Here is a 128627-nt window from a genome sequence, read left to right on the forward strand (position 1 = left end):
CCAGTGGGGTTGGGTCTATTTCATATATTTAATGGCGGTGTAGTGTAGATATTGATATGTGTCATTGTCTTCAGTATAGGCTCGAGAGAGCGCAAAAAAGATCAAAAGGCATTACTTACTAATAAAATAAGAGGCCTAGAAAATTTTGTAGTCTCCAGATCATTTCAGCAAGATCTCTTAGCAGGATAAAATGATTTTGCGCTCTACATTTCAAGTTCTACATGCAGCAGCTATACGAAAATGCTATTGTTCGAAAGCCTAGCAAACCTGACATTTTTTTTAACTTTTGCCTACAATCCACAATGACCTGAAATAGCTACTGCTATCGTCCTGACAGTGATACTTGCGTTTTCGCGTTGAAACTCAAAAACTGAAGTTGGATAGGTTCAAGAAAAAGTATTTGGCCTAAAAAAATCCATTCAGAGGGAGTCTGTTTCTTTATTATGGAAGCAAATAACTATAAAAAAGACAAGCATTCTTCATTGAAAATAAATCTGAAAAATTTTTATTTGAACGTCTAACGAACTTACTTTGCAGCAGCATTTGCTGCACAAGCCACTAGTTAATATATAATTATAATGTAAATTATTGCTCTATTATCTGTCGGGAGAATAAACTTATGCAACATTTTTCACGTAATCTTTATTGCATTCCATCTTGTTTTTCTGATTTTCTCTATAAAAGTTTTATTCAAACGTATTTTATGAAACGTGTTTTTAAAATGAAATCAATTAACAAACTTTTGTTACAGAGAAAAGTTTCCTAATAGTCTAAAAAATGTATGTTCTAAGTTTCGTCCATGTATCTTTAATAGTTCAGAAGTTATATCCATTTTTGTCTGGCAATGTTCCAAAAAAAAAAAAAAAGTTACAGGAAACCGATAAACGCGGGCGTGTGATTTAAATATCCATAGCGCAGGTAGTTTAAAATGACGTCTCAACATCCGATAAGGGCACAAATACCCACAAAATGTTATGCAATCCATTCTACACATACCAAAGTGTATTTTAAAGAATTTTTTTTTTTTTGTAAATTTAATTTACCGGAAACAACAATAAAAGTGGGCGAGGCATTTAAAAATCCATAACGCAGGAAGTTTAAAAATGGCGACTCAACATCCGATAAGGGCACAAATACCCACAAAATGTTATGTAATGCATTCCACACATATCAAATTGTATTTTAAAGAAAAAAAATTGAAAATTTAATTTACCGGAAACAACAATACAAGTGGGCTAGTGATTTAAAAATCCATAACGCAGGAACTTTAAAAATGGCGACTCAAGATCCGATAAGGGCACAAATACCCACAAAATGTTATGTAATGCATTCCACACATATCAAAGAGTATTTTAAAGAAAAAAAATTGAAAATTTAATTTACCGGAAACAACAATATAAGTGGGCGAGTGATTTAAAAATCCATAACGCAGGAAGTTTAAAAAATGACGACTCAACATCCGATAAGGGCACAAATACCCACAAAATGTTATGCAGTGCATTCTACACATATCAAAAGGTATTTTAAAGATTTTTTTTTTTTTTTGAAAATTTAATTTACCGGAAACAACAATAAAAGTGGGCGAGTGATTTAAAAATCCATAGCGCAGGAAGTTTAAAAATGGCGACTCAACATCCGATAAGGGCACAAATACCCACGAAATGTTATGCAATCCATTCTATACATATCAAAGGGTATTTTAAAGAATTTTTTTTTTGAAAATTTAATTTACCGGAAACAACAATAAAAGTGGGCGAGTGATTTAAAAATCCATAGCGCAGGAAGTTTAAAATGGCGACTCAACATCCGATAAGGGCACAAATACCCGCGAAATATTATGCAATCCATTCTACACATATCAAAGGGTATTTTAAAGAAATTTTTTTTTTTTTGAAAATTTAATTTACCGGAAACAACAATAAAAGTGGGCGAGTGATTTAAAAATCCATAACGCAGGAAGTTTGAAAATGGCGACTTAACATCCGATAAGGGCACAAATACCCACAAAATGTTATGGAATCCATTCTACACATATCAAAGGGTATTTTAAAGAATTTTTTTTTTTTGAAAATTTAATTTACCGGAAACAACAATAAAAGTGGGCGAGTGATTTAAAAATCCATAACGCAGGAAGTTTAAAAATGGCGACTCAACATCCGATAAGGGCACAAATACCCACAAAATGTTATGCAATCCATTCTACACATATCAAAGGATATTTTAAAGAAATTTTTTTTTCTTGAAAATTTAATTTACCGGAAACAACAATAAAAGTGGGCGAGTGATTTAAAAATCCATAACGCAGGAAGTTTAAAAATGACGTCTCAACATCCCATAAGGGCACAAATACCCACAACATGTTATGCAATCCATTCTACACATATCAAAGGGTATTTTAAAGAAAATATTTTTTTTTTTAAATTTAATTTACCGGAAACAATAATAAAAGTGGGCGAGTGACTTAAAAATCCATAACGCAGGAAGTTTAAAAATAGCGACTCAACATCCGATAAGAGCACAAATACCCACAAAATGTTATGTTATGCATTCCACACATATCATAGGGTATTTTAAAGAATTTGTTTTGAAAATTTACTCATTTTTCACCAAAAAATACCATCCTCTTCCCTTAAGGAAGAAATTGAAATATTTTTAGAGAAGAAAAAATTCAACGTAAAGGAATTGGTGGTAACACCTTGGATTCCTGTCCGACATGTCTACCAAATTAAATGACCTTAACGTAAGTTTTCAGGGAAACGTTTCGCTGGTACCACATTTAGGTGACAGAGTCAAAGCGTTTAGTATTAAACTGTCCTTGTATCGTACGCAGCTACGTGAAAATAATTTAGAGGATTTCCCGACACTTCGATTATTTTATTCATCTTTGGATCCAGTCAAGAAGGGAAATTGTATTAGTCATTTGCACAGCCTGTCTGAGGAATTTAAGGAACGTTTCTCCGACTTCGATCGAATGACAAAGAATTTTTTACTATTCACAACCCCTTATACAGCAGATCCATCGTCACATGACACACAAATTTATAAGGTAACGTATAGAATAATTTGAATGTTAAAAATGCAAAAATATGGCTGTTGGAGCATTTTTAATCCATTTCTTTTAACAAATACTGAAAATCTCAGTAACTTGAGCGATAATTGAATTGGTCGTTGTTAAAAAGCACTTAATAATAATTGTAATTTTATTCTTCATATTGTAGTTGTAATCCCTTGGTAGAGGGTCAGGGAAGGCCTCACGGCCTTATTTTTATCAGGTTAAATAAATAAATACTAATAAACACTAAATAAATACTAATACTACCACGTCAAATCTTGAAGAAATTAACATCTGAATAGTTTTCTTGGGCCGTATTCATAGACATTCTTAGCGCGGGCTTTCGTTGGATGATCAGCGAACTAACGTTTTTCGTATTCATAAACCAGTGTCAGCATATGATATGATATGAATCCTGTTTAGCACGCACGTAGCCCGGGCTAGCGAAATGTCTATGAATAGCACCCCTTAAGTTTTCTCTCGATTTAATAGGGAAAGAAATATTTTCATTATACTTCTTAGATCATTATTATCATGACGAGTGGTGTGTAAACACAACAGAAACATAACTTTTAAATTATTAAGCTAGTAGAAGAGTTTTCGTAACTGTCACAATATTATATAATCATTAATGAAACAAATTTCATTATTTTATTAATAGCAATTATGTCGCTAATAACATTATATTGCTATCTACGAATTTGTTATGCAATTTGGGATAATTTTATCGTCAATTTCCATATTAGGACTGAAAAGAAATGATTCGGTGCCTTTTAACAATGACAGATTCGACTATGGTAGAAGTTGAAATTTCGTCATTAATATATTAATACCAAAACAAGTGTCTATTCGTTCTCGGCCAGGTTTGAAGCGTACTTGGTGACCTTGTGATGTTATACGTCAAAGTTATTTTGTTATTACAGGGTGATCCGTTTGGGTATGGATAAAATAAAAACACCGTAAAACATTTACTACTGAAATTTATTTGTTGAAACTTTGTGCATACAACACTGAAAGATGGGAGATTCCTCAGAGCTCAACATGGCCCCCATTGCGCATCCTGCACAACTCAAAACGGTGATGCAATTCAGCCCATGACCGTTGTAACATAAGAGGGGTGATTTGTTGAAAAGCTTGAGTAATTTTTACTCTCAGATCATCAATATAACTGAGTTTCTGTGAATTGAAAATTTCTTTAACAAAACCCCACACGAAGAAGTCAGGAGGGGTTAGATATGGGAAGTATCGGGACCAAACCAAGAGATAGCTGCTTCTCGTACTGGGTTTCGCCTGCGACCTCCTGAATGTTTTTTTAAACACACAACCTGTTTCTACAAATGTTCGAAATCACAAGATTATGGAATCGTATTTAGGTACATTACGCACACCGTACTCACGTCGAAATTCTCTTTGAACTCTTTTAACACTCTCAAATTTAGCATACCAAAGAACACATTGTGCCCGCTGTTGATTTGTAGTAGCTATTTTAATCATCTACGATTTTCATTTGTCCTTTCAGATTATGCATTATTGATTATCATATATAGAAACTCCTATCTTTTAATCATAATATAACCAGCAAGAAATTTTTCCTACTATCATAATAGCTTTACAATAATAAATTAATATTATCCATACCCAAACGGATCAGACTGTATTTTGTGTCTCCATCCGTTTTAGGAAAAATATCCTTGGCTATGCTGATTTATTGGTTGGAGCCTTTGGATCCAAACTCCGCTGAGGACAAGAATGCAGCAGATGGTGCGAATGACGCACAAGTAAGTCGTAGAGTAGTCTTGATAAGGAATATTCCTCCTGAGGACTTCTAGAATTATAGTCGCCGTCATCACCAAACCAATAGAAACGGGGCCAGATAAAAATTGATTCTCATTACTTGTATTTAAAGATGCTTACATGTCATAAAAGATAATGTTAATTATACTGGTCAACAATTATTTTGTTAAAAGTACAATTTCTAATGATTCTTACGTAATGTCATCTGCTGATTCCAAAATTGAAGTCAGAATTTTTCTACCACCCACCATTGTTTGTAATTTTAGAAAAATTGATTTATTTTTATTGTTATATACAGTTCTTAACGTACCAATGGAAAAAAAAAAATAATTTTATTGCTAATGTATAAAAATACATAATAAATACATAATTGAATGAATGAATGAATGAATTAACTAATTAATACATAAACAAAAAACGAAACACAAACAAGAAGAAAATAGCAAGCAAGTGATCAAATAAACAAATAAATAATAAATAAGTAAATATCCAATAAGTAAACAACTAAGTAATTAAGAAAAGAGGTACATTATAAATAAGTAAGTTTGTAAGTAAATGAAAGATTGAATGAATAAAGAAATAAATAAAGAAACATATAAAGAAATAAACAAGTTAATAAATACATAAAATATATATTAATTCATTATAATGAAATTTTGTTATTATTACTATTCTTATTATTATTATTATTATTATTATTATTATTATTATTATTATTATTATTATTATTATTATTATTATTATTATTATTATTATTATTATTATTATTATTATTATTATTATTATTATTATTTCGGTTGAGAAGCTTTTATCATCTAGTCTGCTGTCAAAAAATCTGAAAGTTAGAATTTATAAAACAGTTATATTACCGTCTGTATGGTTGTGAAACTTGGACTCTCACTCTGAGAGAGGAACATAGGTTAAGGGTGTTTGAGAATAAGGTTCTTAGGAAAATATTTGGGGCTAAGCGGGATGAAGTTTCAGGAGAATGGAGAAAGTTACACAACGCAGAACTGCACGCATTGTATTCTTCACCTGACATAATTAGGAACATTAAATCCAGACGTTTAAGATGGGCAGGGCATGTAGCACGTATGGGTGAATCAAGAAATGCATATAGATTGTTAGTTGGGAGACCGGAGGGAAAAAGACCTTTGGGGAGGCCGAGACGTAGATGGGAGGATAATATTAAAATGGATTTGAGGGAGGTGGGATATGATGATAGAGACTGGATTAATCTTGCACAGGATAGGGACCGATGGCGGGCTTATGTGAGGGCGGCAATGAACCTTCGGGTTCCTTAAAAGCCATTTGTAAGTAAGTAAGTAAGTATTATTATTATTATTGTTTGTTTAGTCAATTGTCCCAAGACAGGTTTGAACTCTTACGTAAGACCAATATGGCATCACTCATGAGGCAACTTAGGTCTGGAGATAATTGGGTAGGATGGCCTTATTATTATAATCATTATTATTATTATTATTATTATTATTATTATTATTACCATTATAATTATCATTACATTCTCACTATTACATAACTCGTATTCAAGGTTATAGTCTACTCACTGTATAAGATAATTTTGTTTACGTTACAGTACCGGTACATAACACCATGATAAGTATTTGTATCAACTTGAGAAATTATGTTAATAACTCGTATTGTTATCCTATAAATACGTCATCAGCGGTTACTGCTTGACGATAGCATTGGGACTTGATATCCTACATAATACTTGCCTCCTTAGGCTGAACTTCACTCCAAGTCGTCCCGAAGTCGTAACCATGGCAATGTGTGCTTTGATCGCCGTCATGGTTTTGTCCCTAAACGGGCGTGTTTCGGGGGACCAGAGCGAGGAAAATCTTAACTACACTTTTCCTGAGGGGTTTATGTTCGGGGCAGCTACAGCAGCTTATCAAATTGAGGGTGCCTGGAATGTTGACGGTGAGTACATAGAAGTATGCGTACCTTACCAAACAACATAATCAACTTTAATTACTAAATCAATATTAGTATGGTTCACTTTTCAAACTTTGAGTCGAATTCTGGATCTCTTCTTCCTTCAGGTTCGCATTGTAAAATTTATTTGGTGATGTGCATATCGCCAATTTCATTTACGTAGTCCAATTAACTTGTCTGGTATTTCTGAAATTCGTTTAGATTTTAGAATAATATTCATTGTTATTAACGTGTTACTCGTCAAGTAATCATTCGTTTGTTTTCATTGCTATAGAAACGTAACTTAGTACCAGTCTTAAGAACTTCATTTTTGCTGATTATTTTGTAAATTCATTTTGTTACGGCCTGATTTTCCGGTCGGCAGAGAAGTACATTATATTACACAATCTTGGTTATTTCTTCGCATGTTCATTTTAGGGAAACTTTTCTTGTTGCACACACAGCGTTGAATTCATTTACCTCGACTATTACACTTTTACTACGTCACACTACTTTTCACCAATAAAACGGTATGAAAGTACGTCTTTCAACCAATCATGGCTGCTTATCGCACAATTTTATCGCGTCCCTAGCATTCGTTTAATTTTATCGCGTCCTTAGCATTTGTTTATTTTTATCGCATCCCTAGCATTTGTTTCTTTGTTTGCCAACATTTCAAACTGCGCTGGTCTGGACGTCAAAAAAAAAAAAAAAAAAAAAAAAACAGAAAATTACAAACCACTCCAATCGATGCACAGCAGTTTCAAATATGAATCGCATTGGCATTCAAGAACAAGAATTAATAAAGATCACTGGTCATAGCTATGCATATTCCCTGAAATCCTATTTACAAATAAATGAAGAGAACCATTCGGAAATCCTGAATAAGTTCAGGAATAAACCATGTACATCAACGAGTTCCACTTCTTTTGAGCACACGTCTAATATAAAACACTAATGCCAACCACTAAAACATTCAAATTTGAAAATTGTAATTTCAATAATTATTTCTTTTAAAACTATTCATGTTTATTTTTTATGTCATCATCGTTAATTAAAACTTTTATTTATTTCATCATCCCTAATTAAAACTTTTCTAACACTTGTTTATATTATTTAGGTTATGTCATAGCTTCTACTATATGATATTATGGATAGTCACGTATCAGAGATTGTTTAATAATAAGATTTATTGAAAATCATCTGTCAAGTGACGTTGATTACTGGGATCCGGATAATTGAAGTGGAATGCAACTGTTTTAATAAAAATGAAATTGAAAGTCTTCTTGACTAGTAATCGTCCACAGAGTTCAATGAAGATTCCATAGTTGATTACTAGCCGTACCTGTGCACTCCGCTGCACCCGTCAGAAATAAATATAAAGTAATTACATAATTAAAATAGGAAGTTTGATCCAGAGAACATTCGTGTTTGATAGAAGGATAAATCGTTTAATATGTTACTTAATTTAAATTGCATCCACATAATTAAAATGCGATCATTTTGGTCCAGAAACACTCATTTGGTGCAATGATAATTCCCTTAACCTGTTTCTTAATTTTTATTACATGGAACCATAGTTTAATGAAGATTGACATCATTTATATGTAATGTGTATATTTTATTTTACTTGTTATAGGTTTCCATTGAATGATGGTAATAACTTCATTTTAACCCTAGTTTTCTACGTATTCAGTAAATGGCGCTTGGCCCACTATGGTTGTGAACCCTTCAAATAACTTAACTTATATTATATAATATTACATATTATATTATATTATATTATATTATATTATATTATATTATATTATATTATATTATATTATATTATATTATATTACATTACATTACATTACATTATATTATATTATATTATATTATATTATATTATATTATATTATATTATATTATATTATATTATATTATATTATATTATATTATATCAGAAGTTACTGTAATAGCATTATAGCATTATGCCCATCTAGAGAAACTACACTTTCCAATGGTGAAATAATAATTAATTATACAAATCGGTTAATTTAGCTTCCGATATTACTTCATACAAACACATAAACATTCTCTGTAGGCTATCTTTGATAGCTTTCGATTGTTGCTGTCCAAGGCCCCTTATAGACGAAGTCATTTTTTTTTAATTCATTACACGGCCTTAGATGGCAGTTATTTTAATTTTAAATCTCATTTATCTCATTAAATATCAGTCCTATCAAATTTTTTCAAGGAATAAACTTATCGCAAATTATTTTTAAAGAAACGTTCTTTATGTAACATTTTCACAAAAATCAATAATAAGCGAGATATTTCGATTTATTTAATTCAGGCCCCCTTATAACCCCCCTTTTAAATAATGTATTTTGGATGCCATATAGCCTAAAATCTATGTTACAACGAACTTAATTTATATTCCATTTTTAATTGAAATCCGTTCAGCCATTATCGCGTGAAAAGGTAACAAACATACAGACAGACAGGCAGACATAAAAACAAAAATTAAAAAAAAGCGATTTTCGGTTTCAGGGTGGTTAATTATATATGTTAGGACCAATTATTTTTGTAAAATCGAAAATTACCAGAAAAATTTCAGCTACAGATTTATTATTAGTATAGATGCAATATTCCTCTTGAGTTTTTATACTACTATGCAGACCTGCACTATTATTATTTATAGTTTTATTTATTTAACCTGGTAGAGATATGGCCGTCAGGCCTTCTCTGCCCCTCTACCAGGAGATTCCAACTACAATATCAACAATAAAATTACAATTAGTATTAAATTTACAATTACAATTACAAATAATATTACAATTAGTATTAAATTTACAATTACAATAAAATCAAAGTACGAAAAGATTACCTGAATAATTAAAGCTAGATAATTTATCATAGAGAAACAAAGAATATTTTATATTTACTGAATTACAAATTAAATCTAGAATAACAAAATTGTATAGTGATGAAATTACTGAATATTGAAATATTTTGTGATAGATTAAAGAAACTATTTACAAGTAATCAATTACTGACCAAGTGCCTAGTAAGTTCCGGCAATAACTCCTATGTGACATATTTATCGATTTTGACATTTTTTCTCTATTAAATAACATAAATAGTGATACAGCAAATAATAAAATCTCCTATACGTAATTATATTTCTTTGTTTCGAAAATGTCAGTATTCACGTCTCCTATGTATGGCTGCCATAGGATGAATATATGTGTTTTTTCTTCGTGCTGAAAAATTGTATATTGCGACAGCTGCATCAGGAATCGAACGCGTGTCCGATAGGGCGCCCGGCAGACGGAACGTTGGTCGCTTAGGTGTGGCGGCGAGGGGAGCGTCTACAGCCGTGAAAGGGCAGAGGGGCGGTGTACTACGACGCGGCGAGGGGAGGTTGCGCGCGCATCTGGTGCTTGCGGAGAGAAGAAAGGGGAAAGAGCGACCGCGGCAGAGAGGAGAGGGGTCCGGATTGTTCGAGTGCTATCTCTGGACACGCGTGGAAATATCGAGAACTCGTACTTGCTCGCAACTCAGTTTGAGATGGGCGAATCCACAAATACATATAGTGTGTTAGTTGGGAGACCTGAGGGAAAAAGACATTTGATGACCTCTGATGAAGCCGAAACGTGGATGGGAGGATAATATTAAAATTAATTTTAGGGAGATGGGCTAAGATGGTGGGGACTGGATTAATCTTGCTCAGGATAGGGACCTATCGCGGGTTTTTTGTGAGGTCGGCAATGAACCTCCGAGTTCTTTAAAACCATTTTTAAGTAAGTACACATTGAAGAAGAATGCGGTTGATTTCATGAGACCTTAGATTTGCAAGTGAACTAGTTTCTTATGCTAGATTCTTCTCCGTTATTCCTTTGTTTTGTTTGTTTCTTTTTCTGTGTGTTTATAAAACAAATGTTATTATAAATGACCTTAGCAAAGATATATTCGGTACTTGCTATTTGGGAAAAGGAGATTGTACCAGAACAATGGAACGAGTCCATTATCGTACCTATTTTTAGGAAGGGAGACAAGACTAACTATAGTAACTTTCGAGGAATATCACTTTTGTTGACGTCGTACAAAATTTTGTCCAAAATTCTTTTGAGAAGATTAACTCCATATGTAGATGAAATTATTGGGGATCATCAGTGTGGTTTTAGGCGTAATAGATCAACTATTGACCAGATATTTTGTATTCGACGGATAATGGAGAAAAAATGGGAGTATAAGGGTACGTGCATCAGTTATTCATAGATTTCAAAAAGGCATATGACTCGGTTAAGAGGGAAGTTTTATATGATATTCTTATTAAATTTGGTATTCCCAAGAAACTAGTTCGATTAATTAAAATGTGTCTCAGTGAATGGTACAGTAGAGTTCGTATAGGTCAGTTTCTGTCAGATGAGTTTCCAATTCACTGCGGGCTAAAGCAGGGAGATGCACTATCACCTTTACTTTTTAACTTTGCTCTAGAGTATCCCATTAGTGAAGTCCAGGATAACAGAGAGGGTTTGGAATTGAACGGGTTACATCAGCTGCTTGTCTATGCGGATGACGTGAATATGTTAGGAGAAAATCCACAAACTATTAGGGAAAACACGGGGATTTTACTGGAAGCAAATAAAGAGATAGGTTTGGAAGTAAATCCCGAAAAGACAAAGTATATGATTATGTCTCGTGACGAGAATATTGTACGAAATGGAAATATAAAAATTGGAAATTTATCTTTTGAAGAGGAGGAGAAGTTCAAATGTTTTGGAGCAACAGTAACAAATATAAATGATACTTGGGAGGAAATTAAACACAGAATAAATATGGGAAATGCCTGTTATTATTCGGTTGAGAAACTTTTATCATCCAGTCTGCTGTCCAGAAATCTGAAAGATATAATTTATAAAACAGTTATATTACCGGTTGTTCTTTATGGTTGTGAAACTTGGACTTCACTATGGGTGTTTGAGAATAAGATTCTTAGGAAAATATTTGGGGCTAAGAGGGACGAAGTTACAGCTGAATGGAGAAAGTTACACAACACAGAACTGCACGCATTGTATTCTTCACCTGACATAATTAGGAACATTAAATCCAGAAGTTTGAGATGGGCAGGGCATGTAGCACGTATGGGTGAATCCAGAAATGCATATAGAGTGTTAGTTGGGAGGCCGGAGGGAAAAAGACCTTTAGGGAGGCCGAGACGTAGATGGGAAGATAATATTATTATGGATTTGAGGGAGGTGGGATATGATGATAGGGAATGGATTAATTTTGCTCTTGATAGGGACCAATGGCGGGCTTGTGTGAGGGCGGCAATGAACCTACGGGTTCCTTAAAAGCCAGTAAGTAAGTAAGTAAGTAAAGATATATTTGAAGCGTAAACTTGGTGCAACATAAACATCATTTTTCTAGTCTTGTGAACCAGGCGCTGACCGACGATGGTCTTTGACAAATTCACGCTACGGTACAAGATATGTCATTCTTTGTGTCTAAAGTTGTGCAATATGAAACTAAACTTTATTGTGAGTACCCATAATGTATTTGGATTACATCTGGGAAATATGTAAGAAATATTAAAGTTTCTCTAGGTAAAAAATCTTAAATCACACATCATTCCCGAGTAGGAGTTCAATAGCGTACGGAGAAATATTGCCACTCGCCAGCTTTTTACTAGCGAGGAAGAGTGACAGGGAAGGACAAGGAATGTACGTAATGGAATAGATAATAAAATTGTCTGATATTTTTATTGCACACTATCGACATAGCTAGTTTTACGTAAGAAGATAAGATTCTTCTATCTTCGATGAGTGTGACAGGGTATTTATGCAACATGTTAGAAATGCTTCAAATTGCACAAACCTTTCTACTACTGTCTATATTCAAAGAATAACATTTTCTTCTCAGATTCAGTACTACAGTTATGTTCATTACTAGTATCAGCAGTAACATCATCAGTAATTTTAGCCTCTTCAATATCAATATGAACAGTTCCAGCGTTACCACAGATTGAATTACCATAATAGTCATCAAGGAAAGTTCCACGGTAACAAACAAAACACCGTTATTAACATAATGACCATTACAATTACCACAATGGCCTCAATCATCGAATCACCATCGTCAAAAATTAAACCATAATCGCAATCAACAATGCTATCACCGTTGACATTACACACTTAATCATCACTATCACAATAGACGCTGTTACTATACTATCAAAATCACCATACCTTCGTCACAATCATCACCAGTACCTGATTTAGGCAGGAGCCTATGGTGTCAATGTTCAAGGCCTCATAATTCTGGTAGCCTCAAAATCCAGAAACAAGCTTTCAAAAAATAAATAAATTATGCAAATCAAATGCCAACTGAAAAACAGAATTAAGGAAATAAGTAATTGCGTAATGGATTATTATGTTAGAAAACGCATCAAAAATCATTTTACTGTTTTTAAGTTTAGAGTAATAAGTTGATTGTAGAATTTTATATGTTCAACTTGTAAAAGTTGCCTACCATGTACAATTGTAGAGTTTATTCAAGTTGTAATAGTAAGTTTAATCAAATTATTAATAATGAAATCAACAGCCAAACTCAACAACATTCCCAGTTCTCATCGCATTGACTGTTAAACCACGTGCCTAGTGCTTGTATTCCTTGCAGCTTATCTAATTTCTGTTTCAAGAGGACAGTTATCGATGTAGGCTGTACTGTAGTGTTGAAATGTTTAAATAGGAATGTACATAATTAAAAATGTAACTTACTTACTTATTCACTGCCTTTTAAGGAACCCGGAGCTTCATTGCCGCCCTCACATAAGCCCGCCATTGGTCCCTATCCAGAGCAAGATTAATTCATTCTCTACCATCATATCCCACCTCCCTCAAATCCATATTAATATTATCTTCCCATCTACGCCTCGGCCTCCCTAAAGGTCTTTTTCCCTCCGGCCTTCCAACTAACACTCTATATGCATTTCTGGATTCGCCCATAGGTGCTACATGCCCTGCCTATCTCAAGCGTCTGGATTTAATGTTCCTAATTATGTCAGGTGAAGAATACAAAGTTCTGTATTGTGTAACTTTCTCCATTCTCCTGTAACTTCATCCCTCTTAGCCCCAAATATTTTCGTAAGAACTTTATTCTAAAACATCCTTAACCTATGCTCCTCTCTCAAAGTGAGAGTCCAAGTTTCACAACCATAAAGAACAACCGGTAATATAACTGTTTTATAAATTCTACTTTTCAGATTTTTTTACAGCAGACTGGATGATAAAAGTTTCTCAACCGAATAATAACAGGCATTTCCCATATTTATTCTGTGTATAATTTCCTCCCGAGTATCATTTATATTTGTTACTGTTGCTCCAAGATATTTGAACTTCTCCACCTCTTCAAAAGATAAATTTCCAATTTTTATATTTCCATTTCGTACAATAATCTGGTCACGAGACATAATTATATAATTTGTCTTTTCGGGATTTACTTCCAAACCTATCTCTTTACTTGCTTCAACTAGAATTTCCGCGTTTTCCCTAATCGTTTGTGGATTTTCTCCTAACATATTCACGTCATCCGCATAGACAAGTAGCTGATGTAACCCCTTTCACTTCCAAACCCTCTCTGTTATCCTTAACTTTCCTAATGGCATACTCTAGAGCAAAGTTAAAAAGTAAAGGTGATAGTGCATCTCCCTGCTTTAGCCCGCAGTGAATTGGAAAAGCATCAGATAGAAACTCGCCTATACGGACTCTGCTGTATGTTTCACTGAGACACATTTTAATTAATCGAACTAGTTTCTTGGGAATACCAAATTCAATAAGAATATCATATAAAACTTCTGTCTTAACCGAGTCATATGCCTTTTAGATATCTATGAATAACTGATGCACTGTACCCTTATACTCCCATTTTTTCTACATTATCTGTCGAATACAAAATATCTGGTCAATAGTTGATCTATTACGCCTAAAACCACACTGATGATCCCCAATAATTTCATCTACATATGAAGTTAATCTTCTCAAAAGAATATTGGACAAAATTTTGTACGCCGTATTAAAAATGTAACTCCCAAGTAAATTTGAGTTAGTAGGCCTACTTAGTAGCCAATAAAAGAAAACGGAAAGCTATTGAAATTCAACAGGAAAAAAACGCTGATCATTGAACAAATATAATATTCGTTCATATGTTACTAGCAGTAACTGCTTTATCCACAGAGATCCCCAGTTTCAAAACGTTTTAACACATACTAGAGAAGATTTTTCGATGTAGAGACAACAACCCGCCACAGTTACTAAATTGTGGACAGCCAAGGTAATTTTTTTTTGTATAAAGCTAAGACAGAATTTAGCAAAATTGAACATTGCTTTCAAATTCCTGAATTACTGCATTAGAGGAAACTAGGAACAGTACTGGTACTACAACAATTGCAATCAGCTCTGACTTGTCTGTGGCCACATGGTCACTGATACTTTATGGGACCAGTTTATTTCTAATTATTTTTTCTCAAAATGAAGAATTAATAAAAATCTCTGTAAAATAAGTAGGGGACAGTTGGTTAAAACAAGATGGTACTGCAAAACAGGATACCACATTTATTTCGTAGGAAAATGCTACCACTTCTCAAATGAGGCATGCACTCCTTTCCTATAAGCAAGCTCTTCACTGGGCAGCCATTACTTGGTGAGAATTCCCTCGCGTGTGTGTTGTGTGAATCAGAATTTAGAAAACGCCGTGTATCCTAAAATATTTCCTTCATTTTAAGGTGTTCATAACGAAGCATTTGACTTCAATAGTTAATAGATTAAGTGTTTGAAATAATTCTATAGTTATTTGTCTTCAATTGTAGTTTAGTTAAAGTCGATATCTTTCTTTGTAACCATCGGTGCTTCATATTTTAAATTTCAACGCGTGATCTGATAAAACGAGAAACCACAGAGGAAATTCTCTTCAAAATATGTGACTGGTTCTCAGTCAATAAATTGGTATTAAATTGTAACAAAACTAACATAATTCAATTTAAATCCTGTCCAAATTCAACCTCGCAAACTTCTGGCGCAATAATTAACAATAGATCCCTATTAGAAACAACGAAAACCAAATTTATTGGCTTAAAAATCGATAATGTGTTAAATTGGAAAAATCATATTAAAGAAATTACCCCCAAACTAAATTCAGCTTGTTTTGCTATTAGATCTATGCAAAAGATAGCAAATATCAATACCTTAAAAACAATATACTTTGCATACTTCCACTCGGTAATGAGTTTTGGAATAATATTCTGGGGAAATTCCACAGATAGTAACAATATATTTCTATTACAAAAAAGAGTAATTAGAATAATAGTAGGTGCCAAATTTAGGGAATCGTGTAGGATTATTTTCAAAAAACTACAAATAATGCCCAAGGCTTGTCAGTATATCTTTTCATTAATAATCTTCCTCGTATGTAATCGTGAAAACTTTGTAACTAATTCAACAGTTCATAGCATAAATACACGTCAAAAAATGACTTTCAAACTCCATCGGCAAGTCTATCGTACTATCAAAAAAGGAGTGCGTTATATGGCAGTAAAAATTTTTAATAGCCTCCCTATCGATATAAAAAATGAAACTCAAGACATAAAATTATTTAGGGCCAAATTAAAGATGTACCTAATTTCTCACGTCTTCTATTCTGTAGGTGAATTCATGACATTCAATAACACTTCATGAAATTGATACTAAAACTATGTGTTGTACTAGTAGACTATATTGTAAATCTCTTCTGTATATATTTCATCTAGACTGTGACTATAAATTAAGACTTTATAATAGTATTAAGTTTTTTGACTTATTCCATATTCTAGCTGTAAGCATGTATGAATACCATGGAATGTTAATAAATACAATACAATACAATACAATACAATACAATACAATACAATACCACACGGAGGCCAAAACAGAATAGTATCTTGTTATTATGAAAATTCCCAAAGCTCGGTATTAAGTAGGACCAACAAATAATGATAGAAGACGAGGCAAGGCAGCAGTATTGACCTCTTCACCTTACAAGAATGAGCTTGCAGTAGCTGTGGCAGCAAGGGCAAGAAAAATGGTAAAGAAATTAAATTCTAAGAAATCGGCAGTAGGCCTAAGTGTGACAATACCTTTTCTGTGGAAAACAAAAAGTCGAAAAGCAATTAAAAAAAGTTAGGTCCACTGCGCCCTTAAACAGCTCTGAGGAGGAGGAGAACGAGGACAAAGATGAGGCATGTATTTATTGCAACGACCTCAATTCAAATTCAAAATCGGAAGAGGGGCAAATTCCAAGAGTGGACTCACGAGGAGTGTGTGGCATAGATCTAGAAGATTTTGTAATTGGACATTTTTCAATTTGAACAATTGTAATATTTATAATAATTAATAGCAAATTAATTTACAAATTGACATAGAAATAATTTCTTGTGTTCATACTCATGTTTTGTGTGCAATTTTTGTGACTTAGTCATTAATATTACAACAATTTCAATTGTTTATATAACTATCTCGTCTTATCCAACCAGTTTGGCAAAGCAGAACAATTTCACAACTTTCGATAAACATTATTTTCCTGTTAAGCATTGTGGTACAGAGCACATTTCCAAATCACTCATTAAAATGCATTCCTTAAGGGACCCATAAACAATAACTGTTTCTTATTCCTCTCAATGATCTCGAAGATATTAGCTATTTCGCGCTAAGTATCTTGTTTTGGCCAACTTTCCCCTACATGGTAAAAGGAGATAGGTGACACAATTTAATTAAAATAACATAGGCCTATTTATCATAATATGAAAAGAAGGGGCCTCAGAAACAAAAATTAAGCTCCGGGCCTCTGAAATTGTAAATCAGGCCCTGGTCATCACCATAATGATAACAAAATCGGTGTAATCCTCAATGTAACAAAGTACATTATCAAGTATTACAAAATAAGCATAACATGTACGTGTAATTTATATAAAGTGAAGTCCACCGTTGTGGCTGAGGGATGAACGAGTCTAACTCTGAACTCAGCGGTCCCGGGTTCGATTCCCGGTCAGGACCAGTAGCCTGGGCGAGGTTTTTTTCGGGATTTTTCCCTCACTCCTATGGATGAATATCAGGAAACTTTATCACGCGATTGGAACCCCATTCATCTTCGCCCTTTCCTCCCCCCATCATCCTTTCCTCACCATCCCGTTTCTGAGTTTTCAGATCACTCTACAGGCGGCCTCCCGAAGCTGCTGACTCTCTCGACCGGCCTCCGTTGAATGTAGTTCAGCGATGTTGGATGGCTTCTGCAATGGCACCCGAGGCGGACCTACTCGGGGGAGAAGTTTCGCCTCGGACCGACAGGGGGGGCCTTAGAGGAAGTTACCGAATCAGGAATGATATATGGATTCTGTCGGCTGTAGGGACCGGTCGTTAAGGGAGTCATGTTATTAGGGTGGTACGCGTGGGGGGTCTGCGACGCGCAACTCATTCCATATCGAGGGTTAGAGCAATAGATCTCAACAGGTCGCAGTGCTGGGCCTCCGTGCCCTTCTCAGTTAAATTCCATTCCATATATAAAGTGAATTTATTCTGATCTTTTTCAGGTAAGGGACCGAGTGTATGGGATACATTGGTTCACGATTTTCCAGGCTTCATAAAAGACAACTCTACCGGTGATGACGCCGCCAAGTCGTATTACCTTTACAAGGAAGATGCAAAAGTTCTGAAGGACATGGGGGTACAATACTTCAATTTTAATGCTACATCTAACTCCGAGTGAAACATTTCAACTGCAAAATTCAGAAGTCATCCGATGTGTAGTCTTCCAATTGTAATTGTATTTAGTCTTGCTGTTGTTATTTGCAGAACAATATTTCAATTTACTTTTGTTCCTGTTATTTATAGTACAATAATTAAATTTTCTTCTGCAGTTGTTAAAATTCCTTTTCAGAATGAAAAGTTATATTTGTTCGGATCAAATATCTGCACATTTATGAAAAAAAAAATACTAAAAATTATTTCAATAATTTATAATCATAATACACTGCACTCTTAAATTGACTGAGCATATTGGGAATTAATTCAATGAGTAGAACACAATACGCTAAGAAATGTTTCATATAAAATGATTAGCATAATTGTGTTATATATAGGCCTATTATTTTTATTATTATTATTTTAATGTACCGAAGTACATATGATATTTCCATGGTAGATATTCTGCGTCATCATACGATGAAAGAGTAATGGAACGGAGAAAAATTCTCTCCGGCGCCGGGATTTGAACCCGAGTTTTCAGCTCTACGTGCTGATGCTTTATCCACTAAGCCACACCGGATACCCACCCCGGCGTCGGACAGAATCGTCTCAGATTAAGTTCCCTCTCTGTTCCGTTACTCTTTCATCGTACTATGACGCAGAATATCTGCATGGAAATATCATATATACTTCGATACATTAAAATAATATATATGATATGTGTAAATCACTTCGTGATTTAAGACGGCGCTTATTCTGTCGGATCCCGGCCAACTAGTCACTCATAACGAGGGCACCTCAGCACATGTGTGGGCTTCGGTCCTACGTTCATAGACATCTATGACATAGAGGGCGGCCACTAGAGGGAACCCAAGAGTTGGAACTTAATCAGAGACGATTCTGTCCGACGCCGGGGTGGGTATCCGGTGTGGCTTAGGGGATAAAGCATCAGCACGTAGAGCTGAAAACCCGGGTTCAAATCCCGGCGCCGGAGAGAATTTTTCTCCGTTCCATTACTCTTTCATCGTATAATTGTATCAAACTTTCTTGTTTGAAATATCTCAAAGAGTAACATCTTGAAATTAATGATTACTTACGGTATATTCTGTATTTCATAAACAGGGTGTTGCATTATTCTCTTCCTTTAACACGAATATTGTGATACACATTTGAAAACAAACAAAAAAATATATGAACTGATTGTCTTTACAGATTAGTTACGCAGATATGACAGGGAGAATGTATCAGTGGAAGATTTCGATCTGAACAAAGTAAATATATATTGCAGCAGTTTGTGTTTCTATGTCCACAATACAATCTGAGATGTAGACGTGAACGTCTTTGCCATGAACTCTTTCATTTTGGAAGAAGAGAATACAATTTCGAACCCCAGCACATACTTCCATAATTGAATGCCACAAGTAGTTTTGATTGAGATGTCTTCTTGCATTCATTAGACCCCAGATGACTTAATAATAAAAAAAATCGCAAGGTGTGAGATTTGGTGATCTTGCCGGCCACGGAACAGGTCCACTCCTCTCAATCCATCGTCCTGGAAATTGCATATCCAAATGTTTGGGATAATTTGGAGCGTACAGTACATATGGGCAGTAGCACATGAATTCAACCGTGACTCCCCAAAATAAGACTCATGTCAGGACGTTCTCCTTTAGAATTCCCGTCGTCTCCCATTGTAAGGAAGTCTGTAACTAAGTCGTTTAGATAATTAGCACATATGAAAATTTTTGTTTGTTTAGAGGTCTAAAACACAACTCTCATATCAGCGGTAGGCCTACACAATAACGGGACATTCTGTTTAGTTTGTGTCATGTTTAAAATGCTTTCGCTTATAATCAGCAACTCTAGATAGTATAACAAAGAATGTGCATAAGATAACGGAACCATAGCAACCTGGGATTTCATCTATATGTAAGAAAGTCATATAATTAACTCTGGATGTATTATGTCCTCCAATAATACGTTACGCCTTCTTACGAATGAATGTCACCTCAGTCTAGTATGTGCTTTGCAAAGGATACGAAAGAAAGAAGTGGCAACTCTGTAAGAGCAAGATCACTGTACGTGTCTGTCCTATTTCTGGTATCAAGCAAACACTGATGATGTAATAAATAGTTGTTTTTTGTACAGATCTCTGCCGATCAGTGGACGTTAAATTTCAAGTGGCTTATCTTATGGAGAAATGTAAATTCGTCCGAAACTGACAAACATATCACATTTCGAAGGTGTGACTTTTAATCGAACATGTGAACTCGTCCGCCTAGCGTTTATTTCTTTACATTGGCAACGTAGGAACCATTTCAGAAATTAAACTCATTTAGATGAAAATGAAACAATAGTTCTTATTTAATTTTCTGACGCATGTGAATCTTTCATGCAAGAATTTTAATGGTGTTCATCCAAACATTTACGATTTTATCAACATTTTAAAATAATTTCAGACACAAACGTACATCAAGCTACAAAGTATAAATACACAGAGAATGAGCTACCAGGAATAAGCAACTGCGTATATGCAAAGCCTAGAAAATTATACAGCAGGGGATTTGTATATGGCAGATTTTATTAAAATTACTTCTTATCATTTTAATCCAAGATAAGTTTGTCCAGTCGGCCTGGGTGGCGAAGATGGTTAAGACACCTGGCCTCTGCGCCCGAGGTTTTCTTAATATTTGTCCATGGTAGATTTTATTAAAATTACTTCTTTTCATGAGAAACATTTTTAACTATGCCATTTGCCAATCCCAAGCCTGGATAAAATTAGAATGAAAATGTTCTCTTTAGCATTCGGACGAGTTTATATTTCCATGATATTGACATTAAGTACGTATGTGGACGAGTTTACAATTTTATGATATCGATACTTAGAATTCGGACGAGTTTACATTTCCGTGAGACTGACATTAAGTACGTATGTGGACGAGTTTACAATTTTATGATATCGATACTTAGAATTCGGACGAGTTTACATTTCCGTGAGATTGACATTAAGTACGTATGTGGACGAGTTTACAATTTTATGATATCGATACTTAGAATTCGGACGAGTTTACATTTCCGTGAGATTGACATTAATTACGTATGTGGACGAGTTTACAATTTTATGAAATCGATATTTAACATTCGGACGAGTTTTTTTTTTTTCCATGATATTGACATTAAGTACGTATGTGGACGAGTTTACACTTTTATGATATCCATATTTAGTAGGAATGCGGACGAGTCCACATGGCAGATTATAGGTAATTATTTCCATCGGACGAATTTACAGCCTCCCTATCTTACAACGTGGGCGTCAGCGTGTTGAAAAGCATGACATCTTTTCTCCCATCGTCTCACCTCCCCACCGCAAATGTGACGTTGCACAGAGACGAAGTACTAGATCTTTAAGCGAGGGTCTTTTTTGATGATGGTACACCATTATTTATTTCGATGTACAGTATATCTGTTTTTAATTGCAGATGGACTATTATCGATTTTCCATATCCTGGCCTCGAATCATGCCGACAGGATTTGCCAACAATATAAGTCAAGAAGGAATCAACTACTACAACAAAGTTATTAATAACTTAATAGCAAATAATATTACACCAATGGTAACGGTCTCTTTTTAAATATTTTAAATTTATATATTTTGTGCTTAATCTATTCTACTTTCACAAATGTAAATAGTCTTAATATTTTCAAGTTAACTTTTATGTTAGCAACTTTTAGTACCAGAGTAATTAGTGAAGTTAATGTATAATGATTAGAGAATGTACAAGGCATGTTGAAAAAATGTAAGCAGTGAAGATTAGGCCTATGTACAGTATACTCTAGTAATACGAGGCGCATCCACAAAGTAAGTTTCCTGATTTGTTCCCCTTGAAAGTAAACGTAATTAGCCGTGTCAATTGCGCATGCGTAACAGATCTATGACGTATCAATCATATGCCAGCCGGCTAGGTCCCGCCTGGTGCCAGTAGCGTGGCAGCAGTGGTCCGAAATCGAAGCTCTTATTCCTTCTCCCGCCGCCTGAGAGGTTCGGTCGGTGATAAAGTTCTTTAATGCACAAAGCATTGCGCCAATTGAAATTCATCGGCAGCTCTGTCAGGTCTATGGGACGAACATCATGAGTAAGTAGATGGTGCGTCGCTGGTGTAGGCAGTTTTCCGAAGGTCGTCAAAGTGTCCATGATGAAGAGCGCAGTGGGCGACCGTCCCTTATCAATGATGATCGTGTTGAGCTGGTGCGGCAGTGCATCATGGAGAACCGTCGCTTCACGATTACGGAGCTGAGCAGCCATTTTCCGCAGATATCGCGATCCTTGTAGCATGAGATTGTCACTAAGCACCTGCTGTTCAAAAAAGTGTGTGCCAGGTGGGAGCCGAAAAACCTGACACCCGAACACAAAATGCAACGTTTAGGAACAGCACTGACATTTCTGCAACGGTATCACGATGACGGCAACGAGTTTCTCGACAGGATCGTCACGGGCGATGAGACTTGGATTTCGCACTTCACCCCGGAAACCAAGCAGCAGTCAATGCATTGGCGGCATAGTGGATCTCCGGTCAGGACGAAATTCAAACAGACGCTGTCGCTACGGAAAGTGATGTGCACGGTGTTCTGGGACAGGAAGGGCATTCTGCTCATTGACTTCCTTCCAAGAGGTGAAACAATGAACGCTGACCGTTATTGTGAAACACTGCGAAAATTGCGACGTGCCATTCAAAACAAGAGGCGTGGAATGCTTACTGCAGGTGTTGTGCTCCTCCATGACAATGCTTGTCCACATACGTCTCGGCGCACAGCAGCTGTTTTGACGGAATTTGGCTGGGAGTTGTTTGATCATCCACTCTACAGGCATGATCTTGCTCCCAGCGATTTTCACGTTTTCTTGCACCTCAAGAAATTCCTGTCCTCCGGTGAGCGTTTTGGCAACGACAAAGAGCTGAAGACGTCTGTCACACGCTGGTTCCAATCACAGGCGGCAGAGTTCTACGACAGGGGTATACAAAGTGTCTCAATTCTGATGGTGGCTATGTTGAAAAATAGCTGAAACATTGCTGTACCTGTTGCCAACAAATGTTTTCCTTAAAGTGTGTGTTCTTTTTTTTTAAAATAGGGAAACTTACTTTCTGGATGCGCCTCGTATAAGATCTCTCTTTATAGGCTTTTGGGTGTCCAATTCTCGTGTTCTTTCTCTTATTTGAGATCGATGACTTGTTTTACTTATATTTCTACCCTGTATTTCATTAGTTTTACTGTGAATATGGTCCATCGCTGTGGAGTAATGGTTAGCACGTCTGTCCGTAAAACTACCGGGCCCGGATTCAAATCCTGGTTGGGACAAGTTACTTAGAAAGCATGTTGGAAATATTCAGATTGTCAATTAATATAGATAAACACAATATAATATTTGTTACTCAGTCAAATGACAAATCAATGTAAAATAATGACTTATATTATATGGTCATTAAGTTTTATATACGTACATGAGCTACAAATTGCAAACGTTTTCGCCCATTCAGGCATCTTCAGGCACAATTATACAATATCTCAATATCAAACTATGTAGCCATTACATTGGTGGTAGATAAACTGTTTAAGATTAATGGTGTACAAAACATCTCCATAATTAAAATGTAATATTACAAGTCATAAATTAAAATAATGTTAAAAACCACGTAGTGTTGTAATTAAACTTCATAATATTCTGAGGAACTCTTGTTCAGTAGAGTCCAATGAGTGATGAATTATGTCTGAAATATATAAATAAATACGAATAGAAATAGGAAATTATCAAACGTAAAAGTGTAATCGGAATTGTATTGGATAAGTAAAAGTACTCACGTCGTTTGAACGTGGCAACGGTATGGATCACTATAAAACAATATATTAAAAACCACGTAGTGTTGTAATTAAACTTCATAATATTTTGTGGAACTCTTGTTCAGTAGAGTCGAATGAGTGATGAATTATGTCTGAAATATATAAATAAATACGAAATAGAAATTATAAAATGTGAAAGTGTACTCACGTCGTTTGAACGTGGCAACTGTATAGATCACTATAAATCATCCTATGTATAATTGTGCCTGAAGATGCCTGAATGGGCGAAAACGTTTGCAATTTGTAGCTCATGTACGTATATAAAACTTAATGACCATATAATATAAGTCATTATTTTACATTGATTTGTCATTTGACTGAGTAACAAATATTATATTGTGTTTATCTACAAGTTACTTGGTTAAGGTTTTCTCCGGGGTTTCCCTCAACCCATTAAGAACAACTGCTGGATAACTTTCAGCGCTCGATCCCGGACTCTTTTCGCCGGCATTATCACCTTCATATCATTCAGAGCAGCTGATAAAGCGTTGTAAAATAACCAATTAAAAAGTATTTTAATATTTTAATTTAAGATGAAATGTCTATAAAATTATACACAAATTCATAATTGACAGCAGTAATGTGCAAACGAAGCAGAAAGAAATATTCAGAGAGTGTAGTGGAAAATAATTTAATTTACTATGAAAAATTCTATCCTCAGCCAATAAAAATAGTTTTACATCGATTTCGCAGGAAATATGCTTCGAAGATAACCAGAGCAATCCTTAGAGCTCGAAAAAGCCTAAGAATATAGGATTGAAGATGGCGTTCAATCATAAAACAATAAATTAATTAGAATGTGTTACATTATGTCTAGTAAAAAATGAACCAATGAAACGGACGATTTTAAAACCTAAATAAAAATGGCTCTAATCGATTCCAGAAAGAATAAAAAAGATTCATCTATACAGTACTGTAAACATACTGAATGATTCACAAATTAAGATTCGTGTTTTTCTCTAGGTGATATATATATATTAGTATGAAGACAGGTCCGTTGTATGATTTGAGGCTTTCTCGGCGTTGGTTCGCTAATATGTTCTCGCGGGACATCAGCCGAGTTAAAATTTTGAAATGTTCCAAGCTTTCAACTGCTATCTCTGCAGCCATTTTCAGGGAAATTGTGTCTGGAAAAATCGAAAGAGGAGAATTAGGAGGAAAAATTTAATGGTACGCAAAACGCGTCCTTACAAGGGGTTGGGGGTTGTACGAAACTAAATATGTGAGCTCCAAGCCTGTTGGCCACTACTCTCACTCCGGGTTACGCTGCTCCACTGAAGGAGCTCTAGAAAATTTTGAAGGGGAAAACCGAAAATGGACGTAACCTCTTAGGTACCACATACGCGAGGGGGACGGAAATGTGATCAAGTGATCACGGGACGTGGCGAGGAGGAGATGGCTGGTGTTTGCCATTAGGATGGCAGGTGTTATCTTGCACATTGAAAGGGGCTTAGCCATTTCGCAGTGCAAGTGGAGTCGTGAAGACTCTGTCATCTGTTGTTCGATGACAAGGCAGGTGAAGGCCGTCAGAAGAAGCGCCGTGAAATCTAAATCTGAGATTTGAGAGGTCCCTGTCCTTTCAAATTGCGACTAATTGAGTGACCTCGTACATTTAATAGACAATTTATAGGTTCTGATCTAGGGCATATGTCATTTACAAGAAAAGGGGAATATATATGGGGAAGGGCATATAGGTCCGTGGCCCATTTCTTTTAAGGCTCATCTCGACATTTGTCTTACGCCTTAGGAAAACCACGGAATACCTTAGGCAGGATGAGTTGTCTCATATAAGAGACTAGCCAATTTCGCTATTAGGTAGGAGGTGATTGTTGTCATGAGCCTTGTTGAATCGTCTCAATTTAGAGACCAGACTATCTGGACAGAAAGTCGTGGGTTACATAGATGTTAGGCTGTCTCAGGTGATACGGGAATGGTTGGCGGATCGGCCAATCCGGGGTCGGGAATTATCATTCCTCGTAAGCTCCGCCCCTCCCGGGATTCCTGTGTGAAGTTTGGCGTACGACGCGTCCTGTTCCGCCGGTTGGAATCGGTTGCCGTCCTCGTTCCGTGATCTTCATGACCTTGATTGTAAGAGGGCCTAAGCTGGTCCAAGGCCGGTATCCATGCCAGACTGAGCTGCAGTCCACCGTCTCTGTTGAAGTTGTTTCTCTCCAGCTTGATCTCTCTCCTTGATTGTACGATCCCAGTAGTGGCTTGATTTGTTAATGACCTTGGTGTGGTCAAACAGGTCCGTTGATCAAATTTTAAGGAGCTACAGATGTTGGAGTTATAAGAAAATAGAAGCGGCTGTGTGAGGAATGAAACGAAAACAATTACAATTGTACATAAATATTATTAAAAATACTTCATTGAGCAGAAAATAAACAATCCTTTATTTAAAAGTAGATTTAAGATATTTCTTTTTCCACTTCAAAGCCCTTTGCCGCACATATGTGAATCGCGCCCGTAGCAATTCTTAGCTCGGCACGGCTGATAGTGCAGTAGCATTCTGCGTCAAGTCATGCAGGCTCACCCATCTCACTGAAAACTTTGATGAATCATAATCTCAAGAATTAGCATTGAAAACATTCATTCTTAATTATTACTTGCATTTTATTTTGAGGGTAACAACATTAGTGTCTTGTAAACTTCCATACATTATTGCTATTGCATAAAACTTGATACGGACACGAACACTCAGGTTGCTTTATTGAGATGTATTAAATTTTTATATATTTTTTTCACGATCTTATCTTATTAATTATATATATATTTTTATTTTAGTTGGTTATTTAACGACGCTGTATCAACTACTAGATTATTTAGCGTCGATGAGATTGGTGATAGCGAGATGATATTTGGCGAGATGAGGCCGAGGATTCGCCATATATTACCTTGCATTCACATTACGGCTGGGGAAAACCTCGGAAAAAACCCAACCAGGTAACCGGCCCAAGCGGGGATCGAACCCGCGCCCGAGCGCAACTTCAGACCGGCAGGCAAGCGCCTTAACCGACCGAGCCACGCCGGTGGCTTAATAAATTATAATACTGTTTCGACCGCTGTGTTGTGGTCATCCAGGTCTCCACATGTACGCGGCGCCCCCCTTCATCCGGACATCGGGCACGGTATCAAGGTCACTCTTTCGGACCTTATGAGGGCCTGTATTTAATATCAATACTCCCCTACATACAGACCTCAACCGGATTGGACAACGTAGGACCAATCAGATGCCAGAAGGAGAACCTACGACCTATCACCGCAAGTACTCCCCCCATCGAGACTACTATATAAAAGGTGCGTCAGAAAGAACGGATGGATTTCAAACTATCGATACGCAACGAGGAGAGAGATATAGTGAGGGGGACCACGACTGTTGGGTCAGCCATAGAATGCAGTTTCAGTTGAGAATATGGTGTTGGTCTGGTGTACAACGTGCTTTCATCGTAGAGACATTTTTGAAAAATGAAGAGTCTGTGATCGCCACTCAGGACTCATTTCGACATCGGATGTCACGCTAGGATTCCAACTCGGAATACAATTTTGCGGTGGGTGGCTTCATTTCGTATCACAGGTTCAACATTAAAGAAGAAATCACCTGGACGAAATTCTATTGCACTGAGATTGTCCGAGGCTACGGTAAGATCTCGCGCCCTGCGACTTCTTTATTTGGGACCATTTGAAGGCGTAAGTTTGTAAACATCGATCACATACACTGGACGAACTGAAGACAGCGATTCGTGAAGAAATCGTGGCAATTGCACCAGCTATGACTGTGAAAGTGATGGCGAACATCAGAAAACGCCTCGATGCCTGTATTGAAAGCCAAGAACATCATATGGATAATGTTGTTTTACATAAATAAACTGCATGTATTGGTGAATATGTTGATAACAATAAATTTTTGATTTGATGAATCTTTACAATTTTCTTGCCATGTGAAATCCATCCGTTCTTTCTGACGCACCCTGTATATACGAGCTCGCCTGAGAGGTTACGTCCAATTTCGGCTTCCCTCTCAAATTTTTCTAGAGCTGCTTCAGAGGAGCAGCGTAACCCGGAGTGAGACTAGTGGCCAACAGGCTTGGAGCTCACATATTTAGTTTTCTACAGCCCCCAACCCCTTGAAAGGACGCGTTTTGCGTACCTTTTAAATTTGTCCTCCCAATTCTCTTTCGATTTTTCGATTTTTCGACTATTTCCTTACAGCCCCCAACCCCTTGCAAGGACGCGTTTTGCGTACCTTTTAAATTTTTCCTCCCAATTCTCTTTCGATTTTTCGATTCGATTTTTATTTCCTTATCCAACAACTGCTCTGAAGATGACCACAACACAGTGGTCGAAACGTCAGCCACTAACACCAAGACAACGCGGTAGAAGCCCTGAAGCTTATCCACAATAATCTTACTAATAGTTTGGCATGTAGTTGTAATTTTTTCAACCTGTCAATTAAGAAAACATTATCATTGGGGTACATTAAATTTTTAGTAATTACCAAGTTTCTGAACCACTGGTTAGTACACAAGGTGAGCTGCTACTGAAATAGAGAGTGGGAGGACGTTCATGCTGATAGTAAGAAGGTCGCCCGGTCTCTAAACTGATATCTTCCATTGTAAGATTTAAAAATGCAGATGTTAGCCTTAGTCATGGACAGCTGATGTCACCAGAGCTGATCCATCCTACCCGTCTCCCCGTTCTTAACGTGACAGCGAAACTGCAGTACTGTTAGTGCAGAGTCTGTGTTTTGGAATCAATATTTATTTCAATGTTCTCACACGTATATGATTGCTCTTCTGAACAATTCACTTCAATTGATATGTTTGTGAATTCAGATCTTCGATTGTAGAATATCCTATATGTACTTATAATATAAATCATCATCATCATCCTTCACGAATTAGGCCTCTGTAGACCTGTTTCGACCCCATCTCGCAGTCTTCTAAAAGGTCTTCCTAGTCGACGATGTCCTCTAGGTTTATACTGCATCATAATTTTTGGGATTCTTGAATTTTCCATTCTTCTTACATGATCTAGCCAATTTAATTTGTATCTGTTGATTTTTTCTTCTACTGGCTCTACTTCTAATTGTTCTAAAATTTCTTCATTCCTTTTTCGGTCTAAAAGAGTATATCCTGCTGTCCTCCTGAAAATTTTCATTTCAGTTGCTTTGATTCTGTTAATGTCTTTTTTCTTTAATGTCCAAATCTCGCTTCCGTATAAAAGGAAGGGTAATGCTAGTGTATTATATATTTTTATTCTTGTAGATTTTTGTACTAATTTAGCTTTTATATATTGTTTATTATTCGTAGAATTTGTGTAAATTTGGTAATTTTCTTGGTCACATCTTTTTAATTTTATAAGTTATTTCACAACCCAGATAGTTGAAATTTTGTACTTGTTCAAGTCATTGGTTATTGTGTATTATCTTACTTCTGACTGGGTCTTGTCCTAAAAATGCTATTACTTTTGATTTTTGTGCTGAAAGTTCCATTCCAAAATCAAATTATCTGTCCTTATACAGCTTTTTTGAGGCTTGAAAGTAATGTAATTTTCCCTACGATGTCGTTAGGTAGTCCAGTAGGGGGCTGCCACTTTTAGCCTCTGGACAGGCTTGTAATGCAGCATTTCCTCTGCATTTGATGAAACAGTTACACCGCTGTGACACGGTCGCCATTTCCTCGTTGGTAGAAACAGGGTGGGCCACGGGAAGGTGAGGATATTATAATATAAATATTTATCTCATGAAGTTATTTTCCTTTCTTCAGGTAACTATCTTCCATTGGGATACGCCAAAAGATCTCCAAGATCTGGGAGGATGGGCCAATGATATCATAGTTCAGGCTTTCGTCGAATACGCTTGTGTGGTTTTCGAAAAATTTGGTGACAGGGTAAGTAATACGACCGCAGAATTCAGATATATTAAATTACACTTCCTACTCTCACTAGTAATCAATGGTTTCATTACAGTTACTATAAACTATCCATGGTTGAAAATTGTTACCATTACGTATTACGTATTATATTTATTAATTGTAGGACAAATTAATGTAACCATAAACTGCTTGTTTAATCTATATTAATAATAAATCTGTAGCCAAAATTTTTCTGGTAATTTTCGATTTTCCAAAAATAATTGGTGTTAACATGTATAATTAACTATCCTGAAACCCAAAATCGCTTTTTTGACATTTTTGTTTGTATGTCTGTCTGTCTGTCTGGATGTTTGTTACCTTTTGACGCGATAATGGCTGAACCGATTTATATGAAAATTGGAATATAAATTAAGTTCGTTGTAACTTAGAATTTAGGCTATATGTCATTCAAAATACTTTATTTAAAAGGGGGAGTTATAAGAGGGCCTGAATTAAATAAATCGAAATATCTCGCTTATTATTGATTTTCATGAAAAATATTACATAACAAAAGTTTCTTTAAAAATAATTTCCGATAAGTGTTACTCTATACTAAATTTTGATAGGACTGATATTTAATGAGATAAATGAGTTTTAAAATTACAATAACAACGCCATCTAAGGCACTGTATTGAAATAAGAACAAATGACTTCGTATATAAGGGGCCCTGGACAACAACAATCGAAAGCTATTAAACATAGCCTAAGAGAATGTTTCTGTGTTTGTATGAAGTAATATCGGAAGCTAATTAATTGTTTAATTATTATTTCACAATTGGAAAGTGTAGTTTCTCTAGATGGACATGATTCTACATTGTTATTACAGTAACTTCTGAAACATATAGCAAGTAATATAAAATATACACATTAAAACTAAATGATGTCAATCTTCATTAAACTATGATTTCATGTAATAAAAATTAAGAAACATGTTAAAGGAATTGTCATTGCACCAAATGATTGCTCTCTGGACCAAAATGACCGCATTTTAATTATTTAAATACAATTTAAATTAAGTAACATATTAAACGATTTATCCTTCTATCAAACAAAAAATTAAGTAAACTCTACAGCTCCATTCGTGATGCAAGTAACATTAAGGAAGCCGTGAAAAAATCAACAAATCAACTTGCCGATGTTATTACTGCAATATGTTATATAAATAATATTGTTAAAATATTAAAATGAAAAATAAATCATTACATAACCTTACCGTTTGTTTTAAGTTCGCATTTATAGACTGAGGGGAAAAAAAGACAGACGTAGCTTATATCACGGCCTACGGGAGTATAGTAAACATAGAAAAAAATTTAAAGCAACGATGTGGAAGATAGATATTTTTGTTTTGCAAATTTGCCGTCATTGAACAGAAACCAAGATGGAGATTTCATTGCAACTAATTAGAAATTCCTCTTTCAGGTATGTAATAAACGATCTTCGCACAAAATAATGTACGATACACGAGCGGTATGTTTTCTTTCAATTCTCGGAAATTAAAAAATCTCAATTACGTTTCGCTTTTTCAAACTTTTTCTTGAACATGGAAAGTTCAACATACCGCTCTTGTAAAGTCTATTTATTTTATTGCGTTATTTTACGACGTTGTATCAACATCTAGGTTATTTAGCGTCTGAATGGTATGAAGGTGATAATGCCGGTGAAATGAGTCCGGGGTCCAGCACCGAAAGTTACCCAGCATTTGCTCGTATGGGGTTGAGGGAAAACCCTGGAAAAAAACCTCAACCAGGTAACTTGCCCCGACCGGGATTCGAACCCGGGCCACCTGGTTTCGCGGCCAGACGCGCTGACCGTTACTCCACAGGTGAGGACCGGCTCTTGTAAAGCATATTACTATTATGTAACAGTAATATGCGAAATTTTTATACTCAACAACAATGTAATTTTATTATCTCAACAATATCTCTTCACTTTCTACAATTTAATTTCACTCCCGTCAACAATGGGATTTGCTCTCCGCACACCACCACAGCGTTCGTTATTGCACTCCACAAACTACAATGACAATTTACTTGGATTATTGAGAACAACAATGAACTGTTAATTTTAACTAATGTTCACAAAGCACTATTTACAACACAGAACGGTCAGTTCTCAGTTCATAGCTCGTTTGTCTTGGCTAGTTCTTCTAGCTCAGTCACTCGTATTCACAGAATCTCGAACCCCAGACCTTCAGAGACGATCCGCTGAACTTCGGACTCAGGTCCCCCAACTGCGGTCCACTGCACTCGAACTCCGTGCTTCAGGCTCCACAGTTACGGACACAACTCAAGTCGCGCTCTGGTCTCGAAGCTGGCTTCACTGCTACACAAGACTAACTCGCTTACTGTCCAAATCTGCTTGTAACAACACTGGCTTACTGACGGGCTGACTGACTGACGTTCACTTGCGTCTTCTCAGTTATAGTTTCTGGAGAGTTCGCGAAAGATTCCACTCTCGAATAATCTGGATATTTCCACTTCTCTGCCGCGGTCGCTCTTTCCCCTTTCTCCCCACAGCACATGCCCCAGGAAGCAGATGCGCGCGCAACCTGCCCGTCACGGCCGACTTAAGGTTGACGCTCACTGGCACGAACCGACCGGAACGGAAATCTACAGCAGTCCGTCTTCCGCGGAAGCTCTGACGCTCAATGCTCGGAATATTCCGGTACAGTCGACAGGCAGTCTGGTTTAAACATGGAGTGGGATAGTAGTTCCGAAGATTATTTTATTTTACCGAGTCTTTAGCTGATGAGGAAGAAAAAAAGAAAAGAAAAAAGAAAATATGGGTCCATAACTAGAGCCCGGATTTTATGTAATGTGAAAATGAGAACTATGTGGACTACATAAATATGAAGCTAAAAATGACGAAGTATGTAGATAAATATGTAATAAAAAAACGTTGGTAATTTAAAATCTAAGCTTAATTAGATGTATTTTTGCACACTAATAAAAAATTACAGGTGCACATGTGATTGAACCTCATTGTTTGGAGGCGCAATTAATAATTAAATATTTTTACATATTTTCTGCGGTTATTGATCGTCTCGTCAACAGCAACCCATACGTAGGAATCATCAAGTCCATCTCTAATCGTTTCCATTATGTCAGTGTAGCAGGAGTTCAAATATTTTTTCCGGAGTGTTGATTCATGCGAAATATTGAAGTTGCGTAGGAATGCTTGGAACTTTGGAACTCCAAGTTTATACCACTGTACGTTTGCAGCAACCATTGCCATGCACAAATTTTTATTAAATTCACTTGTAGAAGACGAATGTTTCAGCACCACTTGTGTAAGAAGAACTTTTTCTTTTCGACGGAGCACGTTTTTTATTTCTCACATGAAGTCCAATTTTTAAATGCTTCTAATTGTGACTTCATGGAGCACCCAATGCGTTTGTCACACACTTTGGACTGCACGATTTTACCATTTTAGTAAAGGAATTGTCAATTTAAATCCAGTCTTTTAACTTGGATGCGAATGGCAGTAGGCTTGCTACTTGTATTACCTGATGTCAAAATAAGTTTCTTAAAAAAAACAGAAAAACTATTGTTTTCTTTTAGAGCAACTGATTGGGGGTGTTTGTGCGAAACGGTCATACCCACAGGGTAATTTTCATTCTTTCCTTCACTACGTTAGCAGTACAATGACCCACCATTCGCATTGCTATTTGTACCTACTTTACCGTTACTTCTCAAGGGATATAGCCTACAAACTATTAGCATTGCAAAGAGATGTCCATTTTTTGACAGAATACGTTATTATTTTCAATTATCAAATTATATTTATGCACTAGAGACGAAGGGATAAGCTTTATAAACAATTTTAAAAAATAACTTAAGCATTACGTAGAGAGAAAATTAGTGAAAAAAATGTATATATTCTTTCAAAATATGCAATATCCTTCAAAATATTTAAAAATATATAATATATGCCAAAATATTTATTATGCACCAAAATATGTAAAAACATTTAAAACTTCGGAATAATGATCCCTTTCGTTAATCTTCGATGCTACTTACCCATTAGAGTTCTACGAAATGTTTATTTGACCATTATTAAGTCTATTATTCAAAATGGTATAATTGTTTGGGGTGGAAGTACAAACATTAATCTTAGTTCGTTAAATTTACTACAAAAACGAATAATTAAAATTTGTTTGAAGAAACGTTTCGATTATCCAACTAGATTAATTTATTCTGAATTTAATGTATTTAATATTGAACAAATTTATAAGTATACGCTGTTAAAATTTTATCATAAAAATCGTAATAAGTTTGTCTTAGAGACACATAATTATGACACAAGACGAAATATTAATTCAACATTAGTAGAACCTAAATGTCTCACATCTGCTGGTCTAAAGCATAGCATTAATTTTGGCCCTCGGTTGTACAATGCTTTAACTAAATTACACCCAGAACTTCTAACATGTAACCCACTAACATATAACAAGAAAATTAGAAACGTGTTAATATCTTCAATTTTATTAAATAAATTTATAGCCTATGTGTATGAATTAATCAACCTATATTATATTTGTATACTATAATTTTGAAATATATAGTCCTACTTTTTACGTGCGATATTATTCTTCTCTAGTGTTAATATTATATTATATAATTCCATTGCCGCTGTAATTTAAATTGTAGTTCCTATTTTATTTTACTTATTTGTTTTTATCTATTTTTTCTACATTTCTCTTATATTAATATTGTATTATATAATTTCTGTAACTGTAATTTTAATTTTATTTCCTATTTTATTTTATATTCTCTTATAGGCCTATTAATATTAGGCCTATATCTGAACTGCGACCGAACACGAGCGCTGCTCCTTTTTTATATTGATTGTATTATTTTATTTCTATTTGTCTTGTTTGTTTGTAATTATATTCTTTATTCTGTATATTTAAATTTAAATTTAATACGATTCGCGGACTTTTAGCTTTCCTTATAGCTACATATGTAGGAACGGAATATGTAATTACATACAATCCGGGCTCTAGTCATAACAATATAAAAAAGTGTTTTGATTAATTTAACCATCTTTTCCCACATTTGTGTAAAGATTGAGTAATGGTTTTTTTTAGTACTTTCGTATGAGCGAAGAAAAATGTTTAAAATTTCATCTGTTATTAGCATCTGAAATAATGAAGGGAAACATCACATTTCGAAGGCCAATCAGCACAGAAGCGCGATTAGCACTGTTAAAATTAACTTTTCATCACCCATTTTAAGAATAATCTGTCTGGACAACGCACCAGCACATGTTGAGTGGGAAAGTACTGAGAACAGCCAACACACTTTTCTCCGAAGACCAGCGGAGACATACGAATGCTGACGATCGTCATCGGAAATTCCGCTAGGGTCGTGTCGCGAGAACCCTGTCCGTCAGGACCGGCAGACGGTTGCTTCCGTTCGGACAAGTGAGCGTTTTCCGTTTAAAATACATGCATACGTTTCTCGCAGAATATTTCCGGTTCGTTCCGTTCCGGTCGGTTCGTGCCAGTGAGCGTCAACCTTTAGCCCTTCCTCCGTCGGTCGTGAGATCGAACGTCACGTGGCCGTCACAATATGCTTCACTTCTGCCTATTGTTTGCATAGCTATGGATTAGGGCGAAGTTTATAGTATTTCGATACCCACTCTCATGTTCGAACATTGCACGACAATAGTTCATACTTTATTATAAAACAGATTAATATTAATATATTTTCTCTTTCCACAACTAGGTTAAATGGTGGATAACAGTAAATGAACCACAGATGCAATCCATGGCATACGAGCGCTATTCCAGTGTCTCACACAATCCTAACATGATGTCACGAGGTATTGTGGGCTACACAACCGCAAGGAATTATATTCTAGCACATGCCCTTGCCTACCGTGAATACGTAAAGAAATTCAAAAAATCTCAGAATGGTAAGTAGTCTTCTACACTCACTACGTCTACAGTACGGATAACGTTCTGTAACACGGCGATGTCTTCATAAAGGCGAATGTTTAATGTCATTACTTTTTCTGAAGATTTATTATAAAGTAAAAATGAATTTATTTTGTCGAAAATACTAAGAGCCCGTGTTCATAAACGAGACTTTAGATCAGGCCTGCACAAGGTTTGCGCTCTCTGAGCCGGCTCACAGCTCATGAGCGGAATGCAGATATTAGCTGCGCTCTGTATAAGGGTGGACTGGAAGAAGGGGTGATCTCGTACAAAATATACACAAAAGGAAGTACTATTACGAGTACGTATGAAATAAATTCCCGTTCAGTGTTTGCAAAACTATCTTGGACTATTATTAATTAAGAAATATTTATTTTACAGAAACAATAGAAATTCTATAACTACTTAAATGTATATTAGTTTGTTATATTTATATTTTTATTTATCAGTACATCAAAACCAGGTTTTATGTTGCTGGCAATGAAACATCAGTTACAGATGTTCGATGTCTGCCTTTATTGAAGTTGATTATAGAAAACAGTTGCTCACAAATATAAATGTTGAGCCAAACATAGCAATCATTTTCACAGCCAGCCTGTGTAGTCGTGGATATTATTGCTGATGTTTAGTCTTGTAAAACTCAACCAGGCTAGTAGTATTATTCACACGATCTTTAGCCCTTAGGTCACATTGAAGGTCAATAAGTTCGAGCTGTAAATCGTTGAATGTTAAATGTTATGTTCCGTCTTTTAGATTCCTCCATACTGTACTGTAGCAGTAGGTAAGCAACGTGAAACAGTTACTGACAATAGGCCTACACACTGCACTCCACTAGATAACTGAGTGGTTGTTTCCCTCTCCTCTACCTGAAGCAAGTCTATGTCATTCTGACGTATCTTCCTCTCCGTTTCGGCGAGCGGTAAACACAGCTCTCCCGCTCCGAAGGAGCGCGCGCGCTCGTTGAGCGCTGTTTCTGCAGGTATGCTTTAGATGAAGATTTCTCAAAGTCGACTTTCGTAGTAAAGCTTAACTTTGTTAAAAGTCCTATTCATAGACCAGGGTCGGCAACCTACGGTCCATTTCCCTTGCTGTGAGAGTATTTCACGAGAAGTACCACAGTTTCACATAAAAGATCTTGTGAAATGTTATAGTTGTTGCGGAAGGAATTTCATGCACTATTTTAGGATTGTTATACATATTCCAAGAATATTCGCTTATTTCACAACCCTTTCGCCATTGAAATATAGCCAGTGTCTGAATGTACCAGCTTGAGCTAATTGACATGCAGTCTAATGACGAACTGAAAGAAATATATTATTCAAAAGCTAGGGTACAATCTTTTAATGTCTCTCAGTTACACAATTTTCTAACATAAAAAACTTTCAGATAAAATATTGACATATATATATATATATATATATATATATATATATATATGAGCAGACGTATGTAAAATCAAAATTTCGCAATGGAGTATGAAACTCATTTTTGACGAGTATTTATGCCATAAACTTTTGAATTAGTTACAAAGTTTTCACAATTAGATACGAGGAAGATTGTAAATGAAAAGATATACTGACAAGCCATGGGCTTTATTTGTAGTTTTTTTAATGGTCCTACACGATTCCCTATTATTCTAATTACTCTTATTTGTAATAGAAATACACTGTTACTATCTGTAGAATTTCCCCAGAATATTATTCCAAAACTCATTATCGAGTGGAAGTATGCAAAGTATATTGTTTTTAAGGCAATTACAGACAGCAATTAGTGCTTCCAAGAATGGCGGTAGGTTTCTTAAGAAAGTATTTTAATATTCTATACTTTCGTCCATCTACTCACTTCAAAAATCCAAAGGTTGAACAGTCACTTAGTTTCAACTACTTTAGTTCTTCGTCCTCTTGAAACTCTGTTAGTTTCAACATTATAAGTACCGAATCAACTACAAAGGCCTTGAAGCAGGACAACAATTCATCATTATTCTCTCAGCAAACATTGATTTGTGCAGCTAGAAGAGTCGTTCGAGGATTATTAATTTTGCTTTTCTCAAATTTAAACTTAATTACAAATAGCATATTGCTTACATCTTCCGCTTACACACGCCCATTTTACCAAGACGGTTGCTACAGCAACCATCGTCCTCTATCGTACGCTATCCTTTGCTTGTACCTCCACTGCATATGCCTGTACATTGTGGATTTTCTCTCTTCACTCAATTCCACTCGTAATTATTTTCTGTAGTAATGTCACGAGAGGTCTGAGATCTGCCGATAAATCCACGAGCGAAGCGAGTGGATTTATCTGGGAAATCTCAGACCTCGAGTGACATTTATTAGGACTACTTCGTGAATAAAATAAACATTTAAATAATATATCCCTAAAATTCCATCACAAAATGTTAATAATTGTATATTAACGAATACTTAACCTATTCAGACATTGTGAAGTTGAATACTCGTAGATGAATATTGATTATTGCAATAAAGAAATTCGATGTTATTATTCAGTAATGCCAATTGCGAAAAGCGAAATACAGGTTTAACATTGTTAATTACATGTACTCCATTTTTCTCTTGTTATTATAACAAATACATTTTCATTATCTGCTGAAATCATAATTTAATTTAACAGTAACAGTGGGGACAGCTATATACCAATGCTTATGTATTCACAGCGAGACATGTTGCTACACAGTGAAGCCATCTCTGTATAGATAGGCCTCATTAAAACACGAATTTTATTACGCCATACGAAAGGCAGTTTGATCGAAGACATTATTACTATGCAAGGTATTTGAGTTTGATATGCGATGATGTTACATAAATTTGAACGCCTATTAATTGTTTAATTGCAATACAAATGTTATAGGCTACAATTTTATAGGTTACGTTAGGCCTACCTGTGGAAGCAGGACCAATGTCAGCTGTGCCTTGTTTCGACCGTTACTTACAATGAGTGCTACACGAAAACATTTTTTATAGCTCGACAAACGCATTCTCGCTGTAGTGTGTAACGGAACTAAAACTGCATCTATACAGTTCAATATTCCAATCGCGTATGCGTGCAATCTGGGAAGAATAGAATCAAGTTTAAAAGGTACGTTCAATTAAGATGCATAAAGATTTTGTGTCTACATGGTGCGCCGTTTTGAACGTGGTCTTCACTGCGTAAATATATTAATTAATATTAAATATCAATCTTTCATTCATTGCTTTAAAGTTGAAAGAAAAGTTTAACCGTGTAGTTGCATCTTAATGTATTCATGATCATCAATTTACGGGGAAACAGTTGGCGACAACGACTAAACAAAAGAACGACCATGCGATAAATTGATAGCGATAAATCTAGCTGCAGAAATTATCGCAAAGTGTGACTGTAATTGGTTGGAATTCAAAATTTCATTACACTTCATTGGTCGAAAATGGAATGACGTCATATAAACGAAATAGTCAATTTAACTTAACTATTGATTTTCCTCATTTGAGATTAAGGCTGGTTCACAATAAACCGGGAAAGAGAACCAGAATGAAAACGAGAAGCAGAGGACGTGAATATGAACATTTTTGATTCACAATAAACCGAGAACGTAGACGAATGTGCATATCGATATGCATGTCAATAACGATATGTAAAGTCGATATTACGCATTCTGATGTTATATGTGTATAATTAACTAATGGCGTTCTCTCATGAGTACAAGGCAGCCAACATAAACACAGATTAACCAACTTCGAAATTTCAATTGAAATATTTCATTTAGGTACGGTACTATAAATATGCCCATGCATCTTTATTATCACAACCTATTTTAAGTCTACCATAACGTAAAATAATTAGAGAAGAAACATTTGTAATAGAACAAAAATGAACATAACAGTAGTTATTGAACTGAAGCATGAATATGTAGTGTGTAATACAACCAATACAATAATAAAATATGATTCACTTACGATCGGTGTTCAAAGATGCAGCTATTGAAAGCCACGTATTCTCCTTCATTTTCTCATCTTTATACGAGGCGCGCCGCTTATCGTAAACGTGAGGATTTTCCTCAACACTCAATATTAGAATCTCATCAAATAAAACTTGCTCCATGATGCACAGCACAGAACAAAATAATGCATAGGTTATGTCACGGTCTTCTTGCTACAAAATATACGACGACAAAATAGATTTTAGGTGGCAATAGAATGAATCTAGTGGGCTGTGATCGGAAACGTGAACGCCAAAGTTGAAACTTGGCCAACTCTCCGTTCTCGATCCCGGGCCCCGGCAAGCTTTTCGTTAATTGTGAAGGCTCACATTTAAATGTACACATTTTAACAATTTTACCGTTTTCGTTTTCGTTCCGATTCTCGTTTCCGGTTTATTGTGAACCAGTCTTTAGGGTCATTCATTACAAATCGTTTGACACCACTGCGAAAGTTCTATCACTACCCCAATACTTTCGTTCCAAGAATGGCCAACAATGTTTGGCTGGAGCCTTCTATCAGGTACTAGGTTCTGTATAAACGTACAACACGGGGTACAAGGTTGTGTTCTCCTCTCGCAGGAAAACATGTGCAGGATGTTATCGCCCTCGGCCAGGTTTTAAGCGTGCTTGGTGACTTTGCGATGTTATACGTAAAAACTGCTTCTTCTTCTTCACTAGACGGATTAGGCGTACTGGCCTGTTCCGGCTTCACAGGTTCTCTTTCCATCGTCCTTTATGTCTTCCTACATCTCTTCTTTCAGTCGCCTTGCATTTAAGTACTATTTTTGGGAGTCTAAAGTTCTCCATCATATTAACATGTTGGAATCATTTATCACCATATCCTTCGAATATTTCGTTCCTAGCAAAAATTTTTAGTTCTTTTCTTATATCTTGATTTCAAAAATGCAAACGACACAAAACTTCAATATCAATGAAAAGAGAGATGTACAATGTCGATATCTGAAGCCTACTTCGAGTACGAAACAGCTGACCAGAATAAACCAAGGAGGAAAACAAAACGTGAGGCAGATAAAAAATACTGCGGACGAAGAATTAGGGAAACAGCTGGAAGTGTCTAAGGTCAGGAGCATAGACAAGACTGCTAAGAAATTAAGTAAAGGCCTATATATGTTAAGGTTCTTAAGGAATAATTTACCTAACAAGGTATTGTTTACAATATTTCATAGCCATATACAAAGTCATTTAAATTATGGTATTATTCTTTGGGGTCACCATACTTCTGCTCAAGCTCTTTTCATATTACAAAAGAAAGCTTTAAGATTAATTTATGGAGTACCAAATACGACTCATTGTAAACCTCTTTTTATAAGGTCACAAATCTTGACATTGCCGTCTATGTATGTATTGGCCTGTCTTCTTTACATTTGAAATAACATTAATAATTACATAGCATGTACTTCTGTACATAAATATCCTACAAGAAATAATACACATTTATATATTGACAAATGTAAATACAGTATTACTCAAAACAGTTTTCTATTCTTTGCTTTTAAATTATTTAATAGTCTACCTGTTGATATAAGGAATCTTCCATTACGAGTGTTTAGGACACGAATTAGGACTATATTATTGGCAAATCCATTGTATGATGTCGATGGGTTTTTTAATATTCATGTATCTTAATTTGTATCCATTGTATGATATCATGTATTTTAAATTGTATATGACGATGCCATACATGTTCCTCATGTTTTGCAAAATAAACTATCTATCTATCTATCTATCTATCTATCTATCTATCTATCTATCTATCTATCTATCTATCTATCTATCTATCTATCTATCTATCTATCTATCTATCTATCTATCTATCTATCTATCTACCTATCTATCTACCTACCTACCTACCTACCTACCTACCTACCTACCTACCTACCTACCTACCTACCTACCTACCTACCTACCTACCTACCTACCTACCTACCTACCTACCTACCTACCTACCTACCTACCTACCTACCTACCTACCTACCTACCTACCTACCTACCTACCTACCTACCTACCTACCTACCTACCTACCTACCTACCTACCTACCTACCTACCTATCTATCTATCTAATGAGGGAAATGCAAGAGAAGACATGATAAGAACGGGTGAAGGAACGAAGCGACTACCAGATATTAGTGATTGTGAGGACAGAATAGCTAGGGCTTTGGAGAGGTTATTAGCGAAGAAGAAAAGTGCTAAAAAGTGAGTGCAAGAAAGTTAGGAGTGGCAAAAGTGTAAGAAAAGGAACAGAGAAGAAAGTGTTAAGTGTAAGAAGATAGTGTAATAGTGTAATAAGATAAGACTATCATACAATGAATACAAAAGAATTAAAGTGAAAAAAAATCTGAACAAATGAGAAGTGGAATGAGAGAGAAATTGCAAGTGTAATTAAGTGAATTAGATATTTTATGTTTTTCAATGTTGTGGGTTGGGAGTAGTATCAGGGGTACTGTAACTGTAGGAGTATTATAGAAATAAATATACGGAAAGAGATAATAAAATAGGAAATTTAGGAGTGAAGCGAAGAGAAAGGGATCAATACGTAAATAAACAGAGGATAGAAAAAAAAAAGTGATGTAAGTGTTGTAAAATAGAGTAAACGGAAAAGTCAGCAAGTATTGTAGGAGAAAATAGCGGGAAAACAATGATTAAGAGTAGGTAGGATTTGAGGGTAGAGAAGAAAATAAATAAATAACGCAAATTATTAAGGAAGGAATATGCAATATCTAATAGGTGAGCGAGAAATGGAAGTGAGACAGTCTAGGTAGGAGGGAGAGAATAGAAGAGGATAGAGGGGGAAGGACATATAGCAATTCAGTTATAACAGAACATTAGAAAGTAATCAAGAAATTCTCGGCAAAGAATACATTAATAGAAACGAGTTGTATGTATTAAAGGGATGGTGGATTGAAAAACAGAAATGTGAAGGTCCACCATAACTGTGAATTGTAAAGTAGACTGACAAATAAATATATCATATCATATCTTCATTTCGTAAACACTCCAGTCTTGTGCATTCTTTTGTTCTTCTTAGAAATGTCATTTTCGCACTTTGCACTCTATTTTGAGTTTGCTTAAAATTTACTCGAGTTTCTGAACCATACAGAAGAGTAGCCATCATTTTATAAAATTTAATTCTAGTAAAATTGCTTTAGTTATTATTCTCTGTTTCTATTCGCTTCAGGGAAAATATCGCTGTCGATGGAAATTCCTTGGTTTGAGCCTTTGGATCCAAACTCTGCTGAGGACAAGGACGCAGCAATTCGTGCGAATGACGCAGCGGTAAGTCGTTCAGTAGTCCTTGTAAGGAATATTCCTCCTGAGGACTTCTGCAGTTGTAGTCGAAGACATCACCAAACCAATAGAAAATAATATGTCCGATCGCTTTCTGTATATGTCCTCTCCACTTTCTTCTCATCTTCGTTGCCTTGTTTCCCCTATCGAATGTATTATTCTTGTTCCTGCTATATTTATCTACTCATTTTTTCTCTAAATTCGCATAATCCCATTTCCCACTAAACGTAATCTTATCCCCCCTTTCAGTAAATTTACAATTCTCTGTTAATTGTTTTTCACTTCTAATGCTTAGTTCTTCTTTCTCTTTTATCTCAATTTCTCTCCATATTCCTACATGTTCCTCTTCACTTGCTATTAAACATCTCTCTCTTCCTCCTTTTTGCGTTTCTTCTTTCACTTAATTTTCTTCTCTTCTCTCCTCTTCCCCGCTTTCTTATTTTCCATCCTCTTTTTACGAGGATATGCTGAAAAGTAATGCCTCCTATATTTGAGGCGTCTAGAATCAAAACCCGCCAAGTCCATCGAAGAAAAAAAATGAGATAAAGTTATTTTTCTGTGTATCTTCGCATGGGCAATCCGATGCTGGCATTATTTTTCTGCAATATCCGCTGGATTCCTCTGAAAATGCTGGACAAAAGTTAGGGTTAGTTTCAATATCCGCTAGATCCAACTGAATTTCGGCCATTGTTAGTTTCAAAAACCTCCAAGTCCCTTTCTGCCAGTCAGGTTGTGGGACTGCTTTACCCAGCATTCCTCAGCTGTGCGATGTTGATTTATTATTTGTGTCGTTAAGCTCTTGTTAAACCTTATTAAGTTTAATTTCTACTCTAATAATATTCAGTGAAATGGTGGATAGAGTGAGTAGTGAGTTACAAAAATGTTCTTACCAATTAATAATTAATTACATAATTTTGTCGGTATTCCTCTTGTGCCCTCCTGCTAATACCAGCTTGTAATCATGCTGTTGGCAGTAATTGGAAATCCAACAGTTTAAGTTTGTTGGACATAAAGAAGTTCCATTCCGTTCCAGACATAATTTTAAGATCTCCTGCTATTTTAAGTTCAGTCCCTGTAAAAGATTTATTTTAAGACGATCTGCATTGAAAGAACAGATAACAGTGCAAGATGAGTTTAACTACAGAACTGACACCGTTGTTGCAAAGGTAGTGACAAGAAAAAACAATAGAAATGAACGTGAAGAATAAGAAGACGAAGAAAAAACTGTTAATCTGGAGGAAGAGGAATGTGACAATATTGTGTAAAATTTGTATGAACTTAAAAAGTGCAACATATCTTCAAATTTATACTGCTGTTATGTTTAAAGCATGTGCATAATCATACTTCAAGTCTGGGTTTCATTGCCTACATAATTTGCAAGGTTTAAGTTAAAATGTTTTCCTTTTTGACTCATTTTTATGCTTAGAACTAATTCTCTTACTTTCAAAAGCCTCCAAATACACTTTTCAGTTTCAAAATCAGTTAGGTGCTAATTTAACCTCACGAATTTGTTAGTTTCAATGAAGGGTCAATCCTGTAATTTGTTTGAACGTATCTAATGATAATAAAATACTTGATAAAAGCATTGTTTATATCCCAAGAATGTTTATTTATATGGAAACAGTTTTTTTCCATTTTCCCACAAATTTTGTTTTATGGACTTTGAGGGTTTTGATTCTAGACGCCTCATTTTTGTCGCTCTTAATACAGTTAAAAATATTAGTGACAGTACATTGTATTCAGTGAACTTTCTGCTTTCAGTGACGCAAAGTTCGTATCTCTGCCATTAGAGAGCTCTCAGTTGTAAACTGAAACATGACGGTGTGTACCTGCGCTATGTCGGTGTGTTTGAAGTACCGTGCCGTGATTGAGTTTTTAACAGAAGAAAATGTGCCCCGATAGACATTCATCGGAGATCGAAGGCTGTTTATCGTGATCAATGTGTCGACATCAGTACTGTGAGATGTTGGTCTGCTCGTGCTTGTAATGAACCTGGTGCAACTCGTGACAAAGAACGCAGTGGAAGACAACTTACTGCAACTGATGACGCTCATCGGAATCGTGTCAATGAACTCATTACAGAGAATCGTAGCATAACGCAGGAACATCTATCAATCCAGGGGAGCGTGTGCAGGCAATAATTGCAGAACTGGGATTCTGGAAAATATGTGCATGATGGATGTCTCGAACGCTCCTTCCTCACAAGAAACAGAAAAGATTGGGCAATTGCCAACGATTGCTTCTGCGCTACGAACGGGAAGGCGATGAATTCTTAAAGAACATTGTCACAGATGACGAAAGCTGGGTACACCACTTCGATGCCGAAAAAAAGAGATCATCAATGCAGTTCCGCCACAAAGGATTACCTGCACCCAGGGGCGGATGCAAGGGGGGGGATTACAGGGACATATCCCCTCCCGAAATTTTGAGAAAAATACGAAACAAGAAACAAAAATAATATTAATTTTAATTCGTGAATGTGCATAGGAATTAGAGAGTTTTCCACATAAATTATCTTTGCTAAAATGTTAAATTCCAAGAACTGCAGGAAGACAAACACAGCATTCTTACTTCAAGACAGAGAGTCATGAAGAGTATTTTAGGCTTTCAATTTTCCTTCTCTTCTTAGACTATTTCATTAGTCAGCTCAGGATAGGTTTTTAAATCATAAGGGAATCCTAAAGCCCATACAAACTTTGCTGCCTAAAAACATAGTGGGAGCATCAGATGAAAATTTAGAAACTGCTGTTGAGGCTGTAGTAAATCAGTGGCCCAATGATGTTGATGCATCACCAGAGTCTTTCTTCAATGAATCGAAGATGTGGAGAAGAAATTTCGTTGATCAGAAAAATCTTCACCAAATACCTACTGATTTTATATCATCTTTGAACAAGTGCAATGAAATTATTTTTCCCTGCACTCGCAAGGCGCTGAAACTTTTCTGCACGTTGCCTGTAACTACAGCAACACCAGAACGGTCGTTCTCAACTTTGCAGTATTTGAAGACTTACTTGAGGAGCACGATGGGAGCAGACAGATTAAATGGACTGGCCTTGATGTATATACATAAAAATGTAGAAGTAAAAGCTCATGAAGTACTGGATGAAATGTCTAAGAAGCCTCGTCGCCTTCTTCTGTAAATGTCATTGTCATTGTTTTTGTATTGCAGTCATTGTAAATGTTAAAATTAAAAAATTATGGTTTATTTAACAACGCTCGCAATTGCCGAGGTTATATCAGCGTCGCCAGTTTGCCGGAATTTTTTCCCTCAGGACTTCTTTTACATGCCAGTAAATCGACTGATATGAGGCCTGTCGCATTTAAACACACTTGAATGTCATCGAGCTGGGTTGGGGTAGAACCCGCAACTTCGAGCACAGAAGGCTATACCGACTATGCTACTCAGGCCAACTTGTAAATGTTTGTGACTCGGAAATAAATTGTGAGTATATGAACTTATTTCTCATTACTCTATTTTTACTATCTCCTCAAATCCCTCCCCGAAAAAAAATTCTGCGTCCGCCCCTGCCTGCACCCAAAAAGATCAAGGCTGTGCCATCAGCAGACAAACTCATGCTTACAGTCGTTTGGGATACTCGAAGTGTGGTGCATATGGAATTCATGCCCAAGGGTACTACCATTAAATCTATAAGGCATTGTGAAACCCTAAAAAAACTGAAAGCACGAATTCGAAGGGTTCGTCCAGATATGGAGCAGCCCCTCCTACAGCATGACAGCGCTCTTCCGCACACCAGTGCAATGATAGCAGAATATATTCAGCGTCTTGGTTTCGTTGTTCTTGATCAACCTCCATACAGTCCCGACCTGGCGCCATCAGATATCATCTGTTCCCAAACCTGAAAGGACATCTCCTTGAGTCTGACGATGCAGTGCAGACAGAAGTGAGGCTGTGGTTTCGTCATCAGAGTGAAATATTCTACAGTGACGGTTTCAAGAAACTAGTTACCCGTTGGAAAAAGTGTATTTATCGCCAGGGCGACTATGCGGTAAAATAAAACTACAGATATGAGCAGTAAGTTTGTAGCAAGTTACCAGTTTTGTTTCACTCAATTAACTATAAAACTTTCACATAAAAATTAGGAGGCATTACTTTTCCAGCGTTACTAATAAATGACTGGCAACACTTTAATGAAGATCAAAACTATATACATTCACAATTACTATAATTTCAGTTTTCAAGGTAATCTCCCCAAACCATATTCCTCAAAAGCCATTAGTAACATCATGCAAGATTTCAGGTCTGGTCTTGGTGAGACACAGACGAGCAGAGATAACTTGTTGGACTGAGAGGGAAAATCTTTTAGCACAGGTTGTGTTGAAGACGCGGAGCTAAGTGGGAGACCCTTCAGTTGGCCAGAAACTGGTGCTGTCGTCGCCGAGTGAGTGGATCGATCGTTGAAGAAATTAACAAAAAAAAAAGTGCCATAGAGTTGCAAGTTCCGAGATCAACAACGCGCGAGCACATGAAGAAAGAATTGAAAATGAAATCTTTTTTTGTACTGTAACTGTCAAATGATATAACAGACACGGATCTGGCTAGGCGGAAGACATGACTGCATGATGTTTCTCATAGTTTTCCCGGTATGTGGTCACTCGTGAAAATAAACGGAACCCACGACTTTTTTCGAAACGAGAATAAACCAGGGAACCGAATGTTGTTAATTTATGTGAAAAGTAAAATAAATTTGTATTCATTTCTTCACACACAATATGAATTCTTTATTCTAGGTGCTCCAAATCCAAACTGGAGTTGAAAATTCTTTACTCTTGGTGCTCCAAATCCAAACTGGAGTTGAAAATTCTTTACTCTTGGTGCTCCAAATCCAAACTGGAGTTCAAAATTCTTTACTCCAGGTGCTCCAAATCCAAACTGGAGTTCAAAATTCTTTATTCTACGTGCTCCAAATCCAAACTGGAGTTCAAAATTCTTTATTCTAGGTGCTCCAAATCCAAACTGGAGTTCAAAATTCTTTATTCTAGGTGCTCCAAATCCAAATTGGTGTTCAAAATTATTTATTCCAGGTGCTCCAAATCCAAACTGGAGTTCAAAATTCTTTATTCTAGGTGCTCCAAATCCAAACTGGAGTTCTAAATTCTTTATTCTAGGTGCTCCAAATCCAAATTGGTGTTCAAAATTATTTATTCCAGGTGCTCCAAATCCAAACTGGAGTTCTAAATTCTTTATTCTAGGTGCTCCAAATCCAAATTGGTGTTCAAAATTATTTATTCCAGGTGCTCCAAATCCAAACTGGAGTTCAAAATTCTTTGTTCTAGGTGCTCCAAATCCAAACTGGAGTTCAAAATTCTTTATTCTAGGTGCTCCAAATCCAAACTGGAGTTCAAAATTCTTTATTCTAGGTGCTCCAAATCCAAACTGGAGTTCATACCGCCAAGTTAACTCGATAACATTAAATTTAATAGTGAGAACACAACAACGGATTGAAACTTAAAACACAATACTTGTATTTCAGTTGGGTTGGTTTGGAGAACCAATATTCGGAAGTGGTGATTTTCCTGAAATAATGAAGGAGAAGATAGAATATCTTAGTAAGAAACAGGGTTTTCCGTGGTCCAGACTCCCTAAATTTTCGCCTGAGGAGAAAAAACTCATAAAAGGTAATATGAACAAAGTACATACTGCATAGAAAGAGTTGTATTAGTATTAAACTTGCACCAATACTATTTTATTCCTCTTCATTCCTATTTTGTATTTGAATTTGTTGAAATTAGAAATTACGTATACATATTTGAAATACATAGTTTGGATAAAAAGAGCAAATTATTGTGCTTGGGGCAGCCAGTTATATGCATAATACACTGGAAGTTAGCTGATATAATTAAAATTATAAGCAGAAATTTAGAAAAAAATATTAGTAGAAAAAAACAAACGTCTATACACGTACGAAAAAGTTAAAAAATGGAGAGTTTCAATTTTAAAATATGTGATATTTCATTCTTTGACTAATATTTTGGTTATTAAGATACAGTTTTATATTCTGGAATTATTTTAATAGACTAATCGTATAACCTTGGTTTATAATATGAAGAATGAATTTGACCAGATTGTGTTTTGTATTTTGTTCAAATAAAAGAGGTTACATATTTCGCCTAATATTGTGAAATGTTTCTATGTCGTCTTTATAATTAAATAATTTTATGAAAAGTGTTCAACAAAATTAGTTTGTAAGTCTGTTATTATGAACAAAGAATTATTAAAAAAAAAGAGCAATTTTAAATGTGTTGGGCAATTAACAAACAAATTTTATATAAATCTGGCTTTCAGGCAGTAGCTGCCTGTAAAGCAGGTTTGAATAATTTTAGGGAAAAATTGTTCCGGGGCCGGATATCGATCCCGGGACCCTTCGCTTAGAGCACGAATGTTCTCCCTACTGAGCTACACCAGGAACTATGCACGACACCGTCACAGTTTTCCCTTTATATCCACAATTTTTCCTTGAAATTATTCAAACATGTTTTAATTATCCTTTTGTGAAGGAAAGACAAAGGAATATGCTGTGATTTAACACTTCCTTCCAAACCAATTATACGATACATCAAATAATGCTAAATATATTATTTTTAAAATACGAATGGGATATTAGTTTCTGAGGATAATAAATTTATAAATAGTTTTATAGAGCCTGCTACATTAGTAAGATACTTTTTTTTACGAAAACATTCACTCTTGCCACTTTGCAGCAACATCATTTTCGGCCCAGAGAAAATATCCTGGTTTTCACGCAAACACCCAATCTTGCCACTTCGCAGCAATGCCATATCGCATTTTTGGTCCAGGGAAAATATACTGGTTTTTACGCAAACACACTTGCCACTTCGCACCAACGTCATATTGTATTTTCGGCCTAGGAAAATATCCTGGTATTTAGGTACACATTCACTCTTGCCACTTCGCAGCAATGCCATATCGTATTTTTGGCCGAGGAAAAATATCCTGGTTTTTACGCAAACACTCACCACTTGCCACTTCGCAGCAACGTCATATTGTATTTTCGGCCAAGGGAAAATATCCTGGTTTTTACGCAAACACTCATTCTTGCCACTTCGCAGCAACGCCATATTTTATTTTCGGCCCAGGGAAAATATCCTGGTTTTTACGCAAATACTCATTCTTGCCACTTCGCAGCAACGCCATATTTTATTTTCGGCCCAGGGAAAATATCCTGGTTTTTACGCAAACACTCATTCTTGCCACTTCGCAGCAACGTCATATTGTATTTTCGGCCAAGGGAAAATATCCTGGTTTTTACGCAAACACTCATTCTTGCCACTTCGCAGCAACGTCATATTGTATTTTCGGCCAAGGGAAAATATCCTGGTTTTTACGCAAACACTCATTCTTGCCGCTTCGCAGCAACGTCATATTGTATTTTCGGCTCAGGGAAAATATCCTGGTTTTTACGTAAACACTCATTCTTGCCACTTCGCAGCAATGCCATATCGTATTTTTGGTCGAGGAAAAATATCCTGGTTTTTACGCAAACACTCACACTTGCCACTTCGCAGCAACGTCATATTGTATTTTCGGCCCAGGGAAAAGATCCTGGTATTTACGCAAACACTCACTCTTGCCACTTCGCAGCAACGCCATATCGTATTTTTGGTCGAGGAAAAATATCCTGGTTTTTACGCAAACACTCACACTTGCCACTTCGCAGCAACGTCATATTGTATTTTCGGCCCAGGGAAAATATCCTGGTTTTTACGCAAACACTCACTCTTGTCACTTCGCAGCAATGCCATATCGTATTTTTGGTCCAGGGAAAATATCCTGCTTTTTACGTAAACACTCACTCTTGCCATTTCGCAGCAACTCCATATCATATTTCTGGTCCAGGGAAAATACCCTGGATTTTTTTTTTTTTTTTTTTTGCAGAAACACTCAATCCTGCCACTTCGTAGCAGTGCCATATTGTACTCTCCCTTGATCATTAATACAATACGAAGAAATCAGAGGCTTGAAAATTGTGGCCAGACAACTCTGGCACTGACAAGGGAACCTTCTATCATAGTGAATTGAAAAGGCGGTAATGCCGCATATTTTTGGAAAGAGGAGGCAAAAGTAAGTCAGCAGGTGAAATTTTTCCGCCTGAGCTCCATAGGGATAAAAGTCATGGGACTGTAAATTTAACATGACAGTCTGTGGGAAGTGACTCAATGTGCAAACTTAAAGGTTAAAATGAAGTTGTTTTTGAAGTCACTGCATTGCAAACGAGATATTCAGCTGTTGTGCATCTGAATTGCAAATATTATGGAAATCGATCTTCATGCAATGAAGAAATTTTGGGCGAAAACGCTTGCGAAAGCATGACCTTCATATCTGCCTTCCGCATATTCCCTGAATCGGAAGCATATGATTTGATATATATATTATATTCAATCACGGCCGACTACATTCTCTACACATACAATACATGTTTAATGACATACGGGTATAAAACCTGTTAAAATGAATATAATTAGAAACACATTAATATTCTAATTTTCATTACTGTTTCTTCATATATTAGCTCATGCGATAAGTATAACATTGTAAACTAATTTCATAATAATGGTCCATGGGCGTGAATTTGAACTGCCACTGGGGGAGACCCTGGTGTACCAGCATCATGCGGAAGTACTGCGTGAAGTCTGCAGCCAGGTAGTGCCACTCGAAACTTCTGTCCAGCAGCCAGATCTTGGGGTCCTCTCGTTTTAGATCGGATTCGCACTCGCTCTTGTGAAGGTACACCAGACACACCTTTCCGATGCCTTGGCAAGCGTCCAGTTCGAAGATCTTGCACTTGACGCCGAAGTTGGGGCGCTCCCTGGGGTCGTCCTGCTCGCTGCAGATCTCGATGTCTAGCAGCGTGGGGCATTCCGCATCGCCCATGCTCTTGACGCCGGCCAGCCGTCGTAACTCAGACATAGAGTTGATCTTCATGTTGCCGATGGGGAGCACCTCCCCTTGTGGATATTCTCGACCATGGTTTCATTAAAGATCGGACATCCTCTCTCCTTTAGTGGATAAAGCATCAGCATGTAGAGCTGAAAAACCGGATTCAAGTCCCGGCGCCGGAGAGAATTTTTCTCCGTTCCATTACTCTTTCATCATATGATTTGATGTTACACGAGTCTTCAAGTTTATTTTTAGGGAACATTTTCTGTGAATCGGCTGACAGAAGATACATTGGGGAGGAGATTTGTCCGTCCATGGAAATGACTGGCGTACGTCGTTGCAGCCTCTGACACTACTGTGGGATAAAATTTCTTCCCTCCTTTGAAACGCAGGGTTCGTACAGAGTGAATCTCTTTTTTCAAATCGACTTTGATCAGTGTTGAGGATCTAGCGAAGATTGAAGCCACGATCGATGAACGGCTGCTTCATCTTCGACACGAAGCTGTCTGATTTCTGCTTCACCTCTGTCTCTTTGCTGCGAAGTTTCTACTCACTTTATGCGTCACAGAACGAGAAACGGTACGATTCCGCTGCTTGAATCTCCATACCCACGAGTCAGAAGCTCTGAAGTTAAGACGGTCGTCAGGATCAATTTGAGCCTTCGCTTGTATGCCCCAAACCCTGATAGTTCTGTCATGTATGACAGCGTTCATACTTGACATTTCTTTGAAATGTTGCAGAACCATGGCATTATTATCGGCTATTCCAGGTTTCTTCTTCTTCTTCTTCTTCTTCTTCTTCTTCACTTTTGCATCGTAATCGTAAAGCATCTTCCGTGTGATGAGAAGGAATCGATTTTTTTTTACAGAGGTGAAGGATCGTCTCTTTCCGCTGACTGTATCGTTCGTATAGTCGAGAGATTTCTGCTCTTAATCGTCGTCGACTACGTTCTAATTCTTTTAGAAGAGGGACGTAAGAAGACGTGCTGATTTGCGACGACGCGATGTCTCCGTCTCTTCAGCGTCCTCCCTTTTCTGGAGTCTCGTCGTTAGTTCGTCTTCTATGTCACCATAATCTTGCTGCCCATCTTCAACGTCCACTGACTGTATCGTTCGTATAGTCGAGAGATTTCTGCTCTTAATCGTCGTCGACTACGTTCTAATTCTTTTAGAAGAGGGACGTAAGAAGACGTGCTGATTTGCGACGACGCGATGTCTCCGTCTCTTCAGCGTCCTCCCTTTTCTGGAGTCTCGTCGTTAGTTCGTCTTCTATGTCACCATAATCTTGCTGCCCATCTTCAACGTCCACTGACTGTATCGTTCGTATAGTCGAGAGATTTCTGCTCTTAATCGTCGTCGACTACGTTCTAATTCTTTTAGAAGAGGGACGTAAGAAGACGTGCTGATTTGCGACGACGCGATGTCTCCGTCTCTTCAGCGTCCTCCGGTTTCTGGCGTCTCGTCGTTAGTTCGTCTTATATGTCACCATAATCTTGCTGCCCATCTTCCACGTCCAGATCTGGTATTTCATCAATAAGAGCGACGTGTACGTTTCCACGGCCTCCTGTTCGTCTTTTAACTCGTTCTTCAACTGATGAAACATCCGGATGAATACGACTGACGGTTTAGCGTCACTGGTGCCAAACTCCCGCACCACCATCTGAACCACAACTTTCGGATCCATCCTGTATATGCCATAAATGAAACGTAAGAGTAGCTGCAACACCAGAATTAGCTCGAGAAAGACTTACCTTCACGTAATAAAAATAGGTGATCGCATCCTAGCGATAATACGCAGTATTATTTAAAATGCACAACAGTTGCAATATCTCGTTTCGCAATGCAGTGACTTAAAAAACAACTTCATTTTAACCTTTAATTACGCATATTGAGTCACTTGCCATAGACTATGTTAAATTAACAGTCCCATAACTTTTGTTCCTATGGAGCTCAGGCGGAAAAATTTCACCTGCTGACTTACTTTTGCCTCCTCTTTCCAAAAATATGCGGCATTACCGCTTTTTCAATTCACCATGATAGAAGGTTCCCTTGTGAGCACTCATATGGGGTTTTCGGATGTTACAAACAATATTTCGGTGTGGTCAGATATTCTGGTTAGTTAGTGTTGTGAATATTATGTACGCCCCTTCTTCGTGAAGCGAGTCAACATTTGCGAGGTTTTAAATTACTGCACACAACTCTATAGTAGCATGTTTCACTGAAATTTTCCTTTATGTGTAGAGGTTTATTATTACTAGACCTCGGATTTTAGGTAAAAACCTATTTTGCTCCTCACAATATATACAAAAGAAAAGTTGTATATATACGAATTATGGAAATCTATATATATAATTTGAACTGGTAATGGAAATTACGGGAAAACGGCTGGACGGATTTTAATAAATGACCCCTCATTTTGAAGCTTGGAACTCAAAGTTTTTCGGAAAAGTAGTACTTTTCAGTGAAATGTCAATTTTTAAACGTAATTTTCCTATTTTACAAAATCCATCTGTTGTCAGTTTTGAGAACTAGCTAATAGCATTCACGGCCGACTTGATATTCCCTTCGCTTTTTTGTAAAGGAGAAGCGAAGCGAGCATCAAGTTGGCCGTGTTGCTTTTCAAAATAAAAGAAAACATATACTACAGTAAACAATATTACACGAAGGCCATGATCTGCAAGAATGCTGACATATTTAGAGCTCAAATTAAATTGGTTATTAAAAACTTAACTTACTAAAAATAATTTACAGGTTCGATTCTGTGGTGTGTAATTTTCTGGGTACAGCTGTGTATTGGCTATTAAAAACTACAAAACTTGAGGTGGTTTGATGACATTATTACTATTAGAAATGACATATTATTGTAGTTTATGCCATTATGTGACTATTTTTCATTAATTATACATATTAATGCTATATTGATGATATGAAAGTGAAACGTTTTGGGGTTATTTAAGCAGATGTAGAGAATAATAAATTAGATTTTGATTTCTATATTTTGCTGAGTGGCGGCTATATAGTATATATAGTATATGTTACTGAAAGCTATAAAACTTACGTAAGCTAATATTATTAAAAATCAAATATTTTTATAGTTATTAACGAAGTGGGGTTGGGTCTTTTTCATATATTTAATGGCGGTGTGGTATAGATATTTATATGCGTGGTTCTCTTCAGTATTGGCTCGAGAGAGAGTATCTTTCATTGTTATGGAAGCAAATAACTTTCCGAATGTCTGGTATTCTTCATTGAAAATAAATCTGAAAAATGTTTATTTGAACGTCTAATGAACTTAGTTTGCAGCATTTGCTGCACAAGCCACTAGTATATGTTCGAAACTGATGGTTCTATACAAACTAAAAATACCTAATTTCACGTTAGAAACTATTTTTACTTAATTTTACATTTTCCAATTTCTACAGTTGGTAATATGGAAACGCTGTGTAATTCTGTATGCCAGTCGTGCCTTGACAACAATCGCAGCATGGTTCGTCTCCTCTATTCAATACGGTGTGAGATTTCAGAGCGAAGACATTGTATTTAGTGGAAAGTAAAACATGAATGTGCTGTTCCCTTGCATCTAATACCAACATTTAAATATGCTCTGGTGCCATCAGTTGATGTGGAACGCTCATTTTCGGCATATAAGATGGTGTTATCTGAGAAGCGATGCAGTTTCTCAGTGGAAAACTTAGAAAAGGTGTTAGTTGTTTACTCTGGCTCTAATTATGGACATGTACAATGAAATAATGTCAAATGTTTCGGCTAATTTGTAATGGGAAATGAAATAATGTCATTTTTTGTTCACCTATTTTTGTTATTTTAGAACCTATTTTGATTTGTGATAGAACCTATTTTAGGTACCTAATTTAAGATTTTTAGGACCTAAAAGTCAGAGATCTAATTATTACCTTATTTAATAATATTCACATTAAATTTTTGGTGTTTGTGGTTATTAACCGAGAAAAATGGTTGCTAAAAGATTATATGACACCACTCCAATTTTTTATACATCGATATACAAACAGAAGTACAATTGTGCCACGTTTATTAAAAGTAAGCTATTTTGCGTTTAATTCGTATAAATTATTCGTTTTGAGCAATTTTTAATTTTAAGAAGTTGATAATATTTTATGTGAATTAAGAAATTTAAACTGTATTTTTAGCAATTTTTCAGTAACTTTCTTTTCTAATAAACCATGAAACATGGCCACTTCTAACAGGAAAAAGAGGCCGTAATGATGCGCTATAGAGTTACCATATTTTCAGATTTGGTCGCATGAAAGTAATTTCTTCGTCTAAGTTGTGATATTTTCTTTAATCTCACCAGGAACTTACGACTTCTTCGCCCTGAACTACTATTCAACATCGCTGGTCACACCTGCAGAGAATTTGTCCGGACCATCATTATTTGCAGACTTGGGGGTGAAGACAACAAAAGCCTGGTGGTTACCGATCTCAAATTCGTCAACCTGGCTCACTGTAAGTGTCACGATTATGAATATCCGGCACAAATCCTCGTAAATCCAAATTAAAATTGTGATGGGCTAACACGAATTTGGCGCTGGATTTCTCTATATTCTATAATTGGTTTGTTCTACAATAAATTCATAATTTTTCCATAATTTTCATGATAATCTTTACTAATAATAAATCTGTAGCCGAAATTTTTCTGGTAATTTTCGATTTTCCAAATATAATTGGTCCTAACATATATAATTAACCACACTGAAACCGAAAATCGCTTTTTTTTTAATTTTTGTTTGTATGTCTGTCTGTCTGTCTTTCTGTCTGTATGTTTGTTACCTTTTCACTCGATAATGGCTGAACGGATTTCAATTAAAAATGGAATATAAATTAAGTTCGTTGTAACTTAGATTTTAGGCTATACGGCATTCAAAATACATTATTGAAAAGGGAGGTTATAAGGGGGCTTGAATTAAATAAATCGAAATATCTCGCTTATTATTGATTTTTGTGAAAAATGTTACATAACAAAAGTTTCTTTAAAAATAATTTTCGATAAGTTTTATTCCTTGAAAAGTTTGATAGGACTGATATTTAATGAGATAAATGAGTTTTAAAATTAAAGTAACTGCCATCTAAGACCGTATAATGAAATGAAAAACAAATGACTTCGTCTATAAGGGGCCTTGGACAGCAACAATCGAAAGTTATGACAGATAGCCTACAGAGAATGTTTATGTGTTTGTATGAAGTAATATCGGAAGCTAAATTAACCGATTTGTATAATTAATTATTATTTCACCATTGGAAAGTGTACTTTCTCTAGATGGACATAATGCTATGTTATTACAGTACCTTTTGATATAATATAATATAATATAATATTATATAATATGCGTTCCTGATGGAAGAAGCAACAAGCCACGCTATGTAGCAAAGTTTGGAAGTGTACTTTATGACTGATTGATAACTGTTTCATATTTAGAGTTATAAAATTGATATGAAATAATTTACGTGCTTCAGGTCTCGCCGCAAGGCTGCAGAAGACTACTGAGATTCATCAAAAAGACATATGGTGATCTGGAAATAGTCATAACGGAAAACGGATTTTCAGATGAAGGAGAAATTGATGATGAAATGAGGAAGACGTACATTGGCGTAAGTTAATAATAATAATAATAATAATAATAATAATAATAATAATAATAATAATAATAATAATAATAATAATAATAATAATAATGTGTCTCAGTGAAACATACAGCAGAGTCCGTATAGGTCAGTTTCTATCTGATGCTTTTCCAATTCACTGCGGGCTAAAGCAGGGAGATGCACTATCACCTTCACTTTTTAACTTCGCTCTAGAATATGCCACTAGGAATGTTCAGGATAACAGAGAGGGTTTGGAATTGAACGGGTTACATCAGCTGCTTGTCTATGCGGATGACGTGAATATGTTAGGAGAAAATATACAAACGATTAGGGAAAACACGGAAATTTTACTTGAAGCAAGTAAAGCGATCGGTTTGGAAGTAAATCCCGAAAAGACAAAGTATATGATTATGTCTCGTGACCAGAATATTGTACGAAATGGAAATATAAAAATTGGAGATTTATCCTTCGAAGAGGTGGAAATATTCAAATATCTTGGAGCAACAGTAACAAATATAAATAACACTCGGGAGGAAATTAAACGCAGAATAAATATGGGAAATGTGTGTTATTATTCGGTTGAGAAGTTCTTATCATCCAGTCTGCTGTCCAAAAATCTGAAAGTTAGAATTTATAAAACAGTTACATTACCGTTTGTTCTGTATGGTTGTGAAACTTGGACTCTCACTCTGAGAGAGGAACATAGGTTAAGGGTGTTTGAGAATAAGGTGCTTAGGAAAATATTTGGGGCTAAGCGGGATGAATCTAAAGGAGAATGGAGAAAGTTACACAATACAGAACTGCACGCATTGTATTCTTCACCTAACATAATTAGGAACTTGAAATCCAGACGTTTGAGATGGGCAGGGCATGTAGCACGTATGGGCGAATCCAGAAATGCATATAGAGTGATAGTTGGGAGACCGGAGGGAAAAAGACCCTTTAGGGAGGCCGAGACGTAGATGGGAGGATAATATTAAAATGGATTTCAGGGAGGTGGGGTGTGATGATAGAGACTGGATTAATCTTGCACAGGATAGGAACCGATGGCGGGCTTATGTGAGGGCGGCAATGAACCTTCGGGTTCCTTAAAAGCGATTTGTAAGTAAGTAAATATTAATAATAATAATAATAATAATAATAATAATAATAATAATAATAATAATAATAATAATAATAATTACTTACTTACTTATGGCGTTTAAGGACCCAGGAGATTCATTGCCGCCCTCACATAAGCCCGCCGTCGGTTCCTATCCTGACCAAGATTAATCCAGTCTCTATCATCATATCCCACCTTCCTCAATTACATTTTCGTGTACATAACAGCATTAATTATTCATTTCGTGGCAGCATTTCGAACGCCCGAGGACATTGAACGCGTGCGAACTGCCGTGGCACGAAGTCCGACCCGCTCAGCAGTGAGGCAGTCTCTGGTGCTAAATCTTCCGAGAACGACTCTTAGGAGCGAAGGGTTTCAGCTCGAACAGGAATATCGTATCCAAAATTTGTATACAGGCCCACCTTTACATCTCTGTAAAGCTCCCAAAAGCATTCGTTTATGTAATGTGTGGTTTGTCTGTTAGAGCACTGTACAAGTTGAGGGGTGGGGAGAGCACTGCACAAGTTAAGGGGATAGGACACCTTACCCGTAAGCCTAGCCTAGCCTAGAAGCTAGTGCTAGTGGTAAAATGTCTAAAACCCAATTAAGAACATTTTTCTCCAACGTTCTGTCTCAAAATATTGCAGCTAATCAAAAGTATATACTGTTGTGTGAGTCATTGAATGCGCACAAGGACACAACCTTAATAAATGAATCATTCCAAGGCTAGGACATGGAATGTATGATAATTCCGCCTAAGAAAACTAAATATATCCAGCCTCTGGATATCTATTTCCTTAGACAATAGAAGATATATGCTTGGAGGATAACAGATTGCATAAGGACTCTTGCTGAGAATCCAGAACTTAACTTGGGAAATCGAGTGTTTATAATGAAAATGCACTCTGTTATTCATAACCAGTTGTCTGCTCCAGTGTACCGCCCTATGCTTCAGTATTCCTGGCAGTCAGCTGGTTACGTGAATCCTGAACAAGTCTCGGATTTAAAAAATGTAATTCAGGTAGCATTTGATTTTACAGCACTGGAGTGTGGTTCAGAAGATTGTTCAGGTGTTGCTTCTGTGTGTTGTGATTACACTGGACAACAAATTTTAACTTGCGACATGAATGAAAGCTCTGTTTTATTAAGGAATGTACTATGCTGTACACGAATATGACAACGAAAATAGCATGTTGTTTCTGGTTTAAGAATAAATTGAGGGTAATTACAATAGTCATATTTTCTATGAAAATCTGCTTGATGTCATGTTTTATATATTCATGATCACTTAACTTTACTAACTAAATTTTTTCTTGTCTTCTCTATTGTATTCAAGTTCAGGAGCATCCCTGATGATTGTCCAGTAGCAGTCAGCAAGCATTCTTGCATTCCACTTTCCTTGGTAACGTTTTTTCATTAACGAGATTTGTTGGTCGAAATGCTCACCATGTTCGTGGCTAACATCTCCACAACTTTCAGAGTAAAAATTCAGGTGGAAGTGTAAGAAGTGTAATTTAAGGGACATGTTGCATCTCATTTTGTGACAAGATGTCAGCATATCTATATCAAGGTCCTCATAGTTTCCAGCTCGATTGTTTCCTAAGAAATTGTTTGTGGCTTCTCTGAAAGAAATCCATGTTTCTTTCTCAACGTCACTCGGAAATTTTGTAACTAGATATTTGAATGCAACTTTTTAACAAAGTTTGTGATGAGACGAAATTTGATATGAAGTGGAGAAATTAAAATATTCCCAGATTTCACCACATCTTCATGTTGAACATTATTTTTTTTAAGTTTCCATACTTTACGTAAAGGCTATTTTTTTTTTTGTTTTACGAACTGAGAAGCTCTATCTCTACTGTCCCATTCACATATGAAAAACAGTGTTTAGTATAACCCAATTGGAATCCATTTATAGGTGTTATAATGAATTGAATCCAGGACGAGTTTCAAGCTGTCATATGATTCCTTCATACGCACTGAATAATTATTGCTCTCCTCCATGCTGTTTCATGCATTTTATAGAGAATCCTCATGTACATTTTTAAAGAAGTGTATTGACCAATACCAACCAAACGGAGAGTTACACAAATGAAGGGTACACGGGAATAACGATCAAGGTCCAATTTAGAAAGTTTCGAGAAAAACGAATTTTGAAGTTGAAGCACTTAATACTTTGTTATGTGTGTATGTAATAGAAATTGACGTAGTCGAATGTCAAGAACGATTATTTCTTATTACTAGCTAGACCACATGATAGTACTTCCTTTCCACTATAAGATAGCATTATTAACTCAATTTCGATTTTTGGTGGACCTTGATCGTTTTTCCCGTGTACCCTTCAAATGAATGAATTTACGGTCTTCATCACCATTGTGAGGTAAGCTTCTGTATAAATTTTTGACCAAAAATTCCTGTTCGAGCCGAAACAATTCCCTTGTTGGATAAATAATCCTCTCTTTCAACAAGATGCTGCAACGGCGCATACAGCAAGAGAAAGCCTGACTACTCTCAGAACCATGTTTGTTGGTCGACTGATTTCAAGATCTGGGGGGGGACATCGCTTGGCCAGCAAGATCTCCGGATCTCAGTGTATGGGGTTATTTAAAGTCCAAAGTCTTCTAGAAACCGAGTACTACAGAAGAGCTTAAAGAACGCATATTAGAAGAATTGTGAGATATTGCAAAATAGACATTAGACACTGCGGAATGAAATGCATAACTGGGATGGAAAGTTACAAAAGTATTTAAATTGTAATGGGAGCATGTAACGTAAGTTATTTTTAAAAATTGAACAAGAAAACTAAATTGCATATTTTAAGTTTGATGAAGGATGTACTGGAAGGAATGGTGAACGGGAGAAAAGTTCGAGTCAGAAGAAGATATCAGAGAAGAGACAACATTAACATATGTATATTGATCATATGTGGAGAATAAGGCCAAGGTGAGAAACAGGAAGTATTGGAGAATGCTGGATTTGCAGTGAAAGACATGCCACTGGGCAGAACACTATGAATGGATACATACATTACGATACGATTATGTAGACCTGACAATCGCCGGCGATGTTACGCCAAGGGGTGTTTGGGTTAGTCAATCGCTTGCCTTCGGAGCGATCGGATGTCATGCGTGCGGGAAAGCGGTATGTTTCTGCATTCCTTTACCGATCGTTCGCCCTTATCTCTACTCCGGAGCTCTCCCCACTACTCTCCTATTACTTCCCATCTTTCGCGTCGTTGAGCTATCAGGACTAAATAATCGCTCTGCACATTACATTACATTGCATACATACATACACACATACATTACATACATACATAAATACATACATACATTACATACATATATACATACAAAATAGGCTCATCAGAAAGATAGTAAATATGTAAGTACTATAAACATTTAAATACTAGGTTAGGAAAATAAAAACTGACAATATTATCTTGACAGTAAAGGCTGGTTCACAATAAAACGGGAACAAAAACGACAACGAGGACGAGAACGGAAATATTGTTAAAATAAATGCGTTTAAATGTGAGTAGTCACAATTAACTATTGTGAATGCTCACTTTTAAATACATTCATTTTAACATTATTTCCGTTCTCGTTCTTGTTGTTTCCGTTTCCGGTTTATTGTGAACCACCCTTTACACATCGTAGGTGAACTACACTAATAATTAGCCATACTTAACCTAGAATAGCAACATAATAATATATAATGTAAATGGATTGTGTACTTGAAGGTAAACCTAGGCATGTAGTATTACTTTTCATTTGTAATGGAACATGCTGCTCAAAAAGGCACAAAAATACATATGTACGTACGTACATACATACACACATGCATAGCCTACATACATACATATATAGCCTACATACATACGTACGTACATACGTACATACATAGCCTACATACATACATAGACATACATACGTACGTACATACATACATAGCCTACATACATGCATACGTACGTACATACATACATACATACATACACACATACATACATACACACACATACATACATACATACATACGTACGTACATGCATACATAGCCTACATGCATACATAGCCTACATACATACGTACATACATAGCCTACATATATACGTACATACATACATACATACATAGCCTACATATATACGTACATACATACATACATACATGCATACATACAACAGACGCTAAATAACCTAGATGTTGATACATCGTCGTAAAATAACCAATTAAATACATAAAACATACATACATACATACATACATAGCTTACATACGTACATACATACATACATATATACATAGCCTACATACATACATACATACAACATACGCTAAATAACCTAGATGTTGATACAGCGTCGTAAAATAACCTAATAAAATAAATTACACATAATACATACATGCATACATACATATATATATATACATACATACATACATACATACATACATACATACATACATACATACATACATACATACAACATACGCTAAATAACCTAGATGTTGATACAGCGTCGTAAAATAACCTAATAAAATAAATTACACATAATACATACATGCATACATACATATATATACATACATACATATACATATACATACATACACACCTACATACATACATACATACATACATACATTACATACATACATACATACATACATACATACATACATACATACATACATACATACATACATACATACATACATACATACATACATAATTCTGAAGAGGAAATAAATTAAAAAAGTAATGAAAACAATAAAGACAAGGGTTAATAACTTTCAGCAAAGAAAATATATAATACGGTATATTATTATGATCGGAATACCTGCAAGTGGTCCACCACCACTCAAGCATCTAATGTCGAAACACAAAACACACGATTACAGTTTTGCCCAGTTTGAAAGCATGGGATAGTGCCAAGCCGCTTAAAATATGGAATCTATAATTCATCGAAGAAATGGCTGCTGAAGTGATATTGCACAGATTCATAATGCATTCTCAAATCAGACAGAAGTAATTTTGAAAAAGGTGATTCTAAGCCATCGTATCACACCGCAGCGCCGTGGTCCAAGCCGTCATGCCTGGACTCGCGTTATGGAATGCGCGCTGGTTCAAGTCTTCGTGGGTGGAAATTTTGTCATGAAATTTCGTCCAGTGTATGGAACCGGTGCCCTTCTAGCATCGTGATGAATTTATGTAGCTACGACAGAGAGTGAAATCCGGTTCTGAAAACCAGCAAAAATGGCCGAGGGTAACATCATGCTAACCACACGACACCTTCGTTCCGGTTAGATGATCGTTCACTTCTGCTGACCCATGTGGACGTGAGGCCAACATTCGACTGATACGCCTGTGCTCTTCATGGGTTGTAACGCCGTGGATAAAAGCATGATTACGATTACAATGATGGTTTGTCATATTATTATATTTTTTTCAACTCTTATAACACATTTTAATGATTTATTATTCGATACTTAAATTCCACACAAGTTAAATATTTAGGAATTATTATATAGCAGCATTTACGTTGGGATAAACAAATTGATTTTATATATGCAAGTACTAAAACGGCAATTTATAAATTCATAATACTTCGAAATTTTATCACTATGGAGACATTGAGAATAATACTTTTAGCTTTAGTACAATCATGAATACAGTATCGTGTAATAAATTGGGGTAGAGTAGCATCATCTGTATTTAATCCGTTAATTTTATTACACCGAACATTAATAAAAATTTGTCTGACTAAATATATGGATTACCCAAAAAATTTAATTTATACACATTTTAAAGTATTAACTATTGAAGAAATTTGTAACTATAGTTTTCTAACTTACTACTACAGAAAAAAATAAAACATAAATCTAATCGACATGAATATCGTAGTCGAAGGCAAAAGTCTACTTTCCCATTAATTGAGCCTAAATGTCATACAAGTGCAGCTCTTAAACATGGTACTAGTTTCGGCCCATGACTTTATAATAAAATTACAAACCATTTTCCAAATTTGAAATGTTTTAAAATTGAACCTTTTACAAAACGAAATTTAGAAAATTATTCATTATTTTATAATATTAACAAATGGTGTATTTTTTACCTTTTATTTCTGTCGACTATATTCATGTTTTTATTGAATGTCGTTGGCTTCTGTCTGATTGTCAATTTATATTAAATGTGTTTCTTTTTCTCTTCTGTGTTAGTTGTCGGTGTGATTAAGTTAATTACTGTATTTAGTAAACTGTCTTTCTAAATTTTATGTTATATTATTGACTAAAACCACACCGTACACGATCCTAGCTGTTACGGCAGTGGCTAGAAACATTTTTTTGTATACATTTCAATTGTACTCAATTTGCTTACTAGCTAAAAATGAATTTATTATTTATTATACCGTACTAATCTTAAAATCGTCGTTTAAACTTAATAATAATAATAATAATAATAATAATAATAATAATAATAATAATAATAATAATACATTTGTATTGCAGACACACTTGGCGGAAATATGGAAAGCTATGTACATCGATGGAGTCAATGTGACCGGATATACCGTGTGGAGTTCCATCGATAACATGGAGTGGACAAATGGTTACACGTGAGTAGGCCTACATAATACCTATAATGACTAGGCCTCTTGCATCTTTTAAGAGAATTTTTCCGTGAAATGATGGAAAAATCGTTTATAACTGTATAACATTTATAATGCAAGTTCAAAAATATTACTCTTAAACAGACATGGCTTTTATAGAGTTGTAATGAAACATTTATAAATATTTAAGGTGTGAGATGTACATTTTAGAAACACGAGTTTTTATTTACTCACTATAAACTAAATGAAAAAAAATTAAATTAACGGATAGTGCTACAAGTACAGTAAATTATGTTAGAATGTTGACATTTTGTGTAGATTTTCACAACTCAAATACCTACGTTCAAAGTGATCTATTAATATTCTTGGAATAATTAATTTATATATTATATACTACCATATAATTAAATAAATTGAGTTACTACTGAAATTATAAAAATTCATCAGTAAATTAAAACCGCTACAGACAAAATTTTCTTAATGCTGTAAGAATTTAATTTAAATATTTTTACAGACATTATTAGTTTTAATTATTGGAGTTACTTTTGATAATGAAATGAAAAATTGTACTATAACAAATTTATATATGTCCGCCTGTTAGCACTGTGGTAGCGCGTCTGCCTAGCCGGACCGGGTTCAATTCCCGGCGGGGTCAGAAATTTTCATTTAAAATATGTACCTCGGGACTAGGAGAGATGGCGCTGCACAACTTCTAATCACTGAACTGTGCACCAATATGCCTGGGTTAAATCCCAAATCTCTCCGCAGTGCATATGAAGAGAAGGCGTATGTCACTGTTGATAGTCCGTCGGATGGGGACGTTAAGCCTGGCGGCCCCTTTGGTGCTATTCGACAGGAGTAAGCTACGTGCCTGTACCGGGTTTTCCCTTCTTCCTTTCTCACCTTCATCATCATCATCATCCTCGTCCATTCCCTACACTACACTTACACGAACACTTATACATAATCTAGTGCACGATGTAAATCCTCACAAATACACATCATGCAAAACGTGAAAATGGGTCATAGTCCTGCCATCTATCCGCAGTATGCCGAACCCGAATGACGCAAGTGAAATGTATAGGCGTTAGATACACAAATTTATATATTATAATAATCTAACAATTATTCTTTTAAGACCTGTACTAAAAAGTCATGGGAAATGCCTGTTATTATTCGGTTGAGAAGCTTTTATCATCCAGTCTGCTGTCAAAAAATCTGAAAGTTACAATTTATAAAACAGTTATATTACCGGTTGTCCTTTATGGTTGTGAAACTTGGACTCTCACTTTGAGAGAGGAACATAGGTTAAGGGTGTTTGAGAATAAGGTGCTAAGGAAAATATTTGGGGCTAAGAGGGATGAAGTTACAGGCTAATGGAGAAAGTAACACAACACAGAACTGCACGCATTGTATTCTTCACCTGACATAATTAGGAACATTAAATCCAGACGTTTGAGATGGGCAGGGGATGTAGCTCGTATGGGCGAATCCAGAAATGCATATAGAGTGTTAGTTGGGAAGCCGGAGGGAAGAAGACCTTTGGGGAGGCCGAGACGTAGATGGGAAGATAACATTAAAATGGATGTGAGGGAGGTGGGATATGATGATAGAGACTGGATTAATCTTGCTCAGGATAGGGACCGATGGCGTGCTTACGTGAGGGTGGCAATTAACCTCCGGGTTCCTTAAAATCCATTTGTAAGTAGTAGTAGTACTAAAAAGTCAAACACTTTACATAATTCATTTCTAAGATGCTTGCTCTCATATCCGCACATATTTGTTATTAATTGTTATTATTGAGTGTAATTAGTCCACTGCCAGTGGGTATTTACCCATTTGCAGTGTAAATAAATACATAGAGACATACATAAAAATTTAAAAATATTTTCCCACATAATATGATGTTTTTATTCGAGCTGATAACATTAGTGGCATTGTTTGTAGGCGGTGTTAATATTATTGGTATTCATCGTAAATTCAACGTTAGCGCTGTCGATGGCAAGACTATACTTGCTTTTTTGAAAGATGGAACATGACAGTTAAGCGGCCGAGCTTGGAACTACAGTGCTATGTTGCCAATATGGACTACCACGGTGCCAGCTGATTGAAGCTGGCAATTGTCGTTAAGATGGTTGACGTTAAAACTTTCATTGACAATTGACGCGAAGGTCAGAAAGCAATACAAAAATTGACAGAGAATCAAACACGAAACGTGTCAATGCTAACATTGTGTGCACAATAAATGTCGCCAAGAGAGCTATTAAGCACTCTCGACGTGGGTACGGTAAGTTTGGCAACTCGACCGTTGTTACCATAGCAACAGGCCTACCACGCTATGTGACTTTCAGTTGTGTTTCCGATCGCAAAACTTCTGTCATGTCCCATCTTAAAAAAAAAAAAAAACAAGTATAAATATTTTCATGTCAATGTTCAGCTAGCGGTGATGGTGATTATCTATACTAATAATAAATCTGTAGCCGAAATTTTTCTGGTAATTTTCGATTTTCCAAAAATAATTGGTCCTAACATATATAATTAACCACCCTGAAACCGACAATCGCTTTCTTGAAATTTTTGTCTGTCTGTCTGTCTGTTTGTTACCTTTTCACGCGATAATGGCTGAGCAGATTTCGATGAAAATTGGAATATAAATTAAGTTCGTTGTAACTTAGATTTTAGGCTATATGACATTCAAAATACATTATTTAAAAGGGGGGTTATAAGGGGGCCTGAATTAAATAAATCAAAGTATCTCGCTTATTAATGATTTCTTTTTTTAAATTTTGATAGGACTGATATTTAATGAGATAAATGAGTTTTAAAATTAAAATAACTGCCATCTAAGGCCGTGTAATGAATTAAAAAACAAATGACTTCGTCTATAAGGGGCCTTGGACAGCAACAATCGAAAGCTATGAAAGATAGCCTACAGAGAATGTTTCCGTGTTTGTATGAAGTAATATCGGAAACTAAATTAACCGATTTGTATAATTAATTATTATTTCACCATTGGAAAATGTAGTTTCTCTAGATGGACATAATGCTATAATGTTATTACAGTAACTTCTGACATAATATTATATATATATATATAATATAATTTAAGATATTTGAAGGGTTCAGAACCATAGTGGGCCAAGCGCTATTTACTGAATACATAGAAAACAAGGGTTAAAATTAAGTTATTACCATAATTCAATGGAAACCTATAGGACTAACAAGTAAAATAACATATACACATTAAATCTAAATTATGTCAATCTTCATTAAACTATGGTTGCATGTAATAAAAATTAAGAAACATGTTAAATGAATTGTCATTGCACCAAATGAGTGTCTCTGGGTCAAAATGATCGTATTTTAATTATTTGGATGAAATTTAAATTAAGTAACATATTAAACGATTTATCCTTCTATCAATCACGAATGTTCCCTGGATAAAATGTCCTATTTTAATTATGCAATTACTTTATATTTATTTCTAACGGGTGCAGCGGAGCGCACGGGTACGGCTAGTATTAATAATATAAATACTGGAAGTATGTTCGATTTTGTAGAGATGGGACGATGATAATGTTGATCACATTCATAGACGTGGTGTTACTGCTTATGGTTCTTAGAGTGGTGTTAATAATTGTGGTGATAGTTAATGGCTGTGCTGGTTGTGCTGGTAATAGTAGGTCTAGTGTTGCTAAATGTTTTTAGTAGGTTATTTTACGATGCTTTATCAACATCTAGGTTATTTAGCGTCTGAATGAGATGAAGGTGATAATGCCAGTGAAATGAGTCCGGGGTCCAACACCGAAAGTTACCCAGCATTTACTCCTATTGGATTGAGGAATAACCCGGAAAAACCTCAACCAGGTAATTTGTTCCGACCGGGAATCGAACCCGGGCCACCTGATTTCGCGGTCAGACGCGCTAACCGTTACTCCATAAGTGTGGACTTGCTAAATGTGATGTAATGATAAAAGTTCACAACAATCATGAATGAAAATGGGTATAAAAGTATGATAAATGAATTAATACTAATATGTACAACATTTGAATCGAGTCACTGTCAGATATTTTTCTGTATTCTTCCAATATTAACTGACCGAATTTTGAGTTTCTTTTACAAGGGATACAATTTGTTATGTAATGCTTTAAATTTGCTTTCAGGGCAAAATTTGGTCTTTACTACGTGAACTTCACTGACCCAGCTAGGCCTCGAATTCCCAAGGCATCTTCATACATGATGAAGGAGATTACCTCGACTCACAAAGTACCCCAGAAATACGTGGACCTTGCTGCGGACTTCAGTCTGGATATACGTCCTGAGACAAGGCAAAAGCCAGTTCTAGAAACTCTTTTGAATTAGACGTCTCTAATAGCTGATTCCCTTCCACAATTCATCATAATGATTTACATACAAATTTTCTGTTTTGAATGAACTCCCAATCCTTTTGGAGAGCTTTTGTCTAAATGTGACAATATCAATAAATTTTATTATTATTATTATTATTATTATTATTATTATTATTATTATTATTATTATTATTATTATTATTATTTAATAGACACTTTTTGATTGTCAGTTATCATGGTGTGCGCTGGAGTTGTATTTACGTTCACTGTACAAATATTTTTCGATGCAGAGACGTAGGGAAATGTTAGAAAGGATATCAATACAACAGACACAGCTCGTCTACATGGTGATTCACAGACAGGTTACCTTAACAGTAGCTGAACTATTGATCTTCTGACTGCGTTCATGTTACCAGTACCTAATTATCAAACAATTAGTTGCAATAGATTTCGTTTCGTATTCTGTCCCTCCTTGTTACACCCATCACTGAGCGAAGGAACCGCATTTCTGAAGCTTGAATTCTACTCTTATCTCTATTGGTGAGAACCCACGATTCTGCTCCATATAAACCCGCTGGTACTGCCATTGTCTTATAAAACTTCAACATTGTTTCCTTCCTTGCCTTGTTTTTTAATGTTTTAGTTATTGTACCGCACATTCGGTTGAATATTTCCGTTTTTTGTTTGACATCCGCTTCTTCAAAAGGCGATAGTGTGTAACCAAGGAATTTGAGCCGGTTTACTTTGTTTAATCCATTTATTATTAATAACAAACTTACAGCGGATTTGCGTTGGACCTTGGAATGCCATACATTCTGTTTTATCAGTTGAAATTTCGAAGTTATATACCTCTATTATTTTCTGCAATTCAAACAGAGCTCGTTGGAGTGTATTTTCAGAATTTGAGAAAATTACTTGATCATCAGCAAACATAAGTGTAAGGACAAAGTTATCACTGTTTATGTCATTGTCAAAACCCAACTGTAATAATTTTCTCTTCCATACTCTAATGGCGTCGTCAATATACAAATTAAACAATATACATACAACAGCCCTGTCGGACACCCTATTCGGATTTAATGTCTCCAGAGTTTATCTTAATGCTTATTGGGGTCCCCTTATAGAGGTTCTGTAATATTTTTATGAGGTGTTTAGATATTCCCCTTCTGTCCATAATTTCCCAAAGCTTACTCCACACTGATTATCTACAACTTAAACAACAAAATTGTGGAATATAGACAGAACTGGATATCCCATGTGGAACGAATGAGCGATGAAAGTCTGCCTAAATTAATCTTCGGGTATCAACCTAAAGGCTTCCGTAGTATTGGTAGACCTAGAAAACGATGGCAAGACCAAGAATAAGCAATATGTATGAAGTTCGCAACAGGTCGAGAGGCCTAAAGCGTGGTGATGATGATGATGATGATGATGATGATGATGATGATGATGATGATGATGATTAGTTGCAATAATGAGCATGAGAACATTCTCTTTCAGGGGAATGCTAGAATTTTGTTAATTTATGATTTCTTTGCATTGTATTTTTCTGGCATTAAACAATGGACAAAATATCTCGCCTGTGTGCCACAAGCAGTCAAATAGCGGACAGAGGGATAAATGACGGGGAATTTGTTTATTATTTAGAGTCAGTACGCAGGAATCACACATTTTCAGAGAAGTCTTAGTTTGATTTCATGTATCGTCATTAAATAATAAAGGAATAGAAGGGAAAACAAAATGTTTTATTTTATGAAGTAATATATGTACTTTTGTTAGTAAGTTGTTTCTCAAAAGACGATTGTGTTTTATTTTATGAAGTTATATATGTACTTTTCTTAGTAAGTTGTTTCTCAAAAGACGATTGTGTTTTATTTTATGAAGTTATTTTGTTAGTAAGTTGTTTCTCAAAAGACGATTGTGTTTTATTTTATGAAGTTATATATGTACTTTTGTTAGTAAGTTGTTTCTCAAAAGACGATTGTGTTTTATTTTATGAAGTAATATATGTACTTTTGTTAGTAAGTTGTTCCTCAAAAGACGATTGTGTTTTATTTTATGAAGTAATATATGTACTTTTCTTAGTAAGTTGTTTCTCAAAAGACGATTGTGTTGTATTTTATGAAGTAATATATGTACTTTTGTTAGTAAGTTGTTTCTCAAAAGACGATTGTGTTTTATTTTATGAAGTAATATATGTACTTTTCTTAGTAAGTTGTTTCTCAAAAGACGATTGTGTTTTATTTTATGAAATAATATATGTACTTTTGTTAGTAAGTTGTTTCTCAAAAGACGATTGTGTTTTATTTTATGAAGTAATATATGTACTTTTGTTAGTAAGTTGTTTCTCAAAAGACGATTCTTAAGAGAATCAGATCGAAGCTAGTTTCGAAAAGTTTACAGGGTAAATAAAGAAACAAACAAAAATGGCCCTAGAAGGTACAGTATCTATATGGGTATTTCAAAATACAGATGTAAATTTAATTGACTCAAATTTCTTCATTTCCTACACAATCTTAACAATTCGGGCACTGCCATATTACAAAGGAAATGGTATTTTTCACATCACCAGTCATTGCCACTTCATCACACATTTTGTATGTTCCATGGTTTTGTTCTTGTACAAGTAACAGCCTCTCTACAGCGCTGTACACAGCTGCTTTAAATTCGTGTTCTAGAATATCTGGCACATCCAAACGAGAGCTCTATTTCTATCTAGTTCACTCTCAACAGCTAATACGGTTTTATAATATTTCTTTCAGTATTTTAAACTGGTAAATATCCAGTGGAATCGGACTTCTTTTTGAACAAGGAAACACACACACCAAAAAAAAAAAAACATCCAATATTGTTGGTTGGAATCTAATTCCTACCACAGTCTAGTATATACACTCACGAAGCTCAATAAATAGTAAATATGCATCCATAGATACTTGCTAAACATTAGAATCGCTAATATCGCCTCATTACAGACAATGCGAAATAGTACTGGCACCGTCTATTGTTCCTAGTACCCTCACAACTCAAGCTTCGTGACTGTATTGTACTAGACTGTACTCCTACCATGTCCAATATATAACACTGATTTTTCGTCTGGAATTCACCATCTGTTTCCATGAATGATATTTTGTGGAAGAAATATATAAAAACCTGAATCAATTTAAAAGTGTGTCCGCGAATATCGCTCATCAAAATGGAATAACTAGTACTGTTGTAGGATCAGGCTCAAAGATGTCTCAAGATCATAGAATTTAATGTTCTTTATTGTTGAAGACAAAATAATATATTTCACACCAGAACATATTTTGAATGGAAATGTGTTAAAGTAAGTGTATTTTATGAGACAGTGTTACATTTTAACTTTTCGGATTCCTGGTAACCTAATCTTACTTTAGACTAGAATATTCTTAACGAGACCAATTACTATAACCTCTTATATTTCAGTAAATGATTTTTCCAACTTCATTTTAGAAAGTAGCCAAACTACCAATTAAATTGTTTATAATATCGTTTAACTTCTTCCGGGTATTTTGTAATGCGATAAAATTGTATATGTCTGAGGCAACTTTTCATATCCAAGACGAACTACATATTTGTATTTGCATATCTTGACCTGAAGTGTATTTTCGATTCACCCAAGGATACTTTCACTTTCTTTGTTGTAATCCTATGCCCTTAATATTTTCTTGTTCCCTTTTTCACAAATTAACATTTTTTCTACGTTTGTTGCTTCCTTTTCCTAAATGTTTCCATTTCTTCATTTAAGAGTTGTCCATTACATCTGTTCAGCACAGCTTCAATGCCTAACGATTGATAGGCCCTTTCAGACTATTCCATTTCCTTCCTGAATATATGGGCTATTCCATCTCAAATCGACCGAAATATAGTGAAAATTGACCTTGCAATTTTTAAATACAATGAAACTTTTCCTGTCCGTTGACAACAGTGATACAATGCTTTGTGCAAAGTTTGAGGCATCAGAACTTCATAGTGTTTAAATTAAAAATATTTAAATTTATAGCATTTTCATAAAATTAGCAAATTTAATCTGTTGTGGCTCCGAAACCCTTTCATCCAATGATCAAAATCATGGTTTATTTTGATGCTGAGAAATTAAAGTTTATATTGACATGTAAAGAGTTTTTCTAACTTTTGATGGAAATGGAGAAATTTAGATTTTTCTTCATTAAGACATCATTGGGCACGAAAAAATATTTTTAAAATATGTGGTTAGATTCCGCATTGAAAGTACAAATAAACACATATTTTGTACTGGTGGTACGTTGATAAGAAAGTATTGAAAAATCAAATAGAGAAAATAAATAGTACGCGCGTGAACTAACCAGCTGACTGTGAGGCGGGAGCTAGCCGAGGCAAGCAAAGCCAGGAGACATAAACACGTGACGTGTCGTCTAGTAGCGCATAGCTGGGCTAGCTTTATCACAGGTTTTCATAAACACAGGAGTAAAATGACGCCCAACGCTCGCTTATCATCATCTCTCGGCCAGTGCGTGGGGTACTGCGCCGTTCAAGTCTAGGCGTGTGAAAATAATTTACTGTATTTAATACCCTCGAAACTTATTGCCGTACCACTAAGCAAACAATGCCGAATCCCTCTTAATAATGCAAGGTTTTTTCTCAATATTTTTTTACATTTTTACAAATGGGCAAAAAGCCTAAAAGTAAGTAAAATCATATTATCTCTCTCTCTCTCTCTGTACACAATAAAAATAAGGATTACTTCTTATCATAACCTACCAAATGTCAGCTTCAAAATGAGCTCTCGTTCAATGTTCTGCAGTAAATGGTTCCAGAGTTCTAAGCGCTGAAAGAGGATTGTTTTTCTAAAATACGCTAAATTTGTCGCTCAACAACACGAATACCGTTTGACTTTCGATAGTATATTTTTGCAAATGCACTCTCCTCAGCAGCTTGTATAAATAGGGAAAGATTAGAGTATAAAAAATTCGAGGGTTTTTACTGATCGATTTCATATGGAATAGCCCATATGCTTCCCTGTATTCGTATATTTTCACCCTCGTGAAATGTGTTATGGTTAAGCGATGTTTGTTAGAATTCTATTGTCATTTAACCTAAATTTGTGTGACACTATTGTCCACAATAAATCTTCTTTGTAGATAATTAAATTTGAGATTGCCTTTTTGGGTAGCGAATGTGCTTCCAAAGCTAAAGGTTTGATTCTCGACGAGGATAAAGAAAGAAATTTACCTTCTTACACAGGACTGGTTATTTGTCCGTTATCTTGTGATTGTCCTGTAATGTCTTTGTGGTGGTTCTGCGTCATGCCGTCCCCATGAGAGAGATGACTAGTGTACGATTAAATCAATTTCTTACTCTACTGCAGTAATGTGTAAATCAAATAAAAGGGGTAAGAAGAATAAGAAAAAGAAGGACGTTAATAATTGGTGGTTATTTTAGGTTCCCAGCCACTATCTCTATTGTAATTTCTAGTTTACAAAGTTAGCTCCAAACATTTGGTTCGGAATACCATACGAAATATTCATTTACAGCAACCCTAAGAGTTTTACTTACTTGCAAACGGCTTTTAATGAAACTGGAAGTTCATTGCCGCCCTCACATAAGTCCGCCATCGGTCCCTATCCTCAGCAAGATTAATCCAGTCTCTACCGTCATATCCCACTTCCCTCAAATCCATTTTTATATTATCCTCTCATCTACGTCTCGGCCTCCCCAAAAGCCTTTTTCCCTCCCGCCTTCCAACTAATACTCTATATGCATTTCTGGATTCGCCCAAACGTGCTACATGTCCTACCCATCTCAAACGTCTGGATTTAATGTTCCTAATTATGTCAGGTGAAGAATACAATGCGTGCAGTTCTGTGTTATGTAACTTTCTCCATTCTCCTGTAACTTCATCCCTCTTAGCCCAAATATTTTCCCAAGCACTTTACTCTCGAACATCCTTAACCTATGTTTCTCTCTCAAAGTGAGAGTCCAAGTTTCGCAACCATACAGAACAACCGGTAATATAACTGTTTTGTATAGAAAAAAAAAAATAGCTTTGGCTGTATCGAAGGCACATCAGCAAGTTTCATGCTCGAAGACTGAAATAAGGCAACCCAAGCTGTATGTATTTCGTCTATTTATAAGTAATTTCTCAATTCAATAAAGTAATAGGCCTATACAATTTTATATTTTTTGTCACAAAGACAGGTGAAATGTTTGTTGCATTTCAAATGTTCATCAATTATGATCCACAAGTGTACAATTTTGCCAGATTAATTTATAATTTGACAATTACAGCAAATTAGAAACAACCCTAAGCCCGTAGTTTCCTGTTTAGGGCAGAATTAGGAAAGTTATAACATCTATCAGTTAATGAAAAAGGAATAGGATCAACAATAGTTTAGCAGTGTTAAAAGAAAGAATATTCGAGTCATATTGTGTTAAAATAAATGTTGTGCTAAGATTCTCTCCCTAAAATTAAATATTGCAGGGTTCACTAAAAAAAATAATCTATTTATATTAACTAAATCATTGTGATAAGGCTGCAATAATTAATAAATATTTCTTACAATCCCTGACATATGTAATTCTTTCTGTTAAGATTTTGTGGTTAATGGTATCAAGCATTAAATCTAAGAAAATAGCAACACACTTATTTCCTTGATGTACCTCTCAAATTACGGGGATCATTTAATAAGTCGTCATGGCAACCATGTTATATCTTCAGAATGTACTTAGTTCAGTATATACGTTTGAAAACCTATTGTACACTGTACGGAATACCACCGCCAGATTGCGTCTGTGTGCATTGGTGGCCAGTTGACAGCACACGCAAAAGCGTGTTTCAAGATGGATGTAAGTAAAGTTGAAAGCGGTCATACGATAAAATTGCAGTTCTTCGTGGCAGAAATGCTCGTCAGTGTCATTCTGATCTACGAGAAGCATTGGGTGATAGTGGGTTGTCTCCTGTCAGAAACCTTTTGCAGCGGTGAGGATGGGAGATCTTGGAACATCCTCCCTACTCGCCTGATCTCAGCCCATGCGACTTTGATCTCATTCCGTAATTGAAGAAGCCGCCGCGTGGGAAGTTTGCAAACGGGGAAAACATCTTAACAGCGTTTCGACGAGAGGTGGTACACATAGACGAATAGCACACAGCCGATGGTATTCAACGCCAGTATCATCATTGGCAAAGATGTGTGGAAGCCTTGGGGTGTTAGCTGTGAGTAATGTACTTTGTTTCCTTTTGTGCGTAATAAAACAATGACTTATATTTACGCATCTTTCAATTTCCCTTACCTATTGTCTCATGTACCCGGATCTAATTTGGTACTAGCATTGCGAAGCACATTCCAGTGACTTTCAATCTCGTATGATGAATTTCTATTCCTGCAGATTTATTGGTTGATATGATATACAGTAGAACCCCGATTATCCGTCACCCTATTAACGGATTGGCGGATTATCCGACTGTCTATTTCTCGCTCTTTTTTTCTTCAGAAATAAATAACTAATATGGAGTACTGTTTTGTACAAGTAGGTTCTATATATGTTTTTGCTATAGAGTGTTATTACAAGCCTTTATCGTTACAAAACATTGTCTACTGTTCAAAGTGCCGTTCTATAATATAACTTGTAGGCCTATATAAAATGTCTTCCACGGATATTAACAGAAAACGTATTATGCTAAGTATCGAAAAAAAAATGGAACTAATTTGAATGGTTTGAGAATGAGAAACTGTGGCTCATCTCGCATCAGAATTTGAGATTGGAGTTACAACTGCGCTATTTAATAAAAAAAACAAGGATAAAGTGTAAAAAATTATGTAAATCTACAACATGAGACCTCCTTTAGACTATTTCTATCTTTCCTGAGACAGTCATTACAAAAGGCTTCTTTGCTCCTTAAAAACCCCTTAAATACAAGACCATGCAGGAAATAACATGGTACGGATTATCCGATTTTTTCGATCAACCGTTCAGTCCATCCTCTTCATTACCAGGGATAATAGACGTTCTACTGAATGTAGTTGCAATGAATTATGAAATTACCCTCGTATATTTAGTGATTTTAAAATGCAGACCAGTTTTATTTCAACGTCATAGTACATGGAAGTGAGTCCATGTTAATATGATAGAGCAAACTTTAACAATTATGTTAATAAGTTAGTGAGAGTCTGCTGATTGTAAAATGTGTCATAAAAGACAATACTGGTTTACAAGATACAAAGACTTCGTATCATATATGCATATATATAAGCACGCCTTTAGCTAGGCTGCATTCCAGGCAGGGCCCGAAGTCGTAACCATGGCAATGTGTGCTTTGATCGCCATCCTGGTTCTGTCCCTGAACGGGCGTGTTCTGGGGGACCAGAGCGAGGAAAATCTTAACTATACTTTCCCTGAAGGTTTTATGTTTGGGGCGGCTACATCTGCATATCAAATTGAAGGTGCCTGGAATGTTGACGGTGAGTACATAGAATTATGATTACCTATTGAACTAAGGTTTATTATATAATAAATAATATACCTGCTTTCTGATTGTTGCTTAGTTAACTGTCCACAGACATGTATAATCCTCATAAATGACACTAATAAAACATCACACATGAGGCAAATAAACGAGGAAATGATGGGCTAGGGTAGCCAGTTCCTTTCCCCCTCCATTGCATACATCGCTGACTAGCTGCATATTACACTAGTCAGACTTCAGATGTATACAAACAATTATTCTTCTTCTGACACATATCGTCAAGTGGGATATACTGCCTGATAATAGATGTACATATCAGCCAGAACCCAGAAGCTCAATCAGAGGTAAGCTTTCTGATTATCAAATAATATTTTTGTGTTCAGTTTATAATCGGAAAGTTGCAGATCAATTAATATTCTAGGGCGTGTCTCAAGTAGTAGGGTATATTTCCGACTCTTACAGTCAAGGTCGATGAAGGAAAGATTGAACAGACGAGGACAAACTTATTCATAGTCAACAAATCTGTTATTTTGTTGTACAGTACACTGCTCCATCGATTTAGTAGAATGCGTTTGAGTCTGAAGAAAGCAGAAAACAGTACAACGTGGTCTGCTGTGACGAGAATTCAAGCCCCTGCATACCGGTAAGGCATCATGTCACAAACACGTTCACGTCTGAGTATTTCTCACAAAATAAATACTATTCGATGTCTTGGAAAAGGCGCAAATATTGACGGTATTGCTGAAAATTTTAAGATAATATTTATTTACTTACTTACTCAATCAGTCATTTATTTATTTAGTTAGTTATCTAGTTACTTATTTACTGGTTTATTTATTTAGTTATTTACTTATTTATTTAGTTACCTATTGGTTTATTTATTTATTTAGTTAGTTATTTAGTTACTTATTTACTGGTTTATGTATTTAGTTATTTACTTATTTATTTAGTTACTAATTGGTTTATTTATTTACTTAGTTAGTTATTTAGTTACTTATTTACTGGTTTATGTATTTAGTTATTTACTTATTTATTTAGTTACTAATTGGTTTATTTATTTATTTAGTTAGTTATTTAGTTATTTATTTACTGGTTTGTGTGTTTAGTTATTTACTTATTTATTTAGTTACTAATTGGTTTATTTATTTATTTAGTTAGTTATTTAGTTACTTATTTACTGGTTTATGTATTTAGTTATTTACTTATTTATTTAGTTGCTAATTGGTTTATTTATTTAGTTAGTTATTTAGTTACTTATTTACTGGTTTATGTATTTAGTTATTTACTTATTTATTTAGTTACTAATTGGTTTATTTATTTATTTAGTTAGTTATTTAGTTACTTATTTACTGGTTTATGTATTTAGTTATTTACTTATTTATTTAGTTACTAATTGGTTTATTTATTTAGTTAGTTATTTAGTTACTTATTTACTGGTTTATGTATTTAGTTGTTTACTTATTTATTTAGTTGCTAATTGGTTTATTTATTTAGTTAGTTATTTAGTTACTTATTTACTGGTTTATGTATTTAGTTATTTACTTATTTATTTAGTTACTAATTGGTTTATTTATTTATTTAGTTAGTTATTTAGTTATTTATTTACTGGTTTGTGTGTTTAGTTATTTACTTATTTATTTAGTTACTAATTGGTTTATTTATTTATTTAGTTAGTTATTTAGTTACTTATTTACTGGTTTATGTATTTAGTTATTTACTTATTTATTTAGTTGCTAATTGGTTTATTTATTTAGTTAGTTATTTAGTTACTTATTTACTGGTTTATGTATTTAGTTATTTACTTATTTATTTAGTTACTAATTGGTTTATTTATTTATTTAGTTAGTTATTTAGTTACTTATTTACTGGTTTATGTATTTAGTTATTTACTTATTTATTTAGTTACTAATTGGTTTATTTATTTATTTAGTTAGTTATTTAGTTACTTATTTACTGGTTTATGTATTTAGTTGTTTACTTATTTATTTAGTTGCTAATTGGTTTATTTATTTAGTTAGTTATTTAGTTACTTATTTACTGGTTTATGTATTTAGTTATTTACTTATTTATTTAGTTACTAATTGGTTTATTTATTTATTTAGTTAGTTATTTAGTTACTTATTTATTCGTTTATTTATTTAGTTATTTACTTATTTATTTAGTTACTAATTGGTTTATTTATTTATTTAGTTAGTTATTTAGTTACTTATTCACTGGTTTATTTATTTAGTTACTTAGTCACTTATTTACTGTGATTTTTTTTCGAATGTTCTTTAAATGGTCCCACATTGTTGCTTGGAACCCGGGAACTTTCTAGTCGATATCTTTGACTTAATAATTGTCTATTTATTATTTCATTGTCAAAATTTTTAAAGTCAGATAGATGTTATAAAATTTTGTTCCTATTGCGATCTTCGATTTGACTGAATCTCTCTTTTCGAAGGCTATTACTTTCGTTTTCACTTAAATTTTAAAATTTTAAGATTAACGTAAATTATTTAAATGTAAAGTCAACCATAACTGATGGCGCGACTCTTGCTTATGAAAAAGCTTTTATTGCACTACTTCTTTACACTAAATTCTTTTCTCTGGCACTTGTTCTAGCTACTTACAACGACATACAACGAAACAGAACGAATGTTATCACTTCAACTAGTGGTTCGCTTCTGATCCTGGTCGCTCGTCCTCTGATCCTCCTTTCTGTAACTTTCAAAATATATGTGCGCCATCAATTATTTCGAAGACTGTAGTAGATGGACTTTTGTTGTATTATTTCCATTCATAGAATTATTATTTGGTCATACAAAAACAGAACAGCATTACATAGGTATCATCAGATAATTTAAACCCAGGTCCACTGAAATTTTCCATTTCTTAAGTTATAAATCCTTATTACATATCTATTTAATCATAGCCTCAATTGCATCGTGTGAAATAAAATAATTCCTCGAACTTCATTTTAGAAAATAGTCGTCTTTAAATTCTTCTATTTACCTTTTTACAGGATTGTTTAGATTATTCCAGATATTTAACATGTGCTAAAGTTTACTATTATAATTTATCTTCTCAGGGGTCTGTTTGTATAATTTACAAGATTATCAATATATTTACATTAACTGTCTATTATCAGGTGCTTTCACTTTTCTTGTCGTAGTTTCATATTCCTATCTAGGCCTTCTTCCTTCTTTTCTTTTCCAGATGATAAGTTAACAGTCTGGGTTCAATATTTTATTTTACTAATGATGTCAATTTTTTCATTCAATTATTGTTGCCCATTACATACTAGGTTCAGCATGGTTTGAATAACTCACTAATGAACATCATCCTTACCTTCAGAATCATGCTTTTTTACTTTGTTACTGTACATTTACTGTACATGATCAACGTTTCTTTCAATCACGTCGCAGTGCTTCGGTTTTCTTTTGTCCTCGTTGAACGTTTTGCTACATATTTGTAATTCCATTCATCCTAAGCTAGTATACATAATAATATCAGCGCTAACTCTCTATTGTAGACAATTTGGTGGTTATTTCTTGTTCTATTCTCTTGTACATTTTTAATTTAATATTATAAATATAAATTATTGTAATTTCCCACATGTAACACCTTCCACATAAGTCAAATATTTAGGAATTATTATAGATCAGCATTCACGTTGGGATAAACAAATTGATTTTATGTGTACAAGTATAAGAAAGACAATTTATAAATTCATAATACTTCGAAATTTTATCACTAAGGAGGCATTGAGAATAATATTTTTAGCTTTACTACAATCATTAATACAATATGGTATAATAAATTGGGGTGGAGTAGCATCATCTGTATTTAATCCATTAATTTGATTATACAGAAGATTAATAAAAATTTGTCTGACCAAAAATATGGATTACCCAACAAATTTAATTTCTACAGATTTTCATGTATTGCCTATTGAAGAAATTTATAAATATAGTTTACTAACTTTCTACCACAGAAAACAAATAAAACATAAATCTAATCGACATGAATATCGTACTCGAAGACAAAAGTCTACTTTCCCATTAATTGAGCCTAAATGTCATACAAGTGCAGCTCTTAAACATGGTGCTAGTTTCGGCCCAAGACTTTATAATAAAATTACAAACCATTTTCCAAATTTGAAATATTTTAAAATCGAAGCTTTTAAAATTGATAAAATTATTCATGATATATAATATTAACAAATGTGTGTATTTTTTACCTTTCATTTCTGTCGACTATATTCATGTTTTTATTGAATGTCACTGGCTTCTGTCGGATTGTAAATTTATATTAAATGTGTATTTTTCTCTCTTTTTCTCTTTCTTCTTTCTTCTTGCTCTTGTGTTGTAATTATTGGTTTGAATTAAGTTACTTACTGAATTTAGTTAACTTCCCTTGTAAATTTTATGTTACATTATTGACTAAGACCACACCGTACACGAGCCTGGCTCTTACAGCAGTGGCTAGAAACATTTTTGTTTTATAATTTTCATTTGTACTCACTAGCTAGCTAGTTAAATAAATAAAATAAATAAATTAATTAATTAAATAAGTGAAATAAAGGGCAAGTATTGTGGTTATGTAAAACATTTATTTGGTAATATGAGTTTGTAGTAAACCTAACAGAGGAAAAGTAGTTTGGGCACGCCCAGGTTTCTTCTACAATATTGAATAGATTTTCTTCACATTCTGTATCTGCAAATCAGTTGAAACGTGAGTCATTGACATAAAATTCATAATTTTTATTTTAACTCGAAAAGGAAGAAAAAAACATGGGAAGTTGTATTAAACTTTTTTGTTTGAAATGTCTCAAAGAATAACCCCCTGAAATTAATAACTACTTACGGTTCACTCTGTATATGCCGATAATCTATCACATCCATGTGCACTTCAGTCGCTCCCAAATTTTATATGGATCTATCTTATTTCTGTAACCATATCTGAAAACTAGTTTATGATGGAGAGTTGAATTACGAAGGTTCGAATTATATAATGGCGACAAAATTATAATAAAATTTAATTGGTAATAAATAAATAATACAATTATATCTTATGAAAATAGTAATAACCTAATAATAATAATAATAATAATAATAATAATAATAATAATAATAATAATAATAGTAATAATAATAATAAAATTCAAAGACGTTATACCAGAAATATCTATAAAATCCAAAGTTCTTTCCTTTTTGGAGGCGGGACATTTGGGCAAGACTTCTATTTGCAACCCCCCCTACTACTGTACCGATTTTTGACTCCATTCCAAAAATACAAATCCCTGTAAAATCGTAAGCACCTATAATCTTAATTAAAACCAGTGGACAACTACCCGAAGTACGAATTTAAACTACAGCTTTTTAAGTATTTTCCGAAAGAAACTCAAAACAACTACCATAGTTAGAAATGGATACTGAATCCATTGCGATCAACTGGCTGAAATTAAACAAAACCTGTGAAGTAAAAACTCACTTAAATATGTACCTACAGATAGAATGTTGAAACTGGACCCTTTTTTTCGCAGAGGTGACCAGTTTTCCTTCAAAAGAATATCTCGAATTTGCGAAAGGAGCTCTGAAATTTTTGATAACATTTTCAAGCCTGTATTTGTGAAAATTAAGTTGCTCTTCTACGATTTCTTTGAAAACAAGAGAGAGAGAGAGAGAGAGAGAGAGAGAGAGAGAGAGAGAAATCTCAAATTTGAAAATGATGTCACTGTGTGTATCGAATACACAGTCCAGATTTGGGAGGCAACGTTCTGAAAAAATTCACTCTTATCACACGAATAATTGTTTACTTTATAAATGCAAAAATATATATATATTTTTTAATTTTTATGCTCAACGTTATCATTTAAGTTACTAAATGCAAAATAAATGTACCTTAATAACGTGTTTATGTTCTCATCATCATCTTGTGACCCTCCCATCCCTCAGCTCTTTATGCGGCCCCCACTTTGAGAACCACAGCTTCAGAACTAGTCTACTGAGGATCATGAAGGAATTTATTATAATCATACCTATTATCATTTGTTAATGAAACGAAATTAACTGAAATTACTCCTACTTTTACAGGTAAAGGTCCCAGCGTGTGGGATACTGTGAGCCACAACTTTCCAGGCTACATAATTGATAACTCCACCGGCGATGAGGCGGCCTTGTCATATTATCTCTACAAGGAAGACACCAAAGCTTTGAAAGACATGGGTGTAATGTACATTTATTTATTTTATTTATTTATTATTGCTAGCCCGTTTGAAATGAATACAAAATAATAAATACAATGAAAGATAAACTAGCCCACTGCTAAATGAGTAAGACTCGTGCTCAGGAGGGGATTCCAATACAAACAAAAATAAAATTAAAATCGAGAGTGAATACAGATTAAATTGTGTTTAATATGTTTAAAGCCAAACTATAAATCCAAAACATTTTTTTTTATTTTTTTTATTAATTTGGAGAGGATTCGTGGTTGAAATATTATTGGAATAAAATTTGTTTAATAATCTGGGACCTTGACTCATGCTATGATAAAAAGCTGCATTGTTTTATATTTTGGTTCACACAAAGGCAGAGAATTCATATTTTTAGTTCTATATTTATGTATATGCCTTTCAAAGTTATTAAAAAATCTATGAAAATATTTTAATAAAATAAAATAAGACATTTGTTTAATGTTGAAATCTTTGAAATGTTTAAACAACAATTCAGTTGAGTAACCTTTCTGCTTTTTTAAACAAATTTTAATACTTTTTTCTGTAGTAAAATTAACTGATAAAAGTTGGATTTATAAGTTCCACCCCAACCTATAATACCATACATAAATATAGATTGAAATAATGCTAAATAAATTACACGTAAACAGTTAATTGACAAAATATTTCTTAGAATAACAAAGTGACACAATGTTTTACGTAATTTATTACAAATATAATGAATATGATTATTCCATTTTAAATGATTATCAATAATTATACCTAAGTATTTAACCTCATTAACTTCATTAATAACTGAACAATTGCAATTTATATCGGAACAATCAGAATTATGCATTTTAATTTGTATTATAGATGAAATTGGTTTATTACCTTTATTATTTAAAGAAAATGGGACAGCTATTGTTTTATCTTTATTAATTTCAAGTGAATTTAAATCGAACCATTTTTTATTAATTTTAAGCCGCAATTTGCATTATAATAAGCGTCAGTCCAAGTTTTTCCACTAAAAAGTACAACAGTATCATCAGCATACGAATATAAATCACCTTCATATTCTTTAAGGTTCATCATTAATAGGTCATTAATATAATATTAAAAATAAAATCGGTCCAAGGACTGTTCCTTGCGGAACACCTAATTTAATTTTAATAAATTCACTTAAAACATTATCAATTTTAGTAGCTTGAACTCTATCATTTAAATAGGATATTTAAATAAGAAAATATAAACATTTACATAGAGATAAAAAATTTTGCAGGAGAAAAAGTTCGTCCAAAGGGCTGGACTCTGGAAGAGTACCCAAAACGCTCATTGCATTTCCGCGTTGAATACTTAAGCGTTGACGCAAATAAGTAGTGCAACGGCGATCACCAGTACTGGAGATCAAAATTTGGCCGATTTGAGATACCAAAACTTTAGCGTCATGACTGCAAGGACCGAAGGTCTCCACAGCAAAGGGGGCAAAGATATAATTGTCTAAAAGATGAGCATATCTATTGACTTTCTTCTTCACGGCTAAGTCAGCAGCAGATGCTACGCGTCTGGAGGTATTCGGTAAGTGAGATGGAGCTAGAGTGTCAACGCAAGTGGAGTCCCAAATTAAAGATTTTCCTCTAGACCATGGAATTAAGGTGAGACCATCGGGTCGTTTACCATCTCCGCGACTAATACCTGGTGGTTCCAAAAGAGACGGGATGCCACAAGAAGTCAGAGATCTTTTAATGATATCATTGAGTGATGTATGTCTGGGAATGCGACCCTTGCTCCTCGCACAGCTGAGTGCATGATGACCGTAAATATCAGCAATTCCCCCGCAAATACATTGGTGTGGCTGGCAGAGTTTACAACCAAGGCGTAAAGCCATTGCGATTTTAAAGGATGTACTATCTATTAGGGTGCCGATGTGAGGAGAAGGTAATCTTTAAATAAGACATTAATATTAATGTTAAAAGTAGCTCCGAATGTAATATTTTATCTTAAAATTAAGGCTTCTCTACGGCGTTCAGTAATTTTTATGTCAAGCCGACCATTCTGCATAATATTTCAACTGATTTGTGCTGCTGGTATTTGGGATATAGAATTTTAATGTATACTTTCTTCTGCTCTCGAGCAGTTTTTAAGGCGTACGTTATTTTAATTACAAATAGTTTGAATTTATTTTTAAGGAACTATACGTAAAATGAGTTGTATTTAAATCTTAAATTTTTGCTTGGCATACAGAATATCAATATAGCCATCCTATTGCTCTTCGCAGTACAGTATTAGGTCTACAATTAGAGCAGCTGTTGCTACTTTGCGTACAATATTTTAATAAGCATGTTACTTAAATTTAATTAGAGATTCTTATGCGGTGTAGAATATTATATGTCTAAATTTTAACTATTATTAGTAGACAACGAATTTTTTGGTGAAATAAAATGGTGATTCAGTGTCAAATCTGCTCCTATCTCCGTTGGTATTTCATGATATAAATGATCAACTTGGTGTTCGTGAAACAAATCGTCAGTTAAATATATTATATATTCTGTTTGATATAAAACTTTTCTTCGCTTACACCTATCACATATCATGATAACAGCATCATCAAAATATAAATTAAGCTCCAGCCGAATACAGGAATCGATTGTATTCCACAGCTTTAGATAATTATAGTAAAAATAAGTGCACAAAATATCCATAAAGAGAACACAGAAATTTACAGTATCCAAGCGATTGACAAATCAGCTGAAAGAAAAATCACAAACATGTTTTAAAAATAATGATTAAAATGTTATTGCATATTTCGTAGTCATTGCGATAGAGGGTGGAGGTTAAACAAAGAATTAAATAAAAAGAAAGATCTGAATTTCTAAAAAATTAAAGAAAATCTAGATGTTCAGGGGATAAAAACCAACTATATCCAGCATATTTCTCTGTTTTTATGCCTTGTGTGTATACTTTATATAATATGTGTATGTTTTATGTGTTGAATATGCATTTGTAAGAAAGCATGAGAACTAATCGACAAATTTTATTCCCAACACAAACAAGAAATTCAATTGAATGATTACAAAATTTACCCCCTGCAGAGCACAGTTATTCAGAATTACCAACAATCACTAGTTAATTTATTAATACTATTCTAATATGGCAGATAAGTGCAATGTCTATTTCATGTCATATATATGTGTTTTATGTCAAATACGACCTTAAAAGTAATATGTATAGTCTATTTCTATGACATTCTTACGTTTCTTTCTGTAACAAGTCTGTGTGTGTTATGTCCTGGGAAAGTATTTCATGTAGTACGTGTCTGTATCACATATTATGTATTTATTTCTATGTATTTTGTCTATTTTGTCTCATATCTACATATTTGTATGTAATGTAACTATGATTTTTATTGTGGCATATACATTTAATGTAATATGTGTTTTATGTCAGACAATATTATGTATTTGTATATGACTATAATATACATGATGTAATTACAATCCTAGTATACCTTCGGATAAAATAGGGTTCAATAAACATGGAAATTCAATAATAATAATAATAATAATAATAATAATAATAATAATAATAGTAATAATAAACCAATATCTTTTATTTTATAATACTGTATACATCAGTGTTAGATTTTTCGATACATGGGTTGTAACGAAATATTTGTTTCCAAATATTGCAGATGAATCACTATCGATTCTCCATAGCCTGGACTCGAATCATGCCGACAGGACTTCCCAACAACATAAACAAAGAAGGAATCGATCACTATAACAAAGTCATTAACAACTTACTAGAAAATGGGATTACGCCAATGGTAACGACCACAGTAAATAGCAGTAAGAAACTTTTAAGATAGGCTAGCTACAAATTTCTTATTTCAGGTTAATTTCATTAAGGAGTGGGATGCTAATATAATTTCAATTATTAAAGTAAACTGTGAGCTGATAAAAATTTGTTACTGTGTTTTCAGTAACTTTTTATTATTCCGATTTATTTTATACTTAATTTGTTCTACATAATTAGCTATTCAACATTACTGATTCAAAAAGAAATGCTCATAATGTGTTCGTTATACACATATTACTAATCAATCCATACCACAAATGGGAAACGATGTCGAGACTCTTCGAAAACTAATTAAATTCATAGCGAAATATTGATTTCCAAGATAAAGAAAGTTGTTTATAAACTTCAAACATTCCTAAATATTGAATTCTAATGACAATAGTAAAAGAGTCGAAAGAGAGACGTGTAGTAGCCTACAACGCATGCGTGTTTCTAATTTGTAAGGGGTTACAAGGATAATTTAATAGTTACTTAACATTATAGGAAATATAGGCCTACTGAAAAGGTAGTCAGAGAAAATGTTTTACGTCGTAACTAACAAAAGGAAGCAACATTGCATATTACGATGAAAAAAATATATACTGATGCAACAAGACTATAAAGCTACGTTTTCCTCGGTGTGGCTATTGTGATGATCGTTCAACGATGATCGTTGAGCACTATTTCTTTCTATTTCCTATGGAGTTGTTTTGCTTCGAGCGATTGCCGCTAGAGTCGTTAACGACGATCGTACGTCTTGAATAGACGTTCAGGAAAAGGTTGAATATAATCATCAGTCGCTAACATTTATTGTGAGAAAGACGTGTATCATGGCTCCTTCGTTTTCTGACGCGGGTGATGGAATTCATCTCGAGGAAGTGGCGAATCATCCCTCACTGTGGCAGCTGTCACATGCGTCCTACAAGGATCAAAGGGCCAAGGACAATATATGGGCTGAGTTTGTCAATAAAGTTGGAATATCAAGTTAGGCCTATTAATTAAGTTATTAAAAAATTTTATACACTCTCTCTTCATTTATGAGCTCAAGCAGACGGTGTTTTTTTGGCTGTTTTCATCCCTTACGTATGGAGAAGTATTTCGTCGTCTTCCATCTCCTCAATCAAAAGGCATTTAAGTACTCTTTTACGTCTACTCATTAAAATCATTCTGTTAAACAAAATCTTCCTCTAGAACGATGCGATTGCAAATGAAAACGCGTGACTAGTGAAAAATCAACAAATCGTAGACGCTCCGAGCAAAATGCTAACCAACGATTGTCGTTCAACGTTTTATCGTTCAATAATAATCGTTGAACGATCATCGCGATAGTCGCACCGAGGAAAACGTATCTTTATCTTGGTGATTATGGCACGAATGAATGTTTAAGAAAGAATCTAATCAGTCGTACTGCACTAGTTTTCAAGAGTTACACATTCAAGTTCATACATGAGTTGGATACATCATTTCACGTAATTCAAATAGCAACGGTAACCTAACCACACGCTAATCCCTTATTCATCTGTCGTAAAAAATCCCGGCTTCTTTTTTGATAATAATCTAAGTTGGAATTTTCAAGTTAAAGAAACGATAAAAAAAAATTTGTTCCTCCATTCACTGTATGAGTCGCTTGAGAAACTTCTTGCCCCAGCAACTAAAACTTACCCTAGTACAAACCCTAGTAATGCCGCACTTCGATTATTGTGACGTTTTGTTAAGTGACCTAAGTTCTGAACTGTCAGTCAAGTTACAGCGAGTTCGGAATATGTGCGTCAGATACGTGTGCAACATCCGACGATATGATCACATATCACCGTCCTTCGCAAGTCTTTCGTGGCTCCGACTTAAAGAACGCAGAACTTTACACTCTTTGTCTTTACTCTTTCGAATTCTGCACACCTCAACACCAAATTACCTTTCGTCTCGTTTCTCTTATCTATACTCTAACCACGACGTAAATACCAGATCACTTATCTGTGGCATGTTAAGTATACCTCTTCATAGAACATCCTGTTATTCATCATCTTTTACAGTATCCACCTCGCGACAATGGAATTCCTTGTCACAAAGTATTAGGGGCTGCAAGACAATAAACACCTTTAAAAACAGCTTACAAGATAACATTATTAGAATTTCACTCCAATCATATTAATTTAAACTATCACTGATTACATTGTTACTAATTTCTTCAGACATGCATCCTGATAGTGCTGTATTTTCAAAATTGTCTCATAATAAACTCTTTCTATTATCTAATATTATTTGAAATATATTAAAATTCTATGTAGGCTATTTTAGCTTAATTCTGCTACATAGTTTATTTCAGTGTTTAATTAATAGTTCATAGTATTTTGTTGTTTAATTCGTAAATAACTCTTGCATACATGTGACTCTCATCTAAATCAAATTGTTGAATTCTTTGTAAGTTCATGCATATGTATGTATATTTTTTGTTGGTTGAGTGGAAGAGAAGGCCTTACGGCCTTAACTCTGCCAGCTAAAATAAATTATTATTATTATTATTATTATTATTATTATTATTATTATTATTATTATTATTATTATTTCACATCTCAAGAAGTAATTTCCCTTCTTTTTCAGATAACTCTCTTCCATTGGGATACTCCGCAATATCTTCAGGATCTGGGAGGATGGGCCAACGAGTTCATAGTCAAAGCTTTCGTCGAATATGCTCGTGTGGTCTTTAAAAACTTTGGTGACAGAGTAAGTAATACGGCGTCCACCAATGTGGAGTAATGGTTAGCACGTATGACCGTGGAACGAGCGGGTATAGGTTCAAATCCTGGTTGAAACAAGTTACCTAGTTGGAGTTTTTTTTTCGGGGTTTTCCCTCAACCAATTGAAGCACAATTGCTGGGTAGCTTCCAGCGTTAGACCTCGGACTCTTTTCGTCATCATTCATTCACATATCATCATTCATACCGGTGCGGCGTGCTGTACTTGTACAAGAATGCGGCCGTTCGGCTACAAGTATCATTCACAGAATAAGTGTGGTACGCACAATATGCCTCAGGCTGCAGTGTAAGCCTTCAGATCCCTCCACCATACAAGAGAAAAAAAGTAATACGACTGAAAAATGTACCTATATATGTAACTATATGTATGTATAAAAACTCTGATCGTCTAACAACTGCTTAATTAGCCTTACTTACTTACTTACTTACTTAAAATGGCTTTTAAGGAACCCGAAGGTTCATTGCTGCCCTCACATAAGCCCGCCATCAGTCCCTATCCTGTGCAAGATTAATCCAGTCTCTACCCCCACCTCCCTCAAATCCATTTTAATATTATCCTCTCATATACGTCTCGGCCTCCCCAAAGGTCTTTTTTCCCTCCGGTCTCCCAACTAACCATTCCCATCTAACCTAACCTCTTGTACTCCCACGAAGTCTATTCTATATCTAGCTAGTTCTTTTGCTACTAATGTTACCCCTCCTGTTCTATAAAATTTAGTTACGTTCCAAGTACCAAATCTCAAAAACTTATTCCTTTGCTGTGGTCGTGCAGAGAGGATCAGTCCTATTCCTAGGCTTTTGTAGGGATTCGTAACAAGCTGTTTTTTACGGTGATGGGTTGTTAGCCCTTCGCCTAACCCCCAAGCTGGAGGACCACTCCTTATCGGCTGTCCACGACTGCTTATTCAATATATTCGCAGCTACCCTCCTAGCCTACTGCTTTTAAAACAGAAGAACAATGATATCTTATTTATTAGTGACACTATTTTACTTAGAGTTCATCATAGCGATTTATATAACCTTTCATTTATCTCTACGGCCTAGAAGTTCCTATTCTCATAACCTGCTGATATGACTTCAGTTTATTGGTTTTATTTCAGTTGCTTTGGGATTGAATATGATTACAAAGTATTCTTTATATTTTCCATGATTTTTCAAGTAAGAAGAATATACTTAGACAGCATTAGTTCCAATGCTTACCGGCATGACTATGATGATGATGATGATGATGAATTATAAATCACTAAAACTTTTTCTATGCTATTACTTGAAATAAGCTTACATTTTTTCATAATGAGAAAAAAATATCAAATATGATTACAGAATTATATTATAGTCTACCTCAATATCTGAAATATTTGCACATTTCCATGTCAATTTTATTATTTGTTTTTCTACATATACGAGGGTTTGTATGAAAGTGATGCCTACGCATTTTTTCTTTTAAATCTGCCGATTCATGATGCTGCGAATTTCATTTACTTACTTACTGGCTTTTAAGGAAACCGCAGGTTCATTGCCGACTCACATAAGCCCCCCCATCAGTCCCTATCCTATGCAAGATTAATCCAGTCTCTATCACCATATCCCATCTCCCTCAAATCCATTTTAATATTATCCTCCCATCTACGTTTCGGCCTCCCCAAAGGTCCTTTTCCCTCCGGCCTTCCAACTAACACTCTATATGCATTTCTGGATTCGTCCATACGTGCTACATGCCCTGCCCATCTCAAACGTCTGCATTTAATGATCCTAATTATGTCAGGTGAAGAATACAATGCGTGCAGTTCTGCGTTGTGTAACTTCCTCCATTCTCCCACTTAGCCCCAGATATTTCCCTAAGAACCTTATTCTCAAGCACCCTTAACCTATGTTCCTCTCTCAAAGTGAGAGTCCAAGTTTTACAACCATACAGAACAACCGGTAATATAACTGTTTCATAAATTCTAACTTTCAGATTTTTTGAAAGCAGACTGGATGACAAAAACTTCTCAACCGAATAATAACAGGCATTTCCTATATTTATTTTGCGTTTAATTTCCTCCAGAGTGTCATTTATATTTGTTACTATCGCCCCAAGATATTTGAATTTTTCCACCTCTTCGAGAGATAATTCTCCAATTTTTATATTTCCATTTCGTAGAATATTCTGGTCACGAGACATAATCATATACAGCAAATTTCATTTAGTGACCACAAAATATCTCTAGTGAAACATGCGATAAGTCACATGAAAGCGAAACAACAGCTGTTCAAAATAGTAGACGTTTCCTGTATTTTTATGAAAAAAAAAAAACAGCTGTGATTGAATTCCTCACTGTGAGAAAAATGAGGTCCATACTGGCCTAAGAAATGCGTATCGTGACAGTGCAGTTAGATACTCGGTGAGACACTTCAAGAGCGGAGAGATGAACATACTTACAGTAGTTGGCAAGCCTCGAAGGAGCCGGCCAGCAACGGCAGTGACAGGATGCAAGAAGGATCGAATCGACGCAACTTATGAAGGAAGACCGCCGTATTACAACACGTGAACTATGTGATGCAGAAAAAACCGGAAAATCAACTTTTATAGTGGTACAACGTCTCATTTACAGATGGCGACTTCGCTGAAAAATAACAGGATGTTCATGATAGATGTTGGAATACTTCACTTAAATGTTATAAAACTAGGAATTAAATTTTCTGAGAACAAATTTAGGAGGCGAAACTTTCGTACCGATCTAAAAATTGAGTACAGATTCTAGGAAACCTATATTATTAGCATAAATACCACTACCGTAAATATTATGTTAATGCAGATTATAACATAATGTTTAGTGGTCCAACATTTTAATGTTACAATGTGCTCTCTTTCTTGAATTAGTCTATGATTAATGTTTTATAGGTCGCTGAGAATTTGGTATAAATTCTAACATAATTCAATTTCAATCTTGTCATAATTCAACCTCGCAAATGTCTAGCGCAATAATTAACAACAGATTCCAATTAGAAACAACAACAACCAAATTTCTTGGCTTAAAAATCGATAATGTGTTAAATTGGAAAAATCATATTAAAGAAATTACCCCAAAACTAAATTCAGCTTGTTTTGCTATTAGATCTATGCAAACGATAGTAAATATCAATACCTTAAAAACAATATACTTTGCATATTTCCACTCGGTAATGAGTTTTGGAATAATATTCTGGGGAAATTCCACAGATAGTAACAATATATTTATATTGCAAAAAGAGTAATTAGAATAATAGTAGGTGCGAAATCTAGGTAATCTTGTAGGCCTATTTTCAAAAAACTACAAATAATGCCCATGACTTGTCAGTATATCTTTTCATTAATAATAATCTTCCTCGTATGTAAAAATTTGTAACTAATTCAACAGTTCATAGCATAAATACACGTCAAAAATGATTTTCATACTCCATCGGCATTCTATAGTACTATCAGAAAGGAGTGCATTATATGGCAGTAAAATTTTTTAATAGCTTCCCTGTCGATATAAAAAATGAAACTCAAAACATAAAATTATTTAGGGCCAAATTAAAGAAGTACCTAATTTCTCACGCCTTCTATTCTGTAGGTGAATTCATGACATTCAATAACACTTCATGAAATTTATACTAAAACTTTGTGTTATACTAGTAGACTATATTGTAAATCTAGTCTGTATATATTTAATCTAGACTGTGACTATAAATTAAGATTTTATAATAGTATTAATTTTTTTTATTTGTTCCATATTCTAGCTGTAAGCATGTATGATACCATGGAATGTTAATAACTACAATACAATACAATACAATGCCGAAATTTGATTAGTGATCTAAAGTATATAACTTAATTTTACATTCAAAGATAATAAATGTAACATAAGTTTCTTTTGAACCAGGTTAAATGGTGGTTAACAATTAATGAGCCCGAGAACCATTCTTTCGCATACGAAACGGGAATATTCCCTACGTACAACCCTAACATGTCGGCCCCTGGAGTCGGGACTTACATGGCAGCTAAGAATATGATTTTAGCGCATGCTCACGCCTTCCGTCTTTATGAAAAGGAATTTCGAGCATCTCAAAATGGTAAGGGTATTTTACGTTTACCACATCTTTGTAAAATGCTACATATATGAATTACGTTAAAACTAGCATAATCAAATTTATATCCTGCCCAAATTCAATCTCAGTATTCCTGTCACTAAATCACAAGAAAGGACAGTGGCTACCATGGACATAATATCAGAGAGAACGGTGCGCGTGATAAGACAAGAACTATACGGCATTGAGAAAGAAGTCAGTTCGTTCACAACACCAGATAAAAATCGCGAACGTCTTAAGACTGTTGCGATCTTGGACGATTTTGACCAGTAATAAGGAGGGGAGAGCACGAATTTTGAAAATATTCGCATAGAAATTGTTTGTAAGGAAATGAATTAACAGAGCAACTACTATTACATCATAAGCAAAAGATACGTGCCTATGTGTTGTAAAAATATCAGCTCTATAGTTTTAGTATATTTCGAGAAAATAATATAATATTCTGATGCATAAAAGCATAATGTGATAAGAATTTTGTTATGTAATATTAGTTACATTTAAAACAGATACAGTACCTAGGTAACTTTGCTTTGTACTATAATATTGTTTTATTAGTTTATTGATTACTTTTATCAGGCTAAAGGTACCATCAATATAAATTCCAACTTATCATGTCATACATAGTCTCTTTTTTGGGGATATCACTTTCTTTATGAATGATGTGTTTCATCCACTTAATACAGTACAATATTATACTACTATGGAATTTAAGTGAATATTCCTTCTTAACTCTTTATTATGTTACTAGCCGTACCCGTGCTCTCCGCTGCACCCGTTAGAAATAATATAAAGTAATTACATAATTAAAATAGGACATTTGATCCAGGGAACATTCGTGTTTGATAGAAGGATAAATCGTTTAATATTTTACTTAATTTAAATTGCATCCAAATAATTAAAATGCGATCATTTTGGTCCAGAGACACTCATTGGTGCAATGACAATTCCTTTATAATGTTTCTAATTTTTATTACATGCAACCATAGTTTAATGAACATTGACATCATTTAGATTTAATGTGTATATTTTATTTTACTTGTTATAGGTTTCCATTGAATTATGGTAATAACTTAATTTTAACCCTTGTTTTCTACGTATTCAGTAAATGGCGTTTGGCCCACTATGGTTCTGAACCCTTCAAATAACTTAAATTATATAATATAATATAATATAATATAATATAATATAATATAATATAATATAATATAATATAATATAATATAATATAATATAATATAATATAATATAATATAATATAATATTATATTATATTATATTGTATTATATTATATTATATTTAACTATATTATATTATATTATATTATATTATATTATATTATATTATATTATATTATATTATATTATATTATATTATATTATATTATATTATATTATATTATATCATATCAGAAGTTACTGTAATAACATTATAGCATTATGTCCATCTAGAGAAACTACACTTTCCAATGGTGAAATAATAATTAAGTATACAAATCGGTTAATTCAGTTTCCGATATTACTTCACACAAACACAGAAACATTATCAGTAGGCTATCTTTAATAGCTTTCGATTGTTGCTGTCCAAGGCCCCTTATAGACGAAGTCATTTGTTTTTTATTTCAATACACGGCCTTAGATGGCAGTTATTTTAATTTTAAAACTCATTTATCTCATTAAATATCAGTCCTATCAAAATTTGTCAAGGAATAAAACTTATCGCAAATTATTTTTAAAGAAACGTTTGTTATGTAACATTTTTCACAAAAATCAATAATAAGCGAGATATTTCGATTTATTTAATTCAGGCCCCCTTATAACCCACATTTTAAATAATGTATTTTGAATGCCATATAGCCTAAAATCTAAGTTACAACGAACATAATTTATATTCCAATTTTCATCGATATCCGTTCATCCATTATCGAGTGAAAAGGTAACAAACATACAGACAGACAGACATACAAACAAAAATTTCAAAAAAGCGATTTTCGGTTTCAGGGTGGTTAATTATATATGTTAGGACCAATTATTTTTGGAAAATCGAAAAAACAGAAAAAATTTCGGCTACAGATATATTATTAGTATAGATTAACTTTTAAAACACAACTGCAGTATTAAGAAATCAGTATTAGTACTTTTGTTTTACAGACAATATAGATAATATCAAACACAAATAAGCCATATAAAAATAACGACATAAAATTTAATGTTCCGCTTTTGAATTTTGTGCACCACTATTTTCTTAATCCAACAGGCTGCTCATTCATATACACAATCCTTCCTCTTTCCATACTTAGCGCTTGATGCCCACGCACGACGTCAAGGTGAGAAAAATGCGCTTACTTTGACATCACCTGACTAGTACAACAGCTGCTTTCCCTCTTCCTATCTACCGCAAACTATGACGTCACCCACCGGCAGAGATAAAATCCTAGGTTGTGTTGTCATTTGTTTCAGGAAAAGTTTCGTTAGCGCTGGCTAGGTCGTGGTTTGAGCCATTAGACCTAAACTCGGCCAAGGACAAGGAGGCAGCGGATCGGATGAATATTATCGGGGTATGTTTTCTTGGAATTCCTCATACAGAATAAGTTACATACTCCTTGTGTTAACTTATGTTTCATTTTCTCATCTCTACGTTTTTAAAATCTATGTCGCATTCATAGACAGCAATAAAGAATGAGACTCGTATTTGTGCCACCCAACAGACTGCCAGATTGTGTCCTGCAAAAATATAATAGCCTGCATTTTCCTGAAGAGTTATTTCCCTAGAAAATGGCAACGGAAGAGTTAGACTAACTTTTTGGAAGCTTAATAGAACACGAACTATTTCACTTCAAATATTTTTATTTACATGTCATAAAACTTAATGCTACTTATCCCAATTCAGGGGGTCAGAAGCAAAGGGCTAAAAGTGATATTTCTAAAAACATGAGTTAAGGCTATATGTACGTGAAGGACCATCAGAAAATGCAGACTATAAATTTCTTATATTTTATAAGGATATGTATACTACTCACAATTGGATAAAAATGCAAGGTACCACAACAAAACTTATTAGAACTTAAATACCTGATAAAAGTATAAGAAATATTACTAATAATATTTTTTAGAATTCCCTTTTTATTTTAAATTAAATTTTCGAAAATTTGAAAATTTTCACACATATTATTTCATAACTCCACAACCATTAAAGATAGAATTCTGAAGTTTTGTACACTGATTTAACATGCATTTATGCAAATTGTAGACTACAATAATGCCCATTTCTTTGAAAATAAAAAAATTGGTCACAAAATATTATGTAAATTTTAATACATTTTATATGGGACAAATAAAAAGGTAATTGTATCAAAATAAACAACTCTCCATGTCTAAGAGTAGTCCACTTTTCAGAAATAAATGTTTATTACATGCAGGAAAAATATTAAAGATGTCAGAGAGATCATAACAATGTTTTGGTTACCAAGTAATGTAACTGCAGAATTTACTTGTTTTTTTTTTTTCATACTTTGATATAATTGGTTTGAAAAATATTATTAGTAACCCTTTACATATTTTTATAAGATATTTAAGTTCTAATAAATTTTGTTGTGGTACCTTATAATTTTTGTCCAATTGTGAGTTCATTTCCTTATAAAATTTTAGAAATTTAGAGCCTGCATTTTTTGATAATATTTGTGGTCGTTCACGAACATATACCCTTAAGTGCCTCCAGGGGAAGCTAAAGCATCTAGAATTTTATTGGCAAAGGGTGAATCACGAGGATTTGCCGGTTTTTAAGGAGCTTATTCCGAAGACATTCTGAGCAAAAAATTTCATATAAACATGAGTCCTATTCTCAATATTTACAAAATTACGTTCCGTTATTGGAACGCATTGCTGTGAACGCGTGATCTTGGTCAGCGTGCAGTCAGCAGCCAGCGCGGGCGCTACGTAAATCAAAGATAGACGTATGCAGTTACGTAGCGCGACGAGTGCCGTTCACAAGCGTGCGGTCAAGTGTATTCAAGCGGACGGCGACATTTTTTTAAATGTGTTGTAAACTCTCCAAGACTGTAAATTAGGATGCAAAATTGAACTGCAACTAATTAAGTCGGTGGAAGTGGTGTGATTTGTGTACGTCCAGTAATGGAATATGGTGCTGCATGTTGGGATCCTTACAGACTAGAACATATTAAGACACTGGAAAAGATTAAAAAACGGGCTCTCAAGTGTTGTCGGAAAAATTCACGATTAAAATGGGACACACTCACGGACAGGAGAACGCGAATTCGATTATGCGCACTGTTCAAAACATACAGAGGTGAGCCTGCCTGGAGAGAAATAAAAAATGGGTTGCAGCCGCCAAATTACTCTTCAAGGAACGACCACTCATATAAATTGAGGGAAAGAAGACAGAGGACGGACACTGGAAAGTTTTCTTTTCTCAATCGTACTATCAGGGACTGGAATGCTTTACCTGCAAACTTACTAAAGGCTTTACCAACAACCAAAAATGTATTTAAAAATAGGCTTAAGGACTTTACTAATAGACGATTATTATACACAGTATTTAAAGGGTGTAAATGATATTTTGTTATTGAAGTGTTCTATCAGTGAAGAATTATGTTGTGTCAGTGAAGTGTGTTGTGTCAGTGAAGTGTGTTAAGTGAAACGTGTTCCTGTCAGTGAAGCTTTATAGTTTATAGTGGCAGTGCAAAGTATTTGAACAGTGAAATGTTTTTGAAGTGTTAGTGAAATCAGGATATAATCAGTGAAATGTGTCGTAGTTCCAGTGCAGTGAGTGAGTTGACAGCGAAATGAGTGTAGTGTTGAATGGTACTTGTGCAGATATGAACATATCATACTCGTTGGTTTTAGTTCGAACATAGGTTTAAGGTACAAATTAGATTTACTTTAAATGTTATTTTAACCGATCGTGCTTCATTTAATTTACGATGTTCCCTGTTATTATTATTATTATTATTATTATTATTATTATTATTAGTATTAATTAGTATTATTATTAATTGTATTTTTTATTAATTGTGTTTATTATTGCCTTTATTGAGTGTAATTAGTTACCACTGCCACCGGGTATATACCCATTGCAGTGTGAACAAATACATACATGCATACATACAATTGCTGTCATGAGTGCGTAAGAATAATGTAATTTTCTAGTTAAAATAGAAAAAGATGTCTGTACGAAGCAACTAAGGAGTTCACAGCACATTTTTAGCTTCATAATACTTGCCAATTAAAGCAATTATACTTCTGAATGGTTCATTCTCTATTTGTATTATTCTTTTACCTTCAAACTAAAGGAAACACGTATTTTACAAACAATTTTAAATTAGTGTAACTCTGTAAATATTGACAATAGGAACTATGTTTATATGATATTTTTGCTCAAGATGTCTTAAGAAATAAGCGCCATAAAGGATGGTAAATCCTCGTGAATCACCATGTATAGGCCTATATATTTTAATCACATCACACACTAAACTTGAAATGAAATATCTCACGGAATTCACGAAAGCTTAAGTACTTTCAAATACATTTTCTAAAAAATATCTTAAGTGCACTTATACCTCTTTGCTTCTGACCTCTTCATTCTTCTTCTTCTATATTGCATTCCTATAAAAGAACTAGATTTTTTATGGTAGCCTATAAATTTTACAAATATAAATTCTTTTGCTCATGCCTTCAATTTAAACATGCTGTTGACATACATAGAGAAATTTCTTATCATCAACAAGTACATTATTTACCATCTTTTAAGAGTACAATTCTGCAGTGCTTGGGAAAAGTGGCATAAGCCAGTTTTCACAAACAATTTTTAATAATTTATTGACAATTTACGGAACATCTGCTCGCTTGGGAGAAGAGACATAAGTATTTCTCCCATTACAATAATTCATACAGAAGAAAATAAAGTCGACATAAACCAGTGTAAAGACAGTTTTATTCCTTCTCCTGTAAAATTAACATTTTTGACTTGTGCCACTTTTCCCGAGCACTACAGAATTAAATCTGAAACTTTTATGTTCGAACACACCAGAGGAGGGTTGCTTATTATTATCGATGAATCCGTTGTAATGATCCATTTGAAAGGAAATTGGAGTAAAAGATCTGACAGTTGCAGATCTTTGTGACAATTCAGCTGATCTAGTAGTCTGTCCTTGAATCAGATTTAAAGACTCCAAATCAGTTAGTCCAAACCAGAAATGCAGTCAATACTAGTGCCCTACAATGTTCGAACATGAGACAGACAACCAAGACATTACAAACTTTATCTAATTTCATATGAAGAACTATTCGGAATATCTGTGGTAAAATCCTTAAGCAGTTAAAACATGAAGGATTGTGAATTGATAACAATGAGTATGTTTATAACAAGGTGTAACAACCACGACAGACCTCCTGCAGAGCGAAAATCGGAAAATATCGAAATTCACGACGCTAGTCCATACCGCCAGGTTATTTGAGTGAGAATCTAATAGTACACAATGCAACGAGCCTATAATGGTAGTAATTAAGACGCGAGTATGTTTATGAAACGAGCGCAAGCGAGTTTCATAATTTTCATACGAGCGTCTTAATTACCATTATAGGCAAGTTTCATACGACTTTTTATGCTAGACCATTTTTCTAACTTGAAATTATTCATAAGTATTCATGTCATTCTTATCTGACTGGGGAGCGGAACTGACCTTGTGCAATATCTCGTAAATTTTGAGATGTGCGCAGACGCGAAAGTATTGATTTTTTCCTAGAAACAAATATCATTGACCTTGACATAATCTAGAGAGTAAAATAAATATTAGTCTTGATATAACCTTGAAATTGATTTAGACATTGAAAAACGAGATAACAAATTGAATTTATTTGAATATTATTTACAATTAACGCTAATTATACAGTAACAGACATAACCTTCTGCGACAGTATTGGATTTCCAGCCTCCGTGACATTTCGCTAGTTGTCTTTCGATTGCATATCCGAGAATAATCGATACTTGCGCTTTCATATTGCTACAATGGTGTTTTCTGATCGGTGGAACACCTGAATTTTAATGAATAGGTGTACTTTAATGAGGTCCATTAAAGGGCTGCTATCACGTGTATAATTACTACATTTCGGCATGGTCGAGCATAAATACTTTTAAAGTATTCATGTTAATAAATAATTAGAAGACAACAGCAAATTTAAACTTAAATCACAATATTTATATTTCAGTTGGGCTGGTTTGCTGAACCAATATTTGGAAATGGTGACTTCCCCGAAGTAATGAAGAAGAGGGTAAAAGATAGTAGCACCAAACAGGGCTTCCCATGGTCTAGACTGCCGGAATTTTCACCTGAGGAGAGACAACTGGTAAAAGGTACAATCAAGAAAGTAAATACCGCATGAACTGAGTAAAACATAATAAATTCATCATCCAATATACAGGGTGGGTCAAGAACACTTTGACAAATTCCGAGGAACGATAGATCTCGTAATGAGTATCATTTTTCGTGGATCAAACCTTACTATCTAACGCGTCGTGAAGGAGCTACGCGACATCGAAGAAAAGACAAGTTTGAGTGTCATTGAAGGCCTCCGTGGAACAAGAGTGTAAAACCAAAAAATCTAGAATACATTTTTCAGTAGAAACAAAATAATGTCAGGGTCATATTTCGTTAGCAGAACCATTTGATTAGTCAAGGATACTAGTTTATTCAGATATGGAATGCAACAAGGATAGCAGAGATGGTTTGGACATGAACGGGTTACATCAGCTGCTTGTCTATGCGGATGACGTGAATATGTTAGGAGAAAATCCACAAACGATTAGGGAAAACACGGGGATTTTACTGGAAGCAAGTAAAGAGATAGGTTTGGAAGTAAATCCCGAAAAGACAAAGTATATGATTATGTCTCGTGACCAGAATATTGTACGAAATGGAAATATAAAAATTGGAAATTTATCTTTTGAAGAGGTGGAGAAGTTCAAATATCTGGGCGCAACAGTAACAAATGTAAATGATACTCGGGAGGAAATTAAACACAGAATAAATATGGGAAATGCCTGTTATTATTCGGTTGAGAAGCTTTTATCATCCAGTCTGCTGTCAAAAAATCTGAAAGTTAGAATTCATAAAACAGTTATATTACCGGTTCTTCTGTATGGTTGTGAAACTTGGACTCTCACTTTGAGAGAGGAACAGAGATTAAGGGTGTTTGAGAATAAGGTTCTTAGGAAAATATTTGGGGCTAAGAGGGATGAAGTTACAGGAGAATGGGGAAAGTTACACAACACAGAACTGCACGCATTGTATTCTTCACCTGACATAATTAAGAACATTAAATCCAGACGTTTGAGATGGGCAGGGCATGTAGCACGTATGGGCGAATCCAGAAATGCATATAGAGTGTTAGTTGGAAGGCCGGAGGGAAAAAGACCTTTAGGGAGGCCGAGACGTAGATGGGAAGATAATATTAAAATGGATTTGAGGGAGGTGGGATATGATGGTAGAGAATGGATTAATCTTGCTCAGGATAGAGACCAATGGCGGGCTTATGTGAGGGCGGCAATGAACCTCCGGGTTCCTTAATAGCCAGTAAGTAAGTAATAAGTTAATGTTATAAATGAATACGTCAAAATTAGTTTTTCCATCTAGGGCTACATATTTCTTTAATTTGATGTTACATCCTTTTTTCGGGGGGTCTTCAATGAAATTAATTATACAATTTTTCTGTAAGTATCCACGAGGACATGTTACAGAAAATGTTGAAAACGTCTATTCTGAACCTCATTTCATTACTACACCATCATAGCAGTGACTGTCGGACTCTATCAAACATTTCAGGTTTGTCACCAGTAAAGGTTTAGGCCTACCTAAAATTTATGATCTGAAATTGGCGATCATCTGCTGGGATCTGTCATTTTGCCGTCCGCCTGAATAGAGCAACGTAGTCTGAGGTCCTTCGCAAAATCCACTACTCACGGAGAATGTATCCCTCACTATGAGCAGAGGCATGTCGTTCCAGCACAATAGCGCCTCACATAACTTCATCCTGGTTGTACAAGCACATCTGAACAACATCTACAGGGGGCAATGGATACAGAGAGCGGAACCTGTTGTGTGACCCGTGCGATCACCCGACTTAACGTCCATTTTTTTCTTTAGGATCAGGTGAAAAGAGTAGTGTACACCACCTCCGTTCTATCGCACTTCAGAGTTTGTCGTAGAGATCCTGAATCAATCTGTACATTGGTTTTAAATATTTTGCTCGTCTTAAGGTTGTACACCTTTACATACAAAAAATTTTGTTTTGTATAATATTACTCTGTAAAATTTTTATATAATTCAGAATGGTACCAGAAAGAGAATGAAGTGAACAGATTCCTTGAGATTATGTCTAAATTGTTTTTAAAAATTATTTTGTTTATAATTTTGATATGCAACTTCAAACATGATAGCTAATGCAGTTTTTAAGATAGAGCCACAGATCTAGCTAAAACTATTCTTTAGTGCCTGACATAGAGCTATTTTTTATTTTTATTTACATTAATTAAATATTGCCTTATGTAACTTACAATAATATTTTATGTTGCATAAATCATGTAAAAAAATCCATAGATAATTATTACTTACATTAATGTTATTTTACTCATTATCAGGCACTGGGGAACATTTCAAGCTTCAAAATGACACCAATATCTTCTTGGTATCACCATATTTGACTGAGATATCATGTTTGAAAGAATTAAATATTATAAAATTACTATTTACAGGAAATGAGCCATAAACTTTCAGAGTCTAGAAGACTGCATCATCATATGTCACCCCTAAAGCAGCTTCATGTCGGTCCAGTTTCAGCCTCTTTCTGCCTCTCAAATACCTCCGCCTAGTTTTAACTTCAGGTGTTGAATGTTTTTTTTTTTTTTTTTTTTTTTTTTGGAATTTTTGTTCCTATTTCCCTTGTTGCAACAAATCCTGCGATGGTGCTTGTCCCAAGGCTTATGTCCATTGTCCTCAGAATTGTAATTTCTACTTTTCGACTCTTATTAAAATGACGTACATCATCACTGACACACAAATTTACAGTTTTATGACGAACAGTAAAAGATTATAAGTTACTTCATACTTACTTACTTACTTACTGGCTTTTAAGGAATCCGGAGGTTCATTGCCGCCCTCGCATAAGCCCGCCATTGGTCCCTATCCTCAGCAAGATTAATCCATTCTCTATCATCATATCCCACCTCCCTCATATCCATTTTAATATTATCTTCCCATCTACGTCTTGGCCTCCTCAAAGATCTTTTTCCCTCCGGCCTCCCAACTAACACTCTATATGCATTTCTGGATTCGTTCATACGTGCTACATGTCCTGCCCATCTCAAAAGTCTGGATTTAATGCTCCTAATTATGTCAGGTGAAGTATACAAAGCGTGCAGCTCTGTGTTGTGTAACTTTCTCCATTCTTTATAAGTTACTTCATTATGTAAAAATGTTTTTTCAATCTAATGATCATGCCCAGATATCTATATATCTATTTCGTGACTAGAAAGAAGTTTATTTTACAAGCAATGCTGGACGAGGGGATTGACTGCTACGAAGATCACTCCAAAAGTAATGCACTCCAAAAGTAAGTGACCGTGGCTGATGAAGCAGCATTTTGGAAAATGGGACTGAAAAACCATAAGGCATAAATCGAAAATTCTTATACCAAATTAAAGGGGAGAAAATTCTCTATTAAAATAGTTATATTTTTAGAATTATAATTTTTCATCATTTTTTGCGTTTTGTAGGTGTACATATACCTTAATTTATTGAAAGTATTTGATAATACCTTTTTTCTCGAATAAACAATAGTGACAACTTAAGATGGTCTCATTCTATGAAATCTCTTTCAGAATCTTACAGTTATTTTTTTGTCAAACAGCAGTCAGTTTTGCTAATAAGATGTGATATTTCTTTCCGAATCTCATCAGGAACTTACGACTACTTCGCCCTGAATCATTATACAACATTTCTGGTCACACCTGCACAACAAAAACCTCAACCATCCTTCTTGTCAGATCAAGGAGTACAGGAACTAATTCCCTGGTGGTTACCGGCCTCAAATACGTCGAAGTGGCTCTTCGTAAGTATCAGGCACTAACGTATATCCTGTTTAATACCTCATGAAATTTGTGACGGACTCATATTATCTACTTTCATTTGTTCCATAATCATTGCACAATACCAAAGAAAGAAACTTTCCTATGGAAATTACATGGTGATTCAGAATACAACCGAAAAAAATTAAGGGGTTGTAGAGAGATTCTAGATAAGTATCTTGAGATAGGAAACTAGGCGTTTGCGGGTTTAAACTCGCACGTAATGGCATGAAATAGTTTCTTGGTCGGTACGCCACTGATTGAATCAGCACGTGGTACAGCGGTACAGTAATGTTTTGTCTCTGTGACGCACGTGGTACAGCGGTACAACAATGTTTTGTCTCTGTGACACACGTGGCACAGCGGTACAACAATGTTTTGTCTCTGTGACACACGTGGAATAGCGGAACAACAATGTTTTGACTCTGTTACACAGGTGGCACAGCGGTACAACAATGTTTTGTCCCTGTGACACACGTGGTACAGAGGTGTAATAATGTTTTGTTTCTGTGACACACGTGGTACAACGGTGCAAAATTATTTTGTCTCTGTAACACACGTGGCACAGCGGTACAACAATGTTTTGTCTCTGTAACACACGTGGCACAGCGGTACAACAATTTTTTTGTGTCTGTGATACAGGTGGCACAGCAGTACAACAATGTTTTGTCTCTGTAACACACGTGGCACAGCGGTACAACAATTTTTTGTGTATGTGATACAGGTGGTACAGCGGTACAACAATGTTTTGTCTCTGTGGCACACGTGGTACAGCGGTACAGTAATGTTTTGTCTCTGTGACAGACGTGGTACAGCGGTACAACAATGTTCTGTCTCTGTTGCACACGTGGTACAGTGGTACAACAATGTTTTGTCTCTGTGCCACACGTGGTACAGCGGTACAATAATGTTTTGTGTCTGTGACACGTGGTACAGCGGTACAACAATGTTTTGTCTCTGTGACACACGTGGTACAGCGGTACAACAATGTTTTGTCTCTGTGACTCACGTGGTACAGCGCTACAACAATGTTTTGTCTCTGTGACACACGTGGTACAGCGGTACAACAATGTTTTGTCTCTGTGGCACACGTGGTACAACGGTGCAACAATGTTTTGTCTCTGTGACACACGTGGTACAGCGGTACAACAATGTTTTGTCTCTGTGACCCATGTGGTACAGCGGTACAACAATGTTTTGTGTCTGTGACACGTGGTACAGCGGTACAACAATTTTTTGTCTCTGTGACCCATGTGGTACAGCGGTACAACAATGTTTTGTGTCTGTGACACGTGGTACAGCGGTACAACAATGTTTTGTCTCTGTGACACGCTGTACAGCGGTACAACAATGTTCTGTCTCTGTTACATGCGTGGTACAGCTGTACAACAATGTTCTGTCTCTGTTACATGCGTGGTACAGCTGTACAACAATGTTTTGTCTCTGTGACACACGTGGTACAGCGGTACACAATGTTTTGTCTCTGTCACATACGTGGTACAGCGGTACAACAATGGTCTGTCTTTGTTACCCACGTGGTACAGCGGTACAACAATGTTTTGTCTCTGTGACACACTTGGCACAGCTGCACAACAATGTTTAGTCTTTGTGACACACGTGGTACAGCTGTACAACAATGTTTTGTCTCTGTGACACACGTGGTACAGCTGTACACAATGTTTTGTCTCTGTGACCCATGTGGCACAGCGGTACAACAATGTTTTGTCTCTGTGACACACGTGGTACAGCGGTACAACAATGTTTTGTCTCTGTGACACACGTGGCACAGCGGTACAACAATGTTTTGTCTCTGTGACACACGTGGTACAGCGGTACAACAATGTTTTGTCTCTGTGACACACGTGGTACAGCGGTACAACAATGGTCTGTCTTTGTTACCCACGTGGTACAGGGGTACAACAATGTTTTGTCTCTGTGACACACGTGGTACAGCGGTACAACAATGATCTGTCTTTGTTACCCACGTGGTACAGGGGTACAACAATGTTTTGTCTCTGTGACACACGTGGTACAGCGGTACAACAATGTTTTGTCTCTGTGGCACACGTGGTACAGCGGTACAACAATGTTTTGTCTCTGTGACACACGTGGTACAGCGGTACAACAATGTTTTGTCTCTGTCACACACGTGGCACAGCGATACAACAATGTTTTGTCTCTGTTACACACGTGGTACAGCGGTACAACAATGTTTTGTTTCTGTGGCACACGTGGTACAGCGGTACAACAATGTTTTGTCTCTGTGACACACGTGGTACAGCGGTACAACAATGTTTTGTCTCTGTGACTCACGTGGTACAGCGCTACAACAATGTTTTGTCTCTGTGACACACGTGGTACAGCGGTACAACAATGTTTTGTCTCTGTGGCACACGTGGTACAACGGTGCAACAATGTTTTGTCTCTGTGACACACGTGGTACAGCGGTACAACAATGTTTTGTCTCTGTGGCACACGTGGTACAGCGGTACAACAATGTTCTGTCTCTGTGACACACGTGGTACAGCGGTACAACAATGTTTTGTCTCTGTGACTCACGTGGTATAGCGCTACAACAATGTTTTGTCTCTGTGACACACGTGGTACAGCGGTACAACAATGTTTTGTCTCTGTGACACACGTGGTACAGCGGTACAACAATGTTTTGTCTCTGTGACACACGTGGTACAGCGGTACAACAATGTTTTGTCTCTGTGACTCACGTGGTACAGCGCTACAACAATGTTTTGTCTCTGTGACACAATAGGCAACAATGTAACCGATTTCTGGCAGAGGATGAGGTCGAAGTTCAAATTTCAGCAAGTACTAAATAAGTACATAAACGGAAATGTATGAGGGTGAAACAAAAAGCATTGCAGTGGCATACTGTATCATTATTCGCCGGAAATTTTACAGATTGTGTAAAAGCTAAATCTTGAAAACAAACTTGATTAGTTATTAAAAGTTGGGTTTCAACCATTCCCGAATAAAGTCCGAAACCATCCCTTAATATCCCATATCCCTATTTCATTTTAATATTGGAATAAAATATCATATTTAAACAAATTTAACAGCTCATAACTCAGACATTTTTCGTCGGATACTCCGGTTTCCTTATCTCAAATAGCTTGCTTACAACGCCTCTATTACCACACAAATTTCTTTCATTTAATTTTGAAACTCCCGGTATATTTATATACGGATATTAAAATTATCGAGAACTTCGGAAGTCAGGATTTGCTTTCATATCGCTGAAAACTTTTTAAATTAGGGGAGAGTCGGGTAGTATCGGACATCGGTTAATATCGGAAGTGCGTTTCTTTCATCTACACCATGTGGTAGTACCTGAATGACATGGTTACGTTTCTCTATGCGACATCACAGAAACGTAACCATGTCAATTAGGTACTATCATCGTTTGGTAGATGAAAGAAACTCACTGTCCTATATTACCCGATGTCCGATACTACCCGACTCTCCTCTAATGAGTATATAAAAATGAAGAGCAGTGTTTAACATTAGTATAGATGCTTCAAATCAATTATCTAATTCTAAGTCCTTTTTTTATTAAAGTTAATTTCAAAATTTAACATCAAGAATACTCAAGTTTTTCTTATATGAGCTACTCCATTTTTCTCTGATTTACTTTTAAATATTTGCTGTGTATCATCAGAAACGACTGACATATTTTAACTTGACTCTTATAAAATATTTCAAATTCGGAAGTCATCAATGACTTAAAAAGAAAATAGCGATGTTAATACATACCATTATTTTATTAATTAATTAGTGTTACTTTATATTAACTACAATTTAAAACTACAGGGTGATTCATAAAGATCGTGCAATACTCTAGGGACTAATTTCTGATAAAATTGTGATGAAGTTCATAAAAATGTTTCCCATAATTTGAAAATTAACTAGCTTATTACTTATTACTCGTCAGAAAAATGTGTATCAAAGATCTCGACCTTCTACAGCAAAGCATAGAGTCGCCCAAGACAGAACTGAACTTGTCAACGTAGTACAGTAATAAATCACAGTTGTCAACAGTGGATTCAATTCGCAGTTCGCTGTGAATTATTATGGTATATCGTATGTCCATTGTTCCTAGCTTAGGTCCTTTTTACCACGCATCACAAAATTAAGTTCCGAGGTTTGGCAAATTTTAATATTAATGTGATTTCATGATGATGATGATGATGACGACGCGTTTACTATTTACTCGTGTTTCACAAATATGATATGAAATAATTAATGTTTCTTCAGGTCTCACCGCAAGGTTTCAGAAGACTGTTGAGATTAATAAAACAGCAATACGGCGATGTGCAAATATGTATAACGGAGAACGGATTTGCGGACAGTGGAGAACTTGAAGATGAAATGAAGATGACGTACATTGGTGTAAGTGAATTTGAACTTTTCTCTTACAGTATTGCAAGTTAATAGATAGGGGATTTTGTAGTAGTAGCAATGACATTAATTAGTTTTAAGAAATTAAATTTTTATAATTTTATCTATGTACTTCAATTATTTTAATACGTATTTCGAAATTTGTCCTTTTATCTGAATATTTATTATGTATTACTTCTTTTTCACTGTTTTTAACTCACATACTTATTTACCCACATTTCACATTTTGTGAAACTATATTCCGATACCGTTGGTGGAATTTAATTAATTGATTAATATAATAAGGTCCTTTGAAAAATATTTGGGGCTAAGAAGAATTAAGTTACAGGAGAATGAAGAGAATTACACAACACAGAACTGTACGCATTGTATTCTTCGCCTAACATAATTAGGAACATTAAATCCAGACGTTTGAGATGTGCAGGGCATGTAGCACGTATGGGTGAATCTATAAATGCATATAGAGTGTTAGTTGCAAGACCTGAGGGGGGAAAGACCTTTCGGGAGACCAAGGCGTAGATGGGAGGATAACATTAAAATGGATTTGAGGTGGAATATGATGCAAGGGACTGGATTGATCTTGCTCAGCATAGGGAACGATGCTGGGCTTATGTGGGGGCGGCAATGAACCACCGGATTCCTTAAAAGCCATTTGTAAGTATTAATAAATTTATTTATTTATTTATTTATTTATTTATATATTTATTTATTTATACGTTCACTTGATTATCTGTCTACCTGCCCGTCCGTCCGCCTATCTATTCATCCATCAATTTATTTATTCATTCAATTATGTATTTATTTACCAATTTTTATTACATTTTATTTATTTATTTATATGTTTACTTATTTATCTATCTGCCCGTCCGTCCGCCTATCCATCCATCCATCCATCCATCCATCCATCCATCCATCAATTTATTTATTCATTCAATTATGTATTTATTTACCAATTTTCATTACATTTTATTTATGTATTTATTTATTTACTTCACAGGTTTACAATGTCTTTGACATTGTCCTGTACCTATTTCAAGAATTTATAGCCAATCGCCTCTCATCTCGCCACTATTTTTTTTACTTATTTATTCACATATTCACTCACTCATTACTTTGTGAAATTTTAATTTTTAACAATAATAATAGTAATAATAATAATAATAATAATAATAATATTTATTTGCAGACGTACATGACGGAAATGTATAAAGCTATGTATATCGATGGAGTGAATGTGATCGGATACACTGTCTGGAGTGTCATCGATAATATGGAGTGGAGAGCTGGATACACGTGAGTAAAAAAACATCGGATATTTCCCAACATCTTCCTCTTTAATGAACTATTACATAAGCCATTTTTCTTCCATACGCGTTCTAACATTGAAGGGATACAATGAGACAATCCAAAGTCACACTTTTAACAAACATTTATTTTAGTCAGTTCTTTTCTTATATACATGAGGAACCTAATAGTACAAATTTATAAAAAATATTAAGCAAATGACGTAAATATACGCCGAATAAATTATGATAGTCATCTAATAGCATTGAACTGTGAACCTTTAACACGCTCTCCTGTAAAACTTTGTGTGTGTGTGGCTTAGGACTACATCATTTTCACCCCTTCATTTATTAGAATATGGAAGCTTCGGCCTTTGGTGTTTGTTATAACCAGGCTTCCAGACTTTGGACCCAATACAATAAGTTTACTGTGTATGTACTATAGGTTGATGACTCGCTGCAGGTAGTGAAAGGTAAAGATATGTTGAGGTAACAACGTTGCTATTTAGAGTAGAGTACGGTAGTATGGGGGAACACACACATATGTACATTCTGAAAGTAAATATACATTACACAATGACAATGTCAAACGAATGTGAAACACATTTATTCCCCTGTATTTTATAAGCATTTGTGTTTAATTATACACAGTGTTAATGATGGAAATAAACATGTAGCAATTTTAATTTCTTCATTTATCCGATTGGTCGTCTTTAGGAATTGCAGTGAGAGTAACGAATTGCAATGTACAACAAGATATATTTTCAGTGTCTCAAACGTAAATCTTTTTCGGTACTGTGAAAAGGTACATTCTACGTCGCATGACGTGATAGGAACAAAACGAAAAAACCTAACATCATTGCAGTCTCTAAGAGACATTCCTTTATTCTCGGGTGACTATGTCCACTAATTTGCTGTTTATGTTACACAATGTTCCATATCCGTTATATTTACATAAAAATGATTTCCACGTTCAGTAACCGGTGTACTTGGTGTCTTATTAATTCTCTGCATCATTTCCTCAACTAATTTGAGGGCTTCCGGCATCTCTTGCTCTCACTTTTCTAACCGTGTAATAGTTTCAAACACAGTTTGACAATGGATTTGTATGAAAACGATATTATTCGTCAGAACCTTCAAATTCAGAGCGTTTTTCTTTGCTTATTTTGTAGGCATTCATTCTACAGTACCCCCACCCACTGTACGCTTTACCACTACACTCAGTACACCGTTATGCGGATTTCCCACTGAACTGCTCTATTGGGTACGAAGTCTCGAAGCCTAGTTATAACGGATTTGTAACCGTGACGGTGTTGGTGTAGACAATGTTATTAGACGTAAACTTATTCTATAGCGAAGATGCATTATGTTCCCCATGGTCATTGAAATCACCCGATATGAAAATAACGAAGTGAAAAATGGAGGCGTAATTCAGCTCCTGATTTTGAACGAGTCTCTGACAAATATTTTAAAATATTCCTCCATTACTTACTAAATATATTTTACACTCATTTTCGAAGGGGCACCGTTCATTGTGTGATACATTCAATTTCCTTCCAGATCAAAATTTGGTCTTTATCACGTGAACTTCACTGATCCTGCTAGACCTCGAATTCCCAAGGCATCTTCATACATGATGAAGGAAATTACGTCGACTCGCAAGATACCGCAGAAATATGCCGACCTTGCTGCGACCTTCAGCCTTGATATACGTCCCAAGAAGAACGACCTGTCTTAAATCTTTCTATTGGATCAGACATTTCTGTCTGATCGCGTGTCACAAGTGAAGACAATAATTTTAGGTGAAACTTGCCGTTTCAAGTGTATATGAGAATTCCCGTGAAGAACTTCCCTTCTATCTTAAATAAAACTTTATTTATTGTAAGTCATCGAAGCGCACAGTATTCTGATTTCTTCATTCCTTAATTATTTCTAGCCCTAATAATGAAAAATATTGGAACATACTTCATAACAACCTTGTACCAAAAAACGTTATGACGTACCATCTGTTTGCATAGATACTATTATGTCTATACAGAATGTCAAGAAACACGGGCTCTAGGAAAAAGGCGAGGGGCGATAAAAAGAGAAACCTAGAGTCAGGAAGTGATAGGGGAGAAAGTAGTGTAAAGAATAAGGGTACACGTGTAAGTGGAAATCTAGTATTTGAAAGTGAAAGCGTGGGGGGGGGAAATAAAAGAGGAATAGAAGAAGAAATAAGTAGAAAGACAGACAAAGACAGAAATAAGGCAGAGACGAACAGTAAAGAAAGGTCAGAACCTGCGACACCTGAGGATATAGCAGAGATACAGATTGATTTATATAGAACTGACACATTTCTTTCATTAATTGTTTCAAAACGAATTGTGCTAGTGACAACATATTATACCTAAAATGTAGAGGAATTTTGGGAGATTATTTACCTCTATAGCAAATGTTGAAAATGTCCTCCATCCTGCATAAGGCACAACTCAACACGTCGTTCCATGTTACTGGCCACTCGTTGGAGGACTCTGTTGTTAGCTTGAATCTCCTGTGTGATGATGTGCTTCAGATCGTCCAATGTCAGGGGACGTGTGGCGTAAACCCTGTCTTTTAAGTAACCCCATAGAAAGAAGTCCGGCGTTGTCAAATCAGGAGATCTCGGTGGCCACAGCTACTCAAAGGGCATACCAGAAAGAATTTTGTGTTCGCAATCCTCCCAAAAGAAACACAATACTGGGACTGGTAAACAAATTGGAAACAACTGGATCTATGGTGAGTGAAAAGGGCAAGCATCGTTCATCTAGGCTTCCCACGGTTGTTGTTGACGTAAGAGCACGACTGGAGCAGTCACCCAAAAAATCATTAAGACGTTTGTCGCAGGAGACAGGGTACACCTACTCAATGTGTCAGAGAGCCTAAAGCCATATGGGGTTACGGTTGTTCATCAGCTACAGGAACCGGATAAGGATAAAAGATTGAATTATTGTCGTTGGTTTCAGACGTTCATTGTGCAAAATCCTGCCATATTGTCCATTACATGGTTCACAGATGAAGCATGGTTCCATTTATCCGGTTATGTGACGACCGAATAATTTCCAGGAACCTGTGGCCACCGAGATCTCCGGATTTGACAACGCCGGACTTCTTTCTATGGGGTTACTTAAAAGAGGGTTTACGCCACACGTCCCCAGACATTGGACGATCTGAAGCACAACATCACACAGGAGATTCAAACTATTGACAACAGAGTCCTCCAACGAGTGGCCAGTAACATGAAACGACGTGTTGAGTTGTGCCTTATGCAGGATGGAGGACATTTTCAACATTTGCTATAGAGGTAAATAACCTCCCAAAATTCTTCTACATTTTAGATATAATAAGTTGTCGCTAGCACAATTCGTTTTGAAACAATTAATGAAAGAAATGTGTCAGTCCTATATAAATCACTCTGTATTTGATACGTTTAAAAAATGTGGATGTGATCAAAAAGTGCAAATAAAGTGAAACTGGAAAAGATCGAGAAGTATAGGGGAGAGAGAAAGTGTATAATCAGATGTGTAGAATAAAATATAAGTAGGCTATTTATAGGAAGTGAGAATAGTGACAATGGATTAAGTGTAAGCAGAATACTGAGAAAGTGAAAGTGAGCGCAAAAAGGAATGAGAGAAAATAGTGAGAAAGGGTTAAGAGAAGTGAATAAATGACAGCATAAAATTAGTACTAACATTTCAGCGTTGAAACAGTAAATGAATAAAAGAGAAAGATAGGAGAAAAGGTCAAAGAACAAATAGGACAAATAATTCAATATGATAATTTATAGAGAAAAATTGAAATTGAGATTTTAGTGAATAGTGAAAGGAGTATAGAATATTAGTTATATTAGGATTAATGAACAAATAGAGAATAGCAAATGAAATGTAGGAGACATACAGAAGGGGAGTTTGACCAAGTAACAAAAAAGGTACATAGTGTAATTGGGAGTATTTGTGTAGACGTGTACTGCAAATAATGTGTTATTGTAATAATATGTTAATGGTGGCACCGGATACAGAAATGTGAGGTACACCATTACATGTAAAGAAATGCTGTGACGAAATATATCATATCATATCATATCATATCATATCATATCATATCATATCATATCATATCATATCATATCATATCATATATCATATCATATATCATATCATATCATATATCATATCATATCATATCATATCATATCATATCATAGGCCTATCATATCATACAGGATGTAACTGACTTTTTCAAAATTTGAGGGGATGTAGAGGATGATATTGCGAAGATTTTTGACCAGGAACCCTTAACCGGAAACGAGAATTAGAGTATCTACAGCACTGTGAATGTTGCTGTTCCTGATTTTGTGATGGCGAACTTTCTACTAATTCAATAGGCTAAATAAAACATCAGAATAATTTGACGAACTTTACTGACTCTCACATTAACAATAAATGTTCAAAGTGTCGACATAGCGTGCAACGGCGAACCATATTCTGTCTTACTCAAAGATTCCACGTTCCCCTCTTATGGAATCAAATGCCGTAAAGATGCATTCAGTAAGTTCATTTACTGTTTCTATCGGTGTTGCGTGCACAATACCCTTCACACATCCTCACAAGAAAAAGTCAGGAGAGGTGAAGTCAGGGGAACGTGCAGGCCAAGGTTCCAGTTTCACTCATTAGGAAGGAAATGACAAAGCTGATCAAAGCTGTAGATTTATTTAAGTTTCGAGACGGACTCCTCCAGGGATTGGCTCACGAGTCACAAAAATGCTGCAGATGCTTCAATTTTCATTTCCAGTTGTGGGTTTCTTTGATAAAAAAAACAATCTTGTACATATCACCATCTAAATCCTCCCAAATTTCGAGAAAGCTATTTCATTACATACTGTAGCTATATAAACATTTACTCGAATGAATTCTATGGATTTTGTTAGTATATTTATTAACTACAAGAGAACTTACTAGAGAAATTCACAAGAAAGTTTGAAGCCGTCAAAGTTATTTCGACATTTAGGTACCAAACATGAAGATATAAGAGAAAGTCCTGTGGAATTCCTTGAAACAAAGCTGAACAACCTGCAAGGAGCAATCCGTTCTTAATTCGTCAATTAGTACTAATGAAAAGAATTGCTGAGGAGTTGTGGAGTTACATTTCGCATTATATTACTCCAGTAAACCACATACAATTGCCGAAAATTTCATTTCAGCGACAGCTGTTCATATGGTGCAAATAATAATTGAGACTGACAAACTCAAGCAAACATCTCTTCCCAATAACACGATTCAAAGACGTATAAGTAACAAGACAAAATACAGTCATATGCTAGTTTCTTAGTCAGTTATTTTACGACGTTGTATCAATATCTCAGGTTATTTAGCGTCTGAATGAAATGAAGGTGATAATGAGTCCGGGGTCCAACATCGATAGTTACCCAGCATTTGCTCATATTGGGTTGAGGAAAACCCCGGAAAAGCCCTCAACCAGGTAACTTGTCCCGACCGGTATTCGAACCTAGGCCACCCGATTTCGCGTTCAGACGCGCTAGCCATTACTTCACAGGTGTGGACAATGCTAGTTCTTTAAAATATTAAGAAATAGTACATACTTCTCACCATAGGTGGAATTGTTTACAGATATTTTTAAAAGTGTGAAATGTATAGTCTTTATGAGATAATATGGAGTTAGAGATATTGTATTTTGTGAACCACTAGAAGCCAATAATACCTGAAAATATTTATCAACATTTTCATGTAATAGTCCATTATGCAACGAGACTATAATAATAGTAATTAAGAAGCGAGTATGGATGTTTATGAAACGAGCGCAAGATCGGAAGTGACCTTGTTCTAGGTCGTGAATTGTGAGATGTGCGCAGACGCGAAGGTATTAATTTTTTCCGAGGAACAATAATGTCATTGACCTTGATGTAATACCGTTAAACTTGATATAACCTTGATTATTGAATTCGACATTGAAAAACAAGATGACAAACTGAATTTATTTGAATATTATTTACAATTAACTCTAATTATTATAGTAACAGAACATAACCTTCTGCGACAGTACTGGATTTCCAGCCTCCGTGACTTTTCGCTAATTCTCTTTCGATTGCATATCCGAGAATAATCGATACTTGCGGTTTTATAACGGTACAAAGCTGACTTGTCATTGTCTGAACACCTGTAAGCTGAGTTGTCATTGGCTGAACACCTGTACTTTAATGAGTAGGTGTATTTTAATGACATGCATTAAAGGAATGCTACCAGGTGTATAATTACTACATTTCGGCATGGTCGAGCATAAAGTATTATTAAGTACCGGTACCATAATGACAGGACGAAATACAATGGTATATGCAAGGAACGCCAAAAAATAACGGGACATCGGTGTCGTTTCATTGTCAGACTACAAGAGACAATGCCAAATATTATGGCTATACTGTTTCTTACATCGAGAAATTCTTGTATCAAAACCATTGCTGTCTGAAATGGTTTGAGTTATAAAACTATTATTAAAATAATAAAATTCATTAAGAACATTACAAACTCGTATCTCCAACATCTATTTGTTATAAGAAAATATTCTTTACTACACGGAAATAAGATACAATTGGATACCCCATGAAATTTCCGAGGTTTAACAATGGCACCGTTATGCAGTCGCACAGGCCTTGTTGGACCGGTACCAAAGGAAAGATGACGACTTTCTTGGACGAATCGTCGCTATGGACGAAACCTGGGCTCGCTCATACGAACCAACCTAACTTGAAACGTCAATCAAATGAATGGAAGCATCCAGGTTCTTCTCGTCCGAAGAAAGTGCGCCCTACACAAAGTGCTGTGAAGGTGATGTTCATTGTGGCGTATGACATTGATGGGGTAATACTGCACCACGCTGTATCTCCAAGGCAGACTATTACTACTGGTTCCTGCAGCACCACCTTCGTCCAGCCCTCAGGAGAAAACGACGACACTTGGTGGTACAGACTCCCATCATTCTTCATGATAATGCAAGGTCACACCGCTGCTGCTGTCGAGGACCTCTTGCGCCACTGGCAATGGGAGATTCTGGAACATCCACCGTACTCACCCGGTATGAGTCCATACGATTACGATCTTTTCACCAAAGTGAAAGAACCACTGCGAGGGGCCCGGTACAATAACAGACATGAACTTATCCGTGCTATAGGGCGGTCAATACGGAACATAAACAAAGATGGACGCGCTGATGGTGTACGAATCCTTCCAAACATTTGGCAAAAGGTAATAAATAAGGGGGGCGACTATATAGAAGGTACGTAAATGTTGTACCCCTGTGAATAAAGCCATGTCAGAAATATCGAACTGTTGCCATTACTTTTTATCCACCCCTAGTAGTTTTCGGGGATAAACAATTGAAAAGTGTTTTACAGGTAAGAGCAGAACTTTTAATATGTCTGCAAGACGCAAAATCGGAATTTACAAACTTATTTTACAAATTCTCTTTCGATTCTGAGACTGGCCTTTCTTGCTGATTTGTGAACACTTGTACACTTTGAACTGTAGACTACAAAGTCGAAATGTTAACACAATAACACCCAGGGATGAAGTCGACGGATTTATAATGAAACTTAATTTCTGGTCCCTATTAACAGCTTTCTGTGTATTTTCAAGAAAATACCTAAAATCAATCAAGACTGTCTCACACATGGATACTAAATCTGTTTTTAGACAGTTCCGTTCAACGGCTCAAATTGCAAAAAATGTGAAGGAAAACCTGATTGAAATATGTACCGATGGATTGTCGATTGTAAATTTTTTCCTCAGATCGTAAATAAAAAAAAATGCAAGAATACCCTGAGCTTGCAAATGAAGCCCTTAATTTTGTTATAACGTTTTCAAATATTTATCCATGCGAAATAAGTTTCTAGTCTATGACTATCATCACAACAACAGCGAAAGATCGCCCTCAACTTCAAAATTATAAACGATACAATGTGTATCGAAAAGAATGACAGATTACAGAAGCTAGCCTCAAATTTATCGCACCGGTTTTTTTACTTTATAACTATTGAAACTTTTTATTGTCTTTTGTGTTGTATATTGTCTATGTTTCTAAATAAAAAAAATGTCTGATAATAAGGCCTTTATTTTACGTTGTAAATCCTCTTTCGACATCCTCCAGCTCTTTACACCTCTTTACACGACTCCCTATTGGCTCATTTTCAACATTCTAAAAACCACTGGGTCTATAGAATTGCAATCGAAATAGAAAACTTGATCGCACAATTATTTTATTTAGTACTTCGATATTTAAAAAAAACCGTGTGTTTTTTTCCACAACGTAAATTTTTATTATTGTATAGTAATTTGCCGTTTAAGATAACTTTATGGCTTTCACATTATCACTCCACTCTGGTTCCGATAATTCTGTTACTGTACCAAATATATTTCGAGGAGGACGAAACGCGCGTGCGTAGCATAACGTGATTGTAAAATTACAAAAGTGACTGATTATCTTAAATAAAGATTAATAGTTTTCGTTTCTCGCAATGATCGTATAATAATATTTTATGATTACTTTTTACTTGATAGACTGATATCCAAGAGAGTGTGCTATACCATGCATTCTCTTAACCCGTTCAGAAACTTTCTCCCGCCAAAATTAAAACAGACTTTAGTGCAAACCCTCGTACTACCACTGTTTGACTATTGCGACGTAATACATACAGACTTGACAACTAACCTTTCGAACAAGCTACAGCGTGTGCACAATATGTGTGTCAGATTCATCAGCAATGCTCGCAAATCTGACCATATTACACCTTCGTTCAGATATTTATTCTGGCTGCGACTCAATAACCGTAGATCACTTCATTCGCTTTCTCTTCTGTTTCGAGTTCTCCACACTTCTACTTCAAATTATCTTCGTTCCCGGTTTAACTATTTATCCTGCAATCACAATCTAAACACCAGGTCACAAGAGAGCCAAATCCTAGCAATTCCTGCCCATAGAACATCCCACTATTCATCCTCTTTCACTGTCTCCGTCCCTCGTGAATGGAATTCTCTGCCTCAGAAGATTAGGGGCTGCCAGACAATAACCACTTTCAAGACAAAGCTAAACAATTTCTTACTGACGCAGACAAATTGAAGTTGTAATTATAATCATAATAGAGTTTAATGATTTAATTATATTTAGGTATGATTATTATTATTAATGTTATTATTAGTACATAATTATTTCATTGGAGTGTTGGGGAGGTAAAAGAATGTTATATATTGTATTGTATTGTATTGTATTGTATTAATTATGTTTTGCTCCTTAGCAATATAGTAATTTTGTATTTTTGTATCGCACTGGTTGAGTGGAAGAGAAAGCCGAATGGCCTTAACTCTGCCATTTAGAATAAACCATTATTATTATTATTATTATTATTATTATATTTGAATATTTTCTTGTTTACATATATTTTATCTGTTTTATATTCATTTCTCAAAATAATATCACTCCAAAACTGCTGTTTCAACTTATCCAAACAACGAATCCTAGAGTCGGCTGCTTTTGATGGTACTGTTGCTGGCTTTATAATGATAAAAAGAAGGATTAAAGGAATTCATGATAAGGAAATACTGTTGAAGTGTGTATATCGGAACCAAAGATCTCCAATTCTCTTAGAAGTCTGTCAATTTCCAGGTTCACAAATTGTTTGCAATGAAGTTTTGCACTTCTATAGCACTATTAAAATTTAGTCTAGGCTATAGTTTTGTAAAATTGGACAGTTACTTTTCATAGTCTAAAATTCAGTTTCCAAAAGTCAACTTAGAAAATTTAGATTATTTCTTTGCCTGCACTATTAAAGACATAAACCCCTACATACTGTAATTCAATAAGGAAAATCATGTTGTGGCCCAGTAGTACAGAAAATATTCGTGGAAAGCAACAAGCTATTACATTTACCCCGGTTTGAATTTGCCCTACTTAAAATATTTAGTTCTCACATTTTCAATAGCATTCAATTCTTCCTCGCTTAGGAAGCGGGCCAAAAGTTAGCTTCCGTCCGTCACTTGTTACCATTTCAAAACTTCTAACGTAGCACACTCAGGGTGACTAATGGTGGCTAATAAGAACGACAAAGTCTTACCAGATTTCCATTGTTATCGCTTGTTTCACACCCAGTACTATTTATCACTTTCAGAGTGAAAGGTATTGCCAACTCGTTTTATCACCAGTTAGAAGTCATTTATATATTTTATTCCACTTTTACGATAATACTGTCTGTAACGAAGGAAATCCTTCAAGTGACTAGGCGTCAGTTCTTTCAGTGATGGATGGAGGAATTTATTTTCACTTAAAATATTCTTTGACACAAAATCATAAATCTCGGCAGTCACACGCCCATATGACGACAATAGACTCTCTAAATACTACCAGAGTTTCACTACGGCTACTTTTATTTCTGCTAAAACTAGGATATAAAAGTTATGAAATGCTTAGTAAGACGAATGCAATATAAATTCTATAGTCTACGAGTCCAGGCTCATTGTTCTCTATTGATACATTAGTTGTTTGCTTGGATGACTAATTGATTTGTTGGTGGTTTGTTGTTAATTTCGTTTATTTGCTGATTAATTTGTTAATTGGTTCATTTGTTTGATTGACTTGTTCGTTGATTGTAGCTAGCTGATAGGTAGTCGAATGATTTGATTCCTTGTTATTTGGTAGTTCAATTGTTTATTCGTTGCTTGATTAGTGATTGAATGGTTAATTCTTTTGATGATTGGTGGTTGGATGATTGATTATTACGTTAATTGGTGATTGGATGATTGATTCGTTTCTTGGTTGGTTATGGGATGATTGATTCGATTGTTGATTGGTCACTGGATGGTTTATTCGATGGTTTGTGGTTGGATGATTGATTCGTTGATTGAATGATGGCTGGATGATATATTTGTTGGTTGAAAAATTCACAGGTTTCTTTGCTGATTAATTTGTTAATTAGTTCATTTGTTTGATTGACTTGTTCGTTGATTGTAGCTGGCTGATAGGTGGTTGAATGATTTGATTCCTTGTTATTTGGTAGTTGTATTGTTGATTCGTTGGTTGATAAGTGGTTGAATGATTTATTCGTTCGTTGATCGATGGTTAGATCTTAATTCACTGGTTGATTAGTGACTGGATGATTGATCCGTTGCTTGATTAGTGATTGAATGATTAATTCTTTCGATGATTGGTGGTTGGATGATTGATTAGTACGTTAATTGGTGAATGGATGATTGATTCGTTTGTTGGTTGGTCATTGGATGGTTTATTCGTTGGTTTGTGGTTGGATGATTGATTCGTTGATTGAATGATGGCTGGATGTTAGATTTGTTGGTTGAAAAATTCATTGGTATATTGGCAGTTGGATATTCCTTGATTGATTGGTGACAGCATGATTGATTAGTTGGTTAATTCATGGCTTGCCGATTGATTCACTGGTTGATTGGTGATTGGTTAACTAGTGGATGGATGATTGATTTATCATCGGTCTGTTGGACGACTGATTTGTGGATGGTTGGCTGGCAGGTTAACTGAATGATTCATAGGTCAATTCCTCAGTCAGTCTCTCGCCCAGTCTTGGTTGATTGATTAATTACTAGATAATTGTTAATTGCTAGTTTTCGTCTCATTGAATGTTTCCCAGCTGCCCATCTTTGCCAGCCTGGCGCAGCTGAACTCCAATTACGAGATGTTAATAGTTGGAGAGCGAATGCATCACTATTAATGTTAATGTGCACGTAATGACTCAGAGTTTAACTTTAGACATAAGTGCGAAATGCCAGATAAATTGTGTCATCACACAGAATGTTTGTTTACATGTCGTACAGTGAGTGAACGTCATCTGATTCCAGAAAGAAGTGAAGGTAAGGACTTCACTATCTGTCGCTTCGTCTTATTACCACTAACTTACTTACTTACTTACAAATGGCTTTTAAGGAACCCGAAGGTTCATTGCCGCCCTCACATAAGCCCGCCATCGGTCCCTATCCTGTGCAAGATTAATCCAGTCTCTATCATCATACCCCACCTCCCTCAAATCCATTTTAATATTATCCTCCCATCTACGTCTCGGTCTCCCTAAAGGTCTTTTTCCCTCAGGTCTCCCGACTAACACTCTATATGCATTTCTGGATTCGCCCATTCGTGCTACATGCTCTGCCCATCTCAAACGTCTGGATTTTAAGTTCCTAATTATGTCAGGTGAAGAATACAATGCGTGCAGTTCTGCGTTGTGTAACATACTGTCTGAGAGGACACACGACACCAACAGAGAGGCAGATGAATAACATAACACCACACCATGAAAGTCTCTATAACGATTCAGACGCTTCTGCCACCGGAAGGGGAAACTTAAAAAACATAAAAAAAAAATGTATGTCTGTATGTATGCACAGTGTTCTGCCCAAGAGCAGGTCTTTAACTGCAAACCCAGCATTTCCCATTCTTGCTTTCCTCTTGATCTCCCCATATAATACCATAATGCTGTCAAATCAACTGATATATTTTACCCCGAACTCTTGTCCCGTTCACCATTCCTTAAGCATCGCAAATTAACAAATTAGGCCTACACCAAAATAATTAAAACAAAAAAATAAAGTAAAAAATAAAATAAAATCAATAAAAAGCCAATCACCGCACTCACACACCTACTGGCACTTATGCCACAAGTAGTGTCATATACAGTATATAAATATATATTTATTATTATTTATGTACAATGGATGGAGAGGGCATTCTGCGCCTATAAGACCCTAAAACGGCCTCTGGCTCATAGCCAGTAAAGTCAATAAACATCAACAACTTTCTCCATTCTCCTGTAACTTCATCCCGCTCAGCCCCAAATATTTTCCTAAGCACCTTATTCTCAAACACCCTTAACCTATGTTCTCTCTCACAGTGAAAGTCCAAGTTTCACAACCATACAGAAGAACCGGTAATATAACTGTTTTATAAATTCTAACTTTCAGATTTTTGGACAGCAGACTGGATGATAAGAGCTTCTCAACCGATTAATATATTACCACTAACCCTGGACCTAAACAAGAAAGATAGAATAGAAGGTACGGCCACCAGAAATGCACTCCACTGTTCGTGACATCATCTACCATGTATGATGAGATACTGAAAAACATTAACCAGTCTTTCAGTGTTAATGAAGTTACAACTTTCCAAGTTAAATTAAAGAAGAAACTGGTAATCAAATGCCAGAAATTGTTAATTCCTTCGCCTAAAATGCTTACAACGCTACATTCTCAATAGCACAGATAGAAACAGTAGATCAGAAAAGTTGCCAGCTTCCTGTTTTATTACGGATCAGGACATTCACAAATATATGTTGATACTTCTAAGCACTTCTGAAAAGTGTTTTATTCAACCATCGAAAGTACGGAACAATTCCGTTTTTATTTGAACATTAAACATATCTTAATAAATATTTTATGAAAAAAATATTAATATACACCGCTGTGGAGTAACGGCTAGCATGCCTGACCGTGCAACGAACGGGCTCGGGTTCAAATACTGGTTGGGACAAGTTATCTGGTTGAGATTTTTTCCTAGGCTTTTCCTTCATCCCGTTAGGAGCAAACGTTGGACAACTTTCGGTGCTGGACCCTGGACTCATTTCACTAACATTATCACCTTCATCTATTTCAGACGCTAGATAACCTTAGCAGTTGGTAAAGCATCGTAAAATATACTAATGGTAAAATGGCAGTCTGTGTTAAACCACCCTATCCCATAATTCCATAGCTACTGTATTACAGACTGAGTTAAGAGTAAGAATATGTTTGTCTATATAACGCTGCTGGCATAAAGCAACGAATTTGAAAAAAAAAAAAAAAAAAAAAGTAGAGTTTAACGTAATTTAAGTAATTAATAAGACTATTACACTTTTACTACGTCATACTACTTTTGACCAATAAAACGGTACGAAAGGATGTGTTTCAAGCAATAACCACACTTCTACACCAAATTATCTTCGTTCCCGGTTTAACTACTTATCCTCCAATCACAATCTAAACACAGGTCACAGGAGAGCCAAATCCTAGCAATTCCTGCCCATAGAACATCCCTCTATTCATCCTCTTTTATTGTCTCAGTCCCCCGTGAATGGAATTCTCTACCTCATAAGATTAGAGGCTGCCAGACAATAACCACTATCAAGAAAAGACTAAACGATTTCTTACGGGCACAGTCAAATTGAAGTTATAATTGTGATCGAGTTTAATAATTTAATTTAATTTAGGTATGACTATCATTACTATTATTATTATTATTATTATTATTATTATTATTATTATTATTATTATTACATAATTATTTTATTGGTGTTGTGAAGATGAAAAGAACTGTCATTGTATTATATTAATTATACTAGCCGTACCCGTGCGCTCCGCTGCACCCGTTAGAAATAAATATAAAGTAATTACATAATTAAAATAGGACATTTGATCCAGGGAACATTCTTGTTTGATAGAAGGATAAATCGTTTAATATGTTACTTAATTTAATTGTATCCAAATAATTAAAATACGATCATTTTGGTCCAGAGACACTCATTTGGTGCAGTGACAATTCTTTAACATGTTTCTTAATTGTTATTACATGCAAGCATAGTTTAATGAAGATTGACATCATTTAATTTTAATGTGTATGTTTTATTATACTTGTTATAGGTTTCCATTGAATTATGGTAATAACTTAATTTTAACCCTTGTTTTCTACGTATTCAGTAAATGGCGCTTGGCCCACTGTGGTACTGAAGCCTTCAAATAACTTATATTATCTTATATTATATTATATTATATTATATTATATTATATTATATTATATTATATTATATTATATTATATTATATTATATTATATTATATTATATTATATTATATTATATTATATTATATTATATTACATTACATTATATTATATTATATTATATTATATTATATTATATTATATTATATTATATTATATTATATTATATTATATTATATCAGAAGTACTGTAATAACATTATAGCATTATGTCCATCTAGAGAAACTACACTTTCCAATGGTGAAATAATAATTAATTATACAAATCGGCTAATTTAGCTTCCGATATTACTTCATACAAACACAGAAACATTCTCTGTAGGCTATCTTTCATAGCTTTCGATTGTTGTGTCCAAGGCCCTTTACAGACGAAGTCATTTTTTTTTAATTCACTACACGGTCTTAAATGGCAGTATTTTAATTTTAAAACTCATTTATCTCATTAAATATCAGTCCTATCAAAATTTTTCAAGGTATAGAACTTACCGCAAATTATTTTTAAAGAAACGGTTTGTTATGTAATATTTTTCACAAAGATCAATAATAAGCGAGATATTTCGATTTATTTAATTCAGGCCCTCTTATAACTCCCCTTATAAATAATGTATTTTGAATGCCATATAGCCTAAAATCTAAGTTACAACGAACTTAATTTATATTCCAATTTTCATCGAAATCCGTCTCCCATTATCGCGTGAAAAGGTAACAAACATACAGAGAGACAGACATACAAACAAAAATTTCAAAAAAGCGATTTTCGGTTTCAGAGTGGTTAATTATATATGTTAGGACCAATTATTTTTGGAAAATCGAAAATTACCAGAAAAATTTTGGCTATAGATTTATTATTAGTATAGATATTATATTGTCTTGTATTATAGTATCGTATTGCTTTGAATTATATTGTATTAATTATGTTATATTCACAGCATTGTACTAATTTTCTATCATACTGGTTGAGTGGAAGAGAAGGCCGAATGGCCTTAACTATGGCAGTTAAAATAAGTCGTTATTGTTATTATTATTATTATTATTATTATTATTATTATTATTATCATTATTATTATTATGGCGTTTATCGCTGCAATTTTATCACTTTTAGCAAGTCAATTAATACATATTTTATTGTCTTAGAGTACTTTATTTCTTCTAATCTTTATATACTTTCTTCTAATCGTGTAATAGTCAATTAAATCGCTCTCGAGTTTTGACTTTCTCTAGATAAATCAAAACATCCGGTGAGATTACTGCTGAAAATTCCATTTTAAGTTTTTATCAATGAAGATGTAACTAAATATTTCACATGGATTGATGGGCGTTGTTTAGCACAGTTGCAATTATAGCTATTTGTGCAATACTGCTACGAGTTATTAAATTATAGTTGTTTACCACCTTGAAGATTCCTATTTTATTTATAGAAAAATAAATTATTGTTGAT

General features: G+C 35.1%; 2 protein-coding genes across 2 annotated transcripts; both read left to right on the forward strand.

Annotated features, from left to right (window-relative positions):
• The first annotated feature begins 3895 nt into the window (after window positions 1-3895).
• LOC138699424 (myrosinase 1-like) lies at window positions 3896-72536 on the forward strand. Its single transcript, XM_069825284.1, has 12 exons — window positions 3896-4830; window positions 6594-6790; window positions 18390-18523; window positions 22023-22157; window positions 30201-30323; window positions 36077-36266; window positions 43460-43557; window positions 49062-49206; window positions 56816-56967; window positions 57976-58110; window positions 65722-65828; window positions 69987-72536. The coding sequence occupies exons 1-12, from the start codon at window positions 4802-4804 to the stop codon at window positions 70183-70185; spliced, it is 1644 nt and encodes a 547-aa protein (XP_069681385.1). The 5' UTR covers window positions 3896-4801; the 3' UTR covers window positions 70186-72536.
• Window positions 72537-78458: 5922 nt separating this feature from the next.
• On the forward strand, window positions 78459-114978 carry LOC138699430 (myrosinase 1-like). The gene is made up of 11 exons (XM_069825291.1): window positions 78459-78628; window positions 84711-84844; window positions 88521-88655; window positions 91265-91387; window positions 95307-95496; window positions 97969-98066; window positions 102733-102877; window positions 106478-106629; window positions 110915-111049; window positions 112245-112351; window positions 113902-114978. The coding sequence occupies exons 1-11, from the start codon at window positions 78469-78471 to the stop codon at window positions 114077-114079; spliced, it is 1557 nt and encodes a 518-aa protein (XP_069681392.1). The 5' UTR covers window positions 78459-78468; the 3' UTR covers window positions 114080-114978.
• Window positions 114979-128627: the final 13649 nt, after the last annotated feature.

Source organism: Periplaneta americana, chromosome 5 (genome assembly GCF_040183065.1).
Source record: "Periplaneta americana isolate PAMFEO1 chromosome 5, P.americana_PAMFEO1_priV1, whole genome shotgun sequence".
Classification (NCBI taxonomy): domain Eukaryota; kingdom Metazoa; phylum Arthropoda; class Insecta; order Blattodea; family Blattidae; genus Periplaneta; species Periplaneta americana.

Coding starts and splice junctions, on each gene's coding strand:
- LOC138699424 (XM_069825284.1), top strand. CDS start 4,802: ATGCAGCAGATGGTGCGAATGACGCACAA. Junction 6,791..18,389: donor GGGTGCCTGGAATGTTGACG/GTGAGTACATAG, acceptor GATCTTTTTCAG/GTAAGGGACCGAGTGTATGG. Junction 22,158..30,200: donor CAAATAATATTACACCAATG/GTAACGGTCTCT, acceptor TCCTTTCTTCAG/GTAACTATCTTCCATTGGGA.
- LOC138699430 (XM_069825291.1), top strand. CDS start 78,469: ATGGCAATGTGTGCTTTGATCGCCATCCTGGTTCTGTCCCTGAACGGG. Junction 88,656..91,264: donor AAAATGGGATTACGCCAATG/GTAACGACCACA, acceptor CTTCTTTTTCAG/ATAACTCTCTTCCATTGGGA. Junction 106,630..110,914: donor ATACGTCGAAGTGGCTCTTC/GTAAGTATCAGG, acceptor ATGTTTCTTCAG/GTCTCACCGCAAGGTTTCAG.